Genomic DNA, 144,179 nt, shown 5'->3' on the forward strand with positions numbered 1-144,179 from the left:
TCATGGTGTGGGGTGGCATTTCTTTGAGGGGCCGCACAGCCCTCCATGTGCTCGCCAGAGGTAGCCTGACTGCCATTAGGTACCGAGATGAGATCCTCAGACCCCTTGTGAGACCATATGCTGGTGCGGTTGGCCCTGGGTTCCTCCTAATGCAAGACAATGCTAGACCTCATGTGGCTGGAGTGTGTCAGCAGTTCCTGCAAGAGGAAGGCATTGATGCTATGGACTGGCCCGCCCGTTCCCCAGACCTGAATCCAATTGAGCACATCTGGGACATCATGTCTCGCTCCATCCACCAACGCCACGTTGCACCACAGATTGTCCAGGAGTTGGCGGATGCTTTAGTCCAGGTCTGGGAGGAGATCCCTCAGGAGACCATCCGCCACCTCATCAGGAGCATGCCCAGGCGTTGTAGGGAGGTCATACAGGCACGTGGAGGCCACACACACTACTGAGCCTCATTTTGACTTGTTTTAAGGACATTACATCAAAGTTGGATCAGCCTGTAGTGTGGTTTTCCACTTTAATGTTGAGTGTGACTCCAAATCCAGACCTCCATGGGTTGATAAATTGGATTTCCATTGATTATTTTTGTGTGATTTTGTTGTCAGCACATTCAACTATGTAAAGAAAAAAGTATTTAATAAGATTATTTCATTCATTCAGATCTAGGATGTGTTATTTTAGTGTTCCCTTTATTTTTTTGAGCAGTGTATATCTATCTCTCTATCTATCTATCTATCTATCTATCTATCTATCTGTCTATACATACATACATACTGCTCTCTCTGTGTCTATCTATCTACCTCTCTTTCTCTATCTATCTATCTATCTATCTATCTATCTATCTATCTATCTATCTATCTATCTATCTATCTATCTATCTATACATACATACATACATACATACATACATACATACATACATACATACATACCGCTCTATCTGTGTCTATCTATCTATCTCTCTTTCTCTATATATACACTACCATTCAAAGGTTTGGGGTCACTTATAAATGTCATTGTTTTTTAAAGAAAAGCACATTTTTTTGTCCATTAAAATAACATCAAATTGATCAGAAATACAGTGTAGACATTGTTAATTAATGACTATTGTAGCTGGAAACGGCAGATTTTTTATGGAATATCTACATAGGCGTACAGAGGCCCATTATCAGCAACCATCACTCCTGTGTTCCAATGGCACGTTGTGTTAGCTAATCCAAGTTTATCATTTTAAAAGGCTAATTGATCATTAGAAAACCCTTTTGCAATTATGTTAGCACAGCTGAAAACTGTTGTCCTGATTAAAGAAGCAATAAAACTGGCCTTCTTTAGACTAGTTGAGTTTCTGGAGCGTCAGCATTTGTGGGTTCGATTACAGACTCAAAATGTCCAGAAACAGAACTTTCTTCTGAAACTCGTTAGTCTATTCTTGTTCTGAGAAATGAAGGCTATTCCATGCGAGAAATTGCCTAGACACTGAAGATCTCGTGCAACTTTCTGGAATTTTCCAAGCTGTTTAAAGGCACAGTCAACTTAGTGTATGTAAACTTCTGACCCACTGGAATCTGTCTGTAAACAATTGTTGGAAAAATGACTTGTGTCATGCACAAAGTAGATGTCCTAACCGACTTGGCCAAACTATAGTTTGTTAACAAGACATTTGTGGAGTGGTTGAAAAGCGAGTTTTAATGACTCCAACCTAAGTGTATGTAAACTTCTGACTTCAACTGTATCTCAGATAGGGGGCGAGTGTGGCCTAAAAGGGTTTTATAAATAACCATCAACCACTGGGTCTTGCGACGGGCATACAGAGATGACAAGTTTACAGAGGAGTATAGAGTGCACTGATGTAGGAGCATTGGTGGCAAATTTGATGGCCGAATGGTAAAGAACATCTATGTGTAGCTTCATAACCAAAAAGACTTGAGGCTGGAATCGCTGCCAAAGGTGCTTCCACAAAGTACTGAGTAAAGGGTCTGAATACTTATGTAAAAGTGATATTTCAGTGTTTTATTTTTAATAAATTAGCAAACATTAAAAATGTTTTTGCTTTGTCATTATGGGTTATTGTGTGTAGATTGAATTTATTATTATTTTTTATCCATTTTTGAATAAGGCCTAATAGCATTTGGAAAAAGTCAAGAGATCTGAATACTTTCCGAAGACACTGTAGATAAATATTTAGCGACACTACATGGCCAAAAGTATGTGGACATCCCTTCAAATTAGTGGATTTGGCTATTTCAGTCACACCCGTTGCTGACAGGTATATAAACTCGAGCACACATCCAAGCAATCTCCATAGACAAACATTGGCAGTAGAATGGCTCGTACTGAAGAGCTCAGTGACTTTCAGTGTGGCACCGTCATAGGATGCCACCTTTCCAACAAGTCAGTTCGTCAAATTTCTGCCCTGCTAGAGCTGCCCCCGGGTCAACTGTAAGTGCTGTTATTGTGAAGTGGAAACGTCTAGGAGCAAAAACGGCTCAGCCGTAAACCGATATTTAGCCGTCATCAATGTTTTGGCGGAGTCGGAGGTGGACCTACGTTAGAGCTGTCAAATCCACAAGTAGCTCCCGGCATTATACCTAAAGCATTAACAGTTACAGAAATGACATTAACAGTGAGAAGTAAATCTACACCTCCATTAGGACGATAGATGTCCTGATTTTTTTTTTTTTTAATTTCAATGATTATGTTCACTTTCTCGCTGTGAACTTCTAACGCGAGTGGGGCGGGTTTGGTTTCGTGACAATGATCGCAAGAGCAGCTGCTCACCAACGCAGTTCCACCTTCCGACACCTTCCAAAACATCCTCTATGAGGGTGTCAGCTATCGCCGGTTAATGCTTCATCTGATTGAATCTAGGCCTTGATCACTACAGTGACGCACAGTATGGTGCTGGCAACTGATTTCTGATGAACATCTCATTGACAGACAACAATGCTAGACTGGTGTAATAGCAGCAGCAGCTAGCATTATCCCAGCTAGCACTATTCTGGACTGACTGACGGAAGCCTGCCAACTGTGTGTGTGTGTGTGTGTGTGTGTGTGTGTGTGTGTGTGTGTGTGTGTGTGTGTGTGTGTGTGTGTGTGTGTGTGTGTGTGTGTGTGTGTGTGTGTGTGTGTGGTGTTGGTTCTTCAATCCTTGTGGGGACTTAAAATCCCCCAAAGTCCCCACAAGGATAGTAAAACAAGGAAAATGATCCCTCATGAGGACAAAGGTTATTTTAAGTTTAATCAAATCAAATTGTATTAGTCACATGCGCCGAATACAACAGGTGTAGACCTTACAGTGAAATGCTGAATACAACAGGTGTAGACCTTACAGTGAAACGCTTACTTACGAGCCCCTAACCGACAATGCAGTAATAAAAAAAAAATACGGATAAGAATAAGAGATAAAAGTAACAAGTAATTAAAGAGCAGCAGTAAAAAATAACAATATATACAGGGTGCCGGTACAGAGTCAATGTGTGGGGGCACCGGTTAGTTGAGGTAGTATGTACATGTAGGTAAAGTTAATTAAAGTGACTATGCATAGATGACAACTGAGAGTGGCAGTGGTGTGGAGAGTGGATGGGGGGGGGCAATGCAAAGGGGAGGGGGGTAGGGTAATGCAAATAGTCTGGGTAGCCATTTCACTATATGTTCAGGAGTCTTATGGCTTGGGGGTAGAATCTGTTTAGGAGCCTCTTGGACCTAGATTTGGTGCTCCGGTACCGCTTGCCATGTGGTAGCAGAGAGAACAGTCTATGATTAGGGTGGCTGGAGTCTTTGACAATTTTTAGGGCCTTCCTCTGACACCGCCTGGTATAGAGGTCCTGGATGGCAGGAAGCTTGGCCACAGTGATGGCATAGCCTCTGTAGTGCCTTGCGGTCGAAGGCCGAGCAGTTGCCATACCAGGCAGTGATGCAACCAGTCAGGATGCTCTCGATGGTGCAGCTGTAGACACTTATGAGGATCTGAGGACCCATGCCAAATCTTTTCAGTCTCCTGAGGGGGAATAGGTTTTGTCGTGCCCGCTTCACGACTGTCTTGGTGTGCTTGGACCATGTTAGTTTGTTGGTGATGTGGACACCAAGGAACTTGAAGCTCTCGACTTGCTCCACTGCATCCCTGTCGATGAGAATGGGGGCGTGCTCGGTCCTCTTTTTCCTGTAGTCCACAATTAACTCCTTTGTCTTAATTACGTTGAGGGAGAGGTTGTTGTCCTGGCACCACACGGCCAGGTCTCTGACCTCCTCCCTATAGGCCGTCTCGTTGTTGTCGGTGATCAGGCCTACCACTATTGTGTCATCGGCAAATTGAATGATGGTGTTGGAGTTGTGCCTGGCCGTGCATTCATGAGTGAACAGGGAGTACAGGAGGGGAATGAGCACACACCCCTGAGGGGCCCCTGTGTTGAGGATCAGTGTGGTGGATGTGTGTGTTACCTACCCTTACCACCTGGGGGCGGCCCGTCAGGAAGTCCAGGATCCAGTTGCAGAGGGAGGTGTTTAGTCCCAGGGTCCTTAGCTTAGTGATGAGCTTTGTGGGCACAATGGTGTTGAACGCTGGGCTGTAGTCAATGAACAGCATTCTCACATAGGTGTTCCTTTTGTCCAGTTGGGAAAGGGCAGTATGGAGTGCAATAGAGATTGCATCATCTGTGGATCTGTTGGGGCGGTATGCAAATTGGAGTGGGTCTAGGGTTTCCGGCATGGTGTTGATGTGAGCCACGACCAGTGTTTCAAAGCACTTCATGGCTACCGACGTGAGTGCTACGGGACACTAATCATTTAGGCAGGTTATCTCCGCTTTCTTGGATACAGGGACTATGGTGGCCTGTTTGAAACATGTAGGCATTAGACTCGGTCAGGGAGAGGTTGAAATGTCAGTGAAGACACTTGCCAGTTGGTCAGCGCATGCTCGGAGTACACGTCCTGGTAATTCGTCTGGCCCTGCGGCCTTGTGAGGTTTGATCTGTCTAAAGGTCTTACTCACATCGGCTGAGGAGAGCGTGATCACACATTCTTCCAGTACAGCTGGTGCTCTCATGCATGTTTTAGTGTTATTTGCCTCGAAGCGAGCATAGAAGTAGTTTAGCTCGTCTGGTAGGCTCGTGTCACTAGGCAGCTCTCGGCTGTGCTTCCCTTTGTAGTCTGTAATGGTTTGCAGGCCCTGTCATCTCTGACGAACATCAGAGCCGGTGTAGTACGACTCGATCTTAGTCCTGTATTAATGCTTTGTCTGTTTGATGGTTCGTCGGAGGGCATAGTGGGATTTCTTATAAGCTTCCGGGTTAGAGTCCCGCTCCTTGAAAGCGGCAGCTCTAGCCTGTAGCTCAGTGCGGATGTTGCCTGTAATCCATGGCTTCTGGTTGAGGTATGTACGTACGGTCACTGTGGGGATGACATCATCAATGCACTTATTGATGACCCCCAATGACAGATGTGGTGTACTCCTCAATGCCATTGGAGAAATCCTGGAACATATTTCAGTCTGTGCTAGCAAAACAGTCTTGTAGCTTAGCATCTGCTTCATCTGACCACTTTTTTATTGATCTAGTCACTGGTGCTTCCTGCTTTAATTTTTGCTTGTAAGCAGGAATCAGGAGAATAGAATTTTAGTCAGATTTGCCAAATGGAGGGCGAGGGAGAGCTTTGTATGCATCTCTGTGTGTGGAGTATAGGTGGTCCAGAGTTATTTTCCTCTGGTTGCACATTTAACATGCTGATAGAAATGAGGTAAAACTGATTTAAGTTTCCCTGCATTAAAGTCCCCGGCCACTAGGAGCGTTGCCTCTGGGTGAGTGTTTTCTTGTTTGCTGATGGCAAAATATAGCTCATTCAATGCTATCTGAGGTGGTGTGTAAACATCTACGAAGAATACAGATGAGAACTCTCTCGGTAGGGGTTAGGTTTAAGTTTAAGGTTACAATTAGGGTTAGAATTAGGGTTAGGGTAAGTGGTTGGTGGTTAGGTTTTGGGTTAGGAGTTAGGTTTAGGGTTTGGGTTTACGGTTTAAGGTTAGGGTTATGGTAAGGGTTAGGGTTAAGGTTAGGGTAAAGGTTAGGGTTAGGGTTATGGTAAGGGTTAGGGTTATTGTAAGGGTTAAGGTTAGGGTAAGGGTTAGGGTTAAGGTTAGGGTAAGGGTTAAGGTTATGGTAAGGGTTAGGGTTAGGGTTTAAGACAGGCCTACATTGCAGGCCTACAGGTGTCAATGGCCTTAACAATTTTCTTTGGGCTCTAATTCTGATCATGTAATTTGAGATAACGAGATGACAGATGGTTGTAAGAGATTCTAATGTGTTTGTTCATTCTCAACCAACATTATTCGAAATATGGCCTTAAAAAAATAGTGTCCTATGTAACCGGTGTGAAATGGCTAGCTAGTTAGTGGTGCGTGCCAGTAGCGTTTCAATCAGTGAAGTCACTCGCTCTTAAAACATTTATGCACGCAAGTAGTTGTTTCCCTTTGCTCTGAAAGGGCTGCTGCTTTTGTGCGGCGATAGGTAACGATGCTTCGAGGGTGAAAATGTTATGCATTTGTTATAACTGTGTTAAGATTAAGAGTTAGGACTGTTATTGTTTCATTTGGGGGGGGAAAGGAAACAATTTTTCTCGTGTGCTTTCTGGTGGGGAAACATTCATGCACAGGGACTGTCAGCATCATAGGCTTATAGCAAATAAGAAAATACACAAATCCTGAATCCAAATGGTATGAAGCCACAGTAACACACTAAAACAGTGACACAGACAATAGTTCATTTCTGTCGCAAGTTGTGAATGCATTGGAAATGTGCTGTGGACACATGCATGCATATGGACCAACCTTCTTCTTGGTATTACAGTGGCAGCAGACGGTCCACAGGTAGTTGAGAGTTCTCCAGAGAAGAATGATGAAGAGACCTCCAAAGAACGTAACCATGGACGAGGCGAGGAAAGCCCACCACATACGTTGCCCGTTGCTATCACAAGGCACATCTGGGGAGAACGGGATGATCACATCCATCTTGGATATGCGGATAGAGGGAGAGTCCGGATAGTAACTATGTTTACCTTTAGGCATTATTCTGAGGCTACCGATGCCCAGGGATAGATTGCCATGTTCTATAACTAGCATCCAGACTCTTTGAGTAGTTCCAGCCAGTGTCCCTTACTCCACAATTCAGCCATATTGTTTAAACTAACTACCTTCTTCTTCCTCTAGTCTGCCCGGTCCGTTTTCATCAGTCCTTCTTCTATGTAAATGTTGTGTTCTCAGCGACCTGTTACGCACAAACTTCACTTCAAATGACAGGATGTGATAGTTACATATACAGCAGTCATTCACACATCGTAAAAGAAGACATATCTAAATGCGAATTGTATGTAAAAATCTGATATTTCTTTAAAACTCTTTCATTTAATTCCATATAGGAAATCCCAATTACTGTTCTTCTTTGTTTGTTTCTTCTGGTGTAACGGTTCAATATTTCCAGAAAAGGCAGCTCTTATCTTCGTGCGACCTGTCGTTCAGGTTCCTGCATCTGGTAACCGAATAGCGTAAAGCGCAATCGATGGGTATCCCTCGCTCACACAACTCCACCTTGTTGAGAACCAATCGCCGCTTTCTGGGTCCGTTACTCGCTAGCTGTTGACGACTACTTTCTCTCTTTATAACCGCGGTTTTCTAATTTATTCCCTTTCAGAAAATATTTTGCGATAACGCTTTCCATAGGTTCTCTTGTCCTCTTCTTGCTTCGGCCAGCTGATCTGGGTCAGATCGGTTTGGAAGATGGCTCGGGAGATGTACAGGTAGCGGGGGTGGAGCCGTCAACAGCTGACCGACGGTCCTCAAACATTATCCTGTCACTGATTCTACCGCGACGTCCCTTCTCATTCGATTCGTAATGATTTATTTTATACATTTATGAGCACTTTCTACAGGCTATAAGATATCAAGATAATGGATGCACGGTTTTATTTACCAGCGTATCGATGTAATTCTACAGTGGATTATATTATACTCTTTTTTTAAATTTAGAATAGCCTAAATGTCTCGCTTCGAGTGCACACAAAAATATGCACAAGACCCAGTATTTTGAAAGCGTTTCGTGTCTGAGGGAGTATGAGGAGAGGATGCATTTTCCCCTGAAAAGAATAGAACAGGACCATGCTGTCCACACCTCGGCCTTGAATAGGACCTGTTGATTAGTCACGCTAAGCAATCTGTTGCTCTTTTTTGTTGTTGTCAAGAAAACAAGTAGGCTACCTATAATTTCCGTGGTAATAGCTTTGCCACATGTAAACTAAAATAATGGTCATACAACATGTAAATTTTAAAGCATGATTACATTTATTCATTTTAGAGATGTACTAGGATGATATAATGAAGCAAATATGCAATGAAATCAAGTCATAGCTCGGGAAAATGATGCTGCTCCAATTGTAGTTTTAAATATATAAATAAAGCGTTTTTATTCTGCACTTTTAGTCCCCCAAAAAATGTATATGAATTTACAAATCTATGAACCGGAGATTTTGCTCTCCCTGGTGGTCACACATTGCATCTATTGCCTCATCTTTGGATTCACGAGCCTGCGGCGGCAGAGAAGACGCACGCCTCGATTCGAATTCCCAGGAATTGGATCAGGAAATAGGACAGAACATTTACGCACACATCAAAAGTACAGTTTCATGTGCGTCTCTTCTACGTCTTTAAAGAAGAATCCATAGAAGAAGAAAAAAAAACATGATTCAAAAGGAGACAATAGAAAGATGCAGATACTCGATGGTATGTCTGTTGGTACAGTTAGACTATTCATTTAAAACAATCACAGTATATTTTATAAAGCCCCTTTTACATCAGCAGTTGTCACAGAGTGCTTTACAGACACCCAGCCTAAAACCTCAAAGAGCAAGGAATGCAGAGGCAGAAGCACAGTGGCAAAACTCAGTAGAAAGGCAGGAACCTAGGAAGAAACTTACAGAGGAACCAGGCTCCTAGGGATGGCCAATCGTCTTCTAGCTGTACCGGGTAGAGAGGAACCAGGCTCCTAGGGGTGGCCAGTCCTCTTCTAGCTGTACCAGGTAGAGAGGAACCAGGCTCCTAGGGGTGGCCAGTCCTCTTTTGGCTGTACCAGGTAGAGAGGAACCAGGCTCAGAGGGGTGGCCTGTCCTCTTTTGGCTGTACCAGGTAGAGAGGAACCAGGCTCCTAGGGATGGCCAGTCCTCTTCTGGCTGTACCAGGTAGAGAGGAACCAGGCTCCTAGGGGTGGCCAGTCCTCTTCTAGCTGAACCAGGCTCATAGGGGTGGCCAGTCCTCTTCTAGCTGTACCAGGTAGAGAGGAACCAGGCTCCTAGGGGTGGCCAGTCCTCTTCTGGCTGTACCAGGTAGAGAGGAACCAGGCTCCTAGGGGTGGCCAGTCCTCTTCTAGCTGTACCAGGTAGAGAGGAACCAGGCTCCTAGGGGTGGCCAGTCCTCTTTTGGCTGTACCAGGTAGAGAGGAACCAGGCTCAGAGGGGTGGCCAGTCCTCTTATGGCTGTACCAGGTAGAGAGGAACCAGGCTCCTAGGGATGGCCAGTCCTCTTCTGGCTGTACCAGGTAGAGAGGAACCAGGCTCCTAGGGGTGGCCAGTCCTCTTCTAGCTGAACCAGGCTCCTAGGGGTGGCCAGTCCTCTTCTAGCTGTACCAGGTAGAGAGGAACCAGGCTCCTAGGGGTGGCCAGTCCTCTTCTGGCTGTACCAGGTAGAGAGGAACCAGGCTCCTAGGGGTGGCCAGTCCTCTTCTAGCTGTACCAGGTAGAGAGGAACCAGGCTCCTAAGGGTGGCCAGTCCTCTTATGGCTATACCAGGTAGAGAGGAACCAGGCTCCTAGGGGTGGCCAGTCCTCTTCTAGCTGAACCAGGCTCATAGGGGTGGCCAGTCCTCTTCTAGCTGTACCAGGTAGAGAGGAACCAGGCTCCTAGGGGTGGCCAGTCCTCTTCTGGCTGTACCAGGTAGAGAGGAACCAGGCTCCTAGGGGTGGCCAGTCCTCTTCTAGCTGTACCAGGTAGAGAGGAACCAGGCTCCTAGGGGTGGCCAGTCCTCTTTTGGCTGTACCAGGTAGAGAGGAACCAGGCTCAGAGGGGTGGCCAGTCCTCTTCTGGCTGTACCAGGTAGAGAGGAACCAGGCTCAGAGGGGTGGCCTGTCCTCTTTTGGCTGTACCAGGTAGAGAGGAACCAGGCTCCTAGGGGTGGCCAGTCCTCTTATGGCTGTACCAGGTAGAGAGGAACCAGGCTCCTAGGGATGGCCAGTCCTCTTCTGGCTGTACCAGGTAGAGAGGAACCAGGCTCCTAGGGGTGGCCAGTCCTCTTCTAGCTGAACCAGGCTCCTAGGGGTGGCCAGTCCTCTTCTAGCTGTACCAGGTAGAGAGGAACCAGGCTCCTAGGGGTGGCCAGTCCTCTTCTAGCTGTACCAGGTAGAGAGGAACCAGGCTCCTAAGGGTGGCCAGTCCTCTTATGGCTATACCAGGTAGAGAGGAACCAGGCTCAGAGGGGTGGCCAGTCCTCTTATGGCTGTACCAGGTAGAGAGGAACCAGGCTCAGAGGGGTGGCCAGTCCTCTTATGGCTGTACCAGGTAGAGAGGAACCAGGCTCCTAGGGGTGGCCTGTCCTCTTCTGGCTGTACCAGGTAGAGAGGAACCAGGCTCAGAGGGGTGGCCAGTCCTCTTCTGGCTGTACCAGGTAGAGAGGAACCAGGCTCAGAGGGGTGGCCAGTCCTCTTATGGCTGTACCAGGTAGAGAGGAACCAGGCACCTAGGGGTGGCCAGTCCTCTTATGGCTGTACCAGGTAGAGAGGAACCAGGCTCAGAGGGGTGGCCAGTCCTCTTATGGCTGTACCAGGTAGAGAGGAACCAGGCTCCTAGGGGTAGCCAGTCCTCTTCTAGCTGTACCAGGTAGAGAGGAACCAGGCTCCTAGGGGTGGCCAGTCCTCTTATGGCTGTACCAGGTAGAGAGGAACCAGGCTCAGAGGGGTGGCCAGTCCTCTTATGGCTGTACCAGGTAGAGAGGAACCAGGCTCCTAGGGGTGGCCTGTCCTCTTCTGGCTGTACCAGGTAGGGAGGAACCAGGCTCAGAGGGGTGGCCAGTCCTCTTCTGGCTGTACCAGGTAGAGAGGAACCAGGCTCAGAGGGGTGGCCAGTCCTCTTCTAGCTGTACCGGGTAGAGAGGAACCAGGCTCCTAGGGGTGGCCAGTCCTCTTATGGCTGTACCAGGTAGAGAGGAACCAGGCTCCTAGGGGTGGCCAGTCCTCTTCTGGCTGTACCAGGTAGAGAGGAACCAGGCTCAGAGGGGTGGCCAGTCCTCTTATGGCTGTACTGTGTGTAAAAAAAAAAATGCATGTGAAAAATATAAAAGAGACATAACATTAACATACAAACATGATGGGTTTAAAGTATATGACATCACATCGTGTATGGACACATTGGCTTCTTCTATTGACCAGTCCAAATACACTAGTACCAAAGGGGACAGAGTGTACGTCAGATGAGGAATGGGATGTCTTGGACTGTTACTCCTGTGGCCAGATCTCCATCTGAGTGTTCATCACTCTTGGTCCTCAGCACATGCCCTGCACACTCACTCAACACCGTGACCCCTCCTATAAGAATACAAATTCGGAGGTGAGTGCAAACACAAATTACACCATACAGAGCTAAAAGAGACAATATCTTTCAGTCAATTAAAAATGTTGTGATAAAAATATGCACGTTTGTATTACATCATCTCCAAATGTGCCCAGTTCACATTTGCAGGTGTGTCCCACGTCTCAGGAAGTAGTTGGTACAATGGTACAATGTAAATGCTAATTACAATTAAAACAAATCAAATTAACTTTCATAACATAAATAATATAATTTCATTGAGAAGTGAAGTTATAACTATAGGCTACTTCTCTGTTAATACCAACATGAGAAGATGAAATGTCATTTAAAAAAAAACTGAAGTATTGTACCAGCAGGTCATAATAAAGCCTAAATTCTGCAACTTAATTGATCTTCTAGTTTGGCGAATTCAAACCCCTTAAAACGTATTCTCAATTTCTAGTAATAAAAAGATGCCAATAAGACAACAAATAAATGGAATGTTAGAAACATTGAACAACACATACGTCTCCATTTTCTTATGGTGAAACTATCCTACCTACGGTTAAAAATGATTGGATCTGAAGGTCGACGGATAAATGGTGCAAAACAACGTGTTTATTTTGGCCCAACGTACAGAAGGAAACGTTAAGAACTGTAAGAGGTGTAAATCAAACGTCTGTGACTCATTCATGAATTACAAAATAAAAATGAAGACAAAAGTCTCATTTACAGAAGTAAAATAAATAATCATGCAAATTTGTCGTAATATTTTTTCTTTAAACATGTCAATTATATGACAAACAACAGAGTAACAAATTACAACATCCTTTCTGTTCACTAACTGATACATTTGTAAGCTATAAAAGATGGTTCGTAACTGACATTATTTACATTGGGTTAGATAACTTAAATAACATAAAGAAAGCCCACATAAAGAGGAGAACACAGTGGTCCAGTCTGTTAAGAAAAACCTTGCTCCATGTTGACCCTGTTGTCATAACAACAGTTCATCAAGGTCACTACATGGTCGTTAAGCCTATACAGCACCACTAGGATATCACTAATATAGTGGTATTATTATACAGCACCACTAGGATATCACTATTATAGTGGTATCATTATACAGCACCACTAGGATATCACTATTATAGTGGTATTATTATACAGCACCACTAGGATATCACTATTATAGTGGTATTATTATACAGCACCACTAGGATATCACTATTATAGTGGTATTATTATACAGCACCACTAGGATATCACTAATATAGTGGTATTATTATACAGCAACAGCACCACTAGGATATCACTATTATAGTGGTATTATTATACAGCACCACTAGGATATCACTATTATAGTGGTATCAATATACAGCACCACTAGGATATCACTAATATAGTGGTATTATTATACAGCACCACTAGGATATCACTATTATAGTGGTATCATAATACAGCACCACTAGGATATCACTATTATAGTGGTATTATTATACAGCACCACTAGGATATCACTATTATAGTGGTATTATTATACAGCACCACTAAGATATCACTATTATAGTGGTATTATTATACAGCACCACTAGGATATCACTATTATAGTGGTACCATTATACAGCACCACTAGGATATCACTATTATAGTGGTATCATTATACAGCACCACTAGGATATCACTATTATAGTGGTATCATAATACAGCACCACTAGGATATCACTATTATAATGGTATCATTATACAGCACCACTAAGATATCACTATTATAGTGGTATCATAATACAGCACCACTAAGATATCACTATTATAGTGGTATCATAATACAGCACCACTAAGATATCACTATTATAGTGGTATCATTATACAGCACCACTAGGATATCACTATTATAGTGGTATTATTATACAGCACCACTAGGATATCACTATTATAATGGTATCATTATACAGCACCACTAGGATATCACTAATATAGTGGTATTATTATACAGCACCCCTAGGATATCACTATTATAGTGGTATCATAATACAGCACCACTAGGATATCACTAATATAGTGGTATCATTATACAGCACCACTAGGATATCACTAATATAGTGGTATTATTATACAGCACCACTAGGATATCACTATTATAGTGGTATTATTATACAGCACCACTAGGATATCACTATTATAGTGGTATCATAATACAGCACCACTAGGATATCACTATTATAGTGGTATCAATATACAGCACCACTAAGATATCACTATTATAGTGGTATCATAATACAGCACCACTAGGATATCACTATTATAGTGGTATCATAATACAGCACCACTAGGATATCACTATTATAGTGGTATTATTATACAGCACCACTAGGATATCACTATTATAGTGGTATCATAATACAGCACCACTAGGATATCACTATTATAGTGGTATCATAATACAGCACCACTAGGATATCACTATTATAATGGTATTATTATACAGCACCACTAGGATATCACTATTATAGTGTTATTATTATACAGCACCACTAGGATATCACTATTATAATGGTATCATTATACAGCACCACTAAGATATCACTATTATAGTGGTATCATAATACAGCACCACTAGGATATCACTATTATAGTGGTACCATTATACAGCACCACTAGGATATCACTATTATAGTGGTATCAATATACAGCACCACTAGGATATCACTATTATAGTGGTATTATTATACAGCACCACTAGGATATCACTATTATAGTGGTATTATTATACAGCACCACTAGGATATCACTATTATAGTGGTATTATTATACAGCACCACTAGGATATCACTATTATAGTGGTATCATTATACAGCACCACTAGGATATCACTATTATAGTGGTATTATTATACAGCACCACTAGGATATCACTATTATAGTGGTATTATTATACAGCACCACTAGGATATCACTATTATAGTGGTATTATTATACAGCACCACTAGGATATCACTATTATAGTGGTATTATTATACAGCACCACTAGGATATCACTATTATAGTGGTACCATTATACAGCACCACTAGGATATCACTATTATAGTGGTATCATTATACAGCACCACTAGGATATCACTATTATAGTGGTATCATAATACAGCACCACTAGGATATCACTATTATAATGGTATCATTATACAGCACCACTAGGATATCACTATTATAATGGTATCATTATACAGCACCACTAAGATATCACTATTATAGTGGTATCATAATACAGCACCACTAGGATATCACTATTATAGTGGTATTATTATACAGCACCACTAGGATATCACTATTATAGTGGTATTATTATACAGCACCACTAGGATATCACTATTATAGTGGTATCATTATACAGCACCACTAGGATATCACTATTATAGTGGTATTATTATACAGCACCACTAGGATATCACTATTATAGTGGTATCATTATACAGCACCACTAGGATATCACTAATATAGTGGTATTATTATACAGCACCCCTAGGATATCACTATTATAGTGGTATCATAATACAGCACCACTAGGATATCACTAATATAGTGGTATCATTATACAGCACCACTAGGATATCACTAATATAGTGGTATTATTATACAGCACCACTAGGATATCACTATTATAGTGGTATTATTATACAGCACCACTAGGATATCACTATTATAGTGGTATCATAATACAGCACCACTAGGATATCACTATTATAGTGGTATCAATATACAGCACCACTAAGATATCACTATTATAGTGGTATCATAATACAGCACCACTAGGATATCACTATTATAGTGGTATCATAATACAGCACCACTAGGATATCACTATTATAGTGGTATTATTATACAGCACCACTAGGATATCACTATTATAGTGGTATCATAATACAGCACCACTAGGATATCACTATTATAGTGGTATCATAATACAGCACCACTAGGATATCACTATTATAATGGTATTATTATACAGCACCACTAGGATATCACTATTATAGTGTTATTATTATACAGCACCACTAGGATATCACTATTATAATGGTATCATTATACAGCACCACTAAGATATCACTATTATAGTGGTATCATAATACAGCACCACTAGGATATCACTATTATAGTGGTACCATTATACAGCACCACTAGGATATCACTATTATAGTGGTATCAATATACAGCACCACTAGGATATCACTATTATAGTGGTATTATTATACAGCACCACTAGGATATCACTATTATAGTGGTATTATTATACAGCACCACTAGGATATCACTATTATAGTGGTATTATTATACAGCACCACTAGGATATCACTATTATAGTGGTATCATTATACAGCACCACTAGGATATCACTATTATAGTGGTATTATTATACAGCACCACTAGGATATCACTAATATAGTGTTATTATTATACAGCACCACTAGGATATCACTATTATAGTGGTATCATAATACAGCACCACTAGGATATCACTATTATAAGGGTATTATTACTTCTATTCATATGCTGTGAGAAAAATCTGTGCTATATGAATCTTCATCTTTCAGTGTTATTATGTAGAGCGCGTATAAGAGGTTTGCGATCCAAATGACACCCTGTTCCCTATATAGTGCACTACTTGGGAAAGTAGTGCAATACATAGGGAATAGGGTGCTATTTCGGATGTAACCTCAGAGTTTATTAGCAAACAATGTTGTTGTTATATTATTGACCAGGTTTGAACACGTACACATGGATAAGTGTATCATACATAACCCTTTTTCCTACGGAGGGTTGAAGTATTATATAGATAGAAGCAACTATGAATCTTCTAGAGAAGTCCGTCAGGAAAGGCTTTACTTTGTTCTTGGTCCAATATAGTTATGATCTGTGTAAATGAAAGACATGGCTTCCTCCTTGGACGATACCTTCAACACAAAAAGACTGGACCGTAAAGTGTCTCAGTGTAAAGTGATCTCTGTCTATGTAATCTAATTCATTATGATTAGGGCTCTGTGCTTTGGTTTTTTTAGCCTTTTAGATTATAAGTAGGGCCGTACAGTGTGTTTTGGTTAATCATGTCACATGACATGGATGGTTTAACCATCCATTCTCCAGCACCATCCTCAGACAATTGCTTTCATTTTTTTTTTTTTGTCTAATTCTCACTTCTGGAAGGCTTAAAATAAAAGTTAAAATCCAGGTCATGTGACACGATAAGCCAAAAAATACTGTAGGGCCCTACTTATGCTTTAAAAGGCTAAACTGATGTTAGGTTCAACACTCCTACTCTGAGACACTTAGAGTACATGTCCCCTGAAGTCAGACTGTATATACCTACAGTCTGGCTGGCCTTCTCACACATCAACAAACTGAAACATGTTATGATGGTTATGTTGATGGTTCACAGTGAAGCTGTTGTTATTCTCTGTATTATTATATATATTTTTTTTACCTTGGTCAAATAAATGAAGCATAGATTGATAACTTTTTTTCTAATTTGGCACACAGTGTGCTTGGTCAAAGAATTATGGCACTGATTGGCCTATAGGTGGCTCTGTTATAAGCAGTCTCACTTAAACCCTTATATCCTTCTTCCTGTTTGTTATTACACACAATTTCTGAGACTGAAGTGCATGTGTACTAGTAAAACAGAGTTTGAAAATGAGGCTATAAAAATATAGACAGCTTGAGGCTATGAAAATGTAGACAGTTTGAGGCTATGAAAATGTAGACAGTTTGAGGGTATGAAAATGTAGACAGCTTGAGGCTATGAAAATGTAGACAGCTTGAGTCTATGAAAATGTAGACAGCTTGAGACTATGAAAATGTAGACAGCTTGAGGCTATGAAAATGTAGACAGTTTGAGACGATGAAAATGTAGACAGTTTGAGGCTATGAAAATGTAGACAGTTTGAGGCTATGAAAATGTAGACAGTTTGAGGCTATGAAAATGTAGACAGCTTGAGGCTATGAAAATGTAGACAGCTTGAGACTATGAAAATGTAGACAGCTTGAGGCTATGAAAATGTAGACAGCTTGAGGCTATGAAAATGTAGACTGCATCTCAGTGGTGGAATACAAGCTGCATCACATCCGGCTCTGATTGGGAGTCCCATACGCCGGCGCACAGTTGGCCCAGCATCGTCCTGGTTTGGCTGGGGTAGGCTGTCATTGTGAATAAGAATTTGTTCTTAACTGACTTTCCTAGTTAAATAAAATAAAAAGTCCTTTTGTGTTATACAGTAGATAAAACGTTCACATAGGGGTGGTAATTTTGAACTTCTCCAGACAGAATGCAGGTGGATGTTCTATTTAAAAACGTTCCACCCATCAGGCATGTTAGCAGTTGATGTTATTCTTCAATAACACAGACTCCAAAGCAAATCAGGAGGAGGAAAATAGGTTTATTTAAATTGAACAAATCATGTGGAGAGGTATATCGTAGATGTTCATTCTCCCCTGTCCTCAGTGACTCTCTCCAGTGATTCCACAGAACAAAACGACAGGATGTATTTTTATTACCCAGCCCTAGCCTGTGGTTGACCAATTAGAATTCATTGCAATAAAACTGGGCAAATGGCCAAATAACAAGTATCCTATTTCAGATTCAATGTATAAACAATTTGGACCAATGAGAACTTGCCATGTAGCTACAGTGGGGAAAAAAGTATTTGATCCCCTGCTGATTTTGTACGTTTGCCCACTTACAAAGAAATGATCAGTCTATAATTTTAATAGTAGGTTTATTTGAACAGTGAGAGACAGAATAACAACAAAAAAATCCAGAGAAACGCATGTCAAAAATGTTAGAAAATTATTTGCATTTTAATGAGGGAAATAAGTATTTGACCCCTCTGCAAAACATGACTTAGTACTTTGTGGCAAAACCCTTGTTGGCAATCACAGAGGTCAGACGTTTCTTGTTGTTGGCTACCAGGTTTGCACACATCTCAGGAGGGATTTTGTCCCACTCCTCTTTGCAGATCTTCTCCAAGTCATTAAGGTTTCGAGGCTGACGTTTGGCAACTCAAACCTTCAGCTCCCTCCACAGATTTTCTATGGGATTAAGGTCTGGAGACTGGCTAGGCCACTCCAGGACCTTGATGTGCTTCTTCTTGAGCCACTCCTTTGTTGCCTTGGCCATGTGTTTTGGGTCATTGCCATGCTGGAATACCCATCCACGACCCATTTTCAATGCCCTGGCTGAGGGAGGTTCTCACCCAAGATTTGACGGTACATGGCCCCGTCCATCGTCCCTTTGATGCGGTGAAGTTGTCCTGTCCCCTTAGCAGAAAAACACCCCCAAAGCATAATGTTTCCACCTCCATGTTTGACGGTGGAGATGGTGTTCTTGGGGTCATAGGCAGCATTCCTCCTCCTCTAAACACGGCGAGTTGAGTTGATGTCAAAGAGCTCCATTTTGGTCTCATCTGACCACAACACTTTCACCAGTTGTCCTCTGAGTCATTCAGATGTTCATTGGCAAACTTCAGACAGGCATGTATATGTATTCTTGAGCAGGGGGACCTTGCGGGCGCTGCAGGATTTCAGTCCTTCACGGCGTAGTGTGTTACCAATTGTTTTCTTGGTGACTATGGTCCCAGCTGCCTTGAGATCATTGACAAGATCCTCCCGTGTAGTTCTGGGCTGATTCCTCATCGTTCTCATGATCATTGCAACTCCACGAGGTGAGATCTTGCATGGAGCCCCAGGCCGAGGGATATTGACAGTTCTTTTGTGTTTCTTCCATTTGCGAATAATCGCACCAAATGTTGTCACCTTCTCACCAAGCTGCTTGGCGATGGTCTTGTAGCCCATTCCAGCCTTGTGTAGGTCTACAATCTTGTCCCTGACATCCTTGGAGAGCTCTTTGGTCTTGGCCATGGTGGAGAGTTTGGAATCTGATTGATTGATTGCATCTGTGGACAGGTGTCTTTTATACAGGTAACAAGCCTTGTTTAGGAGCATACCCTTTAAGAGTGTGCTCCTAATCTCAGCTCGTTACCTGTATAAAAGACACCTGGGAGCCAGAAATCTTTCTGATTGAGAGGGGGTCAAATACTTATTTCCCTCATTAAAATGCAAATCAATTTCAAAAATTTCGGACATGCGTTTTTCTGGATATTTTTGTTGTTATTCTGTCTCTCACTGTTCAAATAAACCTACCATTAAAATTATAGACTGATCCTTTCTTTGTCAGTGGGCAAACGTACAAAATCAGCAGGGGATCAAATACTTTTTTCCCCTCACTGTATGAGTCCCAGACTGACATTCCTAACAGATTCTAAACAGATGTTGAACTGAAAAACAACTATTTCCATTGATCGTTAATTCTAGTTATCTTGTCCTCTGCGTCCTTATTTATTCTGAGGAAATGTTCACATGGTATATGTAAAATAAATAATCGATGATATTTCTCTGTCCGCTTTTTTGTATATTTTTTTGTAAATAATCTAGATCACGCATTCTATTGTATTAGGTACTGATTCATAGATTTTTTTGATGTGTTTTCTTACTTGATGTGACATATGCAATTATCCTTGAAATAGAAGCCAGGTGTGTGTGTGCGTGTGTGCCGACGATTTACACTATGATTTTTGTTGGGGGGCATCGTGATGTTTTAATAAACATCTTTATTTTGCATTCAAGACTCAGTTTTGGATTTATTCTTTTTTTTTCGACAGTGTGTGGGTCTCCATCTCTTCCTGTATTCTTATTTTGACTCCTGGAACAGACACTGTTCACTAGTAAGGACCTATGAGGTTGGAATAATACTGTGAAAGTGTGAAAATTATGATCATGCTTTTTTTTTGTGTGAGAGCTGTTTGAATAGACTGCCTGAAACGTCAGCCTGTTTTGGTGGGATGGAGTTCTGGCCTGCTTGGTGACATCACCAGGCGGTAAATTAGTTAATAGACCAATAAGAAAGAGTTCCAAACGTCTCTGCCAATAACAGTATTTTTTTCAGTTTTCCCCTCCTCACTCCGACCACTCTCAGACGGTCCTAGAAAAATTATTGCCTGAGAAATTGCTCTTTGCTCAGAAGGTGGTTTTGTTTTCACTTAAAAATTGTCAAAAAGAAACAATCACAGTAAGGTACTTAATTGTTACCCAGAAATGATTTGATGTTGAGATAAAAACGTCTCCATTAAACCTTTATAGGGGCAGTGCAGTCTAAAACCAGTTTTTTTTTAATGATATTTCCACACTATGAGGTATAAACAACACTATAACATTTACAAAATTATGATCATGCCCTTTTTGTGTGAGAGCTACTTAACAAAAAAAAAAGGCCTGGAATTTCAGCCTGTTCAGGTGGGTTGGTTACATGCTATGGAGAGGTAGCTAGTTATGCACAGCCAAAAGCAAGAGAGATTGTTCGGTATACTGGCTGCAAGGCAGCAATTGTTTCTTTGCACTGTTTTCTATCAGAACAATCACTTCATCTGATTTGGCAAATGTACAGCACTTTCTGGCAGTGGATTTGCTCAGCAGCGTCGTCCATCCTGCTCCAGCAGGGTTCTGTTCTGTCCCATTCATATTGCATCCGGCAGAGTGAGTCCATGTATTATGTGACTTGTTAAGTGCATTTTTACTCCTGAATTTATTTAGGCTTGCCATAACAAAGGGGTTGAATACTTATTGACTCAAGACATTTCAGCTTTTTGTTTTTAATTAATTTAACATAATTCCACTTTGACATTATGGGCTATTGTGCATAGGCCAGTGACCAAAAAAATTACAATTTCATTCATTTTAAATTCAGGCTGTAACGCAACAAAATGTGGAATAAGTCAAGGGATGTGAATAATTTCCGAAGGCACATCAGTTGGTTGGTTGAGTTTACAAGTAGAATATTGTCGTGTACCAAGATAACAGCTCATCTAGCGAGGGCACTGGATGGGCGTCACATGAGAATTACTTTCTCAGACTATGAGTAGGCTACCTCAGTGGTGTGATTACGGCACAGTGTAGATGGCTAGTATATTTTTCATTTATCAAGATGGCAGGTTCATCTTGCCTCAGCGAGGACATCAGGAATTAAGCCCTACTGCAATTTTCCTCTCGGAGATGGTAACGTACTATAATGCCCAGCCTCCAGCCTTTCCTCTCGCAGCTGGTAGCGTACTATAAGGCCCAGCCTCCAGCCTTTCCTCTCTGAGCTGGTAGCGTACTATAAGGGCCCAGCCTCCAGCCTTTCCTCTCGGAGCTGGTAACGTACAATAAGGCCCAGCCTCCAGCCTTTCCTCTCGGAGCTGGTAACGTACTATAAGGCCCAGCCTCCAGCCTTTCCTCTCGGAGCTGGTAGCGTACTATAATGCCCAGCCTCCAGCCTTTCCTCTCGGAGCTGGTAACGTACTATAAGGCCCAGCCTCCAGCCTTTCCTCTCGGAGATGGTAACGTACTATAAGGCCCAGCCTCCAGCCTTTCCTCTCGGAGCTGGTAGCGTACTATAAGGCCCAGCCTCCAGCCTTTCCTCTCTGAGCTGGTAACGTACTATAAGGCCCAGCCTCCAGCCTTTCCTCTCGGAGCTGGTAACGTACTATAAGGCCCAGCATCTCCCCTTCCAAGGACAGCTGGCACTCAGCTGAGGACAGACGAGGCTTAGCTTCAATCAGACCCTCTCCATGTTCACCACCGTGCTGCATGTGTGTGTGTGTTTTGTGTGTGTGTGTATGTGTGTGTGAGAGAGAGAGAGCATGTGTGTGTGTGTTTTGTGTATGTGTGAGAGAGAGAGTGCGTGTGTGTGTTTTGTGTGTGTGTATGTGTGTGTGAGAGAGAGAGAGAGAGAGAGAGAGCGTGTGTGTGTGTGCGTGCGTGCATGCGTGTCTGTGCCTGAGTTTGTGTCTGTGTGAGCGAGAGTGCTGGGTTCAGCAGACTTAATCTTCCCCTCCGATTACAAAAGAAAATGCCAACCAGAGGTCGCCTTCAGTGGAACACAATTATTTGCCAGAGCAAATGCAGGTGGAGGAGTGTCGCCTAGCGCGGTGTTTCGATTAATTAATGTTTGATCACTTTATTAATCCGTTTTGGAATGTGTCTGTAATAAGGCCCTTACGGAAAAAACACATAATTTCACATGTGAAAAAATCACGATTTCACATGACATTTCCACATGTTTTACACATGTGAAATCTTGTGTTTTTGGAACACTTCACATGTGATGATATTTCACATGTGGATTTTCACGTAATCACATAACCTTTCGCATGTGGACTTCAAAATAAATCTCAGCTTTGTAAAAAAAAGCACTCAAGAAAAACGATTATATTTATCATTGTAAATATCATAATAATTCAGGAGTAACATTAAAACAGAATATTCCCACACTGTACTTAAGTACATTTAAAACCAGATACTTTTTAAAGTAATTAAGTATTATTTTACTGTGTGACTTTAGCTTTTACTTGAGTCATTTTCTATTAAGGTATCTTTACTTTTACTCAAGTATGACAACTGACTACTTTTTCCACCTCTGATCCCAAGTGGGAACATATTTTATCTAAACAGCGATAACACCTGCACATATTTTATCTAAACAGCGATAACACCTGCACATATTTTATCTAAACAGCGATAACACCTGCACATTTGAAAACATGTGATCACAAGTGAAATGTTTCAAAAACACGTGTTCTCAGGGATGATAAATGCGCTTCCCACTAGTAAATACAAGTTGGATGTCCGTTCAACTGAATTTTTCACTGTCGTATGTGGTAAATTCCCACTTCCCACTTGGTTACGAATGCAGCATTAGGTACAATCATTACTGCACTTTGAAATGTAGGTGGGGTCAATTGTCTGGCGGGGGCTTATTAGCATATTTGGGGAAAGGTCTAAAATATGTTGTATTTGTGCCAACCGTCAGTGTAAATGTTTGTCACGGGTGTCGTAGGGTTTAGACCAAGACGCAGCGGGAAAATGTATACTCATCTTCTTTTATTAACGGACAAAGAAGGAAAAACCAAAACAAACACGTATACAAAAAAACACGACGACAAAGAACAGGCCGGTAAGGCACAAAGCTATACACAGCAACAATCTCCCACAAAATCCCATGACAAAACACATACCTATTTATAGGACCTTCAATCAGAGGCAACGATAGACAGCTGCCTCCAACTGAAGGCCCCAACACCAATTAACTAAACATAGAAAAAGAAACGACTAGACTGAACATAGAACTAAACTAACATAGAACAATAACCAAAACCCTGGACTAATAAATCAAATACCCCTCTACATAAACAACCACCCAGAACCATATAAACCAAATACCCCCTCTACATGAACACATAGACAAACACACCCTGAACCACTTAAAACAAATACCCCCTGCCACGTCCTGACCAAACTATAATAACAAATAAACCTTATTACTGGTCAGGACGTGACAATGTTGTACCAGTTTGTCGTTTTATGATTACGTTGATTAAGGTTGTCTTTTGACATTGTTAATTTTGCAATCTTTGAAAGAATTTGTGACAATCAAGAGCTGCACTGTTAAGAGGTTAATGTGCATTTTCCAGAAACCTACTGACTAACAAGTGGGTTATTGTAAAATCCATAGTAGTTTACTGTAGCTGGTACATCACACTCCCGTACCTGATGGTCTGGTAGGAAAGTGAGTACTACAAGGACATAATACTAGTTATAAATTAAATATGGTTCTTTAGTATCACATGCAGTTTTGTCAACCTTTACCAAGGCTGTAGAACTGACAGTATACAAGCTTAATGTTTAGGAACAGACCAAATTAACTGGGATGACATTCTCTCTTATGGGAGAACAAAAAAGAGCTTTCTGAAAGCCACGCATTGAATAAGCCACACCTGCAATCTTCTGATAGGCTGCCACTGTTGAAGTATGCAATAGATTTGCATGATTTGCATGTTGTCTACAGAATCATCAAGTGTCCTGTATTTTACTGGAAACATTTTGCCAGTAAGTTATTGTGACTTTTACAATAACTTACTGCCAAGTAGTTTCCAGTTAAGAAATGACAAATTCACAGCAACTTCTGGCAATAGTAGCCATTAAGTTACTGGAAAATGCACAATAACCTCTTCACACTGCAGCTCATTACTGACACTTTCTCTTTAGTCATGGGGAAATAAAACGTTGATCAATATGTTGTACACTAGTGGCACCTGCTGGTCAAAAGAATTTAGAGCAGCCAAATGATTATAGATGATGTCGCACACGCTGTAGCACGTAGGCAGGGTAGCCTTTTTGTCTTCTATCAAATCAATACCAAACCAATCAGCTGGTTGTTTGTCAAAAACGAAGCTTCGGATGTAATTGATCATGTGCTTCTGATAAAGGGATACAAGCATCGGCACACCGCTTCGAAGAAAACTGCTTAGCAATTTCGACACCTGCCTCGGAGCTCCGGCTTCAAACCTAACATCACTAATTCTCTTATAAAGATTGCAAAACATACAGTGTCAAAGGAGGAGGTCTTCATGCAATAGCATAACCATCAAACAACTTAAACTGCTACAACACTTCCACTGATGGTTGGCACCAGTGGCGATTTTAGCATGTAAATCTTGGTGGGGCAAACTCCCCACCAAAATGTGATGCATGCCAGCAAAGCCACTACACAACCCAACACTAAACAATACATTAAATGCACTATAACAGTGACAAACAGTGCCCACAAACTGTCCCAAAAGCAGAGCTTTCTTTTCAGCACCATGGAGTTAATCCTTACCTGGCTACAGCTGGCTATCAGCGGACCCTTGTCTGGCATTGAAAACAGTTCATTCAGCGGCGACCCATCATTCACGGCATGTGGGGCATAGCCCTGTTTTGAGCCCCGTCTGTTTAACAAAAATAACATGTTTTAATTACAATATATATTGTTGTTGCCTGTTTTGCATGTTATTTTGGCATTAATACGTGTCACATATCAGTTTGCAATCAATGTAAAAAAAATATATATACTGAGTTTATAAAGCCTCATTCTTTCTGTGATGGTGAGGCAACCAGCGGAAAATACAGAGCGTAGGGCTTGGTAATCTTCTGTAGTTGCGCTGTGATTGGCTCAGTGTTCTGTCACTCATGGGGACACTATGAGGGCTGCAAAATCTAGAGGGAGAGCTAGAAAGTTCAAGCCCCTTAGAAGTGCCCATCCAAGAAGCCTCAAGGTCATTGGCCACAGATAAAACGACGTCAAATCACGTTATATCTACCGTACCTTTGATTGGACTGATCATGTCAACATGATCATGATGCTCATTGGCCATTGGACATAAACATTACACAAAAGTTGTGAAAGGGATTCACAGGCAAGGATATTGCTGCCAGTAAGATTGCACCTAAATCAACCATTTATCGGATCATCAAGAACTTCAAGGAGAGCGGTTCAATTGTTGTGAAGAAGGCTTCAGGGCGCCCAAGAAAGTCCAGCAAGCGCCAGAACCGTCTCCTAAAGTTGATTCAGCTGCGGGATCGGGGCACCACCAGTACAGAGCTTGCTCAGGAATGGCAGCATCTGCACGCACAGTGAGGTGAAGACTTTTGGAGGATGGCCTGGTGTCAAGAAGGGCAGCAAAGAAGCCACTTCTCTCCAGGAAAAACATCAGGGACAGTCTGATATTCTGCAAAAGGTACAGGGATTAGACTGCTGAGGACTGGGGTAAAGTCATTTTCTCTGATGAATCCCCTTTCCGATTGTTTGGGGCATCTGGAAAAAAGCTTGTCTGGAGAAAATGGTGGTGAGCGAATCAGTCCTGTGTCATGCCAACAGTAAAGCATCCTGAGACCATTCATGTGTGGGGTTGCTTCTCAGCCAAGGGAGTGTTCCATAGTAACATCTGACAAAAATATCTAAAGACACTGAAGCAGCAAACTTTGTGGAAATTAATATTTGTGTCATTCTCAAAACTTTTGGCCACGACTGTACATCCAGAGAACAGTGGCGGTTCTAGACCATTTCAACTGGGGGGGCCAAGCTGGGGCCAGTTGTACTGTTAGAGGGGCCAGTTACATTAGACGTTATTGTTGTCATATCGTTTTCTTCACTGCATTAGCAGGCAAAAGACCATGTTCATAATCATTAGTGTTCCGCGTTGCCACTGTCTAATAATGGATGTAAAAAAAGAATGATAGCAAAAATGTGTTATGTAAAAATTATTTCATACTCCACATTTAGGGGGGCCACAAGGGGGTCCAAAATTGAATGCCAGACTTTGATGACAAAGTTTGATGACAATATTTTCCCACAGGAAGGACCACGGCGCCACCTTCCTGTTCATGTGAGCACAACACACCGGTGGGTCCAAAAATGTATTGTATGCTGCTGCCTAAATTATGTAAAATCGTAATGTGAAAAAGTAGATTTTCAGTCCGGGTTTAATATTCTAGGAGTTGATTTGGTTTGGGCCGACACTGGTTTATGGTTTGCGCAACATTATAACCTATGTCTGAGACCAACGTGTGGCCGTGGCTGTGTGTGTGGCCGTGGCTGTGTGAGAAGCGCGCCAGTATCTCTCACATAACTAGAATGAGTTTCGCTTTCTATGATCCCTCTCTGCTCTGATAGACATGAGCCTGCAACTCTCATCTCTCCAGCGTTGCACTTCATCATTTATTTCCTTATAGAATCATAACCGAGCTGAAGGAACTGCAGCACCCCTAAATTGAAATGGAATTATGGAATTACTGCTGTCTGTTCAGAAATAAATGAAATCAGAATAGCCTACTACACCATGAGAAGGCCTATAATTTAGCCTCAGAAGATCAATAGCTTATTTTATTTTTTAAGTGCCTAGCTGCGGATTGTAGCCCAATAAACAAGGAATAACCTAGTCCGGAACGCGCGGCAAATCTGTCAGTGGAAAAAACAGCATGCAGACAAAACAGGCCTTTCTCGATATTTCAAATACAATCAATGGAAAACAGATTGTAACGCAAAATGGCTGCTGCTGAAAATAGAACACTATGCTGCAGCAAAATATTAGATAGACTTCCAAATATTTGTTTTACAAAAAAATAAAAAGAGAGGTAGGGTTTTGGCATGAGCGGATCAGCCATCACCAGCAAGTGAGTTGCGCATCATTGGGTGAGTCAGTGAAACTGGAAAGCATGTTTAGGCCTATAATGTCCTCCTCATATTGTAGCCTACAATATGTGTCTCCACACACCTACATATATATTGATGGATTCAAGACAAGGTCGTTTTTATTGATCTCAGATTCTCAGTTTGTCCGTGTCAAAGTAGCCTGCCATTTCGATCATTTGTGCGGTTTAAAAAATATTCTGCCAGTCTTCAGGCATGTAAAATGAAGTGGAATAGAATGAAATGCATTTATAAAAAAGGCCACATTTTCCCACACCCTAGGCTACTAAAAAGTCTCTCCATGTGAACAACTTCTGTAAATGCCTGTACTCTACACAAATGCGATGATATGCATGCAACGCTTTATTATAAAGGCTGGGAAAAACAGCTTGGCTGCTGAACAGCACAATTAGTTATTGACGACGTCCGTCTTAGTTCGCTCATTAAAATGTCATCGAAATTACGGATTTCCTCTTATCAGCTCATCTGTCCCTTATGCCAGTTTGTACATCTCAATTGTCAGTAGAAACCACATTTGTTTAAGCAAGTCAGCCATATCAGCTGTTTTTTTTTTAAAAGCCCCCCCTCAAGGCACTTGAAAGCGCAAACAGACTAGCACTCAGGCTATGACAATACATGTTATGAAGCACACACATCTCATTATAGAAACAGAAAGTCATTGCCAGTCAAAATATTTTAATTTGACAGGAAGGACACCATTATAAGCCTTTGGGTGAACATTACAACAACCAAATGATTGTAAACGTTAGTTACTACATGACAAAGGCAGCCCTTTGGGCCATTGTGATAAGTTACAAACGTGGTATTAGCATATATTTATATCATTTTCCAGTTACCAATGCCTCAGTGGATCCATTGCCAATTTAACATGTGTTCAAACTGCCCTCTACTGGCATAAAATGATACTATACAGTATGTGTACTGGCTGTACAGTATATACCTATGCAATGAATAAATCCTTAAACAATATTGACAACAAATAATGAAATATTTAAGTATTGGCAAATAGTTGTACAACGACTTACACTGAAATTATATTAGAAATTGCAGTGAAAGACGAAATGAAAAACAGAAATCTTGACTTGCATGGAACTAAACAGCTTTCCGAAATAGATGGTAAATCATTGAAAGAGTTGCATGCCATGGCGGCTTTGGGTCTGCAGCATAAAAAGGCAACATTGTGTTCATATCTAGGAAACAAGCAATGGAAAAATGGCCTACATTATTAAAAGGTGTCAATAAGAGAAAATAAATACCAGCTTTGTTGTGGTGATATTTAATTATCATTGGCTTTCATTTGAAATTAAACAAGTTGCTAATTTGCATAGAATATAGCAGTCAGCAATAAAGCTATAATAACCTACTTTTTATATATATATCTTAAGTATCTAAATATCCAAAAATATTTGCACGTGTTGACACAAATCCAGAAATATTCCTATATATTTAGTATTTAGCAGTTAGCTAATATAATAATTTGTCAATTATAGTACTGCATTGTTTTTAAATGGCATTATCCTGATCATATGATTACACATATCATAAAAAAAATTGAAAATGAATCAAGACTATATAATAACAAAAACGGATTGCATATGCAGCAAATAAAGTCATTATCCTACATACAGCACATTATGGTGTGAGACACAAATTTGGCAACAAAAAAAAACGACATACGTCACGCAGCACATTATGGCATGGAGACACAAATTTGGCAAAAAAAAACCTACATATATCACAGGTTGATATAGAATCCTGTCTGTTACATTCTCATGGACTACTACACCCATAGAATTAGAATGAGTAGAACGGCCATAACACTTCTGATTCTATGATTCTCATTCTGATTCTATGACGTCACCGTCCTGATTGATATTGGGGATTTCTTCATATCTCTCTAATCACTTCCTCCACACAGCTTCAGCAGCAGCTTCTTGTAGTCACCAGAGGTATCACCCTATCAGATGAAGAAAAAAAAGCACAAACCAGTACCAGCATGTTAAAAAACAGCCTCATTTTCCATCAGACAAACCAAGAAATTAGCATCATTTACTTGTGAATTATTATTCAAACATTTACATAATTTTGGCAGCAATCTACCTCCATAGCATAAAAGCAGTGGATTGATTCCAACAATAGAATTTTAGCATAGTGATTATTTGTGTAAGGTACATACAGAGATGGCGGTGTACAGTGATTTCCCATAGGCCTTCTGGTATGCCTCTCTGATGTCCAGCATGTCCACCTCGGAGCGAGTCACCATGACCCGAATCAGAGTCCTGTCCTTGGTCCCAGCCCCCTGGGGACAACACGTAGCACAGACTGGTTAGTCATCAGGAAGTGCTAGGCCTGAAACATGGCTTGTGGTCGCCGTCACTATTGGTGTCTAAATGTGTGTGTGTTTGTGTCAAAATACAATATATCTAAAACACTATATTGATAGAAACTACAGGACATGTCTCAGGGCTACACTTAAACATGGTTAAAGGACATTTCCATCAGTGGAGTCAGAGTGCCCGGGGTCAGAGCGCCCGGGGTCAGAGCGCCCGGGGTCAGAGCGCCCGGGGTCAGAGCGCGTAGGGTCAGAGTAAGAGCACAGTCAGATGTGAGACAGTGTTTCTTTCTTACCGCCATGGACTTGTGCAGCCTCTCTGCAAAGTATTCAGGAGTGTTCCTGATGCATTTCACTGGAACACAACAAGACAAGGCTTTAGTTCATAGAGAAGAAACAGGACTAACCTTACTACTGGCTGAGTCACAAATGCAGCCCCATTCCCTGTATAGAGCCCTATGTCTCCTGGACAAAAGTAGTGCACTAGATAAGAAATGGGGTGCCATTTGGGATGCAGACACTGTCATAACAAATCAATTCAAATCAGATCCTCAATCACCTGATTCAAATCAGATCCTCAATCACCTGATTCAAATCAGATCCTCAATCACCTGATTCAAATCAGATCCTCAATCACCTGATTCAAAACATTCAACAGCTATGGGATCTCAGATCCCAAAAGTGATAGTTACTGAACTTTGAGAATAAGTCACACACTGTTCTCTCCTGGCAGTGACCAGCTGGTTATTACAGACACTGTTCCCTCCTGGCAGTGACCAGCTGGTTATTACAGACACTGTTCTCTCCTGGCAGTGACCAGCTGGTTATTACAGACACTGTTCTCTCCTGGCAGTGACCAGCTGGTTATTACAGACACTGTTCTCTCCTCGCAGTGACCAGCTGGTTATTACAGACACTGTTCTCTACTCGCAGTGACCAGCTGGTTATTACAGACACTGTTCTCTCCTCGCAGTGACCAGCTGGTTATTACAGACACTGTTCTCTCCTCGCAGTGACCAGCTGGTTATTACAGACACTGTTCTCTACTCGCAGTGACCAGCTGGTTATTACAGACACTGTTCTCTCCTAGCAGTGACCAGCTGGTTATTACAGACACTGTTCTCTCCTCGCAGTGACCAGCTGGTTATTACAGACACTGTTCTCTCCTTGCAGTGACCAGCTGGTTATTACTGAACTTACCCACAGCCACCATGCCATCCTCCACGTTTCCAGACATCTCCCTGCAGATGCTCTTCACAATGTCTCTACCACTCATCTGCTGGTACTCATTGAACACTAGCAGAAACAAGAACCATAGGGCAGGGGTTGTTATAACCTCATCATAAGGTTGTTATAACATGCTAACAAAACCACAGGCAAGGTTATAACCACGTGGTAAGGTTATAACCACGTGGTAAGGTTATAACCACGTGGTAAGGTTATAACCATAGGCAGGGTTGTTATAAACATGTAGTAGATTGTTATAACCATAGGCAGGGTTGTTATAAACATGTAGTAGATTGTTATAACCATAAGCAGGGTTGTTATAAACACGTAATATGGGTTATAATATACTAATGAGCCATAGGCAGGGTTGTTATGACTTTGGTTAACCACAAATACAGCAAATAAAATATGTTTGTAGAAATAGTGTTGAGATAATAGACATATATAATACAGATATATACTGTACTGTCATAACAGGATACCAGTATGAGGAACTACAACCCTTTAAGAGAAATAGAACTGACTTGGTAATATAAACACAGTGCAGTATGATTACCTACCTGCTCTCAGGTAACACAGTACGATTACCTACCTGCTCTCAGGTAACCCAGTATGATTACCTACCTGCTCTCAGGTAACCCAGTATGATTACCTACCTGCTCTCAGGTAACCCAGTATGATTACCTACCTGCTCTCAGGTAACCCAGTATGATTACCTACCTGCTCTCAGGTAACCCAGTATGATTACCTACCTGCTCTCAGGTAACACAGTATGATTACCTACCTGCTCTCAAGTAACACAGTACGATTACCTACCTGCTCTCAGGTAACACAGTACGATTACCTACCTGCTCTCAGGTAACCCAGTACGATTACCTACCTGCTCTCAGGTAACCCAGTACGATTACCTACCTGCTCTCAGGTAACCCAGTACGATTACCTACCTGCTCTCAGGTAACCCAGTACGATTACCTACCTGCTCTCAGGTAACCCAGTACGATTACCTACCTGCTCTCAGGTAACCCAGTACGATTACCTACCTGCTCTCAGGTAACCCAGTACGATTACCTACCTGCTCTCAGGTAACCCAGTACGATTACCTACCTGCTCTCAGGTAACCCAGTACGATTACCTACCTGCTCTCAGGTAACCCAGTACGATTACCTACCTGCTCTCAGGTAACCCAGTACGATTACCTACCTGCTCTCAGGTAACACAGTACGAATACCTACCTGCTCTCAGGTAACCCAGTATGATTACCTACCTGCTCTCAGGTAACACAGTATGATTAGCTACCTGCTCTCAGGTAACACAGTATGATTAGCTACCTGCTCTCAGGTAACACAGTATGATTAGCTACCTGCTCTCAGGTAACACAGTATGATTAGCTACCTGCTCTCAGGTAACACAGTATGATTACCTACCTGCTCTCAGGTAACACAGTATGATTAGCTACCTGCTCTCAGGTAACACAGTATGATTACCTACCTGCTCTCAGGTAACACAGTATGATTAGCTACCTGCTCTCAGGTAACACAGTATGATTAGCTACCTGCTCTCAGGTAACACAGTATGATTAGCTACCTGCTCTCAGGTAACACAGTATGATTAGCTACCTGCTCTCAGGTAACACAGTATGATTAGCTACCTGCTCTCAGGTAACACAGTATGATTACCTACCTGCTCTCAGGTAACACAGTATGATTAGCTACCTGCTCTCAGGTAACACAGTATGATTACCTACCTGCTCTCAGGTAACACAGTATGATTACCTACCTGCTCTCAGGTAACACAGTATGATTACCTACCTGCTCTCAGGTAACACAGTATGATTACCTACCTGCTCTCAGGTAACAGTATGATTACCTACCTGCTCTCAGGTAACACAGTATGATTAGCTACCTGCTCTCAGGTAACACAGTATGATTACCTACCTGCTCTCAGGTAACACAGTATGATTAGCTACCTGCTCTCAGGTAACACAGTATGATTAGCTACCTGCTCTCAGGTAACCCAGTATGATTAGCTACCTGCTCTCAGGTGGGGTTTGCTCCTGGAACACATTATGGCGTTGAACTGGGACTCATCCGTCCCCACTTTGTTCTCCCCGGCAGCATACAGTTTCTAACACACAGCATAACATGATCAGTTTCTAACACAACATAATCATTACAAGTCATGAACTGCTTGTCTATGATTATGGAAGCATATCTCTGCCTATATTTTCCAATTATCATTTTTTTAAATAAATAAGTATCAGCATAAGATAATGCCCACTTTCCTGTTATCCTACGCCCTACAGGGTATATAAACACTATTGTTTGGTATCAGATAGATCTTTAAAACAGTAACATTTCTATTATATTACCAGAACAAGAAACAGTGTTCACCTGAGCATCCTGTTTGGCCATGTTGATGTCCACTTGTTCCCTCTCGTCTCGATTTCCCTACAAACAGGAAGTGAAGAATTGGTTTACAACAAAAAGGATTGTACGAGTCTCAAATAACACCCTATATAGTGCACTACGTTTGAACAGAGCCTTGGGATGCAGATGATATTATAACAGTAGAGTACTGGTACCTTGGAAGGAATTTGATGCAAGAAAACTATAAACTTATCCTCCACAATTGCTGTAATTTCTTCAATAAAACTTTAATGGTATCTTTATAGTAGTTCTTACTTCCTGACTCAAGAGTGTACGTCTCAATTGGCACCCTATTCCTGGGGTCCATAGGGCTCTGGTCAAAAGTAGTGCACTACGTAGGGAATAGGTTGCCATTTGGGACGTAGTCTCAGAAAGGAAGTGGCTACAGTAGATGTTTATCTTGAGAGGGCGATAGCAGTTTAATACAAGTATTTGGTTTCCTGAGTCTTTTTTTAATCTAAGCATTTCAGAATTGTTAACGAAACTTAAGGATAATAATATCTGTAACCATCAGATAGCCAATGGAAAGAGCAAGAGCACCAACTATGTTGAGTACTGGGAAGTTTCCCTAATTAAATCAGCTTCAGCCTTCACTTTCAAAGCCACAACTCAATGATAATGATTAATAACATATCAAATCAACATATTAAAAACCATTAACAACACATCAACAGTTACCTGACAGAGGGAGACGAGGAGCCTACGGAAGTGTCCTGATGTGTCATTAATGATGGCATCCTCCAGTTTCTTACCATACTCTGAAACACACAGCATTTACATGATACCCTGAATGAAACTGCTTTCAGCCCACCCTGAAACAAACTGCTTTTCAGCCCACCCTGAAACAAACTGCTTTTCAGCCCCACCCTGAAACAAACTGCTTTTCAGCCCCACCCTGAAACAAACTGCTTTTCAGCCCACCCTGAAACAAACTGCTTTCAGCCCCACCCTGAAACAAACTGCTTTTCAGCCCCACCCTGAAACACACTGCTTTTCAGCCCCACCCTGAAACAAACTGCTTTTCAGCCCCACCCTGAAACACACTGCTTTTCAGCCCCACCCTGAAACAAACTGCTTTTCAGCCCCACCCTGAAACACACTGCTTTTCAGATCATCATAAAAGTAAATGTGCCTTGATGCCTTCCCAACACACAACCGGTCAAAATGTATCAACATAAATAAGACACATTTACTTGTATGACGAACTGGCAATGCTTTGTGTTTCACGAGTATGAATTGAAAATGCTGTGTGTTTCAGAATATGGATGAAATACTGTGTGTTTTGGGAGTAGGCCAGACACTTACCGTTTTTGTAAATTTGATTAATTTCTCTGATTTCTGCATTGGAGCGAGATGACAGGATCTCAATCAGACAGGCTTCATCAGTACCTGCACCCTGTCCAGAGAACAAAATGGGTAATAGAGTGGATGGTAATGAAAGGGAACATTTAAGGTGTATACATGTTACAAGTAAAAACATTTACTAAATCGAATGACTAAGAATCATCTTGAAGAATATTTATTGTCCAAGTATGCTACAATCAAAAGCAACACTTTCTTGATACAGTAACTACGGCAAGCTAAATAGATTTTGTACAATGTATGAGCGATGAACAATTCACGCCCCGACATGCCTGACTTTTGTCTTTAAAAAATGGAGCTTTTCTTTCTGTTCCTTACTGAGATGACTCACTAAAAGAGACCCCAAAAGGTGCCTGCTATAAAGACAAATCTGGAGTGTGTTCAGTAGGAAGAAAACGTTTAAAAAAACAAGTCTTAAGTGGGGCGGTACTATCAGAACTTGTCCAATAATATAAGAACTTCTAAATGAACATGACCCTCGGTGGGAGAGAAGAATGAATAAAATCCAAACTAACCACTATGGCTTCTTTGAGTTGAGATGCATCAAACCTGGTTGGTGTCTGCAACATCGCAATAGCCAGCTTCTCAAAGTTCCCAGTCAGCTCAGACTTCAGATCATGAAATAAATCCTGTGAAATAGAAGATGGTGTAAGAGGCTCTGGTTAAAAGTAGTGCACTACGTAGGGAATAGGTTGCCATTTGGGACGTAGTCTCAGAAAGGAAGTGGCTACAGTAGATGTTTATCTTGAGAGGGCGATAGCAGTTTAATACAAGTATTTGGTTTCCTGAGTCTTTTTAATCTAAGCATTTCAGAATTGTTAACGAAACTTAAGGATAATAATATCTGTAACCATCAGATAGCCAATGGAAAGAGCAAGAGCACCAACTATGTTGAGTACTGGGAAGTTTCCGTATGTGCCCTAAATTGCAACTTATTCCCTTTATAGTGCACTACTTTTAACCAGAGCCTTGAACAAGGCACTTCCACAACAACTGCTCCACGGCGCCCAGTGTGGCAGTCCACTGCTCTATCCTGAATACATAAATATATATACTACCGTTCAAAAGTTTGGGGTCAGTTAGAAATGTCCTTGTTTTTGAAAGAAAAGCAAAAAAAACATTAAAATAACATCAAATTGATCAGAAATACAGTGTAGACATTGTTAATGTTGTAAATGACTATTGTAGCTGGAAATGGCTAATTTTGAATGGAATATCTACATAGGCGTACAGAGGTCCATTATCAGCAACCATCACTCCTGTGTTCCAATGGCACGTTGTGTTAGCTAATCCAAGTTTATCATTTTAAAAGGCTAATTGATTCTTAGAAAACCATTTTGCAATTATGTTAGCACAGCTGAAAACTGTTGTCCTCATTAAAGAAGCAATAAAACTGGCCTTCTTTAGACTAGTTGAGTATCTGGAGAATCAGTATTTTTGGGTCCTATTGCAGGCTCAAAATGGCCAGAAACAAAGAACTTTCTTCTGAAACTCGTCAGTCTATTATTGTTCTGAGAAATTAAGACTATTCCATGCGAGAAATTGCCAAGAAACTGAAGATCTCGTACAACGCTGTGTACTACTCCCTTCACAGAACAGCACAAACTGGCTCTTCTAACCAGAATAGAAAGAGGAGTGGGAGGCCCCGGTGCACATCTGAGCAAGAGGACAAGTACATTAGAGTGTCTAGTTTGAGAAACAGACGCCTCTCAAGTCCTCAACTGGCAGCTTCATTAAATAGTACATGTAAAACACCAGTCTCAACGTCAACAGTGAAGAGGCGACTCCGGGATGCTGGCCTTCTAGGCAGAGTTGCAAAGAGAAAGCCATATCTCAGACTGGCCAATGAAAATAAAATATTAAGATGGGCAAAAGAACACAGACACTGGACAGAGGAACTCTGCCTAGAAGGCCAGCTTTCAGGAGTCGCCTCTTCACTGTTGACTTTGAGACTGGTGTTTTGCTGGTACTATTTAATGAAGCTGCCAGTTGAGGACTTGAGAGGCGTCTGTTTCTCAAACTAGACACTCTAATGTACTTGTCCTCTTGCTCAGTTGTGCACCGGGGCCTCCCACTCCTCTTTCTATTCTGGTTAGAGACAGTTTGTGCTGTTCTGTGAAGGGACCAGGGCCCACCAGGTTTATTGCTTCTTTAATCAGGACAGTTTTTCAGCTGTGTTAACATAATTGCAAAAGGGTTTTCTAATGATCAATTGGCCTTTTAAAATGATAAACTTGGATTAGCTAACACAACGTGCCATTGGAACACAGGAGTGATGGTTGCTGATAATGGACCTCTGTACGCCTATGTAGATATTCTCATTACAAAATCAGCCGATTCCAGCTACAATAGTCATTTACAACATTAACAATGTCTACACTATATTTCTGATCAATTTGATGTTATTTTAAATGGACTATTTTTTTTTTGTTATTTTCTTTCAAAAACCAAGGACATTTCTAAGTGACCCCAAACTTTTGAGCGGTAGTGTGTGTATGTCTTTCAGAGGGGGTTGGAATAAAGCGGAATTTCTTTTGTCCAATTGGATGAATCAAGTCATCTTTATCTGGTGTCCATTGAACTCCAACAATATAGGAAACCACACAAGGTCATTACTGGAGTGTAAACCTCACCTTCCCATAAGTGGTTTTGTAGGCTGCAACCATTGGAACCCTCTGCTTGTTTGAGCGGCTCCCAAGAATCTCAATTATAGCTGCCTCATCCGTGCCTGTTGAAAATCTTCTATTAATATTATTGTTACCAGTTTAACTGATAGTAAATTGAATGTGTATCACTAAATAATGTGTTCTTAATTGTAGAATATTCTACACATGTAAATCTAGCCATAGAAAGTTTATATTTATAGAAGATTTACAGAAGGATCTTCAGTTAAATAATGTGTTATTAGAGTTGTACTGAATCTCATTAACTCCTACATACATCTATCCATGATATAAGTGAATGTCTGTAATGATGAACTACTGACCAAAGCCCTTCATGGCCTTGCGGAGAACTTCCACATCCCTCAGAGGGTCAGCGCCTGGATAGTCCTTAATAACACCCCTATAGCCTCTCTAATGACAAATACAAGAAAATACTGACACTGAAACAAGCAAATACTGAAACTGAAGAATATAAATACTGAAACAAGGAAACACTTTGTAAAGCATATTAGGAAATAAAAAAACCTATGTAAATAAATGTAACAGTGAGTAATTGGTTGACGATTTCACATTAAAGACAACAACATATAGAGACTCTCACGTTGATAGCAGGTGAATAAGGAGTAGCCGGAACACCACCTCCATATCCTGGCATGGAAGGGTTGGGGGCCGGGGCTCCACCAGGATACCCAGGCATGGGCTGCTGTCCTGGGGCAGGACCGCCTGGGTACCCCTGGGGTTGACCTGGGGCAGGACCGCCTGGGTACCCCTGGGGTTGACCTGGGGCAGGACCGCCTGGGTACCCCTGGGGCATACCTCCGCCTGGCTGGAGGAAAAGAACGGGAGTTGATTAGCTGGGATCACATTACTGACTGTGGTATTGTGCCCAGATGACACCCTATTCCCTACATAGTGCACTACTTTAGACCAGGGCCCACCCTATTCCCTACATAGTGCACTACTTTAGACCAGGGCCCACCCTATTTCCTACATAGTGCACTACGTTTGACCAAGGCCCAAAGGAATAAGGTGCCATTTGTGCCGAGAAAAACCGCTTGGTACAATTTAAGGCCATGTGGCAAACAATCATGTGGGTACTAGGGATGGAGGAGTGACCAGGCAGGTACTAGGGATAGAGGAGTGACCATGCAGGTACTAGGGATGGAGGAGTGACCATGCAGGTACTAGGGATGGAGGAGTGACCATGCAGGTACTAGGGATAGAGGAGTGACCAGGCAGGTAATAGGGATAGAGGAGTGACCAGGCAGGTAATAGGGATAGAGGAGTGACCATGCAGGTACTAGGGATGGAGGAGTGACCATGCAGGTACTAGGGATGGAGGAGTGACCAGGCAGGTAATAGGGATAGAGGAGTGACCAGGCAGGTAATAGGGATAGAGGAGTGACCAGGCAGGTAATAGGGATAGAGGAGTGACCATGCAGGTACTAGGGATGGAGGAGTGACCATGCAGGTACTAGGGATGGAGGAGTGACCATGCGGGTACTAGGGATGGAGGAGTGACCATGCAGGTACTAGGGATGGAGGAGTGACCAGGCAGGTACTAGGGATGGAGGAGTGACCATGCGGGTCTGGACAGAGGAGATGTAGTCGTTGTTTGTCTGTAAGTTGTTTTTAGCATGTGTAAGTTTGTATCTGGTGTGGCGAAAAAACTGCAAACTGAAATATTAGATTTTTTTTGTAAAGCAATAGGGTGCCATTTGAGACGTAACAGACTCCACATGTTACAGGGAGTGGAGATGAGGTGGTAGATATATAGCCAGCTGATTTAGAGTATGTTGGTAATGACTTGGTATAAGATAAGAAGTTATATTTACCATTCCACCAGCAGGGGCTCCACCCCAACCACCTAGAGAACAAACACAGCGAGTTGTGCATCTTTCAGTAGATTTTAATACAGAAAACATAGGATAACTTCACATATGGATCGTTTATCCAGTTCGGTGCCTTTTGAGAACATTTTAACATTCTCTTATAAAAAGCACATGTTGAACTTAATGAAAAAAATGTAAATAAATTCCCATCTGAAGAGATTCAATTATTATTATTATTATTTTTTTTTTTTAAATACTATAGTAAGTGCCTATTAAGTGCCAGATAAAGTAACAGGGTTGAACGCAACTTAAATAAGCCAGAAATCCCATTGAGACAGGGGGGAATGGAATATTATTGTGTGCGACAGGGAGTGGCAATTGAACGCAAGCTTAAAAAAAAAATCATTTCTAGCCTGTCTGTCTGTGGATAACGGGTTTGACGTGTTTTGCTCAAGCCACTCAGTTTTCCACCACAAAACACCAGAAAATGACCAAAAATAGAAGAACCCTGAATAGAAGATCACCTGCTTTATCACTTTGATTTGACTATTAGATGTTCAATGTTTATTTTGAAAAACATACTGTTTTTTTTTTAAAGGAATAGTTTTACCATATTAACACGACTTCAGTTCATGTAACAGGTTTGACCTTAAAATGAGGGACAGAAGTAAATGATTCACTAATAAATAAATAATCATCTTCAGAAATGACTTTTGTCTAAGCAACAAAAAGAACTAGGGCTTTACAATGATGGTGAAACTTAAGAGAAAATATTACGGTTTAAATCTCCCTAGAAGTCATAGAGGGACACGTCAAAATGAAAAGTGCACACTAGGTAACATCTCTCTCTCTCTCTCTCCTCTCTCGTCTCTCTCTCTCTCTCTCTCTCTCTCTCTCTCTCTCTCTCTCTCTCTCTCTCTCTCTCTCTCTCTCGCTCTCTCTCTCTCTCTCTCTCTCTCTCTCTCTCTCTCTCTCTCTCGTCTCTCTCTCTCTCTCTCTCTCTCTCTCTCTCTCTCTCTCGTCTCTCTCTCTCTCTCTCTCTCTCTCTCTCTCTCTCTCTCTCCTCTCTTCTCTCTCTCTCTCTCTCTCTCTCTCTCCTCTCTCTCTCTCTCTCTCTCTCTCTCCTCTCTCTCCTCTTGAGTGCATCTTGCTAGCTGTCACTAAAATGATGAGGGGCTGAAGCTCATTGGTTGAACTGTAATTGCTAGGGCCCACGTGAGGGGAAAAATCTAGTGAAAATAGCGCAGCACTATTTCCAGGATTTCGTGGCTAATTGAGGTAAAACAATAATTCTGCTCAGAGACTATGCATGCTTCAGCACTTAGAAATCGCCAAAGTTCAAGAGGCACATCTTTAAAAGACACTTCATTTAACAGGCATTTCAAATTCAATATGGGTGCAAAATGTTTTATTTAAAATATCATGGACACAAAAGGCACTCTCTTCATAGAACAACCCATATACTGGACATTTGAATTGTAAAATGTATTCAAAACCATTATATGTCAAGGTCACAGACCAGGTTCTCATCTCAGTTTTCCTGTATACTAAAAAAAAAACAACAAGCGCACGACCAAGAAAGCAAATAGCAATATCCTTAGAGTTGAGATGTGTCGGTGTTACTTATAGGATTCTCTGGAATGTGGTGCTTATCTAGGTAATCAGGTAATCCAACAAATGTAATATATTAGCAATACCCTTACCTTGTGCTGGAGGCATGGAAGGATAGCCTCCGGCCTGAGGAGGGAAGCCTCCCCCCTGAGGGAAACCTCCACCTGGTTGAGGGTAACCACCAGCCTGCTGGGAAGGGTAGCCCCCAGCCTGAGGCGGGTAACCTCCAGCCTGCTGGGAAGGGTAGCCCCCAGCCTGAGGCGGGTAACCCCCAGCCTGAGGCGGGTAACCCCCAGCCTGAGGCGGGTAACCTCCAGCCTGAGGCGGGTAACCTCCAGCCTGAGGCGGGTAACCTCCAGCTTGGGGGGGATATGCACCTGGTTGTGGGGCGTAGCCACCGGAGGGAGGGTAACCAGGATAACTCATCTTTGGGACTTGAAAGAAAGAAAGCATTAGAAGTTGAGGGGTAAGTATTTAAAAACATATTTTAATGAGATATATATATACACACACACACACACACCACACACACACACACACACAGAGTGTACAAAACATTATGAACTCCTGCTCTTTCCATGACACAGACTGACCAGGTGAATCCAGGTGAAAACTATGATCCCTTATGGTCACTTGTTAAATCCACTTCAAATCAGTGTAGATGAAGGGGAGGAGACAGGTTAAAGAAGGATTTTAAAGCCTTGAGACAATTGAGACATGGATTGTGTGTGTGTCATTCAGAGGGTGAATGGACAAGACAAAAGACTAAAGTGCCTTTGAACAGGGTATGGTAGAATGTGCCAGGCACACCGGTTTGAGTGTGTCAAGAACTGCAACGCTGCTGGGTTTTTCACCCTCAACAGGTTCCCATGTGTATCAAGAATGGTCCACCATCCAAAGGACATCCAGCCAACTTCACACAACTGTGGGAAGTATTGGAGTCAACATGGGCCAGCTTCCCTGTGCAACACTTTCAACACCTTGTAGAGTCCATGTCCCGACGAATTGAGGCTGTTCTGAGGGCAAAAGGGGGTGCAACTAATGTTTTGTACACTCAGTGTGTGTGTGTGTGTGTGTGTGTGTACACACACAGTGTACACAGAACATATAGGGCCAGTTTCCCAGACACAGATTGAGCCTAGTCCTGTAGAATCTCCATTGAAAGTGCTTTATAGTCCGGGACTAGGCTTAATCTCTGTTCAGGAAACCGGCCCATAGAGTTTATTGAACTATTGATTTTAAAACAGTTTTGGTCGAACGGCCTTTTTAATCACCTGAACAAACAACAAACCCTGAAAGAAAAACATGTACTGGTTCATCATAACAGTCAATGGACACTAGAGAACATCTATGTCTAGCTACAGCCTCGTAGTCTTTTCCTTTGTTTCAATGTGGAAACCCACAAAACAAATGAGACTATTACTGTAGCTAAATGCAGAAATGCCTGCACGTTCGGAAAAGTATTGCTCGTGTCCAACAAAATAGAATATACAGTTGCTAGTGAAAGTCTACGAACCCCTTTGCTAAATCTTCACATTTTGCTGCCTTAACATTTAATCCAGGAGAATAATAAATAACCTATTCCACATTTTCAAAGTGAAAGAAAACACAAAGATGTCTTGATTACGTATGTCTTCACATCCCAGAGGTAATGCTTGATACAGGATCATCTTTGGTAGCCATTACAGCTGTGAATTACAATTGACTTTGCACAACTCTTAGGACAAAAATATATTCATTTGTTTTTGTCAAAATTGTTGGGCTGTAAGGACATGACATCACACATACCCTCCCTAAAGGATCAGTTGAGGTATAATAACTGGAGAAAAGCGCTGACCAAAACTCTAGTCAAAGACTAGTGTAAAGCAGGGGTAGGTAACCCTGGTACTGGAGAAATACAGACACTTCATGTTTTCCATGTAACGGACTTGAAGACAAGGTGTGCTGAATTTAGCCAATCACTGAACTAATCAATTAACTCAGTTGATCAGGTGTGGTGACTAGTTGAAACAAAATGCTGAAGTACCTGAGATACTCCACGAACAGGGTTGTCTACACCTGGAGAAAAGGCATAGTTCCCATTCGGGTAAAAATATACAGAAAGTAATATTACAGAAGTTAAATATCCTGGAAGATGAGGACTCAGTGAACTACATGGAAGTACCATGGATGAACGATAATGACTCTGGGTTCAATTGAACAAACAGTATACTACTACAATCTATTGACCAGTATTCCATCGCCAGGGGCCAAATCCACAAAGCATCTCAGAGTAGAAAATCAGTCATAAGTGCTGAGAATAAAGATATTTTTACTCCTGCTCTTATGGGTAAAATATAAATACATTTTACTTCTGCTCTTATGGGTAAAAATAAAGACATTTTACCCCTGCTCTTATGGGTAAAATATAAAGACATAGTACTCCTGCTCTTATGGGTAAAATATAAAGACATTTTACTCCTGCTCTTATGGGTAAAAATAAAGACATTTTACTCCTGCTCTTATGGGTAAAATATAAAGACATTTTACTCCTGCTCTTATGGGTAAAAATAAAGACATTTTACTCCTGCTCTTATGGGTAAAATATAAAGGCATTTTACTCCTGCTCTTATGGGTAAAAATAAATACATTTTACTCCTGCTCTTATGGGTAAAATATAAAGACATTTTACTCCTACTCTTATGGGTAAAAATAAAGACATTTTACTCCTGCTCTTATGGGTAAAAATAAAGACATTTTACTCCTGCTCTTATGGGTAAAATATAAATACATCTTACGGGTAAAAATAAAGCTATGCATGAAGCCTTGCGTCATAACAAGCATCATAATTGTCATGTTTTGGCCATTGATCTACACAAAATATTCCATCATGTCAAAGTGGAAAGAAAAATCAACACATTTTTACAAATGAACGTTTTAACAACTGAAATATAGTCGGTGCATAAGTATTCACCCCCTTCGTTGACATTTACATTTACATTTGTCATTTAGCAGACGCTCTTATCCAGAGCGACTTACAGTAGTGAATGCATACATTTCATTTCATGCATTTTTTGTATTTTTATAAAAAGCTTTCAAATGAAACAAGCAATTTTACACACTGTAAAAAGTAGTTATCTTGACAATACTGCATTCCAAAAGAGTAGCAGATTTGAACATTAAACATGTTTGGCTTTACCTTAGGCATCCCTCTCAAGCCCTGTACACTGAGAAGGGACAATAGCAGATAAGGTCAGCTCTAGCAGAGATACAGTGAGCTCAAAGTATTGGGACAGTGTGTTTTGTTTTGGCTATACATTGTTGAGGCAAGAATAAATTAGTTCAGATGTAAGATTTGGCTTAAGAGACGACAATGTTATATGGACTCACTGTGTGTGAAATAGTAATAATGATGAATGCCTACCACTTCCTCTGTCCCCCATATTTACAACATATTTTAGTTCCCCCAGTCAAGTAGTGCATTTCAAAACACCATGTTGTGCTGCTGCCATGTGTTGTCATAATGTGTTGTCATGTTGTGTTGCTACCATGTGTTGTCATGGAAGCTTTTGAATGCCTCATAAAGAAGGGCAGTGATTGGTAGATGGGTAACAATAACAAATAACACATTGAATATCTCTTTAAGCATGGTCAAGTTACCCTTCAGTGTGTGTACTTAAGGAATACCTAGGATAGGATAAAGTAATCCTTCTAACCCCCCCCCCCCCCCTTAAAAGATGCACTATTGTAAAGTGGTTGTTCCACTGGATATCATAAGGTGAATGCACCAATTTGTAAGTCGCTCTGGATAAGAGCGTCTGCTAAATGACTTAAATGTAAATGTACTTTACTGCATTTATACTTGGGATATCGCTTTTCAACAGTAAAAGTAAAATGGCTGGAGGACGTCTTTAACATGGTGTTAAAACCTACTCTGTGCTGGGAGTTTTTGCTGTTGTCTTAAAACAGGTTTACATCAGCACTCCTCCTTTGAGACAGTCCTTGGACTGGTTAACCCAGACTGAGCAATTTAAGCAGTAACATATGAAGGGCGACTGGGTGTCCCCTACCCTACAGCACGCCCTCTCCCATCGTCACACATTCCAGCATCTCCATGGGATCTACCCTATCTGAATAAACAGACCAGTACAACCTAAAGCAAAGATTAAGGTGCCGTTGCCCTGCTCTGTCATCGACTGACAGATTTCTACAACATATGGGGCGGGTTCCTCTGCCCAGGCGTTGCTGATGCCTGTCAGATCTTACAACGCCTGGATTGGTATTTACATACCATCTAACCACATTATATGTTAAAACAGTCAGTCGATGACATGGCACACAACAATTGGTTGACGCAAGCAACATCTGAGCAGGGTAATGCAACTATAATGTGGTTATGGTGCTTTCAAGACAACTGGGAACTTTTGGAGAAAAAAAATATATAGGTCAGTGATCTATGGACGGAAAGTCAGAGTTCTAGAAATACGCCCAAGTTTAGAATTCCCCCCCCCCCCAGCCCAGAGTTCCCAGGTGTCTTGAACACACTGAAGTCAGAAGTGGGAGATTTCCCGAATTCCCAGATGTTTTGAACGTGGCATCTGCTAATAGCTAAAAATACCTATCCAGGCCGTTGTAAGATCTGGTTCAGCAACGCCTGGACAGAGGAACGCCCCATAAGAAGGACACTCATTGCTCCAGAACAAGCTTCGGACACAAGACACTGATCCGTCGATAGGCCTGATCCTTTGATTTGAACGCAACAACAGAACACCACAACGCTAGTATTTTCCTACTCCAGTAAAACAACGACATTTCGGCTGCAGTAGTAGTGCTACAATGTAACCTTCCAGCCAACCAGAACCTGTGGCCTCACGTTTCGTGTGTCCCTTTCACTGCAGAAAATAATTATAATATATATATATATATATATATATATATATATATATATATATATATATTTCTACTAGGCATCACTGAAGCTGATACATAATATTACAATCTAGCCTTCCAAGATGTCACATTGTAGCTAAATACACATCCTGAGTTTGAGACAAAATGGCAGTTTGAGATTAAAGTACTTTAGAGCGTACTTCAAATCTAGTCGATCTGCCCTTATTGCAGGAGAGTAATAATAACAAAACAATTGTAGACTACTAAATTATAACAATTAAACAGTGACCAATAACTAAACCCAGGATCGTTCACAGATAAGAGCGATTTTAAATGGCGACTGTTAGATGTTGTAACGAGATGCGGATATGCGAACTGCTTCGCATACATTATATAAATAAAGACATTCAGAAGCTTAAACCTGAACACAATTCTACAACATTTCGAGTTGGCTTAGATCTGTATAAAATCTAACATTGAAGAATATAACCCTTTTCAAAGCAAAATAACTTGTGTCTTACTTGTTTCTGACGCTCGGGAATGTTGAAGGGAAGCGATTGAATCAGGAAGAGCTTAAAGATGGTTGCGCAGTGTAGTTGTGGGTGGACTCTCCTGATTTCAGCCTTGTTTCCACCAGAGGTTTCCACTGTGTTGGCAACAACCTTCGCATGGAACAAACAGTCAAGTCGTTCACTTTGAGTCAAATACAACAACAACAAAAAAATGCTTTGAAAGGTTTATAGCCTAATCACAGTCTAGACATGAATCTGTCTATAGTCTTAATTTTAATGTATGCCTATAGAGAGGCCTTATGTTTCAGTGTTTTGAAATGTAAATTAAAAAGTAGGCCTTGCAGTACAGAAATTGTCAGACAATTAGGTCTAATGACCTATGAATTGCATGTATTTTCTTTGGGATTTATAGAAACAAATATGAATATGTTGGTTCACATAGTGACTTAGATATGTTAATTTAGAAGCAACCTATTTAAGAAACAGAATACATCATCCTTAGCAAACAACACAGTATTGCATTGCAGTGAACGGAGTGGGTGGAGAAAGGAGCCAGGAGCACTCAGTATTAAACCAGTTGGCCAGCACAAAACCTATTTAAATTACACAGACTCGTAATGAGTAACTCCAATAACAAATGGTATTTATACATTTTTATTGAAAGTATATTTCTTTAAATATAGACACTAGCTTTTCAACATACCAGTATGTGTTAAAACTTCATCATAAATGCTGGTATAAATAATAAAATATTACAAATAAAAGTACATCAAATCCCCACCATGGTCAGTCCATGTCAAACAAATGAAACAACGTTCTTAATGTTTTGTCTACTCAGTGTATATTCCCAAAGTTTAGTATGTCTTTACAGGTGGAATTATTTTCTCATTTTTACATTTTAGTCATTTAGCAGACGCTCTTATCCAGAGCGACTTACAGTAGTGAATGCATACATTTCATAAAACATTCTTTTTTTGTACTGGCCCCCGTGGGAATCGAACCCACAACCTGGCGATGCACACACCATGCTCTACCAACTGAGCCACAGGGAGGGGGGAAAAAATCTGTGATTGTGCTGCCAGCATAATATCCTCCAGCAAGGAGAATGTTGAATGTCTGGTGTTGTCTTGGTTACCTCTACACATCAAATCAAACTTTATTAGTCACATACGCCAAATACAACAGGTATTCCTTACAGTGAAATGCTGAATATAACGGGTGTAGACCTCACAGTGAAATGCTTACTTACAAGCCTTTAACCAACAATGCAGTTTTAAGAAAAAGAAGTGTTAAGTAAAAGTAAAACAATTAAAAAAAAAATGTAAGTAACAAATAATTCAACAGCAGGAGTAAAATAACAATAGCGAGGCTATGTACAGCGGGTACCGGTACAGAGTCACTGTGCGAGGGCACCGGTTAGTCAAGGTAATTGAGGTAATATGTACATGTAGGTAGAGTTAAAGTGACTATGCATAGATAATAAACAGAGTAGCAGCAGTGTAAAAAGAGGGGTCTGGGAGGCCCTTTGATTAGTGTGAGGGAAAAATTATGTATTCACCTTATTTTTGGGATATGTAACAACTATTTACTTAACAACCAGTAAGATATTTCTGACCTGCTGATGCTGAGTTTTATGGTATCCACTCTAGCTTCCTGCAGCTAGTCTGGTTGTCGAGGACATGGATTTTACTAGCGATAGCATGAAGCTGACAATTGATTGATGTCTCGTGATTAAAAATTGAAACAGCCACATTCCATTCTATGATTAGTGGTGCGTATGAGACATACTGTACGTCTCCGGTCTGATTGAGCCTGCATTCCAAAGACAATATATGGTGTATGTTTAGCCAGGATAGAGAGGAGTAGAACAAAGGCCTCAATGGTCCTTAGATATCCTGGCATCTGGGAAATTAGGCCAGGGTGGGGGATTAAAATAACGCCAGGTGCAGATGAAGACAGGTTGAGCCCAAAGTGGCTTATGGTACACTCCAATCTATATGGGAGGGGTGGAATCAAGCATTCTGGATATTAGCTAAATAAACTGTGCATTTTCTGTAAAGGGATGGCTCTCAGCCTAACAGTCAGTCAAGACTGTTGGGCTGACGGTTTCATTATTACAATAATTAATCGATATTAAATAATGATTGTTTGAAGAAATGACCAAGTCTCTCTCAGTACTGAATTTCCACGATATTAGCTGTTCAGGAGTCTTATGGCTTGGGGGTAGAAGCTGTTAAGAAGCCTTTTGGCCCTAAACTTGGCGCTCCAGTACAGCTTGCCGTGCAGTAGCAGAGAGAACAATCTTCGACTGGGGGTGACTGGAGTCTTTGACAATTTTTAGGGCCTTCCTCTGACGTAATGGTCCATACACGCACTACCCTCTGTAGTGCCTTGCGGTCGAAGGCCGAGCAATTGCCATACCAGGCAGTGATGTAAGCAGTCAGGATGCTATCTATGGTGCAGCTGTAGAACCTTATGAGGATCTGAGGACCCATGCCAAACCTTTTCAGTCTCCTGAGGGGGAATAAGCTTTGTCGTGCCCTCTTCACAACTGTCTTGGTGTGTTTGGATCATTTAGTTTGTTGGTGATGTGGACACCAAGAAACTTGAAGCTCTCATCCTGCTCCACTACAGCCCCGTCGATGAGAATGGGGGCGTGCTCGGTCATCCTTTTCCTGTAGTCCACATTCATCTACTTTGTTTTGATCACATTGAGGGAGAGGCTGTTGTCCTGGCACCACACTGCCAGTTCTCTGACCTCCTCCCTGTAGGCTGTCTCATCGTTGTCGGTGATCAGGCCTACCACTGTTGTGTCATCGGCAAACTTGATGATGGTGTTGGAGTTGTGCCTGGCCATGCAGTCATGAGTGGACAGGGAGTACAAGAGGGGACTGAGCACGGCACCCCTGAGGGGTCCCCGTGTTGAGGATCAGCGTGGCAGATGTGTTGTTACCTATCCTTACCACATGGGGTGGCCCGTCAGGAAGTCCTGGATCCAGTTGCAGAGGGAGGTGTTTAGTCCCAGGGACCTTAGCTTAGTGATGAGCTTTGAGGCCACTATGGTGTTGAACGCTGAGCTGTAGTCAATGAATAGCATTCTTACATAGGTGTTCCTTTTGTCCAGGTGGGAAAGGGCAGTGTGGAGTGCAATAGAGATTGCATCATCTGTGGATCTGCTGGGGCGGTATGCAAATTGGAGTAGGTCTAGGGTTTCTGGGATAATGGTGTTGATGTGAGCCATGACCAGCCTTTCAAAGCACTTCATGGTTACAGACGTGAGTGCTACGGGTCGGTAGTCATTTAGGCAGGTTACCTTACGCTTCGATCACACCGACAGTCATTGCATTTTGGTACACCCGAATTACATTCATTTTCAATGAAACGCTGTGTTTGCCTTGCAGCATTGCGTTGCAGAGGCAGTTGCAGTGCGTTCTGTGTGGTGCGTACGTTGGATTTTATCGAACGTATGCGTCAAACCGTATGCGTAAACGGCTTGACAGAAATGGCAGCAGAAGGTGAATGTTGAACTTTTGTTGCATACATATCCAGATGATGCTGCGTTATATTTTGCGCCACGATGCTGTCGACGTGTTCGAATCGTTAGAGATCTTGGGCACAGGGACTACGGTGGTGTGCTTGAAACATGTTGGTATTACAGACTGGGTCAGGGACAGGTTGAAAATTTCTGTGATAAGACACTTGCCAGTTGGTCAGCGCATGCTCGGAGTACACGTACTGGGGATCCATCTTGTCCTGCGGCCTTGTGAATGTTGACCTGTTTCAAGGTCTTACTCACATCAGCTACGGAGAGCGTGATCATACAGTCGTCCGGAACAGCTGATGCTCTCAAGAATGTTTCAGTGTTACTTGCCTCGAAGCGAGCATAGAAGTAATTTAGCTCGTCTGGTTGGCTCGTGTCACTGTGCAGCTCGCAGCTGTGCTTCTCTTTGTAGTCTGTAATAAATTGCAAGCCCTGTCACATCCGACGAGCGTTGGAGCCGGTGTAGTACGATTCAATCTTAGTCCTGTATTGATGCTTTGCCTGTTTTATGGTTTTTCGGAGGGCATAGCGGGATTTCTTATAAGTTTCAGGATTAGAGTCCCGCTCCTTGAAAGTGGCAGCTCAGTGTGGATGTTGCCTGTAATCCATGGTTTCTGGTTGGGGTATGTACGTACGGTCACTGTGGGTACGATGTCATCGATGCACTTATTGATGAAGCCAGTGACTGATGTGGTGTACTTATCACTGCTCTTGCTGCTGGTGATTCTCTGATCCACCTCTACGCAGACGACACCATTCTGTATACTTCTGGCCCCTCTTTGGACACTGTGTTAACTAACTTCCAGACGAGCTTCAATGCCATACAACTTTCCTTCCGTGGCCTCCAACTGCTCTTAAACGCAGGTAAAACTAAATGCATGCTATTCAATCGATCACTGCGTGCACCTGCTTGCACGTCCAGCATCACTACTCTGGACGGCTCTGACTTAGAATACGTGGACAACTACAAATACCTGGGTGTCTGGTTAGACTGTAAACTCTCCTTCCAGACTCACATTAAGCATCTCCAATCCAAAATTAAATCTAGAATCGGCTTCCTATATCGCAACAAAGCATCCTTCACTCATGCTGCCAAACACACCATCGTTAAACTGACCATCCTACCGATCCTCGACTTCAGTGATGTCATCTATAAAATAGCCTCCAACACTCTACTCAACAAACTGGATGCAGTCTATCACAGTGCCATCCGTTTTGTCACCAAAGCCCCATATACTACCCACCACTGCGACCTGTATGCTCTCGTTGGCTGGCCCTAGCTTCATACTCGTCGCCAAACCCACTGGCTACAGGTTATCTACAAGTCTCTGCTAGGTAAAGCCCCACCTTATCTCAGCTCACTGGTCACCATAGCAGCACCCACTCGTAGCATGCGCTCCAGCAGGTATATCTCACTGGTCACCCCCAAAGCCAATTCCTCCTTTGGCTGCCTTTCCTTCCAGTTCCCTGCTGCCAATGACTGGAACGAACTGCAAAAATCACTGAAGCTGGAGACTCATATCTCCCTCACTAGCTTTAAGCACCAGCTGTCAGAGCAGCTCACAGATCACTGCACCTGTACATAGCCCATCTGTAAACAGCCCATCTATCAACCTAACTCATCCCCATACTGTATTTATTTATCCTGCTCCTTTGCACCCCAGTATTTCTACTTGCACATTCATCTTCTGCACATCTACCATTCCAGTGTTTAATTGCTATATTGTAATTACTTCACCACCATGGCCTATTTATTGCCCTAACTTACCTCATTTGCACTCACTGTGTATAGACTTTTTGTTTTCTTTTGTTCTACTGTATTATTGACTGTATGTTTTGTTTATTCCATGTGTAACTCTGTGTTGTTGTATGTGTCGAATTGCTACACTTTATCTTGGCCAGGTCGCAGTTGCAAATGAGAACTTGTTCTCAACTAGCCTACCTGGATAAATAAAGGTGAAGAAAAAAAATCCTCAATGCCATCGGAAAAACCCCAGAACATATTCCAGTCTTTGCTAGCTAAACAGTCCTGTAGCTTAGCATCTGCTTCATCTGACCCCTTTTTTTATAGACCGAGTCACTGGTGCCTCCTGCTTTAGTTTTTACTTGTAAGCAGGAATCAGGATAGAATTTTGTTCGTCAGATTTGCTAAATGGAGGGTGAGGGAGAGCTTTGTATAGGCAGTCTAGTTTTTCCCCCTCAGGTTGCATGTTTAACATGCTGGTAGAAATGAGGTAAAACAGATTTAAGTTTCCCTGCATTAAAGTCCCCGGCCACTAAAGAGAGATTTCCCACTCACCGTCGAATCCTTATAAGGCACCCAGACCTTCGTCCCTGATATCGGTCTCTTTCTCCTGCGAATGACGAGGATGAGGGCCTTGTCGGGTGTCTGAAGTAAATCCTTCCCGTCCGACTTGTTAAATAGAAAGTATTCCTCCAGTATGGGGTGAGTAATCGCTATCCTGATATCTAGAAGCTCTTTTTCGGTCACAAGACACGGTGGCAGAAACAAACACATACTAAAATCGGTCACATACACATGGTTAGCAGATGTTAATGAGAGTGTAGCGAAATGCTTGTAGATGTACAAAATAAGTTACAAATAATGTGAAAAAAACACAATAGCACAATAGGTTAGGGGATCGTAAAACAGCAACTATCTCCTCTAGCACCATTATCTAAACAGCATGGGTAGGCAAAGACAACTTATTAAGCACACACTGAAGTGTAATTTCCCATTCTCAGCATGTACTATTTGCAAACTTCAGCCTATATCAAGGTTAGTGCCTCCCGTGGAATATAATATACTGAACAAAAATATAAATTCAACAACTTCAACAATTCAGCATGCCAATTGCAAGCTTCCTCAAAACTTGAGACATCTGTGGCATCGTGTTGTGTGATAAAACTGCCCTTTAGTCCCAAGCACAATGTGCACCTGCGTAATGATCATGCTGTTTAAATCCGCTTCAAATTGAGAGACAAGCTTTTTTGTGCCTCTGGAAAAATTTTGGGGGATCTTTTATTTCAGTTCATGAAACCAACACTATAATTTAGGTCAGTGTATAATAACGAGTAGGGCGTGTAGCTGGTCCGCATGGCCACTACCCAGATTGGCAGTCTGCCCACATGCGAGCGCCTCACGACATATCCTGGGTCCTGTTCAATAAGAAAACGTTTTGAAAACTGAGTGCTACCGGAGTAATCTGTCAAATTTAACATCTGCCCGGCCTCTTTCATATGTTTTCTACATTTCCAGTTTGTTACTCATGGGGGGGGGGGGGGGGGTCACAGAATGCTGGGTCAACAAAAACTGCTTAGTCTTAAGAAAAGCTTGACTTTAAATTGAATCAACAACCAATATACAAACGTTTTTTTAACCTGATGAAACAGCCACATATCACTTGACTACCAGTTAGCTGGGACTTGTAATAATCCTGCTATCAGGAACAAACACGTGGTTTGTTACATCAAATCCTTGGTTTAAAAAAAAAAAATGAACAGGTTCAAGCACGAGTCATAGAACAATAGGTACATTGTAGTTTTATTCTTTATCAAATTCATACATTTTGTGTTGGCAGCCAGCTACTGTAAAACACAGTACTGAAGGAGGCATTCAATGTATTGCATCCGTCCTGTGTATCATAACTTCTTCCCATCATTCATCCAACCACTTACAAAAAGTTGCATCTTTTCTCTATATAGTGCACTTCTATTGACCAGGGCCCATAAGGTTTCCCTATAGTGCTCTGGTCAAAAGTAGTGTGCAATATATGAGAATAGGGTGCACAACAAAGTAATTGCACAGGTTGATGTACGTTTTAAAAACGCACAATCGTTCTCCCTTTTAACACTGTGGACTCTTGGGAGGGAGATTTCATTGTGGCTATAAGGCAGAGTAGGTTAGCTCTAGTCCAGGGCGTTAGTGTGATCAATAATCGATGCAGGGCGTAGTGGAGGAACGCGCACTAATGCCCTGGACCAGAGCTAGTCTTAGGTATAACTTCTGACATGGCCAGAATCGTTGATGGAATGTAGGTTTGTCTTCTTCAACGTTGTTTGCAGCGTAGTAACTTTTTCCTCATCCTAGATCAATGGAATGCAGCAACAAGATCGATCGTTCCACAAAATGAGTGAATTTTTCCATCCCTTTGACATTTTAAAGTATGAATTCTACACCAATATTGAATTTCTAAAGCCTGTTATATTCAATGAAGCACCCTTTGGTAGACCGAGTTAACATTTTTTATATGAATAAGACTTGCTAAAGTGCTAAAACTCAGCATTTTCCACCACAAAACATTTCCTGGTGTTTTGACAACTGAGTTGGTCGAGCAAAACGCATCAAACCCGTTATCCATTTATAGACAGGCTAGGTATGGTTTCACAATTTCATATTCTTTTTCTCAATTGCCCCCGATTTAAGATAAAAATCGTCAACCCTGTTACAGTCAACCCTGTTACTTTATTTGGCACTTTTTATTTAACATCGAGATGGGGAAAACATTTTTATTAAGTTGAACATGTTCTCTTTATGGCAGAACGTTAAAAAATAATAAAAATAAATCCCCCACCAAGTTACACATCTGATAAGGCACCGAATTGGTGGAACGACCCAGAAACATTTTGGCCCAGTTTTCCCAGACACATATTAAGCCTAGTCTCTGGCTAACACGGTTTTTTTTTTTTAAGGGAGATTCTCCACTGAGAATGTATTTTAGTTCAGGAATAGGCTTAATCAGTGTCCGGGAAACTGGCCCTTAGATTCTTATAGGAGTTGCAGCAATCAACTACTACAGTACAAGAACTAATAGTTTTGGAATGCATAACTATGATAATCATATTTTAGTGTCACGTCTTCAGTCTCTTAAACAGATGTTCCTTCCTTCATTCCTGAACTCTCTTCCTGAAAGACAAGAAACAAAAATATTTACAACCACACCCAATCAATTAATACATTAAATCAAATCAATCATTGATGGACATTACAACAACAACAACAATGACATAACTAGGGTTGTGGCGGCCATGAAATTTTGTCAGCCAGTGATTATTAAACAAATAATTAACGGTTAATTACCATGAGACCGGTATTTAAAACACGTTTAACATCTCCTAGCTTACACACACAGCCTACAAGCCACTGATGCAGACCTTTGGAATGTCTACATTTGAAAAAGTCTAATAAATCCATGTAATATAGCCTACACCATCACAATAAATCCATTATTTATTTTAGACAGGTCTAAAGAAACATGATATGAAGAAAATGTAGTCTATTTCAGAAGAACAGAATATTCTGAGTTGTCCTTATGTTAGGTCCTGATCTGACTATGTCATATGGCTACACTAGTTATTTTAGCAGACAAGATTTACTTAGAAATGATTTTAGAGTATGAAGAATACAATTGAACAAATAGAAAGGATATTGTCTCCAAAATGATTTCCAAGGAAGTGCACACATGCAGCTATTCTGTGTTGAGTAGTTGATTGCTGCAACTCCTATAAGAATCAAAAGGCCAGTTTCACGGACATAGATTAAGACTATGCTTAATTTAGAGTTATTTATTTAAAAATAAAAAAGTAGTTGTGATACAAAGTTTGGACTAAGTGTTTTGATTTTTTATAAATTCTAAGGCTGCATGATGGGGAAAAGTTGCATGAAAGACATGAGCACTGATTTGGTTCTTGTGTGGACTGACTGTCATCCACAAGAGGAGTTGGCCTAACACAGCAACAGCACTAGCCTGTCAATCTACTATCCCCCATAGTACAGTCTGGGATAGTTGTGGGATGTGATAGATCCCAAATCAATACAATCAATCGCATCAACAACAAAAAATAAACTTTTAAAAGCAATGAGGCTGATGCAACAGATCAGAACCTTTAGCTTAAAATGTTGATAAAGTATTAGGCTATTTGTTCACATTATAAGAGCAGCCATGTGCACCTGGCAGTAGGATATAAGCGTGAAAATGCGATCAACTAGCGGGAAAACATGCCAGTCAACAACGAATGTAAAGTGGATTAATGTGCTTAAGTTTTGGCCACTTTAGTTGTGCTACAAACCTTATCAAACATATAGGCCTATGGGCTAGCCTACATGAGGTGTGCGACTATGATTTGAATAAGTTGTAAAAGTGACAGGCTAATATTGTCACCCATCAGACTATTCTTAAAGTTGTCTTTATATATATATATATATACACTAAATCGTACACACACACAGAGTGAAATTTGTTTTGATTTAGAATGGACCATGATCATGCACCTGCCTCGAAACAGGAGGCAGGGGGGGAAAAAATACATGTCATCTATGCACTAAAATAGTGAATGCCTTTCCCCGTGTGTGGTTAATTTTCATGCCAGCCAGATAGGCTGTTATACTCCTGTTGTAAAGAGAATCAATGTGCTTAATATTAGGAAAGTGGAGAAAGAAATAAAATATGCCTAGCCTATAGAAAGCTGAACCTCCTCTTAAGAGACCATCACTCTGGGTTCTAACCAATCGCATAGCCTATAGAAAGCTCCTCTTAAGAGGCCATCACTCTGGTTTCTAACCAATCACATAGCCTATAGAAAGCTGACCCTCCTCTTAAAGAGACCATCACTCTGGGTTCTAACCAATCGCATAGCCTATAGAAAGCTCCTAAGAGGCCATCACTCTGGTTTCTAACCAATCACATAGCCTATAGAAAGCTGACCCTCCTCTTAAAGAGACCATCACTCTGGGTTCTCACCAATCGCATAGCCTATAGAAATGTTGCGCAACATGAGCTCTCATGAAGAGTTGGATTTTCTAAAACATTTGCATTGACGTCAGAGTGATTAGAGGAACAATAGAGTGCCGACTAGCAGGCAGTTAACAAGTTTGGTAGGATGCTAATGACCAGCAGCAGCATCAGAGCTTGGAGAAGCCTAGTTACCGTCACGTGGAATTTGACTGCCGTCATGACTTGTGACCGCCGTTGTGTAACAGCCCTATAACCACACCCATGCAGCTGTTAAACAGTATTAGGTGTAGTCATTCAGGCGAAGGTATTCCACTAAGGATACACATTAATTCAGAGCGACTTTCAGTACAGCGAGTGCATGTTTTAGTATGTGTTTGTGATCCCTGTGGGAATTGAACCCACAACCTTGGCGTAATAAAGCAGTGACGGATTGGCCTCATTAGAGCAGTCCTGTAGAGTGTTGTGGTTGTTCTGCTCCAGAGTGAACTTTAAGAGCTGCTGGAGTTGTGGTGGCTGCTTGGCCCAGGTCTTTGTTTTTCTTTCGCATTGTTTGTAATTCATTTTGTACATAATGTTGCTGCTACCGTCTCTTATGAACGAAAAGAGCTTCTGGACATCAGAACAGCGATTACTCACCTCGAACTGGACAAAGATTTTCTCTTTAATGAGTCTGACGCAAAGGATATACTGCTTTGTCATGACAAGGTCAAATCCCTGTCATCGGCGTGAAGAAAAGACAGAGGGCGGGGTGCCTTGTCAGAATTCCCTGATGACTAGGTAAACCACCACTACCCTCTGTATTATTGGCTAAAGTTCAATCATTGGAAAACGAACTGGACGATCTACGATTAAGACTAATCCAACCAACGGGACATTGAAAACTGTAATAACTTATGTTTCACAGAGACTTGGCTGAAAGACGACACGGATAATTTAGAGCTGGCTGGCTTCTTCGTGCATCGGCAGGGCAGAGCACTTACATCTGGTAAGACGAGGGGATGTGTCCATCTCAATAACTGCGTGTGCGCGATGTCTAATATTAAAGAAGTCTCAAGGTATTGCTTGCCTGAGGTAGAATACCTCATGATAAGCTATAGACCACACTATCTACCAAAAGAGTTCTCATCTATAATATTCGTAGCCATTATTTACCACCACAAACCGATGCTGGCACAAAGACCGCACTCAACGAGCTGTATAAGGCCATAAGCAAACAAGAAAATACTCATCCAGAAGCGGCGCTCCTAGTGGCTGGGGACTTTAACGCAGTCAAACTTAAATCTGTTTTACCTCATTTCTACCAACATGTCACATGTGCAACCAAAAAAAAAAAAAATAAAACTCCAGACCACTTTTACGCTCTCCCTCCATTTGGCAAATCTGACCATAATTCTATCCTCTTTATTCCTGCGTACAAGCAAAGACTAAAAGCAGGAACTACATTACCCAACCAGAAGCCATGGATTACAGGTAACATCCGCACCGAGCTAAAGGCTAGAGCTGCAGCTTTCAAGGAGTGGGACACTAATCCGGACGCTTATAAGAAATCCCGCTATGCCCTCAGACGAACCAACAAACAGGCAAAGCGTCAATACAGGACTAAGAATGAAACCTACTACACCGGCTCTGACGCTCGTCTGATGTGGCAGGGCTTGAAAAATATTACGGACTACAAAGGGAAACCCAGACACGAGCTGCCCAGTGACGCGAGCCTACCAGATGAGCTAAATGCCGTTTGTGCTCGCTTTGAGGCAAGCAACACTGAAGCATGCATGAGAGCACCTGCTGTTCCAGAAGACTGATCACGCTGTACAAAACGCTCTCCATAGCCGATGGATTACCAGGACGTGTACTCAAAGCATGAGCGGACCATCTGGCAAGTGTCTTCACTGACATTTCAACCTCTCCCTGACTGAGTCTAATGCCTACATGTTTCAAACAGACCACCATAGTCCCTGTATCCAAGAAAGCGGAGATAACCTGCCTAAAGTATTAGTGTCCTGTAGCACTCACGTCGGTAGCCATGAAGTGCTTTGAAACACTGGTCGTGGCTCACATCAACACCATCATGCTGGAAACCCTAGACCCACTCCAATTCGCATACCACCCCAACAGATCCACAGATGATGCAATCGCACTCCACACTGCCCTTTCCCACCTGGACAAAAGGAACACCCATGTGAGAATGCTGTTCTTTGACTACAGCGCAGCGTTCAACACCCTAGTGCCCTCAAAGCTCATCAATAAGCTAAGGACCCTGGGACTAAACACCTCCCTCTGCAACTGGATCCTGGACATCCTGACGGGCCACCCCCCAGGTGGTGAGGGTAGGTAACACATTCGTTATGCTGATCCTCAACACAGGGGCCCCTCAGGGGTGCGAGCTTAGTCCTCTCCTGTACTCCCTGTTCACTCATGACTACACGGCCAGGCACGACTCCAACACCATCATTAAGTTTGCTGACGACAACAGTTGTAGGCCTGATTACCGACAACGATGAGACAGCCTACAGGGAGGAGGTCAGAGACCTGGCAGTGTGGTGCCAGGACAACAACTTCTCCCTCAATGTGAGAAAGACAAAGGAGCTGATCATGGACTACAGGAAAAGGAGGGCCGAACAGACGCCCATTAACATCGACGGGGCTGTAGTGGAGCGGGTCTAGAGTTACTTGGTGTCCACATCACCACCAAACTATTATGGTCCAAACACACAAAGACAGTCGTGAAGAGGGCACGACAAAGCCTAGTCCCCCTCAGGAGACTGAAAAGATTTGGCATGGGTCTCCTGATCCTCAAAAAGTTCTACAGCTGCACCATCGAGAGCATCCTGACCGGTTGTATCACTGCCTGGTATGAGAACTAGGCGCTACAGAGGGTAATGCGTACATCACTGGGGCCAAACTTCCTGCAAACTTCCTGCAATCCAGGACCTATATCAAATCAAATGTATTTATATAGCCCTTCTTACATCAGCTGATATCTCAGTGCTGTATAGAAACCCAGCCTAAAACCCCAAACAGCTAGGCGGTGTCAGAGTACTAGGCGGTGTCAGAGGAAGGCCCTAAATAATGTCAAAGACTCCATCCACCCTAGTCATAGACTGTTCTCTGCTACTGCACAGCGGTACCGGAGCGCCATGTCTAGGTCCAAAAGACTCCTTAACAGCTTCTACCACTAAGACAAAAGACTGCTGAACAATTAATCAAAATGGCCACCTGGACTATTTATATTGACCCCACCCCCCTTTGTTTTTACACTGCTGCTACTCGCTGTTTATTATCTATACATAGTCATTTTACAAATTCTCTCGACTAACCTGTGCCCCCGCACATTGACTCCCACGGTATATAGCCTCGTTATTGTTGGCCTTTTATTTAGTAAATATTTTTCTTAAAACTGCATTGTTAAGGGCTTGTAAGTAAGCATTTCACGGTAAGGTATTCGGTGCATGTGACAAATAAAATTGTATTCGATTTGAACATTCCGCTGAATGTGGCCCACGGTCATGTACCTTTAGCTGGGCTACGTCCTCTGTGTCCGCCTCTGGGGAGCCTCCTGCCTCTTTCAGAATGTCCAGCTGAGCCTTGAGTTCTACAGTCTTCTGAGCCTGGGGGGGGGGAACAAGATCACGTAAAATAAAGACACAAGTCAGTCAAATAACCAGTCACACAGACAGTCGCTGTCTAACTAAGCAGTTTGTAAGCCAATGTCAAAGTTCTGCCCTCTTCCGATTGGCTGTTGCACGTACCTGTTCAAACTCCTCTGTGGTTTGACTCAACTGGGACTGGACCTTGAGACGCACAAAACATTAGGATATAATGCATTACACAGTGTCAGAAGATGAAGTGGCTGGACACAGATGTGTCCCCCCCTTGCCACAGACACAGATAGATAAAAGCATTAAAGAGCTTGTAATGACTTGTACACCCACGCAGGCAGCCACGCACACCGACAGCCACCCACGGACGCAGACAGCCACACACACACCACTCTGTGCATCACTCCACAGCAGGCAATAAGAAGCATCACTTCAAAAAACAAAATGGCTCTACAGTGGAAAACTAAACCCAAGCAGTGAGTGATCATGCTAAGAATAGAGAGTGAGCCAATCTGTGGTTAGGGCAGCTGATAGTCAACACACTGGGTGGTTAAAACAAACACAGCATGGTTAGCAGCTGCTGCGTACGGAGAGAACTGGACAGACTGGACATACTGCCTATAATAATACATTAATAATAACACCAACTAAGTCAAGACACTGGCCTCACAACATTCTAGAACTAGAGAAACAACCCAGGTTGACAGTGACACACCCAAGTCTGAAGCATAGGAATACCCATGTTGCTAGACCGCTCTCGTGTGTTCGTTAGTTCGCCATATATCTCACACACATACAGTATCAGTCAAAAGTTTAGACACACCTACTCATTCAAGGGTTTTTCTTTATTTTTACAATTTTCCACATTGTAGAATAATAGTGAAGACATCAAAACTATGAAATAACACATATGGAATCATGTAGTAACCATAAAAAAAAAGTGTTAAACAAATCAAAATAAATATATTTGAGATTCTTCAAAGTACCCACCCTTTGCCTTGACAGCTTTGCACACTCTTGGAATTCTGTCAACCAGCTTCCTGAGGAATGATTTTCCAGTCTTGAAGGAGTTCCCACATATGCGAGTTCCAACATATGCTGAGCACTTGTTGGATGGTTTTCCTTCACTCTGCAGTCCAACTCATTCCAAACCATCTCAACTGTATGGAGGTCGGGTCATCTGATGCAGCACTCAATCACTCTCCTTCTTTGAGAAATAGCCATTAAACAGGACTTGGTCTTTTACCAAATAGGGCTATCTTCTGTATACCACCCCTACCTTGTCACAACAATTGATTGCCTCAAACGCATTAACATCAAGGAAAGAAATTCCACAAATTAACTAGGCACACCTGTTAATTGAAATGCATTCCAGGTGACTACCTCATGAAGCTGGTTGAGAGAATGTCAAGAGTGTGCAAAGCGTGGCTACTTTGAAGAATCTCAAATATATTTTGATTTGTTTAACACTTTTTTGGTTACTACATGATCCCATATGTGTTATTTCATAGTTTTGATGTCTTCACTATTATTCTGCAATGTAGAAAATAGCAAAAATAAAGAAAAACCCTGGAATGAGTAGGTGTCCAAACTTGACTGGTGCTGTATATGTAAATCACACACACACAGCCTTGTTTAGCTCCGTAGCTCCTCTAACAGCTGGTTGTTGCTGCTGGAGTGAAACGTTTTTATAAGCCCACCATTTTTTTTTTATTGATTTTTAAAAAGGAGGCCAGTTTTCTATTGCTACTATTTGTATTTTTCAACTCCTGATTGAAGCACATCCTCCATTCACCTATTTTAATGGATAGGCAATACGGTAGGCAGGCTATCAGCGCATCACCCACCATCTAAGCTGGAGAAGGTGTGCATTTTGAAATCATATACTTAATTGTTGGAAACCTGGGTGATGTTTTACTTCATATGACGAGAAATGTCTCACTTTGCTTCAAAGTCAAAATCCCCATAGAAACGGGGAGGCAATATTGTTTTTAATTTTATAAAGACTCATATGCCGTTGAAATATTCAAACCAGCATTTTTCTCCTCTTCTACTGGTTTTCATAAATCAACTTTCGTTTGTTGTCCAGAAGACAAAAAGGCACCTGCCCGGGGGTCATATTAACAACCCCAGCAGCCCGGGGGTCATATTAACAACCCCAGCCGGCGGGGTTCATATTAACAACCCGGGCAGCCCGGGGGTCATATTAACAACCCGGGCAGCCCGGGGGTCATATTAACAACCCGGGCAGCCCGGGGGTCATATTAACAACCCGGGCAGCCCGGGGGTCATATTAACCACCCCAGCCGGCGGGGGTCATATTAACCACCCCAGCAGCCCGGGGGTCATATTAACAACCCCAGCAGCCCGGGGTCATATTAACAACCCCAGCAGCCGGCGGGGTTCATATTAACAACCCGGGCAGCCCGGGGGTCATATTAACAACCCGGGCGTCATATTAACAACCCGGGCATCATATTAACAACCCGGGCATCATATTAACAACCCGGGCAGCCCGGGGGTCATATTAACAACCCGGGCAGCCCGGGGGTCATATTAACAACCCCAGCCGGCGGGGGTCATATTAACCACCCCAGCAGCCCGGGGGTCATATTAACCACCCCAGCAGCCCGGGGGTCATATTAACAACCCCAGCAGCCCGGGGGTCATATTAACAACCCCAGCAGCCCGGGGGTCATATTAACAACCCCAGCAGCCCGGAGTCATATTAACAACCCCAGCAGCCCGGAGTCATATTAACAACCCCAGCAGCCCGGGGGTCATATTAACAACCCCAGCAGCCCGGGGTCATATTAACAACCCCAGCCCGGAGTCATATTAACAACCCATCCTAGTTTTTGCATCTTTAGATTCCCTCTCCATGTTTTTCTTATCTCGATCACATGAAACCGCTAACTTTGTGTTTTTTTTACAAAAGTATTTTCCCGCAAATGTCCTTTTCTTTGGCTGCTTCATTACAGTAGTTGTTCAATAATATAGCCTTTTAGCTGTGTGGACAATAGGCTTGCTATTGTTTCACATTTCAATTAATCTCACATACACACACATAAAAAAAAATATATTTTTTAAAGAGTCCATTGTGTGTATGCATGCATAATATTTTCTGTCGGTCACATAATTTTTACAATTTGGAACAAAATGTAACCGTTCGCTAACTGGTTAATAAGGGTCGGTTAGTCTGCAGCAGAATTGACTGAAATGTTCATCCCCATCATAAACCTTCCTAATTAGAATGTTCATCCCCATCATAAACCTTCCTAATTAGAATGTTCATCCCCATCATAAACCTTCCTAATTAGAATGTTCATCCCCATCATAAACCTTCCTAATTAGAATGTTCATCCCCATCATAAACCTTCCTAATTAGAATGTTCATCCCCATCATAAACCTTCCTAATTAGAATGTTCTGATGACTATATTGTTGTGTGGGAGTGACCAGTTTCCAGTACCCTCCAGTAGAGCAGACCAGCAGTACAAGGATGCCCCATGACCTATAACCTCCGATGCATCCTGACCTCTGACTCTGATTGGCTGTTCTGTGCCCCGGCCTCAGGGACCGCCTCCTGCCTCTGAGCGTGCTCCGTCGCCTCCTGCCTCTGAGCGTGCTCCGTCGCCTCGCTCAGCTGACCTCTGACCTGGAACAGGAAGCTCCAGGGGTTAGGGACAAGAGGGAGAGAACTGGGATACACAAACTGATACACACACACAGTAAGTTGACCTTAACAAGCGACCCACTGACGTTCCTTGTCAGGACCACAGGAAACAGGTGCGCACTCACACATACCGGAGCCAGCTCTTCCCTGTGCGCCTGCGCCTGGGCCTGCGCCTGGGCCTGGGCCTGGGCCTGGCCTGCGCCTGCGCCTGGGCCTGCGCCTGGGCCTGCGCCTGGCCTGGGCCTGGGCCTGCGCCTGGGCCTGCGCCTGGGCCTGCGCCTGGGCCTGCGCCTGGGCCTGCGCCTGGGCCTGGGCCGACTGCAGCTGGCTCTGAGACTCTGACAGCAGCTGCTTCAACTGGAGAACAGACACACAGAACAGACAGACTCTGTAATGTATTACATTCTATGGTCACTCACTCTATCAGCCATGTGATTTAGTGAGACAGATATGGGATGATGTCTTTCCTAGTCAGTGTACCGGTGTAATTTTCTCTGACTGTTTCTACTATATGAATGTTGAGGTGTATAACTAGTGTACCCATCTATGGTCTATATAATAATAATAAGTTTGGCGGGTGCCTGTATGTTTCCTATTTCACACACACACAGGAAAATGTGTTTTTTGCACCATCGGAGAGTAGGGTCAGGGTCTGCCATCATCAACGGTGACCCTGGAACAATTAGGGTTAAGTAACTTGCTCAAGTTCACGTCGATGTAATTTCCACCTGGTCGGCTCTGGGATTTGGACAAGCTCTAACTGCTAGGCTGCCTGCCGGCCGTAACGGATGTAGATGTGTACCTGTGCCATTTCGTCCTCCGTCTCAGACTGTTTCTCCAACTGGGCTTCCAGAAGTATCACCTGCTCCTTCAGCTGCAGAGAGACGGAAAGAGTGAGGAGTCCATTACTAAAACATCCATCAGACAGTCACTACACCTGATATTAAAACATCCAGACAGTCACTACACTGGACCTGATACTAAAACATCCATCAGACAGTCACTACACTGGACCTGATATTAAAACATCCATCAGACAGAGCATTATGATAAACCCCTTCAGGTGGATATTAATTCATTTATTATACCTGTTCTATGCTTTGGTTTCCTGTCTTCAAGCTTTCTGCAGTCTCCTCCAGAGTGTGCACTTGTTCTAGGGCCTAGTGTGAGTAGAGAGGTTTAGAACAGGGCCACAGAGAGACAATTGTACAGCCATGCCCAAGGATTACAGAAGAGAGGAGATATAAACATTTTAAAAAAAACACTGCTTCTTCACCTTTTTCAACTGGTCCTCAGAGTCGGCCATCTTGGACTTCCACACCAGCTCCTCCTCCTCAACACTCTTCTGAAGGTTCGTCAACATTCCTTCCTGTGGAGGGAGACAAATCCATGACATGTAGACCACAACTCGCTCTCTCACGCTTGTGTTTTTATGCAAGGAGGAGGTTTTGTTTCACATCTTTATCGATGCAGGCGTTGGGTGATAAATTCAGCACATCTATTTCCCATCCACACCTCGGTCTCTCTCAATCAAACACGCTATTGTCTTTTGTTGTAAAAAGTCTGTAAGCCAAATTTCTAGTTTATTTAGAGATGCAGGTGATGGTAGACCAATTGGGCATGTTGTATCAGTGTAAGTCCTTACCGTTTCAGCCAGGACTGTCCTGTACTGGTCACACTGTGCCTGCAGTGTTCCATGGCTGTCCTCTGCCTCCTTCAGTTTCTCCAACAGCTCCTGGAATCAAAACACCACAGACAGAACCAATAAGAAAGTCCATTACATTTTATTAAAATGTTAGATTTGTCTTTGGCGCTCTGGCTTACAGGTAAAGGGTAAAAACCAGACACTACATAGACTGCATTATACATTATTAACATACTACATAACCATGACTTCTGTCAGACCAGACTAATCAATAATAATTTAACATTATTATGGCTCAGTCTTACCGGCAGCTCTGTGCTCTGCTGGGACTCTTGGCTCTGCTGGACCTGAGCAAGGATCTCCTGTACCTTCTGTGATTGGTCCCTGGCTTCCCTTAGCTCCTCTTGTAGTGATTTCATCATAGCTTCTCTCTCTGCCAGACTAACGAAGAACCAAAGGACAGAAACGGTTTAGTTTCCTTTTTCTATAGAAGAGCCAAAATCCCATATTGCTTCATTTGTATTGTTTTACTGTAAAGTGTATAGCCACTTTGATTTGATATTCCATGAGGGAAAGAACAATTTAAAATAAGTGGGTTTGGTGATGAGTAACATTCCATGTACCTGGTTTGTAGCGCAGCCAGTTCTGCTGTGTTGTCAGACTGCTGAAACCAAAACAGATCATTCACTGATACAGATCATGTTGCTAAACAAGCAGAGAAACTATAGCCTGGTCCCAGATCTGTTTATGCTGTCTTGCCAAATCCTATGGTCATTGTCATACCAAACGCCAACAGGAGTTGCCTATACAGCACAAACAGGCCTGGGATCAGTCTAAGGTGACTTGTAGGAGAGGAAAGGGGCACGTACAGTAGTGCTGCTCTGGGACTGTTGAGATTTTTCTTTGAGTTGCATCCCTTCCAGCGATGCTTCCTGGCTCTCACTCTTCTCCAGACTGGATGGAAAGGCACATGGTTAACCAGCGTTAGACAATGGCGTGTTTTACTGTAATAGAGCTGTATTGAATTGATCTTTTTTTGTACAGTTGAGCACAAGTCACTGTCCTGTCGCCTGGTAAACCTATTTCCCGTGGAACAAGTCACTGTCCTGTCGCCTGGTAAACCTATTTCCCGTGGAACAAGTCACTGTCCTGTCCTGTCGCCTGGTAAACCTATTTCCCGTGGAACAAGTCACTGTCCTGTCCTGTCGCCTGGTAAATGTATTTCCCTGGAACAAGTCACTGTTCTGTCCCCTGGTAAATGTATTTCCCTGGAACAAGTCACTGTCGTGTCGCCTGGTAAAATGTATTTCCCTGGAACAAGTCACTGTTCTGTCCCCTGGTAAATGTATTTCCCTGGAACAAGGCATCAATAAAATGATAACATACCCATTGAGTAGCTGGTCAGTCTCTCCTGAGACATCAGCCTGGTGTAAAAAAAAAAAAAATAGTTTCAACATTAAGATGACTTTATTGGTCTGCTTTATCCCAAACCCGCCATGGAGCAGTTGTGGTGGGAAGGTAAAAGTGCCTTGCTCAAGGACATAACGGCAGGCAAAGGCATCTAGGATTTGATATAAGCAACCCTTTGGTTGCCAGATATATTTTTTCAGACTCACTTCTCTAACCACTAGGCTATATGTCAACCCAAGTTAACCATGAGAAAATGTCAATATTCATAATGGAAAAACTGTTCGTGTAAATATAGAAATGTACCGCTTTTAGCTCAATAAAACTTTGGGGAGCTACGGGAGAGTTTAGTAGTTGCTCCATCTCTTCTTTAAGCTGCTTCAGTTCTTCCTGAAGGGATGTCACCAGGCTTCTGTCCTCACTAAAATAAAAAGGAGATACATATGAGAATGTTCCGGTACGTAATAGCAGAATTAAACAAAGCTGGTGACTGAATCAAAATGGATAATTTAAACAGGTAGAGGGAGACGTACCTGTTAGGTGCCTGCTCGGTCTCAGCTGTAGTGACCTCCTGTCGCGACGGAGTGAGAAGATCATTAGAAAGACAAAATCTACAGTTTTCTCAATACCCTTCTTTGGAAACAAGAGGGCTCTTTCCAATGGATACAATTCTGCCTAGACATGTCTAAATAAGTACATGTAAATATTTTAAACAGCTAGTGACTCAATAGAGAAATAACCGATTCAGCTAGTGACTCAATAGAGAAATAACCGATTCAGCTAGTGACTCAATAGAGAAATAACCGATTCAGCTAGTGACTCAATAGAGAAATAACCGATTCAGCTAGCCAAAGTTCATGGCCATCCCACTAGCACAGTGACAACAGAACAGAGACGGTCTGAGAGTTGAGATACTTACGGCAGTTATAGCTGCCTCCTGTTTCATTTCTTTGAGCTGCTTCAGCTCCTCTTGGAGTGACGCCAGCTGAATGTCTCGGTCTTGAAGACTGGAAGAGAAATGATTGGTGTTGTTGAGAAAAGACCAACTCCACATCTATATAAGAGAGAGAGAATTACGAGGGACAGATCAGAAAGTACCTGATCTTTAGTCGTTCCAACTCAGTGCAGTTAGCCTACAAAAAAAAAAAAAAACATAAACAAACTTTAGAAGTGGATCAAAAAGAACAGTCGATAACATGGATTCCACCACCATTCCATCTCGGAACAAGATAATGCCTACTAGCACCAGAGAGGTTTGGAGACAGACACTCCACTTGTGATTACTTCCTGCAAATACTTTGAATGAATTTGCCACTCTCATTGACGGTGCTCTGAGTCTTCATCACGGATGTTTACAGGAAGTAAATGCATGTTGAGTCTATGGGTTTTAAACCTCTCTAGCACTACTAAGGACTGGCTCGCTCAGTGTGCAAGTGCTGGTCGGGAGCAGTCTAGGCTCCTACCTAAACCATAATATAATATTATCTGATCTGATAACTCACCTCTAAGTCCTCATTCTCGTCTCTGTTCGGACTGGCCTCGAGAAGAACATTAATGGATCCCACCTGGTCCTCCAGCTGTCCCTTCTCCAGCTCAGTCTGCTCCAGCTGGGCTGTGAGGGATACCACCTGGGCCCCACGTTCCTTCAGATCATCCTCTACACTGCCCAGATGGACCTGGAGATCTGGAGGGATAGCAGACAGTGCTACAAACTATCAACATTGTTTAATCAATAGTCAAAAAGACCTTATTCACCTGCAATTTTAAAGAATTAAAAAAAAAAATGTAGGTGAAGATCGCCAGTGAAAAATAACATGACTATAAGTACTCTGATTTGTTCCGTTGGTCAGTTTATTAAATCATCCAAGTACATTTTTAAGGTCAAACTTGAGCTAAGTTTCAGCACGAGTTTACGTGGATTTCAAATGGAGCACTTTCGCTAAGTAAGCCCACTGGAATTTGAAGAAACATGGCCGAAACGTGAATAATACTTTACCTGAGAGGGTGGTAGCATCCTGCTGGGCTTTTTCCAGATTCCTCTGAGAAGTCCTCAACTCCTCACTGACCTCCTCCAGCCTCCTCTGCAGCTCCTGTTCACTCTCAGCATGACTGGCCTGATAGACATAGATAGTATTCTGTAATACCCTGAGCATGCTGTCACACTGCAGATAGTATTCTGTGATACGGCGTGCTCAGGGTAAGTTATGACATCCATCCATCTTATGCCATTTTAGCTGAAAATCTGATCCAAACCAACTTAGTCACGCGTGAATACATTTTTACATACGGGTGGGTCCCAGTGGGAATCGAATACCTTGGTGTTGCCAATCTGTACCGACTGAGTCTCTACATGTTATGGTCTCGCTACTGTATCTGCATGGCCGGCTTGATTATGGAAGGAGGGTGTGCACCTTACTCACCACCAGAGGGCAGTTGAGGATAAATGTAATATCTCTACTACACTGTCCAGCTACAGAGTTAGTAGGAACTATAAAACAGAGCGAGCACAAAACAGACGGATAAGGATATTGGCAAGGCGTAAAGGGCTTGGAGTGTATAAATTCACTAATAGGCCCTTTAATTACATAACATTCTGATGATAAACTTCAGGGCTGGTACAAGAGATCATAGTTAAAATGATTAAACATTAAGTCTTGACCGTCAAGTAAAAGACCGGCTCACTCCACACATTATGATAATCAGCATTCCATTAGGATGTAGCTAATGTACTAAACACAGCTGGGTGTGATCCCATGATAAACAGCATTCCATTAGGAAGTAGCTAATGTACTAAACACAGCTGGGTGTGATCCCATGATAAACAGCATTCCATTAGGAAGTAGCTAATGTACTAAACACAGCTGGGTGTGATCCCATTAGGACAGGGGAGGGCACATTTTTGGCTTTAGGGCCACATTGGGGAGCTGCATTTTTTAGGGGACCAATTGTTTGTTAAAATCAATTTGCGGGGGCCTCCAGAGTGGCGCAGCGGTCTAAGGCGCTGCATCGCAGTGTTTGAGTCGTCACTACAGACCCAGGTTCGATCCCAGGCTGTTTCACAGCTGGCCATGATTGGGAGACCCATGAGGCGGGCGCACAATTGGCCCAGCGTCGTCCGGGTTAGGAGAGGGTTTGGCAGGACGGGATTTCCTTGTCCCATCGCACACTAGCAACTCCTGTTGAGGGCCCGGGCGCAGTGCACGCTGACACGGTCACCAGGTGCACCGTGTTTCCTCTGACACATTGGTGCGGCTGGCTTCCGGGTTAAGCGTGCATTGTGTCAAGAAGCAGTGCGGCTTGGATGGGTTGTGTTTCGGAGGATGCACGGCTCTCGACCTTCGCCACGCCCGAGTCCATACCGGAGTTGCAGTAGTGGGACAAGACTAACTACCAATTGGATACCACAAAATTGGGGAGGGGAAAAAAAGGGGTAAGAAAACTTTTTTTTTAATGTCTCGGGTGCCGGACTGAAGTGCCCAGCGGGCCGGATACAGCCCATGGGCTGTAATTTGCTCCCCCTTGCATTAGGATGTAGCTTATGTACTAAACACAGCTGGGTGAGCTAGCGTTTTAAACTCTGTGCAGGTCAGGCAGGTGCAAATGTCAAAAATGGGGTAAAGTTAACTGACCCTGCTGTACGAGCCTTAGCAGCAGCCTTAGCAGCAGCCTTAGCAGCAGCCTTAGCAGCAGCCTTAGCAGCAGCCTTAGCAGCAGCCTTAGCAGCAGCCTTAGCAGCAGCCTTAGCAGCAGCCTTAGCAGCAGCCTTAGCAGCAGCCTTAGCAGCAAGGTGGTCAATTTCACACCATATGTATTGAATTCAAAATGAAATAAATCGTGAACATGAAAAATAAAGTTGAGAATGTAAACATTTGAGGACGGGTGAAATAATGGATGTTGAAATCAAAAAACAAATAATTGAAAGCTAAATGTATAGAATTGTAAACGAAAATAAGACCTCAAAAGATGGCGCCGAAGAACATGACTGACGTTTTACATTCTCCCAACCAATTGTGCTATTTTGTTAGTTTTTTGCTTAACTTATTTTTTATACATAATGTTGTTGCTGCCGTCTCTTATGACCAAAAAAATAACTTCTGGACATCAGAAAAGCGATTACTCACTGCGGACTGGAAGAAACTTTTTCCTTTAACGTGGCCGACGAGAAGGATATCATGCTTTCACTGGAACAGGCCCAGATCCACACCTTTTGTGTGCTAAAAAGACACAGATCGGGCAGCCTTTGAGAATCCGTAGGCGAGCGAATAAAACGCTCACCCAGAAGCAGAGCTGACAGAGCTGGTGTAACTGAGTCAGGTTTGTAGGCCTCCTTGCACACACACACATGCTTTTTCAGTTCTGCCCACAAATTTTCTATGGGATTGAAGTCAGGGCTTTGTGATGGCCACTCCAATACCTTGACTTTGTCCTTAAGCCATTTTGCCACAACTTCGGAAGAATGTTTGGGATCTTTGTCCCCAGCTGCAAACCGTAGTCTGGTTTTATGGCGGTTTTGGAGCAGTCGCTTCTTCCTTGCCGAGCGGTCTTTCAGTTTATGTCGATATCAACGCGTCACCTTCCTGAGCGGTGTGATGGCTGCGTGGTCCCATGGCGTTTATACTTGCGTACTATTGTTGGTACAGATGAACGTGGTACATTCAGGCGTTTGGAAATTGCGCTCAAGGATGAATCAGACTTGTGGAGGTCTACAATTTCTTTCTGAGGTCTTGGCTGATTTCTTTTGATTTTCCCATGATGTCAAGCAAAGAGGCACTGAGTTTGAAGGTAGGCCTTGAAATACATCCACAGGTACACCTCCAATTGACTCAAATGATGCCAATTAGCCTATCAGAAGCTTCTAAAGAGATGACATTTTCTGGAATTTTCCAAGCTGTTTAAAAAGGCACAGTCAACTTAGTGCATGTAAACTTCTGACCTACTGGAATTGAAATACAGTGAATTATAAGTGAAATAATCTGTCTGTAAACAATTGTTGGAAAAATGACTTGTGTCATGCACAAAATAGATGTCTTAACAGACTTGCCAAAACTAAAGTTTGTTAACAAGACATGTGTAGTGGTTGAAAAACACATTTTAATGTCTCCAACCTAAGTGTATGTAAACTTCCCACTTCAACTGTATATACTAGGCGGTGTCAGAGGAAAGCCCATAAAATTGTCAGAGACTCCAGTCACCCAAGTTGTAGACTGTTTTCTCTGCTACCGCACGGCAAGCGGTACCGGAGCGCCAAGTCTAGGACCAAAAGGCTCAACAGCTTCTACCCCCCCCCCCCCCCCCAAGCCATAAGACTGCTGAACAATAAATTAAATCACCACGGGATAATTTACATCCCCCCCCCCCTTTTGTACACTGCTGCTACTCTTTATCTACGCATAGTCACTTCACCCCCACCTACATGTACAAATGACCTCAACACACTGACTCGGTACGGGTGCCCCATGTACATAGCCTCGTTATTCTTATTCTTATTGTGTTACTTTTATTATAGTCTCCTTGGTAAATATTTTTCTTATTTACCAAGTAGACTATAGAGGGGTTTAGAGGGAGGCGTAGACAATGAGTTTCCATTGGTCCGCTAGTTTTGGAGTGACGGTTTGGCTTAACCCAATCAATTGATTTGATGCATCACTGGCTCTGACCCTTCTAACTACCTAGGTAAACATATGAATTACCTGTTGCACAACGTTCAGCGCAGGTGTTGGTAACTGGTTCGCCATGTCGAGAACATGCGGGCACATGGGGGAAGATTTGGCACATAATGGTGATGTCAGACCGTCTACATAAGTAGGCAATAGAAAAAAAAGCCTGTCTATCATGTTCATTGATTGGGTTAAGATGAACGTCACTCCAAAACTAGCGGACCAATGGAGACTCATTGTCTACGCCTCCCTCTAAAGCCCGCCCTCCACGGGAAAATAATGCCAAAACTTTCAATCGAAAGGACTGGCAGTGAAAGCAAAAGGTAGTACATGCAGGCAAGAGTGTAGGCAAAATGTACTCAATAAGATTTGTCGTCAGAGTTTTGCTCTCGCTTTAAAATTATTTGCTTAAAAAAGTCTTGGGGTTTTGCTTTTGATGTCTTTTTGTTTACAATTCTCTACATTTTGCTTTCAATTGTTTGGTTTTTGATTTCAACAGCCATTATTTCACCCGTCCTCAAAAATATGTTTAGATTCTCAACTATATTCTTTATGTTCACGATTAATTTTATTTTGAATTCAATACATATGGTGTGAAATTGACCCCATATAGGAACTGTAGCAGTAACCGTAGTAGTAACCATAGTAGATTCCATATAGCAAACAGTCTGATGTACAGTATACATACAGTCAGACTAGATGGCGGCCATTTTGCAGACAGCATATTCAGAATGGAGTACTGCCTTGCTTGGGCACGTAGCACACATTCCATCTGGTGCCGAGAGACAAAGGCATTCCCTTACAGCCAGCAGCCAGCCCCATTATTGTGTGGTTGCATTCCAGTCCAACACACAGCTCTGTGATTACAAACCCATCAGAGATCCAGCCCCCAATCACCGGCGCTTTAGAGGGGTGAAGGGGACCAGGCTCTATTGGCTGGTCCGACCAACCAATAGATAAGGCTTTAGAGGGAGGAACCAGCCAGTAGATAAGGGTTGAGAGACAGATGTAGTCATCAGTCTGACCATGTGTGTGTGCTCGCTCCAGTCCTACCTGTAGTGAAGACAGTTGTTTCTCTACAGAAGACACCTTAGCTTCCAGTCCAGTCCTGATGATCTCATCAGTCTGAAGGCTTACACTCTTCTCTCCCAGCTCCTTGGTCAGTTTGGCACAGTCCTGTCTCAGCTTGGCCAGCTCTGCATTCTGTCTGAGGAGAGACAGTCACATTTGAGTCCTCTAGCAGGACTATAATGCATTTGATCTGCAGTTCCATTTACACTCTCAAAACACCAGATTATGGTTTATTCTCAAATGTTTTCTTCTTAGTGGCAAATACTAAAACGTTAAGGGGGCTGGGACAAAGGACAGGGGGAGCCACCCATTTGCTGCCTGGCTGGTGGCCTAGTTCAGGGGTTATGGTAGAAGCAGAGACCTACTTGCTCTCTGCCTGGCTTGTGGCCTGGTTAGGGTAGGAGAAGATACCTACTTGCTCTCTGCCTGGCTTGTGGCCTGGTTAGGGGTTAGGGTAGAAGCAGAGACCTACTTGCGCTCTGCCTGGCTTGGCCTGGTTAGGGGTTAGGGTAGGAGAAGACACCTACTTGCCCTCTGCCTGGCTTGTGGCCTGGTTAGGGTAGAAGAAGACACCTACTTGCTTTCTGCCTGGCTTGTGGCCTGGTTAGGGTAGGAGAAGACACCTACTTGCCCTCTGCCTGGCTTGTGGCCTGGTTAGGGTAGGAATAGACACCTACTTGCTTTCTGCCTGGCTTGTGGCCTGGTTAGGGTATGAGAAGTACCTACTTGCTTTCTGCCTGGCTTGTGGCCTGGTTCAGGGCGTCTCTGAGAATAGAGTTCTCCTGCTGCAGACGAGCCAGCTGGGCAGTGGGACCAGACTCCAACTGCTCCTGAAGACTGAGGACCTGAGAGGGGATTTAACTTTTGACTTAGTTTTTGAATGCTCTGGCAACCTTTGCATAATTCATTTAAATCCAATAAAGCACATTTAATTCAATTGAGAGAAAGTCACAAAGGCCGACAGGGACAGAGGCCTGTATTCTACTATTCTCATGTACATTAGTACCTTGGCGTTGAGTTTCTGTGTCTGGGCTACGTGGTCCTGGTAGGAGGCCTGCATACGAGCCTGCAGGGCGATCATCTCCTGCTCCCTGGACGAGAGCTGGGAACTCAGCCTGGTCTCCACACTGGCCACCTTGGACTTCTCAGCAGAGAGCTCCTATAGCGAGGAGAGACACACAACACACCATCAAACCGCTCCTAGAGAGACCGTGAGCTCCTAGAGAAAGACTGAGGTAAACAATGGTCCAACTCATTCATGGGGAGTTCTATTGTATGTGGTTAATAAGTGTTCTTTCAGAGATATTCTCAACATGTGTTTTACCTTGGTGTGTGTCTGTTACCCTGCTGAGTTCTCAGAGTCTGTTCTTGGCTGTTGTGGTGTCCTCTTGCTCAGTGTGTGTGTGTGTGTGTGTGTGTGTGTGTTACCCTGCTGAGTTCCCGGAGTCTGTTCTTGGCTGTTGTGGTGTCCTCTTGCTCAGTGTGTGTGTGTGTGTGTGTGTTACCCTGCTGAGTTCCCGGAGTCTGTTCTTGGCTGCAGAAGCATCCTCCTGCTGAGTAGTGAGCTGTTTCTGATTCTCCTCCAACTGTTTCTTCAACACAGCCACTGGGTCGCCCTTCTGAGTAGCCTGATTACCACACACACACAACGTCACCATAAACATCAGCATCTGTAGTGCGTCTGAGTCTGACCCCCCCCCCCCCCTCTCAGGCATTTAAACAGTATTTTAGTCATTTAGCAGACGCTCTTATCCAGAGCGACTAACAGGAGAAATTAAGGTTAAGTGTCTTACTCAAGGGTAGACAGATTTAAAAATCTAGTCGGCTCATGGATTTGAACCAGCAACCTTTCAGTTACTGGCCCAACGCTCTTAACCGTTAGGCTACCTGCCGCCAACACAGTGGTTTGTCCCGTCCCAAACCACCCCCGCACCAACCCCTTCGAATGACGTCTCCCAGTCCCCAACGGATTGTACCATGTGCCCTGCCGGATTACCTACCCACCACTCCAAGCCTGACATTACTCAACCCCCCCTCCCACCCCACAGTGGTATCTCCCATCCCGGGTCATATAATCTCCCACCCCACCCACGGTCCTACCATGTGCCAGGTGTCTTGTCTGATGCCAGCCTTGTCAGAGAGGATCTCTAGGAGGCGCTGGGCCTCTCCCTGACTGAAGACCATACTGCTAACGGTTGAGACCAGGGCCTTGTAGGGAAGGAACAGGGGGGAATCCAGACCAGAGTCCAACACTACAGAGCGAGAGAGCACAAAAGAGAGAAAAAAAAAGGGGAGTGAGAAAAAAAAAAAGGGGGGACAAATGTTCTTACAAGTCAGCTGCTATAGCTGAGGGAAGAGGGAAACATGATCACATACCATTACACCAATGAAACACACAGTAGGCCTACGTCATCAAACAATGAAGACAGACCTGACAGAAAACACATCAATCCTCATTTTCCTACTGGGAAAAGCTCTCACCAAAGTGTCTGTGGTAAGGTGAGGGGTGAAAGGTCATGTGGAATAATCGTACCGTCTTGATAGGTCTGCCTTTGTTAAGAGTTTGGGTTCTCAAACTGCCGGCAGACTAGAGCTGGGTTAGTAACGGGAGAGAACTTCCTGCAGGCTAAGTAACAGGGGAGGGAACTTCCTGCAGGCTAAGTAACAAGGGAGGGCAGTTCCTGCAGGCTAAGTAACAAGGGAGGGCACTTCCTGCAGGCTAAGTAACAAGGGAGGGCTCTTCCTGCAGGCTAAGTAACAAGGGAGGGCACTTCCTGCAGGCTAAGTAACAAGGGAGGGCACTTCCTGCAGGCTAAGTAACAAGGGAGGGAACTTCCTGCAGGCTAAGTAACAAGGGAGGGAACTTCCTGCAGGCTAAGTAACAAGGGAGGGAACTTCCTGCAGGCTAAGTAACAAAGGGAGGGAACTTCCTGCAGGCTAAGTAACAGGGGAGGGAACTTCCTGCAGGCTAAGTAACAGGGGAGGCTAGAGCTGGGTTAGGCAGTAGGGCTGGCACAATCGCTGTATAATCTTGCAACCAACAATTATGGATGAAGATCGTCATTAAAATAAATTAATTGTCATAACTGTTTATAAAAAAAATAAATAAAGAACAGCTGACTGAAGACGGGTCGGCCGTGCATTCAAGCAGTTGACCCGTTTCCAGGGTAACATGGACTCTTTACGTGATGAAACTGACTTTGTTACTCCTTGCAGACACATGCAAGGTGTTGTAGCAAACAAGTCTTTGGTTGCCTAGGCAACGCCTACCTCCATGCAACAGCACCACATCCACTCAGGAAGGATTAAAAGTGTGAGCGCGGTCATTTGTCTCATCAATAACAGTCATCCATAATTCCATTACCTTCACAGCACTAGTGTGCAGCCATGGGTATTTTATTCAGTTTGACTCATATTTTACAGAACTAAGTTGTCTCTGTGGGATGTTTGAGAGATAAAAGGCAAAACATGTGTAATAGTAAACGTCTAATATGCTTAATATGTCTGCCTAATCGAAAAAGACGGCGCCGAAGAACATGGCTGACATTTTACATTCTCCCAAACAATTGTGCAATTTTGTTATTTTTTTTGTTGCGTTGTGTAACTTATTGTGTACATAACGTTGCTGCTACCGTCTCTTATGACCAAAAATAACTTCGGGACATCAGAAAAGTGATTACACAACACGGACTAGAAGAAACTTTTTCCTTTAACGAGTCCGACGAGAAGGATATCATGCTTTCACTGGAACAGGCCCAGATCCACGCCTTTTGCGTAAAGAAAAGATGCCAGAAAAGGGTACGCAGAGCGGGGATCCTTTTGAGAAGCCGGAGGCGAGCGAATAAACTCCCAATGCCTTCCGTTCTCCTTGCTAACGTGCAATCATTGGAAAATGAAATTGATGACCTACTATTAAGATTGTCCTACCAACGGGACATTAAAAACTGCAACATCTTATGTTTCACCGAGACATGGCTGAATGAAGAAACGGACAATATAGAGCTGGCGGGATTTTCCATGCACCAGCAGAACAGAGACGCTACCTCTGGTAAGACGAGGGGTGGAGGTGTGTGTCTTTGTCAATAACAGCTGGTGCGCGATGTCTAATATTAAAGTCTCAAGGTATTGCTAGCCTGAGGTAGAGCATCTCATGATAAGCAGTCGACCACACTATCAATTAAGAGAGTTCTCATTTGTATTATTCGTAGCCGTCTATTTACCACCACAGACCGATGCTGGCACTAAGACCGCTCTCAACCAACTCTATAAGGCCATACGCAAAGAATAAAATGCTCACCCAGAAGAGCCTACCAGATAAGCTAAATTCCCCTTATGCTCGCTTCGAGGCAAGCAACACTGAAGCATGCACGAGAGCACCAGCTGTTCTGGATGACTGTGTGATAACGCTCTCGGTAGCAGATGTGAACAAAACCTTTAAAACAGGTCAACATTCAAAGCCGCTGGGCCAGACGTATTACCAGGACGTGTACTCAAAGCATGCGCGGACCAACTGTCAAGTGTCTTCACTGACATTTTCAACCTCTTCCTGACCGAGTCTGTAATACCTACATGTTTCAAGCAGACCAACATAGTCCCTGTGCCCAAGGAAGCAAAGGTAACCTGCCTAAATGATTACCGCCCAGTGGCATTCATGTCATTAGCCATGAAGTGCTTTGAAAGGCTGGTCAGGGCTCACATCAACAGCATCCCGGACACCCTAGATCCACTCCAATTCGCATACCGCCCCAACAGATGATGCAATCTCAATCGTACTACCACCGCACGGCAAGCAGTACCGGAGCGCCAAGTCTAGGACCAAAAGGCTCCTCAACAGCTTCTACCCCATAGCCATAAGACTGCTGAACAATTCATAAAAATCGCTACCGGACAATTTACATTGACTCCCCCCTCTTGTACACTGCTGCTACTCGCTGTTTGTTACCTATGCATAGTCACTTCGCCCCCACCTACAGATTACCTCAACTAGCCTGTACCCCCGCACACTGACTCGGTACCCCCTGTATATACCCTCTTTATTGTTATTCTTATTGTATTACTTTCTATTTTAGCCTACTTGGTAAATATTTTCTTCTTGAACTGCACTGTTAGTTAAGGGCTTGTAAGTAAGCATTTCACGGTAAAGTCTACACTTGTTGTATTCGGGGGCGTGTGGCAAATAAAGTTTGATTTGATCAAAAGATTGTGGGTAAACTCCCATGCCTCTGGGCAGGGCGGGAGTGGGAACTGGGCAGCTGTACCCCAGGCTGAGTGGTCGTTGGGGCAGAGTGGCACCAGACAGACGGCCCTCTGGAAACCAGAGAAACAGCCTACTATCTGGGTTACTGAGAGGCTGTGTCAACTGACAAGGGTGCACGCACGCACACACACACACACACACACACAGTTTGTCATCGTTGCAGTAGTGGCACATTTACACTGAGGATTTACCCCAGTGCTTTATCCAAAAGGCTCAGACTTTTCTGTTTCTATCTACATGGGTCGGCACCCGTGTCTCACTGGGCCATGGCTCCAGCGGACCAGAGGGGTACATTTCAAAGCAGGATCGACGATAAAGCCAGAAATAAACTGTTGATTTTCTGTTTCATGAAGAAATCTAAACTTAATGTGTTTTTTGGTTGTTCAGTCAATTAGACCACGCCCATTTCAAGCTTATATATTTCTACAAAATAAAAATGTTATTTCAGAATATTTAGAGAAATTATCTGGCTAACGCATTGATCCTGCTTTGTTCTATAACCCTCTGCTTTTACATAGCAATGGCTAACTGAATTTTAACTTCTCACAAAGTAACCGTCTTGAATGACCGAGTGTGTTGATTCTGCTCGTCACAAGTCATTAGTGTCACACTCCTGATGGAAAGACAATCCCACCAGAGCATTAAGATGAAACACGGGCGATATCCTGGGGTGGGGGAAAAGTCTAGAAGGAAAAGCCCCATAGAGAGTACTTCAGTAGTGTTTGTGTTATGGCTAAAGTAGTTCCTGCCTAGACAACCATGTCCATCCGTTCAAACAAAGAGATATTTTGTAACATCCTGGCTAGCAGTTAATCCCTGTGTCCGTCTGACTGTCCATCCGTCTGTCCCACAACATGACCCACAGAAAGAAGAACGGTATCTTGAAATGTACAACTTACAGAGCCTGAACAATTTTTAAAATGGTGCATTTATATTTTATTTAAGTAGGTAAGTTGACTGAGAACACATTCTCATTTACAGCAACGACCTGGGGAATAGTTACAGGGGAGAGGAGGGGGGGGGATGAATTAGCCAATTGTAAACTGGGGATGATTAGGTGGCCGTGATGGTATGAGGGCCAGATTGGGAATTTATCCAGGACAACGGGGTTAAGACCCCTACTCTTACGATAAGTGCCATGGGATCGTTTAGTGACCACAGAGAGTCAGGACACCCGTTTAACATCCCATCCGAAAGACAGACTAAACAATTTAAAAAAAAATACTATACATGTAGGCTTTAAACAATTAGACTGCTCTAACCACCCAGTTTATAATCCTAGATAAACACTAACAGAGTAAATAAATATTTAATTTCCAATCCATTCCAAAAATTGAGAAATATTTATCTTAATCCAATAGCCTACTAGTTAGAAATGGAACCTACACATGCTGTATTATCAACAGTTGTGCTGCTCTAGTTATCGGACAAAATAACTAGGATGTAAAATGATTGAAAATAGGCAAACTTCCTTACCAGACTCCGTTTTCTTCTTGGAGGACGCCTTCTTCTTGGAAAGGTCATGTGCCTTGGTCTCCTGAGCCTTGGCTGCAGTCCGCTGGGAGCCCACCGGGGGCACTGCCATCACAGGGACCTCCTTGGTGACAGCCTCCAGGACTGGGGCGGGCTTGGAGGGGGCCATGGGGGCTGCTGCGGCAGGGGCTGCGGCAGGGGTGGGCTTGGAGGGGGCCATGGGGGCTGGGGCAGGAGCAGCCAGGGCTGGCTCAATCTTAGCCATCTTCTTCTTCTCTTTCTTCTTTGGAGCAGGGGAGGCCTCTACAGCGGGGGGAGCTGGAGCAGGGGTTGGTTCGGGAGCAGGGGTAGGTTCAGGGGCAGGTTCGGGAGCAGGGGTAGAGGTAGGTTCAGGGGCTAGTTCAGGCTCGGCCACTGGGATATCCTCTAGTTCTAATTCTGGAAGCTTCCCATTGGGCTTGTGTTCCTTTTTACCCCGGTTCTTCTTCTCAGACGCCTTAATGATAATAAGAAAACATTTCATTTAGAACATGTATAATACAAATCACAATGTGCTACAGTATGTGTACTCAAACACAGATGTTCATACCGGCATACCGTTTCTGTAGCATAGTGGGGTATACGGTATTACCGGAAGTGCACACAAGAGGCGCTACTTCTTAAAAATAAAATAATAATAATAAAGTTGATCTTCATCCAGGAAGGGGTTGAATGTCTCTGCTGTAACCAAGAAGACTGATCTTGACATCTAGCCACCTTAGCTAGCAAAACAAATACACAGCTGGAGTCCTGAGCTAGAGATGATTTATTTGACACATCATTAAGTTATAGTTTTATAAGCAGTGGTGTAGCATGAACCCCAGCAGCCACAACGAGGTGCTATTGACACTATTGAGTGGTTAGATTTCAGACCTGCGATCCAATGTAAATCACTCATTACTGTTGACCTGCTGAACAGGCATTTTTTTGTTTGCTTCTACATAATTTTTTTTTATTTAGACCGTTTTTGTTAATATGTACCGGACGTAACGGGTGTAAATAAAAATAGATGCTCAGCGAAACTCAATATTTGGTGAGTAAAAAAAAACGTATTTTGACATTCTAACACTCACAGAGCCGTCTAGTGGGAGTTTGAATCGGCGCTTCCTGGGTGTTAGAGCGTGTATGTCATACTCCTCGTCGACGTCTCTAACACACAGATACTGGGACAACGCACACAGAGCTAGAGTAACATTTGGGTAGAGGTGCGTTTGATCTCGCCTTACCTTCTCCTTCTTCTTGTCCTTCTTGGTCAGCTGTCCCGGAGGCGCCGTCTTACCCAGCTCTCTACGCTGCTTGGCCAGGGCCTCCTCATATGAGGTCTCCTTCATGGAGAAGGAGACAACATATAACAGTTCACATTTAGACATTATCACACCAACAACAGTTAGTAGAGAATGATGCTTGCAATACCAGCGTTGTGGGTTCCATTCCCGATGGGACCACCCATAAAAATAAATTATACATGCATGAATAAGTCGCTTTGGATAAAAGCGTAGGCTAAAATGGCATACATTTATTACATTAACAACAACAGTTAGGCTACCTTCATGGAGAAGGTGGAGACCAGAACGATACCGAGGGCTGAGATGACCATGAAGCCTCCAAATACCATGATGCCTAGCGTCTGAGGGTCATACAGATCCATGATGACCACTATGACAGGTTAGCTGTCCTGTTGGATGGAGGAGAAAAACAGAAATTAAATCAGAATTGTATTTAACCAGTGGCCTTGTGGTTAGTGTGTCCACCCTGAAATCGGAAGGTTGGGGGTTCGATCTCTGGACAAGTTATACCAAAGACTCTAAAAAGAAATGTTAGTAAATCTATTACAAATATAAAACAGAAATACCTTATGTAAATAAGTATTCAGACCCTTTGCTACGAGACTTGAAATTGAGCTCAGGTGCAGCATCATGCTGTGGGGATGTTTTTCAGCGGCAGGGACTGGGAGACTAGTCAGGATCAAGGGAAAGATGAACGGAGCAAAGTACAGAGAGATCCTTGATTAAAACCTGCTCCAGAGTGCTCAGGACCTCAGACTGTGACGAAGGTTCACCTTCCAACAGGACAACGACCCTAAGCACACAGGCAAGACAATGCAGGAGTGGCTTCGGGACAAGTCTCTGAATGTCCTTGAGTGGCCCAGCCAGAGCCGGGACTTGAACCCGATTTAACATCTCTGGAGAGACCTGAAAATAGCTGTTCAGCGACACTCCCTATCCAACCTGACAGAGCTTGAGAGGATCTGCAGAGAATAATGTTAGAAACTCCCCAAATACAGGTGTTCCAAGCTTGTAGAGTCATACCCAAGACTCAAGGCTGTAATCACTGCCACAGGTGCTTCAACAAATTACTGAGTAAAGTGTCTGAATACCTACAAATCAGCCAGGCTAGACAATCTGGACCCTCTCTTTCTACAATTATCCACCGCAGTTGTTGCAACCCCTATTACTAGCCTGTTCAACCGCTCTTTCGTATCGTCCGAGATCCCTAAAGATTGGAAAGCTGCCGCGGTCATTTCGAATCCCACCGTACCTTCTCCGCTATGCAATCTGGTTTCCGAGCTGGTCATGGGTGCACCTCAGCCACGCTCAAGGTCCTAAATGACATCATAACCGCCATCGATAAGAGACAATACTATGCAGCTGTATTCATCGACCTGGTCAAGGCTTTCGACTCTGTCAATCACCACATTCTTATCAGCAGACTCAACAGCCTTGGTTTATCAAATGACTGCCTTGCCTGGTTCACCAACTACTTCTCAGATAGAGTTCTGTGTGTCAAATCGGAGGGCCTGTTGTCCGGACCTCTGGCAGTCTCTGGGGGTGCCACAGGGTTCAATTCAATTCTCTGCACCCCAGTATCTCTACTATCACTCCAGTGTTTAATTGCTAAATTGTAATTATTTCGCCACTATGGCCTATTTATTGCCTTACAACCGTTGTCTTACCTCATTTGCACACACTGAATATAAACCTTATTGTGCTATTGACTGTATGTTTGTTTATTCCATGTGTAACTGTGTTGTTGTTTGCGTCACACTGCTTTGCTTTATCTTGACCAGGTCGCAGTTGAAAATGAGAACTTCTTCTCAACTGGCCTACCTGGTTACATAAATAAACATGTAAATGTGATCCGTTTAAATTTTGTATACATTTGCTAAAATTTCTAAAAATCTGTTTTTGCTTTGTCATTATGGGGTATTGTGTAGATTGATTAAATTAGTTTTTTCCCCCTCATCAATTTTAGAATAAGGCTGTAACGCAACAAAATTTGGAAGAAGTCAAATGGGTCTGAATACTTTCCGAATTTAATAAGAGTCTGGTAGCAGCAGTTGTAGCATGAATGTATGTGAGTGTGGGTGAGTGCTAAGGTGCGGAGAATCAGAACAGGTGTTCAGTCCAGTTCAAGCGTTCAGCAGTCTTGATGGCTTGTAGATAGAAACTGTCTCGGAGCCTGTTGGCATCAGACCTCAATACCGTTTGCCTGACAGTAAGGGAGACAACAGCTTGTGGCTAGTAGAGGTCGACCGATTAATCGGAATGGCCAATTAATTAGGGCCGATTTCAAGTTTTCATAGCAATCGGAAATCGGTATTTTTGGACGCCGATTTGGCCGATTTAAAAAAAAAAAATAATTAACACCGTTATTTAACTAGGCAAGTCAGTTAAGAACACATTCTTATTTTCAATGACGGCCTAGGAACAGTGGGTTAACTGCCTTGTTCAGGGGCAGAACGACAGATTTTTACCTGGTCAGCTCGGGGATTCAATCTTGCAACCTTATGGTTAACTAGTCCAACGCTCTAACCACCTGCATTACATTGCACTCCACGAGGAGCCTGCCTGTTACGCGAATGCAGTAAGAAGCCAAGGTAAGTTGCTAGCTAGCATTAAACTTATAAAAAACAATCAATCATAATCACTAGTTAAACTAGTAATATCATCAACCATGTGTAGTTATCTAGCCTGTCCTGCGTTGCATATAATCGCTTAGGTACACGTTGCTCCAACGTGTACCTAACCATAAATATCAATGCCTTTCTTAAAATCAATGCAGAAGTATATATTTTTAAACCTGCATATGTTGTTAATATTGCCTGCTAACATGAATTTCTTTTAACTAGGGAAAATGTGTCACTTCTCTTGCAAACAGAGTCAGGGTATATGCAGCAGTTTGGGCCGCCTGGCTCGTTGCAAACTGTGAAGACTATTTCTTCCTAACAAAGACAGCCGACTTCGCCAAACGGGGATGATTTAACAAAAGCGCATTTTTCGAAAAAAAAGCAAAATCGTTGTACGACTGTACCCAACCATAAACATCAATGCCTTAAAATCAATACACAGAAGTATATATTTTTAAACCTGCATATTTAGCTAAAAGAAATCCAGGATAGCAGGCAATATTAACCAGGTGAAATTGTGTCATTTCTCTTGCGTTCATTGCACGCAGTCAGGATATATGCAACAGTTTGGGCCGCCTGGCTCGTTGCGAACTAATTTGCCAGAATTTTACGTAATTATGACATAAGGTTGTGCAATGTAACAGGAATATTTAGACTTAGGGATGCGACCCGTTTGATAAAATACGTAACGGTTCCGTATTTCACTGACAGGAAAAACGTTTTGTTTTCGAGATGATAGTTTCCGGATTCGACCATATTAATGAGCTAAGGCTCGTATTTCTGTGTGTTATGTTATAATTAAGTCTATGATTTGATAGAGCAGTCTGACTGAGCGGTGGTAGGCAGCAGCAGGCTCGTAAGCGTTCATTCAAACAGCACTTTCGTGCGTTTTGCCAGCAGCTCTTTGCTGTGCTTCAAGCATTGCGCTGTTTATGACTTCAAGCCTATCAACTCCCAAGATTAGGCTGATGTAACCGATGTGAAATGGCTAGCTAGTTAGCGGGGTGCGCGCTAATAGCGTTTCAAACGTCACTCGCTCTGAGACTTGGAGTAGTTGTTCCCCTTGCTCTGAATGGGTAACGCTGCTTCGAGGGTGGCTGTTAATGTGTTCCTGGTTCGAGCCCAGGTAGGAGCGAGGAGAGGGACGGAAGCTATACTGTTACACTGGCAATACTAAAGTGCCTATAAGAACATCCAATAGTCAAAGGTATATGAAATACAAATCGTATAGAGAGAAATAGTCGTATAATTCCTATAATAACTACAACCTAAAACTTCTTACCTGGGAATATTGAAGACTCATGTTAAAAGGAACCACCAGCTTTCATATGTTCTCATGTTCTGAGCAAGGAACTTAAACGTTAGCTTTTTTACATGGCACAAATTGCACTTTTACTTCCTTCTCCAGCACTTTGTTTTTGCATTATTTAAACCAAATTGAACATGTTTCATTATTTATTTGAGGCTAAATTGATTTTATTGATGTATTATATTAAAAGTTAAAATAAGTATTAATTCAGTATTGTTGTAATTGTCATTATTACAAATAAATAAATAAATAAAATAAATAAATAAATAAATTCGACCGATTAATCGGTATCGGCTTTTTTTGGTCCTCCAATAATCGGTATCGGCGTTGAAAAATCATAAAATCGGTCGACCTCTAGTGGCTAGGGTGTGAGGGATCATTGATGCTACGTGCCTTAGGCACCTTTTCGAGTAAATGTCCTGAATGGGTGAGAGAATGATCCCATTGATGAACTGGGCTGTTTTCTTCACCTGCTTGAGGGCCTTGTGGTCGTGGACGGAGCAAATCCCGTAGCGGCCGTACTGCAAGCGGGCACGGTGCTCTCAATAGTGCAACGGTAGCATTTGGAGGAGACCCAGGGTGGATAGCCGAATTTCTTCAGCTGCCTTAGGAAGTAGAGACCCTGTTGCACCCTCTTGACAACAGTGGTGGTGGTGTTGGTCCATGACAAGTTCTCAGTGATGTGGACGCCGACGAACTGAAAACTGGATTGTGGCATGTTCCCTCTGCTTCCTTAAGTCAACTCTTTTGTTTTGCTGATGTTATGTTGAGTGAGAGGTTGTCGTCATGACACCAATAACAGTTCACTTACCCCTTCCCTATTGGTGGACTCAGAGTTGTTGGTTATCAGGCCTACAACTGTGGTGTCGTCAAGAAAACATGCAGATGGAGTTGGCGTCGTGCAAAGCCACGTAGTTGTGTTAACAAGGAGTACAGCGGAGGACTGAGGACACACCCCTGGAGTGGAGGGGGGGGGGGGGGGGGGGGGGGGCGCTAATTGTCAAGCCTCAGTCTGTGGTCTGCCCGTCAGGAAGTCCAGGATCCAGTGTCAGAGGGTGTTGTCCAGACCTAGGGCTCTGAGCTTGGTGTCTAGCTTGGAGGGAACAATAGTGTTGAATTCTGAACTGTAGTCAATGAACAGCATTCTCATATAGGTGTTCCTCGTGTGAATAGCGATTGAAATGGCATATTCCGTGGATCTGTTAAAGAGGTAGGCAAATTGAATTGGGTCCAGTGTGCCTAGGATACTGGCCTTGATGTGGTGGGCACTGCACAGCTAGATTTGCCTTTGTAGTTTGTAGTCCTTGCCACAAGTCTGAGTTGTCTGACCAGACTCAACATCAATTCAAGTTGAGTCTGGTCTTTTTGCATCCCTAATGGATTTGCAGAGCTCGAACCTGCTTGCCTTGAATGCGTCGCACGCCACCAAGTCATCGGGGTTCATTCTGCTGACATTGAATGCTGCAGTACGGGGTCCATTTGTACCGATATCTCCGTTGCTACTTGTAGGCGGGGAGTATGACCAGAGAGACGTGATCTGATTGGCCAAAGTGGGGGAATGGCTTTGTGTGCGTGACAGATGTTTGTGTATACATGGTCAAAAACGCTTGATTCTCTTATGGGGCAGGATACGCATTGGTGATATTTTGGGAAAATTTGTTTTAGACAGGCTTGGTTAAAGTCACCCGCGACAATAAAGACTTATTCCGGATGCGAGGACTCTTTGCTGGCTAAATTGGTGTTTGCTTGTGGCGGTATGTACACAGCTGTGATAACACACGTGAATGCCCTCTGCATATAGTCGGGTGAACAGGAGCTCGCAATGTTTTCATCTTCGGCACACAAGGAGTTGTTTAATGAGGAAACATTGGCAACTCTTATCAGAAACCGACGTTCGATCCATTTGGAATATGGAGAACCCGTCTGGTTGAACAGCAGAGTCTAAATGTATTGTCCCAGTATCTGGGATTACATACATACATACATACATACATACATACATACATACATACATACATACAGATGGCTACACGTCAATGACAAGTTATTATAGACAGCAAATTATTAATAAACTAAACCCAGCTTGGCAAATTTATATGGATGAAGTATGCTTGAACGTTCTTTGCCAACCAAGCTTAATAACATAAGCCTATAAAAACATTGAGCAGTAAGGCTAAGTTATGGCTTGGTGGAATTAACCAGTTTACAAACTACACAAAGGGAAGAGTGAGTGAAGTTAAGAGCCTCTCCATTTGGATAGGAAGCAAGGTTACAGACAAAAGCAAACAGAGTGTGGGCCTCTAACTTGCACGTCATCCTTAAAAAAACAGGCATGTAGAAAAGGAAAGGCAACAAAGCTTTTGGTGACACCTACCTCTGAAGAAAAGTATTTCATGCAGACAGTAGTGTTTGACTTGAGCAGGAGCTCACCAGAGCAGGAGTACCAGCGCCATAAAAATATTCTACTGCTTGAGCTTCTGTTATTTTATAAAATATACTGTATGTTCAAAAGTATTGTGGAGCTCCTGCACCTAAATATAAACAGTACCAGCACCCAAAATGAGTACCCGAACCTATTTCAGTCCACGTCAAGCACTGCATGCAGAGAAAAATGCAAACCTCACGCCTTGATCACACCGATAGTGATTTGGCGCAAAATAGTACGCAGCATCATCTGGATACGTAAGCAGAAAGTTCAACATTCACCTTCTGCTGCCATTTCTGTCAAGCAGTCAACGAATTCGGTTTGACGGCAAAAATGTGATAAATCCAAAGTTTGCACCACACCGAACGCAATGCAACTGCTTCTGCAAAGTAAAAGCAGCGTTTCATTGGAAATGAATGTACTTCTGGTGTACCAAAATGCAATGACTGTCGGTGTGAACGAAGCATCAGTCATTACAGAAAACAATACAACTCCACATTCCTTCCTACTCTCTCTGCCATTAGGATACTCCATCGGAAGCGCTTTCCATTCCCTACAGTCCATTGAATGTCGCCTATGCAAATACCCATATTCACTAACAAGTGTTTGGTATAATGTTAATACCCCAGCGCTCCGCCCAAGTCTGTCTGGACATTCCTGAGGGGTTCTCTCCCCCACTCCCTGGACGGAGTACTGACTGAGGGGGGGGGCAAGCTACCCCCCCCCCCCCCCTCCTCCTCCTCCTCTCTCCCTCCCTCCCTCCCTGGACAGAGTACTGACTGAGGGGGGGCAAGCTACCCCCCCTCCTCTCTCCCTCCCCTCTCTCCCTCCCTGGACGGCGCACTGACTGAGGGGGGGCAAGCTACCCACTCTCTGGACGGAGTACTGACTGAGGGGGGGGGGGGGGGGGGGGGTGGAAGCTACCCCTCTCTCCCTCCCTGGACGGAGCACTGACTGAGGGGGGGCAAGCTACCCACTCTCTGGACGGAGTACTGACTGAGGGGGGGGGGGGGCAAGCTACCCCTCTCTCCCTCCCTGGACTGAGCACTGAATGAGGGGGGGCAAGCTACCCCTCTCTCCCCCCACACACACCCTCTGACTCCCAGATCCAAAAACATGACGCGGCATAATATTGTGAGAAGTATTTCTCACAATATTATGCATTCAGCAAGTATTGAAAATTGTTGTCATAAAACGCTGTGACCTAATTTCTCAATCTTTTGACATACCATGTGAAATGGAAAAGAAGAAATGTCATCATTACGTGGAAATGGCAAATAATGTTACCTATAAAAAAAAACTAAGTTAAAGTTAACTAGCTAACTAACGTTATATCACATCTCAGGAGTTGAGAATTAACGTTAACTAGGTTGTTACAACAAGCTAGCTTGCTTGCTAGTTAGTCTCATAGCTAGTTAAGTTAGTTTAGCTACTACAATATTGTTACAAAATTGCTCAACTGTCTCCTGCGGTCTAACAACAAAATCACAAGCCAGCTAACTAACTAGGTTTATAATAAAAAAAACGAACGTTACAGTCATCATTATTCAGCTAAATTACCTACAGACTCTGACTTCCAGAGGTCTTCAGATTTCCTACCTTCTTTTTTTATATATCTTCTGATGTAACTACACAACTTTTGGAGGCGGTTGAAGAAAATTCGGATTTTTGTTGTGGAATTTCCTTCAATCTGGCGATAAATATGCTGCTATTTCCGCAAATTCTCTTTCTCAGTCAATCCGTCTGGGAATCGTATTTATTTCAATTGAGTCGTGGCACTTTGAGCTGGCGAGACGCCGGACAACGGGCCAGTTTTATGCGCTGGGCTCATGTCCCACATAGGTATTCCACAAGAATCCTAATTGGCTAGAATGTACTCAATCATGTAACCAAAAATGTCACCGGTATTTTATTGTGGAATGTGCTTCTGGGATTTGTAGTTTAAAAACCAGTTAAATTGGCATGGTTTATGCAGTCAAAACTCGTTCTTAAAACTACAACATATGTGGCGGGTGGACCCAGTGGCGAGAATGTAGGAACCGTCACCACTAATTATATTCACGCCCCTTTGTGGACGCAACTGAAATCGAAAAATGTGAAGGTAGTTATGCACGTCTGTTTCAAGATCTCCGGAGGTGGAGAAATGCTCTGCGACAAAAGAATAGGATGGATAAATCTAAGTCAGATATTGAATACTATGAAGAATAGGAATATAAAACAGTCCTAAGTCTCTTTGAGTAGCCTATGTCTGATCAGATGAAGTCATTTTGAAGTGGTGAATAGAATAGAAAAACGTTATTTTCCCAAGAGGGACCCGGGTGTGTTGCCAATGATAATCCCCATCCCCGATTCCAGCAGTGGTGTAAATTATTTAAGTAAAAATACCTGAAAGTACTACTTAAGTAGTTTTTTGGGGGTATCTGTACTTTACTATTTATATTTTAGACAACTTTTACTTTTATTCAAATCAAATGTTATTGGTCACATACACATGGCTAGCAGATGTTAATGCGAATGTAGCGAAATGCTTGTGCTTCTAGTTCCTACAGTGCAGTAATATCTAACAAGTAATCTAACAATTCTCCAACAACTACCTAATACACACAAATCTAAAGGGGTGAATGAGAATATGTACAAAAAATATATGGATGAGCGATGGCCGAGCAGGATAAGCAAGGTGCAATAGATGGTATAAAATACATACAGTTGAAGTCAGAAGTTTTACATACACTGAGGTTGGAGTAAATAAAACTCGTTTTTCAACCACTCCACAAATTTCTTGTTAACAAACTTTAGTTTTGGCAAGTCGGTTAGGACATCTACTTTGTGCATGACAAGTCATTTTTCCAACAATTGTTTACAGACACATTATTTCACTTATAATTCACTGTATCACAATTCCAGTGGGTCAGAAGTTTACATACACTAAGTTGACTGTGCCTTTAAACAGCTTGGAAAATTCCAGAAAATTATGTCAATGCTTTAGAAGCTTCTGATAGGCTAATTGACATCATTTGAGTCAATTGGAGGTGTACCTGTGGATGTATTTCAAGGCCTACCTTAAAACTCAGTGCCTCTTTGCTTGACATTATGGGAAAATCAAAATAAATCAGCCAAGACCTCAGAAAAAAAATGTAGACCTCTACAAGTCTGGTTCATCCTTGGGAGCAATTTCCAAATGCCTGAATGTACCACGTTCATCTGTACAAACAATAGTACGCAAGTATAAACACCATGGGACCACGCAGCCATCACACCGCTCAGGAAGGAGACACGTTCTGTCTCTTAGAGATGAACGTACTTTGGTGCGAAAAGTGCAAATCAATCCCAGAACAACAGCAAAGGACCTTGTAAAGATGCTGGAGGAAACAGGTACAAAAGTATCTATATCCACAGTAAAACAAGTCTTAAATCGACATAACCTGAAAGGCCGCTCAGCAAGGAAGAAGCCACTGCTCCAAAACCGCCATAAAAAAGCCAGACTACGGTTTGCAACTGCACATGGGGACAAAGATCGTACTTTTTGAAGAAATGTCCTCTGGTCTGATGAAACAAAAGTAGCACCGTTTGGCCATAATGACCATCGTTATGTTTGGAGGAAAAAGAGGGAGGCTTGCAAGCCAAAGAACACCATCCCAACCGTGAAGCACAGGGGTGGCAGCATCATGTTGTGGGGGTGCTTTGCTGCAGGAGGGACTGGTGCACTTCACATAATAGATGGCATCATGAGAAGGAAAATTATGTGGATATATTGAAGCAACATCTCAAGACATCAGTCAGGAAGTTAAAGCTTGGTCGTAAATGGGTCTTCCAAATGGACAATGACCCCAAGCATACTTCCAAAGTTGTGGCAAAATGGCTTAAGGACAACAAAGGCAAGGTATTGGAGTGGCTATCACAAAGCCCTCACCTCAATCCCATAGAAAATTTGTGGGCAGAACTGAAAAAGTGTGTGTGTGTGTGTAAGGAGGCCTACAAACCTGACTCAGTTACACCAGCTCTGTCAGGAGGAATGGGCCAAAATTCACCCAACTTATTGTGGGAAGCTTGTGGAAGGCTACCCGAAACATTTGACCCAAGTTAAACAATTTAAAGGCAATGCTACCAAATACTAATTGAGTGTATGTAAACTTCTGACCCACTGGGAATGTGATGAAAGAAATTAAAGCTGAAATAAATAATTCTCTCTACTATTATTCTGACATTTCACATTCTTAAAATAAAGTGGTGATCCTAACTGACCTAAGACAGGGAATTTTCACTAGGATTAAATGTCAGGAATTGTGAAAAACTAAGTTTAAATGTATTTGGCTAAGGTGTATGTAAACCTCCGACTTCAACAACATGATATGAGTAATGTAAGATATGTAAATATTATTAAAGTGGCATTGTTTAAAGTGACTAGTGATCCATTTATTAAAGTGGCCAGTTATTGAGTCTCAGTGTAGGCAGCAGCCTCTCTGAGTTAGTGATTGCTGTTTAACAGTCTGATGGCCTTGAGATAGAAGCTGCTTTTCAGTCTCTTGGTCCCAGCTTTGATGCACCTGTACTGACCTCGCCTTCTGGATGGTAGCAGTGTGAACAGGCAGTGGCTCGGGTGGTTGTTGTCCTTGATGATCTTTTCGGCCTTCCTGTGACATCGAGTGCTGTAGGTGTCATGGAGGGCAGGTAGTTTGCCCCCGGTGATGCGTTGTGCAGACCGCACCATCCTCTGGAGAGCCTAGCGGTTGAGGGCGGTGCAGTTGCCGTACCAGGCGGTGATACAGCCCGACAGGATGCTCTCTATTGTGCATCTGTAAAAGTTTCTCAGGGTTTTGGGTGACAAGTCAAATTTCTTCAGCCTCCTGAGGTTGAAGAGACACTGTTGCACCTTCTTCACCACACTGTCTGTGTGGGGGGACCATTTCAGTTTGTCTGTGATGTGTACGCCCAGGAACTTAAAGCTTTCCACCTTCTCCACTGCTGTCCCTTCGATCTGGATAGGGGGGTGCTCCCTCTGCTGTTTCCTGAAGTCCACAATCGTCTTCTTTGTTTTGTTGACATTGAGTGAGAGGTTGTTTTCCTGACACCACACTCCTATTGCCCTCACCTCCTCCCTGTAGGCTGTCTCGTCGTTGTTGGTAGTCAAGCCCACTACTGTTGTGTTGTCTGCAAACTTGATGATTGAGTTGGAGGCGTGCACGGCCACATAGTCGTGGGTGAACAGGGAGTACAGGAGGGGGCTGAGCACGCACCCATGTGGGGCCCCAGTGTTGAGGGTCAGCAAAGTGGAGATGTTGTTCCTTCACCACCTGGGGGCGGTGCGTCAGAAATTCCAGGACCCAATTGCACAGGGCGGGGTTGAGACCCAGGGTCTCCAGCTTGATGATGAGCTTGGAGGGTACTATGGTGTTGAATGCTGAGCTTTAGTCAATAAAAAGCATTCTTACATAGGTATTCCTCTTGTCCAGATGGGATAATGATGTGTGCAGTGTGATGGCAATTGCATCCTCTGTGGACCTGTTGGGGCGGAATGCAAACTGAGGTGGGTCTAGGGTGGCCGATAAGGTGGAGGTGATATGATCCTTAGACAGTCTCTCATAGCACTTCATGATGACATAAGTGAGTGCTACGGGGCGGTAGTCATTTAGTTCAGTTATCTTTGCCTTCTTGTGCACAGGAACAATGGTGGCCATCTTGACACATGCGGAGACAGCAGACTGGGATAGGGAGCGATTGAATGTCTGTAAACACACCAGCCTGCTGGTCTGCGCGTGCTCCGAGGACGCGGCCAGGGATGCCGTCTGGGCCAGGAGCCTTGCGAGTGTTAACTCGTTTAAATGTTTTACTCACGTCGGCCACAGAGAGGGTGGGGCGCAGTGCTTGTTAGTGAACCGCGACGGTGGCACTGTATTATCCTCAAAGCGGTCAAAGAAGCTGTTTAGTTTGTCTTGAAGCGTGACGTCGGTGTCCGTGGCGTGGCTGGTTTTCTTTTTGTAGTCTGTGATTTCCTGTAGACCCTGCCACATACGTCTCGTGTCTGAGCCTTTGAATTGCGACTCAACTTTGTCCCTGTACTCTTATCAAGGGAACATCCCTGGTCGTCCCTACTGCCTCTGATCTGGAGGACTCACTAAACATAAATGCTTCGTTTGTAAATTACATCTGAGTGTTAGTGTGCCCCTGGCTATCAATATCATTTAAACAATTTTAAATCATGCCATCTGATTTGCCTAATATAAGGAATGTGAAATTATTTATACTATTAGTTTTACTTTCAATACTTAAGTATATTTTAGCAATTACATTTACTTTTGATACTTAAATATATTTAAAACCTAATACTTCTAGACTTTCACTAAAGTTGTATTTTACTGTGTGACTTTCACTTGAGTGGTTTTCTAATAAGGTATCTTTACTTTTACTCAAGAATGACAATTGTGTACTTTTTCCACCACTGGTTTCCAGGCAACCATCTGAATAAGAACTGAAAACCTTGACAACTTGTCTTTCATCTGTCATGCTGAGGTAGAGAAATTAGAGCTGCCTGGCAAAAAAAAAAGAAAAAAAAAGACTTGGAGCATTGATGCCACTGCAGATCAGTCAAGCAGACTAAGGCTACACAAGAAGGGACCATCAATCAATCAAATGTATTTAATAAAGGTGTTGTCACAAAGTGTTTTACAGATACCCAGCTTAAAACCCAAAAGAGCAAGCAACACAGAGGCAAAAGCACGTGCTGCTTTGTCAACAGGGGTCCGGGACATGCTAGCACGACCGGTGAAATCAAGTCAGGTGTCTGGGACATGCTAGCACGACCGGTGAAATCAAGTCAGGTGTCTGGGACATGCTAGCGCGACCGGTGAAATCAGGTCAGGGTCTGGGACATGCTAGCGCGACCGGTGAGATTAGGTCAGGGGTCCGGGACATGCTGGCGCGACCAGTGAGATTAGGTCAGGGGTCCGGGACATGCTGGCGCGACCAGTGAGATTAGGTCAGGGTCTGGGACATGCTGGCGTGACCGGTCCCAGACCCTGACCCTCCCTGAAGTGCGGCCCCAGCCGCAGGACACCGATCAGAGGGACGATCCCGGGGACCAGGCCGATCGCTTCTGCTGAGGTGCGGGAGCCTGACGAGCCGGCTGAGGTGCGGGAGCCTGACGAGCCGGTTCAGGCACTGGAGCCTGACTATTCAACCGAGTCTTGTGAACCTGTCAAGCTAGCTGAGGCATGGGAGCCTGACGAGCTAGCTGAGGCATCCTCGGTAGCCTTGGCCACAGATGCTTGACGGGCCAACCGAGTCTTGTAAGCCCGACGAGCCGGCTGAGGCATGGAAGCCCAACGAGCCGGCTGTGGCATGGAAGCCCAACGAGCCGGCTGAGGCATGGAAGCCCAACGAGCCGGCTGAGGCATCCCTGGTAGCAAAACCCAGTTGTCACCTACAAAACAAAAAACAACTCCATGATGCTCCCCTTTGGTGAGGCGTTATTCTGTAACATGTACGCTGGGAGTTGGGAAGCAAGTTCAGGGAGCATAATGATGGTGGCAGGAGTGCGCAATGCTGGGGAGCCTGGTGCCCTCAAGCGCCAGGGGGGAAGAGCGGGAGCAGGGCACCCTCGAGCGCCGGGGGGGAAGAGTGGGAGCAGGGAGCCTGGTGCCCTCGAGCGCCAGGGGGGAAGAGTGGGAGCAGGGCGCCCTCGAGCGCCAGGGGGGAAGAGTGGGAGCAGGGCGCCCTCGAGCGCCAGGGGGGAAGAGTGGGAGCAGGGCGCCTGGTCCCCTCGAGCGCCAGGGGGGAAGAGTGGGAGCAGGGAGCCTGGTCCCCTCGAGCGCCAGGGGGGAAGAGTGGGAGCAGGGCGCCTGGTCCCCTCGAGCGCCAGGGGGGGAAGAGCGGGAGCAGGGAGCCTGGTGCCCTCGAGCGCCAGGGGGGGGAAGAGTGGGAGCAGGGAGCCTGGTGCCCTCGAGCGCCAGGGGGGGAAGAGTGGGAGCAGGGCGCCTGGTCCCCTCGAGCGCCAGGGGGGGAAGAGCGGGAGCAGGGAGCCTGGTGCCCTCGAGCGCCAGGGGGGGAAGAGTGGGAGCAGGGCGCCTGGTCCCCTCAAGCGCCAGGGGGGGAAGAGCGGGAGCAGGGAGCCTGGTGCCCTCGAGCGCCAGGGGGGGAAGAGTGGGAGCAGGGCGCCTGGTGCCCTCGAGCGCCAGGGGGGGAAGAGCGGTAGCAGGGAGCCTGGTGCCCTCGAGCGCCAGGGGGGAAGAGTGGGAGCAGGCGTGACACTTTCTTGGGGACCTGAATATTGACTGGTTTTCATCAAGCTGCCCGCTCAAGAAGAAGCTTCTCACTCTAACCACTGCCTGTAATCTGGTTCAGGTTATTAATCAACCTACCAGGGTGTTTACAAAGACTACAGGAAAAAGATCATCCACATGTATTGATCACATTTTTACTAATACTGTAGAACTTTGTTCTAAAGCTGTATCTGTACAGATTGGATGCAGTGATCACAGTATGGTGGCTATATCCAGGAAAGCCAAAGTTCTAAAAGCTGAGCCTAAAATACTGTATAAGAGATTATACAAAAGATTTGACTCTTATGTGAATGACGATACAAATATTTGTTGGTCTGATGTGATTAATAAGGATCATCCAGATGCTGCACTTGATGAATTTATGAAATTGCTTCTTCCATTTATTGATAAACAAACATGCAACGGTTAAGAAACTGACCGTTAGAACTGTTAACCCATTTAAACCCTGAATTTTTTCCAGACATGAAAATGTCCAAATCATTTGTCATTAAATAGTACCCGCAAAACACCAGTCTTAACGTCAACAGTGAAGAGGTGACTCCGGGATGTTGGCCTTCTAGGCAGAGTTCCTCTGTCCAGTGTCTGTGTTCTTTTGCCCATCTTAATATTTTATTTTTATTGGCCAGTCTGAGATATGGCTTTTTCTTTCCAACTCTGGCTAGAAGGCCAGCATCCCAGAGTCGCCTCTTCACTGCTGACGTTGAGACTGGTGTTTTGCGGGTACTATTTAATGAAGCTGCCAGTTGAGGACTTGTGAGGCGTCTGTTTCTCAAACTAGACAGTCTAATGTACTTGTCCTCTTGCTCAGTTGTGCACCGGGGCCTCCCACTGCTCTTTCTATTCTGGTTAGGGCCAGTTTGTGCTGTTCTGTGAAGGGAGTAGTACACAGCGTTGTACGAGATCTTCAGTTTCTTGGCAATTTCTCGCATGGAATAGCCTTCATTTCTCAGAACAAGAATAGACTGACGAGTTTCAGAAGAAAGTTCTTTGTTTCTAGCCATTTTGAGCCTGTAATCGAACCTACAAATGCTGATGCTCCAGATACTCAACTAGTCTAAAGTTGGCCAGTTTTATTGCTTCTTTACAGTTTTTTTTCTGATTGCTGAGGCACTATCTTTGAAACTATAGGCTATTTTTGCAAAACTCTACACACTAACCACAAAACCTTACAGCAAACCAGCAAAACATTATACAGCTCTTGCAAAAGCAAACAATTCTTGCAAAATTCTTATTTTTTTTTGGGGGGGGGGGTCAATACAGAACACACAAACCATAATTTGAATAAGCACACGAAGCACAACTAGGCACTGTTAGTATAAATGAAAAACACTTGTGGCTTTTTCTGTGTGCAGGGCATAGCAGTTTGCAATAAAGTATAGTCATACATGTTGTAAACACACATACAAACAGGTATCCAAATGTGTAAAGTATGGATGTGTATTCCCAAACATAACACACTATCAAGACAAATAAGGGGAATTATTTGTATTTTTCTCAAAATGTTCTAACACTCCTCGAACAACAAAAGCGCAGTAGAAAAAAAAAAAAAAACATTTGTGCTAGAAAAAAAAAGAACAGAAAAAAATGTGGCTACATCTCGCCTTCTTTGTGGGTCTGGCCATAAGACTTCACCCACATCACATGTGATGTTGTCTTGAGCTAGGCAGCGTGGGAAGTATCGCCTGGAGTGCTGTATCCAGGCCTGGCATGACCCCTGATCCATGTCTCCACAAGCCTCTTCCATTGCCTGTAGAAGGGGTATGCGATGGTGGGGCTGGCGATCATACACCTTCCAACACCATGCAGAGAAGAATTCTTCAATAGGATTCAAGAACGGAGATTATGGGGGGAGATTGAGTGTGATAAGAAGTGGGTGACCTGTGAACCAATTGCGGACCACACCAGCCCGGTGGAAACTAACATTGTCCCAGATGATAACGTACCTGGGCTGCTCTGGCCCCTGGTCATTAGGGATTAGTCTGTTGTGGAGGGTGTCCAGAAATGTGATACTGTGTGCAGTGGCTGTATGGGCCTAGGATTGCATGATGGTGAAGGACGCCGTTTTGACTAATAACTGCACACATTGTTATGTTGCCACCACGTTGTCCCGGGACGTTGATGATGGCACGGTGTCCGATGATATTTCTGCCGCGGCCCCTTGTTTTTGCAAGGTTGAAACCTGCCTCGTCCACATATATTAGCTCATGATGCACTGCATCTGCTTCTAGCTCCATGACTCTCTGAAAGAGACAAGACAAAATAACGTAGCACAGTAGGAAAAGACAGGGATCAGTCAATATGATGTAGCACCAAACACTTCCAGGTCCAGTACCAATGATAGGATAGTATAACTTACCTGCACATATTCATATCTCAGTTGTTTTACACGGTCTTTCATTCGAAAGGGACTCTGTACAGCTGCTTCATCGTAATTCTATTGCGTTTCAGTAGACGAGACAGTGCAGAGAGACTCACTCTGTTGACGTTTTGGAATATGGTGTTATCTGCCATTATGCGGTCCTGCAGTTCTCTGAGTCTGATGCAGTTATTTGCATTGACCATATTTACAATGTGGGTCTCCTGCTCTGGGGTGAACAGTTGACCTCTTCCACCAGATACTGGATTTCTTGCAGTTCTATAAAAACATTTCAAATTGTTTTAGTGATAGATCCTTCTCATTATGAAAGTACAGTACATATTATTGTACCAGTAAGACTACAGCACTTAGTTACTTACCGGTTCTCATTTCGAAATATCCGGATTATACCTGCAACAGTACAGCGGCTCAGATTTGGTTGAACCCGTTGCCCAGCCTCCCTCATTCTCATCCCATGGTTGACAGCATGGTCAACCACAGTCACTCTGATTTCGTCAGTTATTGTGTTCCTGACTCCTCTTCCTCGTCCTCTCCTTCTCCTCCACCTCTTACTTTTTCACCTCCTCGTCCTCCTCCTCCTCTTTAAGTTCTCACTCCTCTTACTCTCTGTCCAATATTGCCCTCCATTGTTGTCCAAACCAAATGTTTACCTGTGGCCTATTTATAGTGCTCAAGCTGTTGTTTGTAAGTGAACTCATTATCTAAAAGTGTTTTCACATGTGTCAATGTGGAAAGGCAATTGGTGAAATAGTGTAGCAACGTAGAGACCAACGTTCACAGTTTTGCTACAAGTGTGTTATTAAATTGCAAACTGAGTGTAAAGCAGTGAGTTGTGTTTGTAATTTTAAGTCACACTTTTTGCAAAACTGTAAACTGAGTGTAAAGCAGAGAAGGTGCATTCAGTTTGGCACACTTGGTAAATGCATTGGCTATAAGTCTTAATGGTTTCAGAGATAGTGCTTCAAGAATCACTGTTAGTGTTTAAGCATTCAGAAAAAAACTAATCAGGACAACAGTTTTCAGCTGTGCTAACATAATTGCAAAAGGGTTTTCTAATGATCAATTAGCCTTTTAGAATGATAAACTTGGATTAGCTAACACAACGTGCCATTGGAACACAGGAGTGATGGTTGCCTGATAATGGACCTCTGTACGCCTACGTAGATATTCCATTCAAAATCAGCCGTTTCCAGCTACAATAGTCATTTACAAAAGTAACAATGTCTGCACTGTATTTCTGATCAATTTGATGTTATTTTAATGGTATGGTAGTATATATGGTAGTAGTATATAGTATATATACACACACACACATGGTAGTATATATATATACACATATAAATAAATATATATAAATAAATAAAATATATCATAGAGGTAAGGCTCCAGAACCAAGTGCACAATTAGTTTGTAAATCACTATTTTGAACTATGATCAGTCAGACCTACTGTCATACAGTACGTCTTGAATCAATCTTTTCCAAAAAACATTTCAGTCATTTTGATTGTCTTTTTCGTCTACTTTTCTTTTCTTCCTAGAGTCCGTTGTACTGCTTCTCCTCACCCTTTATCGACTTTTCTATTTGTCTTTTATTGGCTTTTTCAGCCCCTCTTATCTCCTTTTCTACTGTCCATTGTATATCTTGAAGCACTCAATGTGCAGTGGCGCTTTGCATTTCTCACATGCGTAGGTAGTGCGTTTGTCACAATGATGACATCTCTGGAACCGGTGCATTGTGTTGATTGGCCAGTGAGAAGCTTTGTCATATGTTGCCTGATCTTCAACAGTAGCAGCCAGTAGAAATCTCCTTCCGTGGCTCAGTGGTTTCGTGCCAAACTTTTGCATAAGAGACTGTGCCACTAACCGTGAGAAGGTGAGCAGGTCGATTGGTCCCTCACATAACGTCTCTGTACAATAAATGGCTGTTTACGAGTGCACTGTTGCAAGACAAAGATGGGCCACCACCACTTCTTAGACCTGATGGAGATATGGTATCTTGAAACCTGGAAGGTCGTGAAGGTCAACACCACCCATGTGCTCATTGTTTCGGTTGATGCATTTTGGTTGTGGGACTTTGTCACAGACACGTTGCTACTTGTTCCATCTCTAGCCAGCGGTCTCAATGTAATTGTCCTCCATGTTTGTTGCCACTGTGACAATGTTATTGTCTTTCCAATGGACCAGCAACTTGTCTCCTTGGGTCAGAACCTCAAGAGGTTCCCAGGGGTAACTCAATGAATCTTTCTGTTGGTTGAATGGGACATCAAAACTGACGATTTTGCCTTGTCGTTCCAGACTTCCCATATACTCTTTTTTTGTCATTACATCGACGGAGTGCAAGCTAAGTGAAGAGGTTGTCATGAAGGAACTTGCAACCTTGAGGCACCTGAGATTGCTCTGCAAGACCGGGAACAACACTGGGTCCCTGACACAACCCAGTCTTAGGGAGGAGAGTGTGGGATCCACCATATAGCTCCATGTGATACATGTAACCACTGGGTGAGGCAAGGCTCCATAGCTTGTAACCAAACAGGATGGTTTACCTCTTATGAATTGCTTACATCCATGTCAGCCATAGTATCAGATCATGCTCTCATCCACTGACAGCCATTCCTGAAATGGCATGACTTTGTATGACCGATTGAGCTGGGAGAAAATGGACCTAATCTTTAAAAAAACGGGTCGTCAGTGATCTTTGTATTGTCAACCACATGAACTGAGGCCGTTATTTTATCAAAGCGATTTCTCCACATTTGCATCTGAAATGCTTTCATTGTGTACATCGCTGTCAAGTGACCAGTACATGTGTCTTCTTGGAACAGAGCTGTACCCAGATGGGATTAAGGATCCCATAGAATATAAGGAGCTCATCCATACTCAGATACAGTTGCTTGTCCTTGGTCTGGGTGGAGCAGAGGTTGGACATTTCAATGGTAATCTCTATTAGGGTGGTTGGATACAATTAGTAAGAAAACATACAATGGGTTGGGCCAGCTTTGTTTGACACATTCCGCAGCATTTGGACTGAGAAACGATGTGTTTTGGAATCGCAGCGGTGGCAGGACATCATCACTGATAACATTGTTCCTGTCATGATCTGTTTGCATAGGTTCAGCATATGCATTCAACAGCCTGGCTGGCAAATGGCCTGTCTCCCCCTCATAGTCCATATCTGACCCATCGCTATCACAAATCACTGAGGACAGCATCTTTCTCATTTTGAGGGATAACTGCAATGTTGCATGCCTTGTCTGGACGGTCACCTAGATCCAACATATCCAGAACTTGACTCAAAGTGAAACTAAAAGAAAGAACAGAGTAGAAAGTTAGGTAGAACAAGAACTATGTGTATAACTAGATGCACTGTGTTAATCCCGTCGGTCACTATTGTTGCGGTCAACATGTTTACTCATTCTATGACCACACTGAACAAAGTTGAGTAATTGCAAATGCATATATCAATACTAGACACCTTAAAGATGATGTGTACCAAAAATCTTTGTCCTATCTTTATGTTAACATACTTTTCTAACCTTTTGTTTGGGAGCTTTGATGAAGCCATCCCCTTCTCATGTGGCAACCAGGAAGTAAACATCTCTGGTCATGTGACAATTTACACTAAACATGTGACACTGCACATATTTTATTGAGGCCCTTTATTTTTTCAATATTTTCTGGAAATGCATTGATACGTCATTCAGTAAAAAAAAATTGTGTTTTTCCTATTTTGTTGCATTACAACCTGTAATTGACATTTATTTTTATATGGATTTCATGTAATGGACACACACAAAATAGTCCAAATTGGTGAAGTGAAATTAAAAAAATTACTTGTTTCGAAAAATTCTAAAACATTCAAAACTGAAAAGTGGTGCGTGCATATGTATTCACCCCCTTTGTTATGAAGCCCCTAAATAAGATCTGGTGCAACCAATTACCTTCAGAATCACAATTTGTTAAATAAAGTTCACCTGTTTGCAATCTAAGTGTCACATGATCTCAGTATATATACACCTGTTCTGAAAGGCCCCAGAGTCTGCAACACCACTAAGCAAGGGGCACCACCAAGCAAGCGGCACCATGAAGACCAAGGAGCTCGCCAAACAGGTCAGGGACAAAGTTCTGGAGAAGTACAGTTCAGGGTTGTGTTATAAAAAAAATATCCCAAACTTTGAACATCCCACAGAGCACCATTAAATCCAATAATAAAAAATGGAAAGAATATGGCACCACAACAAACCTGCCAAGAGAGGGCCGCCCACCAAAACTCATGGACCAGGCAAGAGAGGCAACAATGAGACCAAAGATAACCCTTAAGGAGCTGCAAAGCTCCACAGTGGAGATTGGAGTATCTGTCCATAGGATCACTAAGCCGTACACTCCACAGAGCCGGGCTTTACGGAAGAGTGGCAAGAAAAATTGCTTAAAGAGAAAAATAAGCAAACATGTTTGGTGTTTGCCAAAAGGCATGTGGGAGACTCCCCAAACATAATGGAAGAAGGTACTCTGGTCAGATGAGACTAAAATTGAGCTTTTTGGCCATCAAGGAAAACACTGTCTGGCGCAAACCCAACACCTCTCATCACCCCGGAAAATACCATCCCCACAGTGAAGCATGGTGGTGGCAGCATCAAGCTGTGGGGATGTTTTTCCATCAGCAGGGACTGGTAAACTGGTCAGAATTTTAGGAATGATGGATGGTGCTAAATACAGGGAAATTCTTGAGGGAAATCTGTTTCAGTCTTCCAGAGATTTGAGACTGGGACGGAGGTTCACCTTCCAGCAGGACAATGACCCTAAGCATACTGCTAAAGCAACACTTAAGTGGTTTAAGGGGAAACATTTAAATGTCTTGGAACGGCCTAGTCAAAGCCCAGACCTCAATCCAATTGAGAATCTGTGGTATGACTTAAAGATTGCTGTACACCAGCAGAACCAATTTAAAGGAGCTGGAGCCGTTTTTCCTTGAAGAATAGGCAAAAATCCCAATGGCTAGATGTGCCAAGCTTATAGAGACATACCCCAAGAGACTTGCAGCTATAATTGCTACCAAAAGTCTCTCTACAAAGTATCGACTTTGGGGAGTGAATAGTTATGCACACTCAAGATCTGTTTTTTGTGTTATTTCTTGTTTGTTTCACAAAAAAATTGCATCTTCAAAGTGGTAGGCATGTTGTGTAAATCAAATGATACAACCACCCACAAAAATCGATTTTAATTCCAGGTTGTAAGGCAACAAAATAGGAAAAATGCCAAGGGGGGTGAATACTTTCGCAAGCCACTGTATCCGATGCACTACTGGAGTCTTGACATCTTCAAGTTCAACCCAGCAACTTTCAGGAGATCCTGAAACACTTTATTTCTCTCCTGGGCCTGTACTGATGAAGCGTCCCGAAGTCTACATTAGTGGCTGACCCTGGCCGTAACCCATTCTCAGAGGGTGTCTCAGGGAGAGTTGGGATATGCAAAAAACACATTTCCAATTCACACATATGTATAATACATACATGAAACAGGACAAATAAGCACCTACCTAACTATTTATTTTATTATAGTGTTCTACTCTACAGTGAGGGAAAAAAGTATTTGATCCCCTGCTGATTTTGTACATTTGCCCACTGACAAAGAAATGATCAGTCTATAATTTTAGTGGTAGGTTTATTTCAATAGTGAGACACAGAATAACAACAAAAAAATCCAGAAAAACGCATGTCAAAAATGTTATAAATTGATTTGCATTTTAATGAGGGAAATAAGTATTTGACCCCCTCTCAATCAGAAAGATTTCTGGCTCCTAGGTGTCTTTTATACAGGTAACGAGCTGAGATTAGGAGCACACTCTTAAAGGGAGTGCTCCTAATCTCACCTTGTTACCTGTATAAAAGACACCTGTCCACAGAAGCAATCAATCAATCAGATTCCAAACTCTCCACCATGGCCAAGATCAAAGAGCTCTCCAAGGATGTCAGGGACAAGATTATAGACCTACACAAGGCTGGAATGGGCTACAAGACCATCGCCAAGCAGCTTGGTGAGAAGGTGACAACAGTTGGTGCGATTATTTGCAAATGGAAGAAACACAAAAGAACTGTCAATCTCCCTGGGCCTGGGGCTCCATGCAAGATCTCACCTCGTGGAGTTGCAATGATCATGAGAACGTTGAGGAACCAGCCCAGAACTACACGGGAGGATCTTGTCAATGATCTCAAGGCAGCTGGGACCATAGTCACCAAGAAAACAATTGGTAACACACTACGCCGTGAAGGACTGAAATCCTGCAGCGCCCGCAAGGTCCCCCTGCTCAAGAAAGCACATATACATGCCCGTCTGAAGTTTGCCAATGAACATCTGAATGATTCAGAGGACAACTGGTGAAAGTGTTGTGGTCAGATGAGACCAAAATGGAGCTATTTGGCATCAACTCAACTCGCCCTGTTTGGAGAAGGAGGAATGCTGCCTATGACCCCAAGAACACCATCCCCACCGTCAAACATGGAGGTGGAAACATTATGCTTTGGGGGTGTTTTTCTGCTAAGGGGACAGGACAACTTCACCGCATCAAAAGGGACAATGGACGGGGCTATGTACCGTCAAATCTTGGGTGAGAACCTCCTTCCCTCAGCCAGGGTATTGAAAATGGGTCATGGATGGGTATTCCAGCATGACAATGACCCAAAACACACGGCCAAGACAACAAAGGAGTGGCTCAAGAAGAAGCACATCAAGGTCCTGGAGTGGCCTAGCCAGTCTCCAGACCTTAATCCCATAGAATATCTGTGGAGTGAGCTGAAGGTTCGAGTTGCCAAACATCAGCCTCGAAACCTTAATGACTTGGAGAAGATCTGCAAAGAGGAGTGGGACAAATCCCTCCTGAGATGTGTGCAAACCTGGTGGCCAACTACAAGAAAAGTCTGACCTCTGATTTCCAACAAGGGTTTTGCCACCAAGTACTAAGTCATGTTTTGCAGAGGGGTCAAATACTTATTTCCCTCATTAAAATGCAAATCAATTTATAACATTTTTGACATGCGTTTTTCTGGATTTATTTGTTGTTATTCTGTCTCTCACTGTTTAAATAAACCTACCATTAAAATTATAGACTGATCATTTCTTTGTCAGTGGGCAAACGTACAAAATCAGCAGGGGATCAAATACTTTTTTCCCTCACTGTACTTTACTATGCTCTGTTCTACTCTACTCTACGGCTCTGTTTCCTCATTTTTGGCAACACCCTGTGACTCATATCCTAAAAGTTCAACATTGGCTGCATCCCAAATGGCACCCACCTGCCTATAAAGTTCACTACTTATGACCAGGGCCCATACAGTTCTGGTCAAAAGCAGTGGGAACCATACGGTTCTGGTCAAAAGTAGTGTACTATATAGGGAATAGGGTGCCATTTGTGATGCAGTCATTGATATTTGTTCAGTCATTGTGTACCCTTAACTCCCCCCTGCCATATATGCAAAGCCTGCTGTTGGCTAACTTTGGCAAATGCTACTAATATGTGAGAAACATAACTATAAACATTCAGTGGCCAGTTTATTAGGTTATCTAATACTGGATCGCCCCCCCCTTTGCCCCCAGAACAGCTTGAATTCTTCGGGGCATGGATTCTACAAAGTGTGGCCTTCAAAGGTTGTTCAATTGGTATCAAGAGACCTAACGTGTGCCAGGAAAACATTCCTCACACCATTACACCACCGCCATCAGCCTGTACCGTTAACACCAGGCAAGATGGGGCCATGGACTCATGCTGCTTACGCCCAAATCCTGACTCTGCCATCAGCATGACGTAACAGGAACTGGGATTCGTCGGACCAGGCGACGCTTGCACGATTCTTGCCATTCTCCTTCAGCTTCTTTCCTAAACGAGCTGTTTTAGCCCACAGGACTGAAACCTTAGACACTGTCGTACGTGAAAAGCCCATGAGGGCGGCCGTTTCTGAAATATTAGATCCACCACCCATGATCATACCACGCTCTTAAGTCACTTAGGTCACTCGTTTTTCCCATTATAACATTTAATCCAACAGTAACTGAATGTCTCTATGCATGTCTGCCTGCTTTATATAGCAAGCCACGTGACTCACTGTCTGTAGGAGCGATCCATTTTCGTGAATGGGATGATGTACCTAATAAACTGTCCGGTGAGTGTATTCACATGAAGTACAGTATTTATGCCCCAGACAACAACATAAATATAGAGATTTTATGTGGACCAACGAAATAATGATTTCTATCCTAAAATGTTTCTCATCAGCATTTATGTAGTGGTGTTTTCTTGAGTATAATTCGACTTCTGATAATTTTGTCATGAGCAAACAGTATTATCAATGACGCAAGACATTGCCTAGGCAGGGCACTGCAGGGCAGGGCAAACTAACCTGACTATCGGTAGTTGTGAAATACTGGCACAAGCACAAGTAAATCATAGTTTCATCTGCTTCTACCTTATGTTATCCTAGAAAATAATACGACATCCTCTGTGTCTTTACAGTGTGTTATATTATGGTCTGTACAGTTACTCCGTCACGTTTTTTTTTTTTTCTTCTTCTTTATACACCACATTCGCACATAATGGCACTGTGTCGTGAATAGTGAATTCCGATGCAACCATTGACAGACATTCTCTCTGATGAAGCACACATTGTGTACGGGGTGCTTTTTGGGCATCTGCAAGACGTGAATATAAAGAGGCATATTCAGATTGCATTGCTGGATTACAGAATGACTGTGTCTAAAAACTGCAGTATTCTTTCTCGCTCGTCGTGACAAAGTCATTTCAGTAGTTGGTTTCACAAGGCTCCAGGTGTATCTATTCAAGCGAGACACTTCACATTTTGTTTCACAAGTTATGCAATTCAATTCAGGAAGACTCCTGAACATCTAATTAAATGGCTACCCAGGCTATTTGCATTGCCCCCCCCCCCCCCCCCCACCATGCTGCTGCTCTGTTTATTATCTATGCATAGTCACATTAATAACTCTACCTACATATACATCATTCCCTCGACACCGGAGCCCCCGAACATTGACTCTGTACCGGTACCCCCTGTATATAGCCTCCACATTGACTCGGTACCGGTACCCCCTGTATATAGCCTCCACATTGACTCGGTACCGGTACCCCCTGTATATAGCCTCCACATTGACTCGGTACCGGTACACCCTGTATATAGCCTCCACATTGACGCTGTACCGATACACCCTGTATATAGCCTCCACATTGACGCTGTACCGGTACCCCCTGTATATAGCCCCGCTATTGTTATTTACTGCTGCTCTTTATTTGAGATAAGAGAAAATAATTAATAATTACAATTGAACTTTATCCCACCAGGGGCAATTCCCACTGCACACCCTCATACCAGCATCCTGCTCCATTTTCCATTGTGAGTGTTCAATCCATCCAGATTGAATGTGGAGCTGAATAGTGCAACATACCGTGAGAAGAGGGGCATGCAGATAGATAGGAGAGACACACAGCTGATCTTAGCATCCTGCTCCCTGTTTCAGATTGCACTGTACCCTCTAATGCTCAGTCAGACCGTGAGAAGAGGGGCATACAGATAGATAGGAGAGACACACAGCTGATCCTAGCATCCTGCTCCCTGTTTCAGATTGCACTGTACCCTCTAATGCTCAGTCAGACTGTGAGAAGAGGAGCATACAGATAGATAGGAGAGACAGACACAAAGCTGCATCCTGGGATAGTCAGCCAGATGCTGAGAGGAGAGAACATTCCAGAGTCTCCACCAACACCACTACACTCTGCCAGCCCCGGACACACACACACACACACACACTGCAGTGCACTACTGTTGACCAGGGCCCATGATGCACTGCCATGTGGTTCTCTAGACCAGATCTTTTTCACATCCTGCCCAGGCTTGGACTGGCAGTCATTACTCTACTGGACTTCCCAAACTAACTTTACTTCCTGTGGCATAGCCCTGCAGACTACACAAAAGTCTGGATGTGTGTGTGTCATAAATGTATGCAGCCTATCAGGAGCATTGATGGTCATGGTCTACCATCTGGTACTGATATAGAGCCACAGGAATGCCAAGAAGGAGCTTGGTACTCTAATGCCTTCAATTCAAAATCACCTTTCATTTGTCACATGCGCCGAATACAACAGGTCCAGACCTTAGTGAAATGCTTAGTTACAAGCCCTTGACCAACAATGCAGACGAAGAAAGTGTTTGTGTGTGTGTGTGTGTGTGTGTGTATGCTTGTTTGTGTGTCTGTGTATGTGCGTGTTGTGTGTCTGTCTGTGGATATGTGTGTGATCATAAATCAGCCAGCTCTGATATCCACGTTAATGGTTGACTTCCATCGTAGTAGTACTGTAGGTTGCTCTTTGGATCTGTGCTCTGGTAAACAGATTGCCAATAACCTAGAGCTATTTTCAAGTGACACGTTAAAAAACACTGTTAAATTTGCTGTGGCTGGCTGGGTCACATGGGCTGGCAGATGACTGGGTCATAGTCATTTGGCGTCAAACGGAATAAAGCGGACTGAAACCAAAGCGGACTGAAAACAGGGCAGTACTAGTTACCTCAACTTCTCCAATAAGAAACACTTTTTTGGTTTTCTGTTGCAAAGTGTTTTGCTTCGGGGAGCACTAATGAATACGACCCTGGCTTGAACATGAACACACTTCTGATGTGTCCTGTTCTCATTGGTTCTTCTTCAGTGGAGGTTTTTTTGTGAAACACACACTAGAGTTGCAAAGGTTCCAACATTCAACCACAGGACCTACTGTCGGAGTCACTGTTGCAGAGGCATCTTCGAACTACCAACCACAGCTGGCTTTAGGAAACAGGAACTAAATGGTAACTCTGACCCTAATGGTGACTCTGACCCTGCGGTAACTGACCTAAATGGTAACTCTGACCTAAATGGTAACTCTGACCCTGCGGTAACTGACCTAAATGGTAACTCTGACCCTGTCGTAACTCTGACCCTGTGAGTCAGTAGCAGCAGGCTACAGTCAGGCATGATCAGGCCAACCCAACTCAGGAGTCATGACGCAAACAGTATAACGAAAGCTGGAGTGGCTGACGCGAGAGCTGTCTGTGTGCATGTCAACAGTCACCTCACCCAAAAAAAAGCCAGGGAGGGTCATTCTTAAAGACATTTAAACTGCAATTACCAGTAAACAACAAGTTTGACATGTTCCATGAAATGGAGAGATAAGAGGTAACAATGTACTATTATTAAAATGATTTATTAGGGGGTTAGAATAGGTGCTGACATATCTCGGATGACGTCAGAGTACTACAAAGACTATGACAGTCTTGGCTACATACTCTTATGTTCCCTCCATGGCATTGACTTTGGACGAGCTCATTGTACAGGACAGAATACGTCTTTATCAAATATGTTTAAAAAAAACAACAACAAAAAACAACTGCTCTAATTTACTCAAACACACTTTAATATCATCATGGCAACATAGTTATCAGAACAATTTACCTGGGTGCTGATAGAGGTATGACTGTGTCACAAATGGAACCATATTCCCTATGGGTCCTGGTCAAAAGTAGTGCACTATATAGGGAATAGGTTGCCATTTGGAATGCTCCCCATAGTCAGCACTTTCTGCAGTGTGATAGTGAATGTTATTTGCCAGTCAGTCTAGTGTGGGAAATTATTGTTTGCTCTCCACACGTTAGTACAAATGTTTGCTTAGGAAGTCTCGGGCAAATCTCTCAGAGGATACCCTCACAGTGTAGCTGACACACACATGCACACTCGCACGGGAGAAAAAAAAATCTTTACTGGGGGGTAAAATGCTGATAGACCAGAAAAATACCAGTTTAAAGTTCATAATACAAGGGACAGTGTATACATGTACAGTTCTGTAGATATAATCAGCTCTGGAGATGTTATACAGATCTGATACTATCAGTTCTGTAGATAGTAGATAGCATCAGATCTATAGATAGCATCAGTTCTGTATAACATAAGTTCTGTAGATCATATCAGATCTATAGATAGCATCAGTACTGTAGATCATATCAGTTCTGTATGACATCCGTTCTGTTGAAAGTAGATTGCATCCGTTATGTAGATAGCATCAGTAAGGCCTTAGCAAAGCTTTGACCAAGCTAATTTTTTTTTTACTCAATCCTAACAAGCAGATGAGTGTAAAGAGCTTGGCCAGTGTATTTCAGAGGCCCAGTGCAGGGCTGCAGGCCCATTGGTTTGTTTAGTGGCGGTTGCTAAGCAGTGCTCACCAAGCAGGATATGTACAGTCACAGTGTGTGTTTTGGTGGTGACAAGTCCCTGAAGCACGCTGGCATTTCCTCTTAACTACAGTATACTACACCAGATTGAACCCTACAGTATACTACACCCTAACCCTACAGTATACTACACCCTAACCCTACAGTATACTACAGTAGACTGAACCCTAACCCTACAGTAGACTACACCAGACTGAACCCTACAGTATCCTACACCAGACTGAACCCTAACCCTACAGTATACCACACCAGACTGAACCCTAACCCTACAGTATACCACACCAGACTGAACTCTAACCCTACAGTATACTACACCAGACTGAACCCTACACCAGACTGAACCCTACAGTATAATACACCAGACTGAACCCTACAGTATACTACACCAGACTGAACCCTACAGTATACTACACCAGATTGAACCCTACAGTATACTACACCAGATTGAACCCTACAGTATACTACACCAGACTGAACCCTACAGTATCCTACACCAGACTGAACCCTACAGTATACTACACCCTAACCCTACAGTATACTACACCAGACTGAACCCTAACCCTACAGTATAATACACCAGACTGAACCCTACAGTATACTACACCAGATTGAACCCTACAGTATACTACACCAGACTGAACCCTACAGTATACTACACCCTAACCCTACAGTATAATACACCAGATTGAACCCTACAGTATACTACACCAGATTGAACCCTACAGTATACTACACCCTAACCCTACAGTATAATACACCAGACTGAACCCTAACCCTACAGTATACTACACCAGACTGAACCCTACAGTATACCACACCATACTGAACCCTACACCAGATTGAACCCTACAGTATACTACACCAGACTGAACCCTACAGTATACTACACCAGATTGAACCCTAACCCTACAGTATACTACACCAGACTGAACCCTACAGTATACTACACCAGACTGAACCCTACAGTATACCACACCATAATGAACCCTACACCAGATTGAACCCTACAGTATACTACACCAGACTGAACCCTACAGTATACTACACCAGATTGAACCCTAACCCTACAGTATACTACACCAGACTGAACCCTACAGTATACTACACCAGATTGAACCCTAACCCTACAGTATACTACACCAGATTGAACCCTAACCCTACAGTATACCACACCATACTGAACCCTACACCAGATTGAACCCTACAGTATACTACACCAGATTGAACCCTACAGTATACTACACCAGACTGAACCCTACAGTATACTACACCAGATTGAACCCTAACCCTACAGTATACTACACCAGATTGAACCCTAACCCTACAGTATACTACACCAGACTGAACCCTACAGTATACTACACCAGATTGAACCCTAACCCTACAGTATACTACACCAGATTGAACCCTAACCCTAGAGTATACCACACCAGACTGAACCCTACACCAGATTGAACCCTACAGTATACTACACCATGTTGATTTTGTCCACCCACACCAGACGCAATCAGGACACGCAGGTTGAAATATCAAAATGAACTCTGAACCAACTATATTAATTTGGGGACAGGTCGAAAAGCATTAAACATTTATGGCAATTTAGCTTGCTAGCTTGCTGTTGCTAGCTTATTTGTCCTGGGATATAAACATTGGGGTTGTTATTTTACCTGAAATGCACAAGGTCCTCTACTCCGACAATTTTTCCACAGATAAACGGGTACATGTAGTTAGTTTTTAGTAATCTCTCCTCCTTCAGGATTCTTCTTCTGTGGACTTTATATGGCGGTTGGCAACCAACTTTAAGGTGCATTACCACCACCAACTGTACTGGAGTGTTGACCTCAGTTCATCTTTCAATCACCCACATGGGTATATGCTCCTAAAAACCAATAAGGAGATGGGAGAGGCGGGACTTGCAGCTCATCAAGCGTCACAAATAGAACCAAGTTCTATTTTAGCGCCTGGCTACGCAGACGCTCGTTGACGCGTGCGAGCAGTGTGGGTGCAATGATTGAATAACATGCATGTGTACATTTATTTGGCAATGCTCGCGTCGCTAAATTAATTTACACATACATGTGGTCAACATGTAACTCTACAGTGAATAAAATACTACAGCCGACTTGAACCCCAACCGTAACGAAATACTTCAGACTGAGGGCCATTTTTGTTATCAAGTTATTTTCTCGGCTCATACAGTAGTAATAAAAGGCCTAGTGCACTAGTCTGATGGATTTATTTACAAAATGTATATTTCAATTGTGATTTATCAGGGAGTGATGCAGCACTCTCAGCACCCCTACTTCCTGCGGTTTCTAAGACAGGCAAGTTACTTTTACAGTTGAGTCAACATCCGTTTCTCTTATAGTCCAAGGCAGACATTCCTCTGCTACAGCACATTCACATGACACTCCTAAATATCTTATCAAATCAGCACTGCCGAACGTAATCATACTGTAAGTATGGGAACTCTGAACAGGCACATAGTCCTAAATAATCCTTTAGGTCCAAAAGCAATAGTGGTAACACTCCCGAGAGAAAGTACTGTACATGTATTTATGTAGGAGTATTGCGGTAATTATGGGGTCCTATTCAAGCAACGGTCACATTCTGCAAAAAAAAATAAAAATAAAATGATTTTGTTGATTTGCTTTTTCCTAATGTTGTGCATGAAAAGACCCTATCAATCCACACACACCTGACAGACTATGGTGGGATGAGAGAAGACAAAGAAATAAGTTAAAGAACACTCCATTCCAGATGTTATAGTAGTTTAGGTTTTTGGCGAGGTCTACTCAGGCAGGTCGTTCAAGATTGATGTCGAAATTGGACGTTGGGAAATGCCTTCAAAACCAGCCACTGGGAGGTAACAGTGAGCGCTATTAGCATCAAGTAGGCTTGGGTTTTGCTTGGGCTTCTGGACGGAGGTCATCTCCTGACTTTGGATCAGAAGGTTGCATGTTCTATCCCAGTAAAAAGAAAAACACTAAATAAAAGTAATTCACAAAGTTGGAATGCATTAGAAGTACTTTCAATTATCAATCCTATGACTCTTGATCAGAAGGTTTAAACCCTGTAGTGGATTTTTTTTTTTAACCCTATACTAAACCTTAACCCTTACCATAACCATTTGGAATGAGTGCCTAAACTTAAATCTTTAACTTCGAAATTTGACCTTTGGAGAAATGGAACGATACAGTGCAGCAGGCGCAACACAAGCATTTCTCTAAAACAAATGTATTTATTTACATTTACATTTAAGTCATTTAGCAGACGCTCTTATCCAGAGCGACTTACAAATTGGTGCATTCACCTTATGATATCCAGTGGAACAACCACTTTACAATAGTGCATCTAAATCTTTTAAGGGGGGGGTTAGAAGGATTACTTTATCCTATCCCAGGATTTATAAAGCCCTTTTTTCATCAGCCAATGTCACAAAGTGCAATACAGAGACCCAGCCTAAAACCCCAAACAGCAAGGAATGCAGACGAAGAAGCACGGTGGCTAGGAAAAGCACCCTAGAAAGGCCGGAACCTAGGAAGAAACCTAGAGAGGAACCAGGCTATGAGGGGTGGCCAGTCCTCTTCTGGCTGTGCCGGGTAGAGATTATAACAGAACATGGCCAAGATGTTCAAACATTCATAGATGACCAGCAGGGTCAAATAATAATAATCACAGTGGTTGTAGAGGGTGCAACAGTTCAGCACCTCAGGAGTAAATGTCAGTTGCCTTTTCATAGCCGATCATTCAGAGTTAGAGACAGCAGGTGCGGTAGAGTCGAAAAACAGCAGGTCCGGGACAAGGTAGCACGTCCGGTGAACAGGTCAGGGTTCCATAGCCGCAGGCAGAACAGTTAAAACTGCAGCAGCGGCACGACCAGGTGGACTAGGGACAGCAAGGAGTTATCAGGCCAGGTAGTCCTGTGGCTCAGGTCCTCCGAGAGGAGAGAGAATTAGAGAGAGCATACTTAAATTCACACAGGACACCAGATAACACAGGAGAAATACTCCAGATATAACAGACTGACCCTAGCCTCCCAACACACAAACTATTGCAGCATAAATACTGGAGGCTGAGACTGTGGCCCCATCCGACGATACTCCCAGACAGGGCCAACCAAGCAGGATATAACCCCACCCACCTTGCCAAAGCACAGCCCCCACAACACAATAACATCTGCTAAACACTTGTATGTGACCAATACAATTTGATCAAAATGTTTGATTTTTTTAAAACTTGACATTAGGAGAACATCTTAATTGTGCAGTGAGACAGAGCTTGTTGGGTCTACTCTCCCTCACCCTCTTCAGTATGCAGACTGGTGTGAGGCTACCATGGTCCTGCTAACAGTTGACAATCCTTTCAATAGTAACAGTATCATCAGAATGATATCACACAAAGGTTAATTAATAAGAGACTAACACATTAAGGATTTTGGAAAGTAGGACTTATTTAATGTAATTATTGCAAACGTAAAAAATTAAAATAAAGCTCGGTAAGAAAGAAAACTAAGTAATTCACACAGTTGGAATGATTTAGAAATCCATTCAATTATCAAAAACACCACTTTATAAAGACAGCCCTCTCTGGGCATGGAAATGATTGTTAAGTATTTACCACCATAGATAACATGTACAAAATAAAAGCACTCATTTTCCAAAGCAATTCAAAGAATTCAATCATTTTTGTTTCAATATGAACCCTTTTCTTTTACAGGTTAATACGTTTAGGCCTGATCCCAGATCTGTGGTCTCCTACAGCCTGGTCCCTGATCTGTTTACCAACTCCATTGCCAAGTCAAAGATGGCATGATAAATCCATAAGGAGTAGGCAAGACAGCAGGAACATACCGGCACCCAGGCTTACAGACCGGCACCCAGGCTTACAGACCGGCACCCAGGCTTACAGACCGGCACCCAGGCTTACAGACCGGCACCCAGGCTTACAGACCGGCACCCAGGCTTACAGACCGGCACCCAGGCTTACAGACCGGCACCCAGGCTTACAGACCGGCACCCAGGCTTACAGACCGGCACCCAGGCTAGTTTAACGATATAAAAAAAAAGGTTCCGTCAGTAACAAAAAGCAATAGGAGAAATAAGCAACCCTAAAATGCAATTCTTCAAACCAACCCTGCACCAGCAGTACTAAGCAAGATGATTGGATGGGAGGATAGGTTAGTGTTGCTCAGTACATCTCCCTAAGAGCAAGTGCACAGGAAGCCACACTGGTAAACACAGCAGGATATCAATCAAGTCCACAGGAAGCCACACTAGTAAACACAGCAGGATATCAATGAAGTGCACAGGAAGCCACACTGGTAAACACAGCAGGATATCAATGAAGTGCACAGGAAGCCACACTAGTAAACACAGCAGGATATCAATGAAGTGCACAGGAAGCCACACTAGTAAACACAGCAGGATATCAATGAAGTGCACAGGAAGCCACACTAGTAAACACAGCAGGATATCAATGAAGTGCACAGGAAGCCACACTGGTAAACACAGCAGGATATCAATGAAGTGCACAGGAAGCCACACTAGTAAACACAGCAGGATATCAATGAAGTGCACAGGAAGCCACACTGGTAAACACAGCAGGATATCAATGAAGTGCACAGGAAGCCACACTAGTAAACACAGCAGGATATCAATGAAGTGCACAGGAAGCCACACTAGTAAACACAGCAGGATATCAATGAAGTGCACAGGAAGCCACACTGGTAAACACAGCAGGATATCAATGAAGTGCACAGGAAGCCACACTGGTAAACACAGCAGGATATCAATGAAGTGCACAGGAGCATCCTACTTATCTAGGTAGTGCACATTCATCCTCTCCACACAATTAAAAGCATTGGATCATTGGTGTAAGCATGGGAGTATCCCCCATTTTTCTTACACTCGTCAGTCCCTTTAAAATCCATGAAGGGAAGTGAACAAGTGCACACTTAGGGAAGCATGTGAAAGAATTGGGACATAGACAACAGCTACAAGATGACGCTGAAGTACACACACACACACACACACACACACACACACACACACACACACACACACACACACACACACACACACACACACACACACACACACACACACACACACACACACACACACACACACACACACACACACACACACACACACACACACCAGTCACACTCCTCTGAATAAGTGCTGGGACCAGAGTTACTCTCCAATAGCCAATATGGCCATGTAAGTCTATTGCTTAAAATGTTAACTAGAACCAGCTGCATACAGTCCTCTACTATGGGTGGACTTCACTGACAGTGTCAAAGGCCTCAGCCAAGTCCACTGAATATTGACTCACTTAGCACAGAAACCATAGCTGCCTGGCACTCACTAGTCACTCCTTCGTCTAGACCGGACAGATGGACCACTTCTGTATGTGTATGGCAGTCAACTGTGACAACAAGCAGTGCTGACACTGATAAGGTCTGTAGTAAAAATAAATCAACTGGTCCATATTATGTGGAAGTAAACTTGTCAAAAATAAATCTAAGTCTCAAAACAAAAAAATGATTTGGCTCCAGTTATTACTGGCAGTAATGTAGACGAATATGCGCAAAGAGCCATGTTAACATTCCTGAGGTACAGCCAAAGCATTTGTGTGGTACCAAACTGTTGGACAAACTACCACACACTTCTCTTAATCATGAAAAAGAGCATGTCTCTTCACTGGCGGTTTGAGCGAGTTCATCCAGCCTAATCTCAGAGGATGGTAACGGAGAGAAAGTATTAGGCCAAGTCCCAATTCTCCACCCTTCTCCCATAGTGAGCATTTCCAGACTCCACCGTCATGCATTTAACAAATGGTGGAAACTCCCTTCAGCCAATGCTTACATCAACCTAAATGCTTTTAAATCCATGACGGAAGTGTGCAAGTGCAGACTTTGGCAGAAGGGTGGACAATCGGGATGCAGTCACAATAATCTTTATTTAGGCACTAAATGAGTATTTTTCCCCTTTTCCATCCACTTTATACACTCTTTGTAAACAGCCGCTCCCATCTGAGTCCTATTCACTAAGGTACCAAACGGAAGAAAGTCCCTCCTTGTTTATCTGAACTTGTCCAATAAGAAAGCATTGTTTTAGTTTTCCCATTGCAAAACATTTTGACTACAGCGTGGCCTAATGAATAGGACCCTGTAAACTGTTCCATTTCAAACCAGAGAGGCAACAGCTGAGCTCAGCAGTCACTCTTCGGACTAGTATTAGAGAGTGGTTTAAAGTGGCGTTGCAATGAGAAAACCTAACTATTTCCATTATAGCTAGCTATGCCTGCACCATTAAAAACACCAGATTACTCTGACTCCACTCTGCCTAATATAACTGTTAAGCTAGGACCAAATTCAACCTCAATTCTGGCTTTCTTTATATGTACAAGTGAGGGGCGTAATGTGGTTAGTAGACGCATGCCTTGAAAAGCAACCAAAACAATTATAAACATTATCACAATCCGGCAAAAAGTCCATCATAGTGACAAATAGAGAATCCAATACAAGAACAAGTGTAAGCCAAGATTCAGATAACCCATGATTGAAAAACAGATGGAGGAGGAAGGTCAGAAGATGGTGCAGGATTCTCCCTGTTCTGGAATGCTGTCATCACTAAAGGGGAGTGTTCCATAGGACACGGAGGGGGCAGGAGGAGACACGGAGGGGGCAGGAGGAGACACGGAGGGGGCAGGAGGAGACACGGAGGGGACAGGAGGAGACACGGAGGGGACAGGAGGAGACACGGAGGGGACAGGAGGAGACACGGAGGGGGCAGGAGGAGACACGGAGGGGGCAGGAGGAGACACGGAGGGGACAGGAGGAGACACGGAGGGGACAGGAGGAGACACGGAGGGGACAGGAGGAGACACGGAGGGGGCAGGAGGAGACACGGAGGGGACAGGAGGAGACACGGAGGGGACAGGAGGAGACACGGAGGGGGCAGGAGGAGACACGGAGGGGGCAGGAGGAGACACGGAGGGGGCAGGAGGAGACACGGAGGGGACAGGAGGAGACACGGAGGGGACACGGAGGGGACAGGAGGAGACACGGAGGGGGCAGGAGGAGACACGGAGGGGACAGGAGGAGACAGGAGGAGACACGGAGGGGACAGGAGGAGACACGGAGGGGACAGGAGGAGACACGGAGGGGGCAGGAGGAGACACGGAGGGGGCAGGAGGAGACACGGAGGGGACAGGAGGAGACACGGAGGGGACAGGAGGAGACACGGAGGGGACAGGAGGAGACACGGAGGGGACAGGTGGACAGAGACTAAACATCCAGACAGAAGCAGAGACAGTCGAACTGAAAACAGACATATGCAGGTTCTTGTGCAGGTTTCTGAAGTGGAGGAAGAGGGTATCCGGGATCGGGTTCAAGGCACGAAACACCCCGCAAATGAGTGAAACGGGGAGGGACTAATAACAAAGCCTTATTTTTGTTTTCCGTTGCAAAGGGAAGTTGTTCAAACATGTGCCCTAATGAACACGACCCAAGTTCCCCTGGGGGAAGAGGGTGGAGGCCATTGGGTCTCCAGGTTCCCCCGGGAGTAGAGGGGTGTCAAACTCATTCCACTGAGGGCCAGGTGTCTGCTGGTTTTGGTTTTTCCTTTCAGTTAAGACCTAGACATCCAGGTGAGGGGAGTTCTTTACTAATTAGTGACCTTAATTCATCAATTAAGTACAAGGGTGGAACGAAAACCCGCCGTGGAATGAGTTTGACACGTGGGGTGGAGAGAAGTGGTATCCAGGTTCCCTTCTCAAAGCCTGCTGGTCAGTATCCTGGTCCGTTTGTAAATGTTCCTACTCCAGGCACGGTTTCGCATGACGATTCCATAAGGAGTTGGCAAGAGAGCAGAAACAGACTGGCGCCAAAGCCCAGCTGGTCAGTGGTCTGGGAGGTTTGGTAGGAGACCAGTGGCTCAGCTGCTCTTGAAAAGCTCAATGCAGCCCTGCAGCAGAGACATGTTGTTCTGTTGTAAGAGAGAACAGACATCAGTATCATATCCATAACAGACAGACATTTCACAAGGATTACGGCACAATCCCCCCCCCCACTCACACACACACACACACACACACACACAACATGAACCACTACTAGGCTTGGGCGGACTGTCATATTGACCTTGTGCCATACCGGGATATTCGGTAATACCGGCTGTTTTCAAACCCCACTGAGACTGTGTAAAACCAAGGTTATCAACGCTAACAAGTACATGTAAAATCCCATAGGAAACAAAATGCTAACGAGCGCATTGGGAACATTTTATATAGTCTCTGACCTAAACAAGTAACTAAAAAAAAAATGCTACTCCCAGTTCGCTGCACGCACAAAACAAATATTAGACAGCAAGGATCTTGATCCAGGAGGGGATACTCTGCTGTTAGCAAGCAAAGCTTGATTTTGCAAGAAGCTAACCACTTAGATAGCTAACTAGCTACTAAATTAGCAAGCCAACTGCAGAGCATTTATCACATGTTAGACAGGTAACTTAATAGTTATAAGATATCCAACTGGCAAACGTTTAGTTGTGAATTCCCTACTGTAACTAGATCACCTGGAGCATGATGCAAAACAGTCATTGTGTGCTTGTCAGCAAATACCACGTGATTGGGGAAAACCAGGAAGCTTTATAATAAAAATATTATGTAACAGGTGAAATGAAGGACTGTCAGAAGAATTATTCAATCCCAATGATAATAACTAACAATCAATAAGCTTTGACTAATCCCCGAGGTTTGTAAGACACTGGGTTAATAATAATAATTAGACAAAGACTCAGGCTTATGCAAAAGGTTTGTATAGTTTATTCACGAGAACGTTCTGAAGTCCATTATACAAAGACATTCATTTTATAACTTGCTTCTTCCTTACGCACATACATCCACACAAACACTAAAGAAAGTTATCTTCTCCAGAACTCTCACCACTGCATATCACTACCCAGCCGACAGTTCCAGAACTCTCCCCACTGCATATCACTACCCAGCCGACAGTTCCAGAACTCTCCCCACTGCATAATCACTACCCAGAACTCTCCCCACTGCATATCATTACCCAGCCGACAGTTCCAGAACTCTCCCCACTGCATATCACTACCCAGAACTCTCCCCACTGCATATCACTACCCAGCCGACAGTTCCAGAACTCTCCCCCACTGCATAATCACTACCCAGCCGACAGTTCCAGAACTCTCCCCCACTGCATAATCACTACCCAGCCGACAGTTCCAGAACTCTCCCCACTGCATAATCACTACCCAGCCGACAGTTCCAGAACTCTCCCCACTGCATAATCACTACCCAGCCGACAGTTCCAGAACTCTCCCCACTGCATAATCACTACCCAGCCGACAGTTCCAGAACTCTCCCCACTGCATAATCACTACCCAGCCGACAGTTCCAGAACTCTCCCCACTGCATAATCACTACCCAGCCGACAGTTCCAGAACTCTCCCCACTGCATAATCACTACCCAGCCGACAGTTCCAGAACTCTCCCCACTGCATAATCACTACCCAGCCGACAGTTCCAGAACTCTCCCCACTGCATAATCACTACCCAGCCGACAGTTCCAGAACTCTCCCCACTGCATAATCACTACCCAGCCGACAGTTCCAGAACTCTCCCCACTGCATAATCACTACCCAGCCGACAGTTCCAGAACTCTCCCCCACTGCATAATCACTACCCAGCCGACAGTTCCAGAACTCTCCCCACTGCATAATCACTACCCAGCCGACAGTTCCAGAACTCTCCCCACTGCATAATCACTACCCAGCCGACAGTTCCAGAACTCTCCCCCACTGCATAATCACTACCCAGCCGACAGTTCCAGAACTCTCCCCCACTGCATAATCACTACCCAGCCGACAGTTCCAGAACTCTCCCCCACTGCATAATCACTACCCAGCCGACAGTTCCAGAACTCTCCCCCACTGCATAATCACTACCCAGCCGACAGTTCCAGAACTCTCCCCCACTGCATAATCACTACCCAGCCGACAGTTCCAGAACTCTCCCCACTGCATAATCACTACCCAGAGACAGTTCCAGAACTCTGAGATTAGGGAAAGTTTGAGGAGTACTCCCTCTCATATCATAAACTCTCAGAGTTCTAGCTAGGTCGGGGTCAAACACAGTTTAATGCTTCTCTGTGTTTTCTTAATCACACACACATTCCTCTCTTTCCCAGTCCAACCTAGTTAGACTTATGTTTAACATTTTAATTACTCATGCTACATAAACTATATCACTAATAGTTATGTTTCAGGGTAGAATTATTTAATCATCATCTTTAAACATATAAATGATTTTATCAAGGACGAAGATCTTTATCTCTTAACGTATTGCACAAGTTTACTGCGGGTACTATATTTACTTTAAAAGTAGCTAAAAAAATATTCAAACTTATAAAAAAACTTACAAATAAATAGTTTCAACAGTATTGATAAACCATCCCATGTCTTTTCCCAAATACCCAGTATAAGGTATATACACGGTTTACAGCACAAGCCTAATCACTGCCACATAACATGAACCTCTAGTAAGGCAGTTGACCACCAACAACAGCTCCCTGGACAGCAATGACGTGTACGCGGGTTAAGGCAGTCCCCCGACACCTCTCTGATTCAGAGGGGTTGGGGTTTAAATGAGGAAGACATTTCGGGTTGAATGCATTCAGTTGTGCAACTCACTAGGTATCCCGTTTCCAACAAAAATGTTGAGTGTTGTGTTTGGGCCTGGTCTAGCAGGTAAGAACATCTGCAGCGCGCACATACATACATACATACAGTTGAAGTCAGAAGTTTACATACACTTTAGCCAAATACATTTAAACTCCGTTTTTCACAATTCCTGACATTTAATACTAGTAATAATTGCCTGTTTTAGGTCAGTTAGGATCACCACTTTATTTTAAGAATGTGAAATGTCAGAATAATAGTAGAGAGAATCATTTATTTCAGCTTTTATTTCTTTCATCACATTCCCAGTGGGTCAGAAGTTTACAAACACATTTGACATTTTAGTCATTTAGCAGACGCTCTTATCCAGAGCGACTTACAGTAGTGAATGCATACATTTCATGCATTTTTTTTAAAATTTCTTTTTTGTACTGGCCCCCCGTGGGAATCGAACCCACAACCCTGGCGTTGCACACACCATGCTGGCGTTGCAAACACCATGCTCTACCAACTGAGCCACAGGGAAGACAAACACTCAATTAGTATTTGGTAGCATTGCCTTTAAATTGTTTAAATTGGGTCAAATGTTCAGGGTAGCCTTCCACAAGCTTTCCACAGTAAGTTGGGTGAATTTTGGCCCATTCCTCCTGACAGAGCTGGTGTAACTGAGTCAGGTTTGTAGGCCTCCTTGCTCACACATACATTTTCAGTTCTGCTCACAAATGTTCTACAGAATTGAGGTCAGGGCTTTGTGATTGCCACTCCAATACCTTGACTTTGTTGTCCTTAAGCCATTTTGCCACAACTTTGGAAGTATGCTTGGGGTCATTGTCCATTTGGAAGACCCATTTGCAACCAAGCTTTAACTTCATGACTGATGTTTTGAGATGTTGCTTCAATATATCCACATAATTATCCTGCCTCATGATGCCATCTATTTTGTGAAGTGCACCAGTCCCTCCTGCAGCAAAGCACCCCCACAACAAGATGCTGCCACCCCCGTGTTTCACGGTTGGGATGGTGTTCTTCGGCTTGCAAGCTTCCCCTTTTTCCTACAAACATGACGATGGTCATTATGGCCAAACTGTTCTATTTTTGTTTCATCAGACCAGAGGACATTTCTCCATGTGCAGTTGCAAACCGTAGTCTGGCTTTTTTTATGGCAGTTTTAGAGCAGTGGCTTCATCCTTGCTGAGCGGCCTTTCAGGTTATGTCGATATAGGACTCATTTTACTGTGGATATAGATACTTTTGTACCCGTTTCCTCCAGCATCTTCACAAGGTCCTTTGCTGTTCTGGGATTGATTTGCACTTTACGCACCAAAGTGCGTTCATCTCTAGGAGACAGAACGCATCTCCTTCCTGAGCGGTATGACAGCTGTGTGGTCCCATGGTGTTTATACTTGTGTACTATTGTTGGTACAGATGCACGTGGTATCTTCAGGCGTTTGGAAATTGCTCCCAAGGATGAACCAGATTTATGGAGGTCTACAATTTTTTTCTGAGGTCTTGGCTGATTTCTTTTGATTTTCCCATAATGTCAAACAAAGAGGCACAGAGTTTGAAGGTAGGCCTTGAAATACATCCACAGGTACACCTCCAATTGACTCAAATGATGCCAATTAGCCTATCAGAAGCTTCTAAAGCGATGACATTTTCTGGAATTTTCCAAGCTGTTTATTAAAAGGCACAGTCAACTTAGTGTATGTAAACTTCTGACACACTGGAATTGTGATACAGTGAATTATAAGTGAAATAATCTGTCTGTAAACAATTGTTGGAAAAATTACTTGTGTCATGCACAAAGTAGACGTCCTCACCGACTTGCCAAAACTATAGTTTGTTAACACGAAATTTGTGGAGATGTTGAAAAATGAGTTTTAATGACTTCAACCTAAGTGTATGTAAACTTCCGACTTCAACTGTATATACATACATAAACACACACATACATATTTTTATATGTATTGGAGAGAGATTCAACCCTACAATTAATTAATTAATTACATTTTATATATATACAGAAAGAAAAAAGGACAATACTAGAGTCTCCAGTCTGACTCACCTTAGCATGCTTAATCTCCAGTTCAGCCATCTCTACTAGATTCTTCCGGAAAGCCACCACTCTCCTGCCCTTAAAACTGGTCAGCTCTGAGAAGAGAACACCATGCTGTTAACTCACTGTACTATTATACGTTACAACATGTTTGCCCCAAACATACAGCCACACTGTGTAAAATGCATCTCTGTGTGTGTGTGTGTGTGTGTGTGTGTGTGTGTGTGTGTGTGTATGTATGTATGTATGTATGTATGTATGTATGTATGTATGTATGTATGTATGTATGTATGTATGTATGTATGTATGTATGTATGTATGTATGTATGTATGTATGTATGTATGTATGTATGTATATATATATATATATATATATATATATATATATATATATATATATAAACAAATAAGGTTCAGTTTGCTCCTAGCAGAACTCGACTAGGTGAAAAGCCAAACGTCTGTTCTCGCATAGTCCCTATAGTCCCTATAGATGAAATAAAAAGGAAAAAGTTTAGACTGGGAAGCATACGACAGGCTTTATACACACACCTCTTTTTCCCGACTCAGAAAGCTTGTTAAACTTCTGCAGACACTGTTGTTGGTGCTCCTCAGCTGGAGCAACGGCTTTACTCTTCAGCCGGGCCTTGTCCAGAGCCTTGTTACTGTTCTCATAGTCTGCCAGGGCCCTGGCCCGTCTGTACAACAGGTCCTGACACACACACACACACACACACACACACACACACACACACACACACACACACACACACACACACACGTTAATAGGGTAGGGCGGTATCCAGATTGTTCATACCGTTTCTGTGCCATACCGGGGTTGATGGTATTACCGAATGTGCACACAACGGGGGCTATTTCAGTACAAATGTTTTTTTTGTTTTTTTTTGGGGGGGTTGAATATCTCTGCTGTAACCAAGAAGATTGATCTTGACATCTAGCCACTTAGCCAGCAAGTTAAACCAAATACATAGCTGAAGTCCTGAGCTGGATATCATTTATTTGACATATCTTAGGATTTCTATACTTAACTTACAGTTTTATAAGCAGAAACATCACTGATCTAGTGGTTTTCTATATGTGGTGACAATAAGCCTGTTATTTTCTTGACCTTGAAATAAGTAATGTAAGTAGCATGCTCGCCTATCGTGTTTCCAGGTAATGTAAGTAGCATGCTCGCCTATCGTGTTTCCAGGTAATGTAAGTAGCATGCACGCCTATCGTGTTTCCAGGTAATGTAAGTAGCATGCTCGCCTATCGTGTTTCCAGGTAGTGTAAGTTGCATGCAGGCCTATCGTGTTTCCAGGTAATGTAAGTAGCATGCACGCCTATCGTGTTTCCAGGTAATGTAAGTAGCATGCAGGCCTATCGTGTTTCCAGGTAATGTAAGTAGCATGCTCGCCTATCGTGTTTCCAGGTAATGTAAGTAGCATGCACGCCTATCGTGTTTCCAGGTAATGTAAGTAGCATGCTCGCCTATCGTGTTTCCAGGTAATGTAAGTAGCATGCACGCCTATCGTGTTTCCAGGTAATGTAAGTAGCATGCACGCCTATCGTGTTTCCAGGTAATGTAAGTAACATGCACGCCTATCGTGTTTCCAGGTAATGTAAGTAGCATGCACGCCTATCGTGTTTCCAGGTAATGTAAGTAGCATGCTCGCCTATCGTGTTTCCAGGTAATGTAAGTAGCATGCACGCCTATCGTGTTTCCAGGTAATGTAAGTAGCATGCACGCCTATCGTGTTTCCAGGTAATGTAAGTAACATGCTCGCCTATTGTGTTTCCAGGTAAATTTAGAATAAAACTATTCTATAGAATGAAATAAACTCCAGCACTCTGGTGCTCTTGGATGCTCCACCAACAGTTCGATGGATCTCATACCAACGATTCAACGGTCAATAGAAGCTCATCGGGGTTTTTGGAGAGAGAAACAGACTTGCAGACTAGAGGTGGCTCACCTTGGCTGCCTGGATGTCCCTCATGTAGTACCGTAGTAGCTCTGTGAGCTTCAGCTCCTGGTCCGACGCCACTCTACCCTCCACTTTCTACAGGCAGGACCAGACGGATAGATATAAATACAAATTTGTGTTCCATCTATCCATCTGGTCACGCCAGTAGAAAGTGGAGGGTAGAGTGACGTCATAAATAAAAATCTGTGTTCTATGACGTCACTCTACCCTCCACTTTGTACTGGCAGGACAAGCTTTGGAACGAAACAAGACCCTGAACAGCTTCTACCCCCGTCATAAGACCGCTAGTTAGTTAAATAGTTAACCAATAGCTACCCGGACTATCCGCATTGACCCCCTTTTTGCACTAACTTTTTTGACACATCAAATACGCTGCTGCTACTGTCTATTATCTATCCTGCTGCCTAGCCACTTTACCCCTGGCTATATGTACATATCCACCTCAATGACCTCGTACCCCTGCAGATCGACTCTGTACTGGTACCCTGTGTATATAGCCAAGTTAACATTACTCATTGTGTATTTATTCCACATGTTGTTATCTTTCCATGATTTCTCTCTGCATTGTTGTGAAGCTCCCGTCAGTAAGCATTTCACTGTTAGTCCACACCTGTTGTTCAGAAGGCTGTGACAGGTACAGTTTGATTTGAGATGGAACACAGACCATGCTCTGACACACAAAATAACACCCTAGCCTTTCGTGAACTAACACTCGCACTTGACTTTTCATTACTGGCTACTTTGAGGCTACTTTGAGGAAAAATGTACTTACTATGACTGAGACATGTGGTTGTCTCACCTAGATATCTGAAGATGAATACACTAACTTTAAGTCGCTCTGGATAAGAGCATCTGCTATATGACTAATCACTTTAAATGAAGAAAAAAAAAAAAGTGAAATATGCACAGCTCAAAAGCAAATGCACACACACACACACACACACACACACACACCACACACACACACACACACACACACACACACACACACACACACACACACACACACACACACACACACACACACACACACACACACACACACACACACACACACACACACACACACACACACACACACACACATTTAATGTATTGCTGACTTCACAAAATGAATTTTGATGGAAATGGACAATAAATAGTTGAGGAGGAGTGCAGAAGATCAGCACTGTGGTTCTTACCCGGAGTTTCTCAAACAGGTCAGCTAACTTCTCAAAATGCCTGAAGGGAACACACAAACACATAAATAGTTGAGCAAACATTATTTTTCTGGTTTTTGTCTTTCTGATATTGGGGTAGAGATAAAAAAAAAAAAAAACATTAATTTAGTAACCCGTTGTTGGCTTGAGGTAACAACGGCCCCATTCATATACTTAGTCCTGTAATATATTGGTATTGTTTACTCACATTTTAAGTGCTGTGTTATCATCGACAGAGAGACTGTTCAACGTAGAAGAGATGTGAATGTAATCATCAGCAACATCTGACACAAAGAGACAAGATAATCAACACCCAGTATGGATAACATAGTGGAAGAAGTTGCACCACATATCCTGCTGGTCATCTATGAACGTTTGAACGTCTTAAAACTATCATGTACTCTTACATCTCTACACAGGCCACCCCTCTCTGAGCCTGGTTCCTCTCTACCTGGTACAGCCATAAGAGGACTGGCCACCCCTCTCTGAGCCTGGTTCCTCTCTACCTGTTACAGCCATAAGAGGACTGGCCACCCCTCTCTGAGCCTGGTTCCTCTCTACCTGGTACAGCCATAAGAGGACTGGCCACCCCTCTCTGAGCCTGGTTCCTCTCTACCTGGTACAGCCATAAGAGGACTGGCCACCCCTCTCTGAGCCTGTTTCCTCTCTACCTGGTACAGCCAGAAGAGGACTGGCCACCCCTCTCTGAGCCTGGTTCCTCTCTACCTGGTACAGCTAGAAGAGGACTGGCCACCCCTCTCTGAGCCTGTTTCCTCTCTACCTGGTACAGCTAGAAGAGGACTGGCCACCCCTCTCTGAGCCTGGTTCCTCTCTACCTGGTACAGCCATAAGAGGACTGGCCACCCCTCTCTGAGCCTGGTTCCTCTCTACCTGGTACAGCCATAAGAGGACTGGCCACCCCTCGCTGAACCTGGTACCTCTCTACCTGGTACAGCCAGAAGAGGACAGGCCATCCCTCTGAGCCTGGTTCCTCTCTATCCTGTACAGCCATAAGAGGACAGGCCACCCCTCTGAGCCTGGTTCCCCTCTACCTGGTACAGCCATAAGAGGACTGGCCACCCCTCTCTGAGCCTGGTTCCTCTCTACCTGGTACAGCCAGAAGAGGACTGGCCACCCCTCTGAGCCTGGTTCCTCTCTACCTGGTACAGCCAGAAGAGGACTGGCCACCCCTCAGCCTTGCTCTTTGGGGTTTTAGGCTGGGTATCTTTAAAGCACTTTGCGACAACTGCTGATGTAATAAAAGGGCTTTATAAAAATAAATAGGGGGGGGGAACTGTTCTTATCAATAACACAAGAAAGCAAAGAGATATTTCCAGTTCATATTTGACAACAGATGTTTGTTGGTGTTGTTATCATAGTCCTACTTTTGTGGGAGCGGGTCATCTTCTCTGCCCTGGCAGTGGAGTCTTTGATCTTAGACGAATAATCAAGCAGGAAGGTCTTCTCCTGCTCAAAGAAATCATCTACCTCCTGCAAGAAAAATCATTTAAAAGCAGGGGTTGAAACTGGTTCAGGGAACAGAACCAAAAACTGAAAAACGGAACCCGGAAAGAAAGTGATCAATACTGTTCTAGAACAGACCGTGAATTTAAAAGCATGTAGTCCCACAAAATAAACGGTAACAAAGCGCCTATGCAAAGCCCTCACTGTCACTCAGAAACGTATTCCAGCGTCTGCCTGCAAACTGAAAATCCTGTTTAGACTACCTGCCCCTTCCAAGGTCTAAGATTACTGTACTGACGTTAGAATCGTGAGAAGATCGGGATAGAGATTTGGATTAACTTTAGGCCTATTTATCACATTTCACGTTGGATTTGTTAACTACAAAAAGGTAAGAGGTGTTTTTAATTCTGGTGTCACTCTGCACACACAATCACGTTAGCGTGCTAGCTCAAAGGACATTCAAAGTTCCTTCATAGAAGCCACTCCTCCGTAGGTATAATTCTACGGAGCTAATTCAGATAATAATGTCGTAACAAGATACCCAGCGCTTTAAGCTCCTCAACCCTTCAGGTCACATCTTGCACCATAGGTTACACTTGTCTGTCCATCACACATGTAAACAACTAGCCTGCTCTATCTACACTGATTGGTGAAGTTATTTAATGAGCTAAATGTTTTTTTAAATGTATTTTTAAACGGTTGATTTCACAGGTTAAAAAGGAACAATATAAACCGGTACTTTGTTTTTGATGGAACTGGTTCACAACTTTGTTTTGCTGGTCGGGGGGGGGGGGGAGTGGTTCTGTTCAGAACAAAACGTTCCAACCCACATCAACCTTCTGCCTAAGATACAGTCACAGATACAAAGTCAGATCTTCACTGTGGATATGAAGGGCTCTGCTTGGCTGAACCGTGACGGTCTGTGTCTCTTTCTTTGAGTCTGCTACTGTAACGCATCGTACGGTTTTCCTCTTATCTAGTTTTTAAATGCATAGCCGACCTCACAAAATGGATTTCCACAGAAATCCACAGTAAAGGCATTGGGTTCGTTTGACATTGTAGCCGATAGCGCAGGCGACCGCTACAAATCACCTTATGCTAAAAAAAGAACTACCGATTACGATCTGTAGATCAGTCGGTCAGCATTTACCCACAATGCATCATGGATTTGATGCTCTCGAACAGAGCTATTGTATGATATGAGGAGGCCCACCTTTATCCCAGAGATGATGACCTCATCAGCACTCTTCACCATGTTCTTAAAGAAACTCCCAAACGTCTCCTTGGCATTTTTCCTCCGTACGCTCAGCTACACGGACCAATCACAGGAAGGGAAAGGATTTATTCAGAGACATGACTCAGCTAATGACACCACAGTAGAAGTTCGCAATGTAACATTGATTATGTGAACTGCAACAGTTCCTCTTGTGGAACACCTTTTTTTTTGTTGTTCCAAATAGGAATGAAGAGGATTCAGTAATAATCCAATAAGCGTCAAACTGAACATGCCTGTATAACATTTCCCAAACGGACCAACAAAACCATCTCAGCTGACCCCAGTTGACTAACAGCTCCCCTGACAGAGAGAATGCATCTCCTCCCCTCCCCCCCCCCCCATCTCTCCCTCCATCTCTCCCTCCAACAGTACCATCACCATCTCTCCCTCCTACAGTACCATCACCATCTCTCCCTCCCTACTTCCCACCATCTCTCCCTCCTACAGTACCATCACCATCTCTCCCTCCTACAGTCCCGTCCCCATCTCTCCCTCCTACAGTACCATCACCATCTCTCCCTCCCTACTTCCCACCATCTCTCCCTCCTACAGTCCCGTCCCCATCTCTCCCTCCTACAGTACCATCACCATCTCTCCCTCCCTACTTCCCACCATCTCTCCCTCCTACAGTCCCGTCCCCATCTCTCCCTCCTACAGTACCATCACCATCTCTCCCTCCTACAGTCCCGTCCCCATCTCTCCCTCCTACAGTACCATCACCATCTCTCCCTCCCTACTTCCCACCATCTCTCCCTCCTACAGTCCCGTCCCCATCTCTCCCTCCTACAGTACCATCACCATCTCTCCCTCCTACAGTCCCGTCCCCATCTCTCCCTCCTACAGTACCATCACCATCTCTCCCTCCTACAGTACCATCACCATCTCTCCCTCCTACAGTACCATCACCATCTCTCCCTCCCTACTTCCCACCATCTCTCCCTCCTACAGTCCCGTCCCCATCTCTCCCTCCTACAGTACCATCACCATCTCTCCCTCCTACAGTCCCGTCCCCATCTCTCCCTCCTACAGTACCATCACCATCTCTCCCTCCTACAGTACCATCACCATCTCTCCCTCCCTACTTCCCACGACCTCAGCAGCAAACTAGGAAGTCAGTAATACTGGAGAGTATGCAGTCTGTCTTCTCGGTTTCCTTCTCCAAATGTCAAACTCACATCCTGGTCATACTCAAGAAATATCTGGAAGTTTCTGTCCTTGCTCAGAATGGGGTGAGAAGATAGTCGCTGCAGGAATACTTCGTGGACTTGAACAGTCTTCTTGAATACAGCCAGGTACTCACTGGAAGAGAGACGGTAGACAGCCAATTACTAACTGATAGAGCACACATAGACAGAGACACAGATTGACACGAGATTGAGACCACCAGAATCCTTCCCACAGGAATCATTAAGCACAATCTTCAAGAGAAACATGTTTTAAAACTGTGCCAATTAAACTTTGGACACAATGACAAAGGGTTGAAACTCACGCCTCTAACTCTTGCTTCATCTTGGTGTATTCCTCCTTGGTCATGGTGGCTTCTCCCTCTCCCAGTTTATGCATCTTCTCCCTGGGGCTCTCAAAGTCTGGCTTCGGGGGGGCTGGAGGGATCTGGACAGATAGGGAGAGGTGGGGGAGGAGAGGCTAGTAGATGACATTTCTGGTAAGATGTCTGACACCAGCAACCTATGATTTACATGTAATGACAGACAGTGAACTTGTGAAATGACAGTCAACTATAAATAAGTGTTCTCTGTAGACCAGATCTTTAACTGGTGGGTCACGACCTGCTTTGAACGGGTCACGGGTGTCTGACCCAAAAAATATTTATTTTCATTTTCCATTAAAAAAAATACAACACAAAAAACATGATTTTCTTTCATAAATTATTTTTTAGTAAACTCTGCAAAAAAAGGAAACATCCTCTCACTGTCAACTACGTTTATTTTCAGCGAAATTAACTTGTGTAAATATTTGTATTAACATAACAATAATTCAACAACTGAGACATAAACTGAACAAGTTCCACTGACATGTGACTAACAGAAATTGAATAATGTGTCCCTGAACAAAGGGGGGGTCAAAATCAAAAGTAACAGTCCGTATCTGATGTGGCCACCAGCTGCATTAAGTACTGCATTAAGTATTAATCTCCTCCTCATGGACTGCACCAGATTTGCCAGTTCTTGCTGTGAGATGTTACCCCACTCTTCCACCAAGGTACCTGCAAGTTCCCAGACATTTCTGGGAGGAATGGCCCTAGCCCTCACCTTCAGATCCAACAGGTCCCAGACGTGCTCAATGGGATTGAGAACCGGGCTCTTCGCTGGCCATGGCAGACAACTGAGATTCCCGTCTTGCAGGAAATCGCACACAGAACGAGCAGTATGGCTGGTGGCATTGTCATGCTGGAGGGTCATGTCAGGATGAGCCTGCAGGAAGGGTACCACATGAGGGAGGAGGATGTCTTCCCTGTAACGTGCAGCGTTGAGATTGCCTGCAATGACGACAAACTCAACAGGCCTCGGTGGAACACTCATTTTTTCAACGATAAACGCGAATCCGACCATCACCCCTGGTGAGACAAAACCACGACTCGTCAGTGAAGAGCACTTTTTGCCAGTCCTGTCTGGTCCAGCGACTGTGGGTTTGTGTCCATAGGATACGTTGTTGCCGGTGATGTCTGGTGAGGACCTGCCTTACAACAGGCCTACAAGCCCAGCCTCTCTCAGCCTATTGCGGACAGTCTGAGCACTGATGGAGGGATTGTGCGTTCCTGGTGCAACTCGGGCAGTTGTTGTTGCCATCCTGTACCTGTCCCACAGGTGTGATGTTCGGATGTACCGATCCTGTGCAGGTGTTGTTACACTTTGATGTTTTTCAGAGTCAGTAGAAAGGCCTCTTTAGTGTCCTAAGTTTTCATAACTGTGACTTTAATTGCCTACTGTCTGTAAGCTGTTAGTGTCTTAATCTACCGTTCCACAGGTGCATGTTCATTAATTGTTTATGGTTCATTGAACAAGCATGGGAAACAGTGTTTAAACCCTTTTACAATGAAGATCTGTGAAGTTATTTGGATTTTTACGAATTATCTATGAAAGACAGGGTCCTGAAAAAGGAACGTTTCTTTTTTTGGTGAGTTTATATAATATATATTTCCTCCGACACATTGGTGCGGCTGCCTTCCGGGTTAAGCGGGCGGGTGTTAAGGAGCGTGTTTAGGCAGGTCATGTTTCGGAGGACACATGACTTGACCATCGCCTCTCCCGAGCCCGTTGGGGAGCTGCAGCGATGAGACAAGATCGAAAAAGGGGGGTAAAATACAAAAAATAAAGAAATACTCCAGTCGGAACTTTAACCCAGTAGAAATCATAATTAACTTAATATAGAGCTATTAGCGATACCATTTTGGTAGATTTTTGTGGTTTCAAACCATTGACTTTGACATTCTTCAAGGACATTGGCAAAATGGTATTATTGATAATGAAAAAGGTGGGAATGTTTTTCCCTTGTCATATAGTTGCTACATTTAATATCAATATAGCATCAGAAACAGTTTTCCAGATTGTATTTTGGCAAACATTTTTTGCGATGTGAATATTGGGTCGCGACTGAGACAACCTGGTTAAATTTGGGTCCCGAGGCAAAACCAGTTGAGAACCAATGATGTAGACTACTCAAGTCCCTCCCAATGAGACCAGCGTAGTCTCAAACCAGTGTGTGTGTGTGTTTGGTGGATTTAACACTCACGATGAGCCCAGCGTACTCTCAAACCAGTGTGAGTTTGGTGGATTTAACACTCACGATGAGCCCAGCGTACTCTCAAACCAGTGTGAGTTTGGTGGATTTAACACTCACGATGAGCCCAGCATACTCTCAAACCAGTGTGTGATTGGTGGATGTAAGACTCACGATGAGCCCAGCGTAGTCTCAAACCAGTGTGTGAGTGTGTTTGGTGGATTTAACACTCACGATGAGCCCAGCTAGTCTCAAACCAGTGTGTGATTGGTGGATGTAAGACTCACGATGAGCCCAGCGTAGTCTCAAACCAGTGTGTGAGTGTGTTTGGTGGATTTAACACTCACGATGAGCCCAGCTAGTCTCAAACCAGTGTGTGATTGGTGGATTTAACACTCACGATGAGCCCAGCGTAGTCTCAAACCAGTGTGTGATTGGTGGATTTAACACTCACGATGAGCCCAGCGTAGTCTTCAGTTTCAACCAGCGTGTCATGGAGCCAGATAAAGTCCTCATGTTGCCTAGGAACAGAGAAGTCTGGCTTCTGGAAGGAGCTCATGGTGGTCTGATGAGACAGACAATTCAAGTGCATTAACAACAAACACACACACACACACACACACACACACACACACACACACACACACACACACACACACACACACACACACACACACACACACACACACACACACACGTAAAGTGTTGGTCCCATGTTTCATTGGGCTCCCGAGTGGCGCAGCGGTCTTTTTTATTTATTTATTTTAACGTTATTTTACCAGGAAAGTTGACTGAGAACACATTCTCATTTACAGCAACGACCTGGGGAATAGTTTCAGGGGAGAGGAGGGGGATGAATGAGCCAATTGTAAGCTGGGGATGATTAGGTGGCCGTGATGGTATGAGGGCCAGATTGGGAATTTAGCCAGGACACCGGGGTTAACACCCCTACTCTTACGATAAGTGCAATGGGATCTTTTAATGACCTCAGAGAGTCAGGACACCCGTTTAATGTCCCATCCGAAAGACAGCACCCTACACTGGGCAATGTCCCCAATCACTGCCCTGGGGGATTGGGATATTTTTTTAGACCAGACGAAAGAGTGCCTCCTACTGGCCCTCCAACACCACTTCCAGCAGCATCTGGTCTCCCATCCAGGGACTGACCAGGACCAACCCTGCTTAGCTTCAGAAGCAAGCCAGCAGTGGGATGCAGGGTGGTATGCTGCATCTCAGTGCTAGAGGTGTCACTACAGACCCTGGTTCGATTCCAGGCTCTATCACAACCGGCCATGATTGGAGTCCCATAGGGCGGTGCACAATTGGCCCAGCGTCGTCATTGTAAATAAGAATTTGTTCTTAACTGACTTACCTAGTTAAATAAAATACATTTTCCATTCACACAAAAAAACATTTCTCTAAACTTTTGCACACAAATTTGTTTACACCCCTGTTAGTGAGCATTTCTCCTTTGCCAAAACAATCCATCCACCTGACAGGTGTGGCATATCAAGAAGCTAATTAAACATTACACCGGTGCACCTTATGCTGGGGACAAAAAAGGGCCACCATTTTTTTTCTCCAGTTTTGTCACAACACAATGCCACAGATGTCTCAATTTCAGGGACGTCATTTTAGAGAATTTAGCAGCAAGTCCAACCGGCCTCACAACAGCAGACAGCTTGTATGGCGATGTGTGGGCGAGCGGTTTGCTGATGTCAACGTTGTGAACAGAGTGCACCATGGTGGCGTTGGGGTTGTGGTATGGGCAGACATAAGCTACAGACAACGAACACAATTGCATTTTATAGATGGCAATTTGAACGCACAAAAATAACAGAGGTCCATTGTAAGACCCATTTTTTTTTTTTTTTTAAGATATGTGACCAACAGATTCATATCTGTATTCCCAGTCATGTGAAATCCATAGATTAGGACCGAATGAATTTATTTCAATTCCTCATAAGAACTGTAACTCAGTAAAATTTATGAAATTGTTGCGTTTATATTTTTGTTCAGTATACTTCAGATCAAATAAATCAGAGGGATAAAGACAGTTAAATAATGTTTAATACATACCTTGGTGTGGACAGTGAACTTGACTTTGTCTCGTTCACAGAGTGCATCAGGAATGTCGATGAGTAGAGAGGAGTCGTTGTTTAGGTCCACAGACACAGAGTGTGCCTAAGAGAGGGGAACAGAATCATGGACAAGCTTTCACAACTACCAGTTGGCAGAATCCTTCATCTGGGAAATATGTTACATATGCTTGTGTGTGAGACAGAAAGTCAACTGAATATCTCTCATCTATTCAAGATGAGGGAATTCACAGGGAGGGAATGCTGTCTGTTAGGCTATGTGAGGCCTGGACAACAAGTGGCCTAGACCCTACCTATGAGACATGGGAGTAGATTACAGCGGACCATGTCTCAGGGCTACCTAGTCCAAACTCCAGAACACATTCTTGAAAACCTTACTGTTGACTTCCCATGCACTATTGAATGTGACCTTAGACAGTACAGGACAGAGTGGAGAGAGGTGAATACGGGTAGGCCTAACAAATGAAAGCTTTCTTTCACTTTAGAGTGGATTACCAGTAACTCCCATTACTCTTCACTGAATTCAAAGTCCTGTGACATGTTACTCATACTTGGGATTGAATAACTCCAGCTGTTTTCCCAAAACAAGTCAGTCAGGGTTCCCCAGAGTCCGCTAGTGTACATTTCTATTAGCCTGGTCCCAGATCTGTTGGTGCCATCTTACCACTCCCTATGGTTATTGTTGTCAAGGCTAAATCTATCCCATCTGAACAACTGTTTTTGTTTGAGTGGGTGAAACCTGATTTAATTTGAGAAATATTGATCATAAACTTGATCCAGATGTTATGATTAAGAGATACAGGCTAATACCGTGTGAATGATCCACAGCTTGTTTATAGTTTTACCATACCACTGCCTGAACTCTGATACTCAGCTTTGCAAAGTCAACAGGAATCAAAGGAGTGGAAGTTTCCTCTTTAGTCTCACAGGAAATGAAAAATAGGGAAAGAAATTTAAACCCACAGGGCTTTCCAATTCCAAGCAACTCCATATGTAAGCCATCTGAGTTCTTCCTTCATTTGCCAGGACAATATGCTTTGCACATAACATTGTCATGGATTGTGCACCAAAGAATATGCAATGCAAAAAGTAACCTGTTAGTGCCACGTTGCAAGTCCCCAAAGGCAATGGTTAGCTCACTGGTCTGTGCAACATACTCGAAAAATCAATAGCCAACTAGCCACATATCATTCCAAATATAGTGATTGGGAGGAAACTGCAGGAGCATAAATTGAACCAGCAAGCCTGGTCTGACATTATTGAAGAAGCCAATGCACTGCCCTCTGCGCCATAAAAGCCCAGCTTTTTGTAGAGAGCCTACAATATCAAGCATTTTATGTCAAAGCTAAAGTAGCCTGAAGTGGTTACCTATACAATAATGCATAATATTGTGAAAATAACATTCAATGATGAAGTAGCTAGCTAACATTAACTAGCCAGACCAATACCAAAGAAAATATAATGCTTTCTATAACATATTTGCTAATAATACTAATGTTTATGCAGTGGTGGGAAAAGTACTCAATTCTCATACTTGAGTAAAAGTGAAGATACCTTAATAGAAAATGACTCAAGTAAAAGTCACCCAGCAAAATACTACTTGAGAAAGACCAAAAGTATTTGTTTTTTAAATATATTTAAGTATCAGAAGTAAATGAAAATACTAAAATGTACTTAAGTAACAAAATAATTTCAAATTCCTTATATTAAGTCAACCAGACAGCACAATTTCTTTTTATTGACAGATAGCCAGGGGCATGCCCCAAAACTCAAACATAATTTACAAACGAAACATTTGTGATTAGTGAGTCAACCAGAACAGAGGCAGTAGGGACGACCACATGTTCTCTTGATAAGTGTGTGAATTAGACCATTTTCCAGTCAAAGTGTAATGAATACTTTTGGGTGTCAGGGAAGTACATTATTCTCTTTAGGAATGTAGTGAAAATACCAAAAATATGAATAGTAAAGTACAGATACCCTCTAAAAAGTGGAGAAAAATTGACCCTAGCCTTAAGTTAAGTAGTACTTTCAAGTATTTTTACTTAAAACTTTACACCACTGCGTTTACCACCACAGCACGGGGCGGCAAGTAGCCTAGTGGTTAGATTGCTGGAACGAATCCCCGAGCAGACAAAGTTAAAAAATTAAAATGTCGCCGTTCTGCACATGAACAAGGCAGGTTCCCCCGTAGGCCGTCATTGTAAATAACACTTTGTTCTTAACTGACTTGCCTAGTTAAATGAAGGTCCAATTTAAAAACAAAATGTACATTATTGTTAAGTTAGCTAAGGTACTAGTGTTTCAGTTCGTCAGCTAAAGTTTTCATAGATAGCCGATTGTATGAATAACGTTAGCTAGCGAAATAACGTACCGTTGAAGAAAGTGAGCGTCTCATAAAACTTCCTAGCTAGCTAAATTGTCTTCTCTAACAACTGCTAGCCGCGTTAGCGGGCTAGCTAACGATATGACGTTATTCACGTACATCGCTCATAACTTACCTTGTCTTTTTCGCTATCATCAATGGTAGATGTCATGATTATAATTTGTTTTATTATTTTTTTTAAATACAATTAAAAACCCGTACAGATCGTGTGCTGCAAATCTATATTAGCTATCTTCTGAAAACACCCCGTTTCGCTCCAACTGTCCCATAACAGATACATCCCGCCCACTGATTCGCACTGATGTTTTTGATTGGACAAGGTTTCTGAACGTCAATCAAAATAGTTTGTTGCTTTTTTGTTGTTGTTGTTGATTCAACGCACGTGGCATTTAGAACATTCAGATACAACAATTAAACATCATAAATTATTACATATTTTAAAAGGGAACTGTATATGGCCACGGAATATGTGCACTTTTCAAACAAGCTTATTTTTTCGGGGGGCTGTTTCCAGCTACAATATCAACGTTCACTTTGGTTCCATGTCAGGAAAACACGGACTAGTTTCAAAGACACACATTCGAAGTAATTACTGGACTTGTAGTTTTTTCTATCATGTCCCACACAGGATTTACGTGAGAAAAAAATACAAGCCCCGGCAACCTCTCACTCTCCGGTCAAAAAGTTGTAACAAAAATGGCGCGACTTTTGGGAGAGGTGACGACTATCATCTAACTTAATTCGTTATTTTCTATCTTCACTAATTATTTAATGTAAACAAAGCATAATTTAGGCGTTGCTGTCTTGAGTCACTTTAAATTACCTAGCTGTAAACGCAAAGATAGAGCACACAGTGAACGTTGTAGGATATATGTATTTAACTAGCTAACGTTAGCTAGCTAGAATGCGTTTACATCAGCTGTTGAGATGTGCCCAGCGTGTTGGGGAGTCATCTAGGGTTGTCAGTGGACTCTTCTCCCATTGTTACCGGACCTCCGTGAATACTTTCTCCACCTCCAATGTCTCTCCAGCTCGCAAGAAAAGCAGTCCATACAGTTCCGTGGACAGCGGACGCTACTCCTCACTCCTCAAGTCAGTTGTGTCCCACAGAGTCAGTGCTCAAACTCCCGATATCCTAGAGGAGCAAGATGTTCAAATCTACGGACCTGTGATAAAATCCCCAACACCATCTAATCGAACTCCAACACCATCCAAAGTGCCTAAAATCCTCCACCCGTTACTCAACCAAGACAGGGTATTTGATTTTGGCGAAACTGAACTTGGAGGGGCTCCAGCCAGAATTATCCTACGAAGGGGTCAGGACAGGGGCTCAGTGCCCAGTGTGACCCGTATCCTACAGGAGACTATGTCCCCGGAGCAACAGTTTTACCTGGAGAGATGGAGGAGGAAGATGATAGCTCAACTGGGAGAGGATGGCTTTAAGGAATACAGTCAGAGTAAGTAGGCAGAACCCTCTGATTCGAAAGTAAAACATTTTTTTTTTAAGGCTCTAAAATATGAATGTTCTGCAAATGAGGACATGATATACACACACTATCATTCAAATGACCCAAATGTTTCTATGTTAGATCTCTTCAGACAAGGGAAGCTTTTCCATACGGCCGTGGAGAGTGTTCTCCCATTGACAACAAAGGAGGTACCGGGGGAAGATCCTGAGGAGGCACCAGAGGTACCATCGGAGGTAGAGGGATACATGGAAAGTGTACGCCATGTACTGGAGGACGTTAGGGGAGTGAGAGCCATCGAGAGCCGTGTGCAGCATGAAAAACTAGGCTATCTGGGGATTGTGGACTGTGTAGCTCTCTACAGGTAAGGATGGTGATGATGGCCACGTTCCAGGATAGCTACATTGCAGACCACTAATAGATGTCTCTCTCAACAACTTGATAGGTGTTCAGCATGTCAGCTAACCACATCACATGATGTAGTAATCTGATGTAAAATTCATTGTCTGCAATGTAGTTGACTCAATCTCTACCTGACCTGTCAGTTTATTTGGCCAATTCACACTTATTAATTCTCTCCACTTGTGGGGATTTTATTTATTTTATTTTATTTAACTAGGAAAGTCAGTTAAGAAGAAATTCTTATTTACAATGACAGTTTAGAAAAAAGGCCTACTGTGGAGATGGGGTGCTGGCATTACAAATAAAAATATAAAACACACATCACGACAAGGGAGACCACAACACTACATAAAGAGAGACCTAAGACAACACAGCATGGCAGCAACACCACATGACAACAACATGGTAACAACACAACATGGTAGCAGCATAAAACATGGTACAAACATTTGGCACAGACTACAGTACAAAGGCAATAATGTAGGGCCAACAATACATCATGCGAAGCAGCCACAACTGTCAGTAAGAGTGTCCATGATTGAGTCTTTGAATTTAGCGATTGAGATAAAACTGTCCAGTTTGAGAGTTTGTTGCAGCTCGTTCCAGTCGCTAGCTGCAGCGAACTGAAAAGAGGAGCGACCCAGGGATGTGTGTGCTTTGGGGACCTTTAACAGAATGTGACTGGCAGAATGGGTGGCCTAGACCCTACCTATGAGACATGGGAGTAGATTACAGCGGACCATGTCTCAGGGCTACCTAGTCCAAACTCCAGAACACATTCTTGAAAACCTTACTGTTGACTTCCCATGCACTATTGAATGTGACCTTAGACAGTACAGGACAGAGTGGAGAGAGGTGAATACGGGTAGGCCTAACAAATGAAAGCTTTCTTTCACTTTAGAGTGGATTACCAGTAACTCCCATTACTCTTCACTGAATTCAAAGTCCTGTGACATGTTACTCATACTTGGGATTGAATAACTCCAGCTGTTTTCCCAAAACAAGTCAGTCAGGGTTCCCCAGAGTCCGCTAGTGTACATTTCTATTAGCCTGGTCCCAGATCTGTTGGTGCCATCTTACCACTCCCTATGGTTATTGTTGTCAAGGCTAAATTTATCCCATCTGAACAACTGTTTTTGTTTGAGTGGGTGAAACCTGATTTTAATTTGAGAAATATTGATCATAAACTTGATCCAGATGTTATGATTAAGAGATACAGGCTAATACCGTGTGAATGATCCACAGCCTGTTTATAGTTTTACCATACCACTGCCTGAACTCTGATACTCAGCTTTGCAAAGTCAACAGGAATCAAAGGAGTGGAAGTTTCCTCTTTAGTCTCACAGGAAATGAAAAATAGGGAAAGAAATTTAAACCCACAGGCCTTTCCAATTCCAAGCAACTCCATATGTAAGCCATCTGAGTTCTTCCTTCATTTGCCAGGACAATATGCTTTGCACATAACATTGTGATGGATTGTGCACCAAAGAATATGCAATGCAAAAAGTAACCTGTTAGTGCCACGTTACAAGTCCCCAAAGGCAATGGTTAGCTCACTGGTCTGTGCACCATACTCGAAAAATCAATAGCCATCTAGCCACATATCATTCCAAATATAGTGATTGGGAGGAAACTGCAGGAGCATAAATTGAACCAGCAAGCCTGGTCTGACATTATTGAAGAAGCCAATGCACTGCCCTCCGTGCCATAAAAGCCCAACTTTTTGTAGAGAGCCTACAATATCAAGCATTTTATGTCAAAGCTAAAGTAGCCTGAATTGGTGACTATACAATAATGCATAATATTGTGAAAATAACATTCAATGATGAAGTAGCTAGCTAACATTAGATAGCTAGACCAATACCAAACAAAATAGAATGCTTTCTATACCATCTCTGCTAATAATACTAACGTTTATGCAGTGGTGGGAAAAGTACTCAATTCTCATACTTGAGTAAAAGTGAAGATACCTTAATAGAAAATGACTCAAGTAAAAGTCACCCAGCAAAATACTACTTGAGAAAGTCTAAAAGTATTTGGTTTTTAAATATATTTAAGTATCAGAAGTAAATGGAAATGCTAAAATGTGCTTAAGTAACAAAAGTAAAAATATAAATAATTTCAAATTCCTTATATTAAGTAAACCAGACAGCACAATTTGTTTTTATTGACAGAAATCCAGGGGCATGCTCCAAAACTCAGACATCATTTACAAACGAAACATTTGTGATTAGTGAGTCAACCAGATCTGATGGCGGAATGGTAAAGAACATCTAGCTGCTCGAGAGCACCCTTACCTGCCGATCTATAAATGTCTCCGTAATTAGTATGGATAGCCAGATAAAGCTTAGTCCTTGACTATAAAACATGCATGTTCAATGGAGAATCTAAATTGGAAGGGCCCTGGACTAGTTTTAAATCTGTTTCTGGGAAACTGGCCCCTAAACCTCAGCCTTCGTTCCTCAGGGGTGTGCTGTGTGTGATCGATTGGAAGACATCGGAGAGGTCTAAACCTTTCCTCAGCAACACCTACGACAACCCTCTACAGGTGGCAGCCTACGTTGGGGCCTTAAACAACGACGTGAACTACAACTACCAGGTAGGTATGATTTGAGCGAGACCCCCAGTGATGTAGTGGTAAAAAAATAAATAGGTGGGTAAACGTTGACCGTAGTTCGTGGTGAGTTACAGTAACACTCCCAGGAACTTTCAATGTATTTTTCAGCAGAAGATGGGTAACCGCTCACGCAAAATACAAAAGCTGCGTAAATGGCATTTATCCGTGTTTACCCTCCACTACACCACTGGAGACCACCATACTCTCTCAGCCTGTTCTAATTCGCTTCCTACCATTCCTCCTTGGCCCTAACCCTTCAATGTTTGCAGTTCTGGGTAGTTATAAGCAGTGCAGTGAAGGAACTTCCAGTTCTGGGTAGTTATAAGCAGTATAGTGAAGGAGCTTCCAGTTCTTTAGTTTCTGGGTAGGTATAATTGGAAGCTTTGAAGGTTCTGGGTAGGTATAAGCAGTGCAGTGAAAGAACTTCCAGTATTGCTGCCACCTTACAGATTTGCAAACGTCCAAGAGTTAGGGCCAAGGGGGAGGGGCACGGAGAAAATTGGGACTGGCTGACTCTCTGTCTCCGACCATGAAACATGACCATATCTCTTTACTACATGCTAAACTATGTGCTTCATTTCCTACATGG

At 43.3% G+C, this 144,179-nt stretch overlaps 5 protein-coding genes and 1 long non-coding RNA gene across 14 annotated transcripts in view; 1 reads left to right on the forward strand and 5 right to left on the reverse strand.

Annotated features, from left to right (window-relative positions):
* LOC106589905 (calcium-activated potassium channel subunit alpha-1) overlaps positions 1-7,888 on the reverse strand; it is a 220,986-nt gene extending 213,098 nt beyond the window's left edge. Inside the window, exon 1 of the mRNA XM_045710059.2 lies at positions 6,824-7,888. Within this exon, the coding sequence (XP_045566015.1) occupies positions 6,824-7,114 (291 nt within the window). The 5' untranslated portion in view covers positions 7,115-7,888. The remainder of the gene's footprint in view (positions 1-6,823) is intronic.
* Positions 7,889-28,366: 20,478 nt separating this feature from the next.
* LOC106589908 (annexin A4) lies at positions 28,367-46,741 on the reverse strand. Its single transcript, XM_045710094.2, has 15 exons — positions 46,552-46,741; positions 41,254-41,595; positions 39,554-39,585; positions 38,320-38,544; positions 38,042-38,129; positions 37,689-37,783; positions 35,571-35,684; positions 34,999-35,089; positions 34,372-34,451; positions 33,658-33,714; positions 33,298-33,391; positions 31,241-31,336; positions 30,337-30,395; positions 29,885-30,007; positions 28,367-29,665 (listed from the first exon to the last, which is right to left on the reverse strand). The coding sequence occupies exons 2-15, from the start codon at positions 41,585-41,587 to the stop codon at positions 29,606-29,608; spliced, it is 1,548 nt and encodes a 515-aa protein (XP_045566050.2). The 5' UTR covers positions 41,588-41,595; positions 46,552-46,741; the 3' UTR covers positions 28,367-29,605.
* Positions 46,742-53,608: 6,867 nt separating this feature from the next.
* Positions 53,609-90,145, reverse strand: LOC106589909 (ribosome-binding protein 1). 6 transcript variants are annotated; one of them, XM_082970588.1, is made up of 28 exons: positions 89,881-90,145; positions 82,187-82,315; positions 81,867-81,965; positions 80,605-81,097; positions 75,972-76,123; positions 75,377-75,499; positions 74,878-75,030; positions 74,598-74,716; positions 73,854-74,007; positions 69,140-69,257; positions 68,646-68,827; positions 68,242-68,276; positions 68,063-68,150; positions 67,677-67,714; positions 67,450-67,564; positions 67,123-67,160; positions 66,606-66,690; positions 66,360-66,400; positions 66,042-66,177; positions 65,737-65,826; positions 65,368-65,460; positions 65,180-65,251; positions 64,894-64,965; positions 64,223-64,448; positions 63,954-64,073; positions 60,567-60,608; positions 60,330-60,425; positions 53,609-54,989 (listed from the first exon to the last, which is right to left on the reverse strand). In XM_082970588.1, exons 2-25 carry the CDS (start codon positions 82,286-82,288, stop codon positions 63,988-63,990), a joined length of 2,910 nt encoding a protein of 969 aa, XP_082826714.1. In that variant the 5' UTR covers positions 82,289-82,315; positions 89,881-90,145; the 3' UTR covers positions 53,609-54,989; positions 60,330-60,425; positions 60,567-60,608; positions 63,954-63,987. The 6 variants fall into 6 exon arrangements, with proteins under 6 accessions (XP_082826714.1, XP_082826713.1, XP_082826709.1 ...); XM_082970587.1 differs by lacking the exon at positions 68,242-68,276 and having other exon boundaries at positions 66,360-66,397; positions 68,063-68,197; XM_082970583.1 differs by lacking the exon at positions 68,242-68,276 and having other exon boundaries at positions 68,063-68,197.
* A 4,746-nt stretch (positions 90,146-94,891) lies between these two features.
* LOC145865645 (uncharacterized) lies at positions 94,892-104,534 on the reverse strand. The gene is made up of 2 exons (XR_014383052.1): positions 98,914-104,534; positions 94,892-98,797 (listed from the first exon to the last, which is right to left on the reverse strand). It is a non-coding gene; the product is annotated as an uncharacterized LOC145865645 (long non-coding RNA).
* Positions 104,535-115,624: 11,090 nt separating this feature from the next.
* LOC106589912 (sorting nexin-5) lies at positions 115,625-139,409 on the reverse strand. 4 transcript variants are annotated; one of them, XM_014180359.3, is made up of 13 exons: positions 139,221-139,409; positions 136,700-136,804; positions 135,075-135,185; positions 132,372-132,493; positions 132,058-132,181; positions 130,820-130,915; positions 129,528-129,633; positions 128,351-128,426; positions 128,125-128,164; positions 126,932-127,018; positions 125,508-125,667; positions 124,968-125,053; positions 115,625-120,187 (listed from the first exon to the last, which is right to left on the reverse strand). In XM_014180359.3, the coding sequence occupies exons 1-13, from the start codon at positions 139,254-139,256 to the stop codon at positions 120,137-120,139; spliced, it is 1,200 nt and encodes a 399-aa protein (XP_014035834.1). In that variant the 5' UTR covers positions 139,257-139,409; the 3' UTR covers positions 115,625-120,136. The 4 variants fall into 4 exon arrangements, with proteins under 4 accessions (XP_014035834.1, XP_045566229.1, XP_082826716.1 ...); XM_045710273.2 differs by lacking the exons at positions 135,075-135,185; positions 136,700-136,804; positions 139,221-139,409 and adding an exon at positions 134,795-135,042; XM_082970590.1 differs by lacking the exons at positions 135,075-135,185; positions 136,700-136,804; positions 139,221-139,409 and adding an exon at positions 134,633-134,732.
* Positions 139,410-139,768: 359 nt separating this feature from the next.
* The window catches only part of LOC106589913 (mitochondrial genome maintenance exonuclease 1), a 5,087-nt gene continuing 676 nt past the window's right edge, over positions 139,769-144,179 (forward strand). Inside the window, exons 1-3 of the mRNA XM_014180361.3 lie at positions 139,769-140,562; positions 140,695-140,935; positions 143,440-143,572. Of these exons, the coding sequence (XP_014035836.1) occupies positions 140,010-140,562; positions 140,695-140,935; positions 143,440-143,572 (927 nt within the window). The 5' untranslated portion in view covers positions 139,769-140,009. The remainder of the gene's footprint in view (positions 140,563-140,694; positions 140,936-143,439; positions 143,573-144,179) is intronic.

Source organism: Salmo salar, chromosome 28 (genome assembly GCF_965601325.2).
Source record: "Salmo salar chromosome 28, fSalSal1, whole genome shotgun sequence".
NCBI lineage: Eukaryota > Metazoa > Chordata > Actinopteri > Salmoniformes > Salmonidae > Salmo > Salmo salar.

Bases quoted from the DNA above. Each gene is read 5' to 3' on its own strand.
- LOC106589908 (XM_045710094.2), bottom strand. From the start codon at position 41,587: ATGAGTTATCCTGGTTACCCTCCCTCCGGTGGCTACGCCCCACAACCA. The intron at 39,586-41,253 runs GTAAGGGTATTG...TTTGTTCTCTAG, and splicing joins TTCCATGCCTCCAGCACAAG to GTGGTTGGGGTGGAGCCCCT. The intron at 38,545-39,553 runs GTAAATATAACT...CTTTTCCTCCAG, and splicing joins GAGCCCCTGCTGGTGGAATG to CCAGGCGGAGGTATGCCCCA.
- LOC106589909 (XM_082970583.1), bottom strand. From the start codon at position 82,288: ATGGATCTGTATGACCCTCAGACGCTAGGCATCATGGTATTTGGAGGC. The intron at 81,966-82,186 runs GTAGCCTAACTG...TTCTCCATGAAG, and splicing joins TCTCCACCTTCTCCATGAAG to GAGACCTCATATGAGGAGGC. The intron at 64,074-64,222 runs GTATGTGTGAGT...TTCCTGTTCCAG, and splicing joins ACAGGGAAGAGCTGGCTCCG to GTCAGAGGTCAGCTGAGCGA.
- LOC106589912 (XM_082970589.1), bottom strand. From the start codon at position 133,452: ATGGTCGGATTCGCGTTTATCGTTGAAAAAATGAGTGTTCCACCGAGG. The intron at 125,668-126,931 runs GTGAGCCACCTC...TGTGTGTGTCAG, and splicing joins GGGACATCCAGGCAGCCAAG to GACCTGTTGTACAGACGGGC. The intron at 120,188-124,967 runs GTGAGTCAGACT...CTCTTACAACAG, and splicing joins TGGAGATTAAGCATGCTAAG to AACAACATGTCTCTGCTGCA.